This window comes from Mya arenaria, chromosome 16 (genome assembly GCF_026914265.1).
Source record: "Mya arenaria isolate MELC-2E11 chromosome 16, ASM2691426v1".
Classification (NCBI taxonomy): Eukaryota; Metazoa; Mollusca; class Bivalvia; order Myida; family Myidae; genus Mya; species Mya arenaria.
This window is the reverse complement of record NC_069137.1, coordinates 29,686,303-29,830,481: the sequence shown is the minus strand read 5'-3', so window position 1 is coordinate 29,830,481 and position 144,179 is coordinate 29,686,303. Positions and strand designations below refer to the sequence as shown.

The 144,179-nt window shown below is 34.6% G+C and overlaps 2 protein-coding genes and 1 long non-coding RNA gene across 5 annotated transcripts in view; 2 read left to right on the top strand and 1 right to left on the bottom strand.

Annotated features, from left to right (window-relative positions):
- Positions 1 to 36,625: 36,625 nt before the first annotated feature.
- Positions 36,626 to 91,366, bottom strand: LOC128221845 (uncharacterized). The gene is made up of 12 exons (XM_052930464.1): positions 91,240 to 91,366; positions 58,054 to 58,165; positions 57,556 to 57,647; positions 56,518 to 56,585; positions 51,389 to 51,577; positions 50,608 to 50,756; positions 49,368 to 49,438; positions 48,700 to 48,735; positions 45,559 to 45,646; positions 45,007 to 45,144; positions 44,141 to 44,270; positions 36,626 to 41,869 (listed from the first exon to the last, which is right to left on the bottom strand). The coding sequence occupies exons 2-12, from the start codon at positions 58,160 to 58,162 to the stop codon at positions 41,284 to 41,286; spliced, it is 1,656 nt and encodes a 551-aa protein (XP_052786424.1). The 5' UTR covers positions 58,163 to 58,165; positions 91,240 to 91,366; the 3' UTR covers positions 36,626 to 41,283.
- On the top strand, positions 61,063 to 71,760 carry LOC128221848 (uncharacterized). Its single transcript, XR_008259002.1, has 3 exons — positions 61,063 to 61,344; positions 69,951 to 70,057; positions 70,956 to 71,760. It is a non-coding gene; the product is annotated as an uncharacterized LOC128221848 (long non-coding RNA).
- A 46,356-nt stretch (positions 91,367 to 137,722) lies between the features above and the next one.
- LOC128221846 (uncharacterized) overlaps positions 137,723 to 144,179 on the top strand; it is a 6,584-nt gene continuing 127 nt past the window's right edge. Inside the window, exons 1-6 of one of the 3 annotated variants that reach the window (XR_008258998.1) lie at positions 137,723 to 137,988; positions 139,365 to 139,450; positions 139,791 to 139,859; positions 140,264 to 140,371; positions 140,605 to 140,723; positions 141,192 to 144,179. The exon at positions 141,192 to 144,179 is cut by the window's right edge and continues 126 nt beyond it. Coding sequence is in view for 1 of the 3 variants with exons in the window: in XM_052930466.1 (XP_052786426.1) it covers positions 140,290 to 140,371; positions 140,605 to 140,723; positions 141,192 to 141,815 (825 nt within the window). In the remaining 2 variants the exon portion in view is untranslated. The other 2 variants (XR_008258999.1, XM_052930466.1) reach the window with 2 other exon arrangements.

The window sequence follows — 144,179 nt, the reverse complement described above, 5'->3', positions numbered from 1 at the left end:
GAACAATTTTCTGTTTATACCACCTTTTTCTGTTAAAATACCCACATTACGGCAATATGCCGCGAGCATGTTTTCGGAAGTCGTACGCGGTAGCAGCAGGTGAGCGCATCGATGACGCGCACTAGCGCGTTGGCTACCGCTGCTATATCGCCGCAATTTTCCGCGATGTCGCAATCTCGCCGGCGATGGCAACGCGTTTTGTGCAAAAGAACGCGTGGTAGGTAGCTTACGTGTATTGGTTAACCAAATATGGACATTTCGAAGGAACGTTTTATTTATTTTCATTCAAATTCCGAGGATTTTTTTATAAAACTTTCAGATCCCCTTTACAACGTTCTACAAAGTACATAGCAAGAAAATGTCTTATTAAGATAGTACTCCGCTGCAGTTTTTAAATCGTTTGTTTCAAGATTAATTTTTACAAAACATGTTTTTGATATTTGTTCGATGTTAATGTCTTTATTTTAATCCAGTTATGTATTGCTATTTATGAATTCTTGATTTTCACATTTAATATCAAATAGCTCACTTTGAAAGACCATGTATCAAATTCTTCTCAATTGATAACCAGATAATTTAAAAAACTAAATTACAATCTTGACTTTTAATGATTATTAAGTCATATATAAAAAGTAATAGCCGTACACAAAAGACTAAACTTTAGAAAAAAGTATATATAAGCAGCAATTCCTACCTGTCTGTGTTCTTGATTACATGGACACCTACATAGCCTGTTGAATGTTGATTTCGATTTGTGCGTCCTGACTTGTCTGTGTCTGAACGTAATCTGATGTAATATGAAGTACCTTGTCAATTAGATAACCTTGGATTCCGTTAATAGATTGGACGATTGAAACCGGCAAGTTTTCACATGAAAACGAAGAAACGCTTTGTTGACATTTATTAATGGTTACAGGGTCAAAGGTAAATTCATTTTGAATATATAAAATCGCTGGAGTGACACGCGAATATTTCTCTCAATTCTCTGGGGATCTGTGCAAAATAATGCCAATGTTGCTATGATGTTTAAGATAAGGAAAGTATTAGCTTTTATAAATAGGGTTTCGATATTTTTTTTATCTTGATCATTTATCATCATTTTCGAGATTTTTACACGTGCGTTCAAACATACCAAAAGTTTTTTTAAGTGTGTGGTCACTTAAACGTGTCATGCATTTTGTTTTATGTATTGGATTTAGTTGAAATAACACACGAATGTTTTAATTACGTCAATATTTATTGGATACTAAATAGTATTCATGTGTAAGAGTATCATAATTTTTCATCTTTGAAGCGTTCAAATTGTAACGTTGTCTTAAGTAAGTGAAAATTCCTTAAAAATAAGTGAAGAGGTTTAGCAAAAATAGATTTTTACATAAAAATACATTAGTATTTATCTTATTTATTTAAATTTTCGCCTGTATAGACCTTTTCCAACTGTTGATAAAAAACACACACTGCATGTGTCCGTTGGCCATCTGTGACAACTATTGATAATCCATCACATAGCGTGGTGAAATAAGTTAGCATGTCTCATCAAAACTCGCTAATCTATGACCCTAAAACCAATTCGGTTCGTATCACGATATTTGTTCTTTTTGTACTCTATGTAGGTAATAGTATTGTGCAACATTATTTAAACTGACTGTCCATTATTTAAGCGTTGACTGTCCATTCTAAAATATTTGAAGTCCATTCTTAAAATAATGGAACATTAGTACAATAAAGTTATTTACACTGCCCTTTGGCATAGCTAGGGCCAAATTCAAAGTACTCCGACAAAGTCTTGTTTAAAATCTGTCAGATATGTGCAGCGTGGGGATGGTGCAGGAATGGTATACTCAGCCGACGTCTAAAAGTCGAGAATGACTAGAGTAAAATGGTATAACTTCAAGAGTACCGAGCACATTAAAGTGAATAAATAACGCAACAAATATTGAGTATTTGCATTTTTTAATTTCATAACATAACTTTAAAACAATCCAATGTAAATCCTACATTGAGCAAGTTCATCTTACAAGAATATACATATTTATATAATACATGTGTATGAAAATGAAACAGAATCTAGAGTGTTTGACGTTAACGACTGCACCACTGAACCTTGCCTATGTTAAATGAGTAAATGACTATATAATCATTGCGTCTTGATTGTGTACACAGGCTCTGTTTTAGCCTTTGATTTATTAATGTGTCCTTACACAGTAGATTGCTCTTGAATTATGAAAACACATTTTTATAAAAGCATTTTTGAGTCGAGAAAAAAACAACATGTTTGTCAACCCACAAGTGCAATTTAATTTTGCGTATCTTACCATGGTGGAAACATGAAATTGGGAGCATCATTCAGTTATCGAATGTAGATTGTGTTTAAACCCATTGGCATATTTATGAAACTTTAGAACGAACCTGAGTTCCTTCTTCGAGAAAAAGATCGGGATAATCACTAGCGGATCCAAGAGGGGGGATTAGGGACGCGCCCGGCGCTAGCCCCCCCCCCTAAAATAGTCCAAATAACTTTTTATTTCAATAAAGGAGAAATAAAGTAAAAACAGACCCAAACTGCACCATATCGGGCTAGAAATTTGAAAAGTTATTCCGAGGGCGAACCGACAACTCCACTTTCCGACACTTTAAACCAAAGTAATTTTGGTTCTTAGAGCGTGGCGCAAGTCAATAGGTTACTCCTGAAAGATACGCCCCACTCTAACGTTTTACACGCACCGAGTATTTTGTATGATTTTTTGGCTAGAAGATATGTCATACTATTACTCTACTGTGTATTATTGAATGATGTGAATCAGATAAATTTGCGAGTTTAACGGAATATAGTTCTAGGCTAAAGACCACTAAATATTTTTCCTACATGTTATAGTCAATTCACTAATTTTAATGCAAAATAACACTTATTTCTAGTGCTTAACGACCTCCAACACCATATACCGGAAAAAGGGTCCACTTGTGTACATAACAAGAACTAACGTTGGGAAAAATGTTTCGTTTTTCCTATGAAAAGAAAATGATTGAACTTAACCACTGTGTATTCGGTAAAATATCAATATCTGCTGTAAATGCGTTACAAATGTAAACGATAAAAAGTAAATCAAGTGGATCCAGCATGTTAAGCCTGTTTTTGAAACCACAAACCATTCAGTACAGTAATATCTGTATTTTTTTAAATTATCCTAATGAAATTTTATATTAGCTCAACAAAATGTAATGGCAGACAATTATCTTTCGATGCATTTTTGCATTATCTGATATTATGAATCAAAATAGAAGAGCTAATAGCATTAAACAATAATAAGTATCAAACCCACATAAATAAATGGGAGGTTCTCAATATTCTATACAACTAATAAACACACTTAGCCCAAACAACGCAAATCACATCATTTTTTCCCTCATATAAATAACGTCATATTTTGAACACAAAAAAGGGACATCACTTCGTGCATGTGGTCGTGAATGTGTGTGTGCGTGTGTACGTGTGTTCGTGCGTGTGTGCGTGCGTTCGTGTTTTTGTGTGTTCGTTTGTGCGTGCGTGTGCGTGCGTGTGCGTGTGTTCGTGTGTGCACGCGCGCGCGTGTGTGTGTGATGTGATTTTAGTTTCAGCAATCAACACAAGTCACTGCGTTCGAAGCAATATGTACAGCTTATTGTTTTACAAGCCCGAACGGCTATACCTCTATCTTCATCTCTGCAAACCCAGATAAATGCCGATGTTATATGAGCGTCTCAGATCCTCCACCCTTTGTGCCAGCCGCCTCCCATCAATGTCTGGGCCATGGACGGGATAATTAGCTACCTGCGCGATAGTCAAATTAAACGCAAAATCGAAGTACTCCCTGGAGTATGGGAGTATGCCTGGCTACGCGCCTGTTGCCCAATAACCTATATGGAGTACAAAAATAACGACGAATGACGTCACATAATTTTTTCAAGCTCGGATAAAATGTTAAGATGTTAAATAGAAGTACATGGGAAAATATTGTCATTTGTTATTTAAAATAACACATAATTATAGTAAAGCTGAATTGAAAATACATTAATATGTGATATTTTCACAGCTTCCCATTTAGGCCATATTTTATTTAATTTAAAAATATTAGCCTTTATAAATGTTTTTATTTAAATAAATAGCTTCGAAGGCTAAGAAAGCGCCAACAATTATCGCTAATACTTGTTTCATGTGTACACAAATAGTATGCTTTTTATGTTTTGATAATATTAAATTCAAATGAGTCAAACATAAATATGCATTCAATTTGATACCTTTGTTTTCTACATCTAGAAAGTGTAATTTTCAAACATATTTAACAACTATAATACAAAACAACAAACTTTAGAAAAAGAAAGAAAAAATGTGAAAGGTTGATATAAATTGAGCAGGGATCTCTTTCGTACTTATGCTTATTCTATTCGTTTCAGCTGCATTAATTGTGTTCAAACGGCATGAAATTCGTTTCACTGCGTTTTATAATTTTCACATTCTCCTTGAATGTCCGTGCAAATATCGGCGAAGTAATATCACAAGCTATAAGTATGACGTTTTATTAATTTATTGGATCATGATATGTGTTTCGTAAAAAAAAAATGTTTTCCTGTGGGCGAATATAATATATTATAGTAGAGGCTATTTTAAAAGCAATAAAAATAGTCCGGTTTCACTTGTGGTTTTAAGTTAAGATCAGTACCAGAGCAGTCAATAGCGAATGTTTGAATCTAAGGATGCGCACCATGCTGCAATGCTTATCGTAACCATCGTATAGTTGTCGTTATACTGGATACGGTGCTCGTTCATATTTGTGGGCCAATCTAAATCGAGGATTTACCCCATTGACTGCAGTTCCATATCATGCAGGGCAGAATTGACGGTGAATGCAAACATTTTTTGTAGGGAGTATTTAATCTTTCTACATGATTTGTTAAAGTCGTCTATTTTTCATAGATCGCTCTACCCTCTGTGCATGCGCGAAGTAAGTAAGATTGACAGTTTAGGGTGCCGTGTTCTGGAGGCAGCTGAAGTTAACATCATAAATCCGAATTTGAAAAAAAAAAAATGTTTAATTAGTTATCGATTGGTATTGACATTTATTCAGTGCACAATTAAAGTATTAATGTGACAATATTCATATACAAATCACATTTACGTTTCTATCTTTAAAATGCTCTTTACAATATACAACCAGTTAAACAAAATCAGTATCAAAATGTGCAATCTTTTATTGATTATTATGCATAAAAAACTTCACGATACAAACAAACCTAGGTAATTCTAATAATTATCTTAATATCAACAATTTGCTGATTTTTAAACGAACAGTATTTTAAACGCCATGATCAATCATTTTGTTTTTGCTTTTATAACGCGAAAAGTTACCTTTTACCGACACTTATTTAATGAAACTAACGCCTGGGCGGTTTACCTTTCGGGCCAAAATATCACGTAACTACACAAAGGGCGGAGCTAGTGAGTCAAATTAGCGAACACCAACTAAATTAGTGATTTTTTTAGCGATCATCTGCAGAAAATGGTGCGAGCTTTCTCGGCCTGCGGCCTCGCTGCCTCCCTCCATTTTTGTAGATCACCGAAATGAACTGTAACATATATAAACATGTTTTGCCGATGACATTAGTCTTTACGTTACGTTATATTTTTTATCTTAAAACATGCCGTTACACAGATAGTATTCTGTTTAAAGAGAAGTTCAATAAAAGTCAATATATGTTCTGGCATAATATGTGAGAAGAAGCAGCCCATGAGAATCCCATAGAAACAGACGCGATCTATGCTTTTTTGAATGGGGGACTAATGTATTAGAATTTAAAGTAGTATAACAGCAATATAACCACCTGCACACAAACATGTATGTTTTTAAAATATAATATTTAAACGCGTCGATATGAATTTTGAAACAATTGGTATTAGGTATTGTATTACGTCCGAATATAATGTTTAGTTTTTTCACGTCAGTAAATGCGAATTAATTGTGAAAATTGTATCTAAAATAACAAATGTAATCACTGCATTTAACAAAATGTCACTATGCTATCAAATAAAACTTTTTTTACCCGGAACTTTCATTTCCGATTTCTTTCAACATGTACAATGTGATGCATTTTGAATGCCAGTTTGTCCCATACTATTTTGGTATAATTTGAAATAGTTTGGTGTGTAGAGAAAGAAAATAGTACCGAAAGAATTCCTAAAATAAGCTGAACTTTGATGTTTTCAAACAATACAATTTTCTTGAAAAAAAAAGTTTTAATAAACATACAATTTGAAATAACTGTATCTATATATTTGTTTACATATAAGTAACCGGCACGCAACATTTTTATCACGTATGGGATCCCCAAGCATCAAGGCTAAGCATCATCGCATTTTTTTGCACGAACAATGAGTAGCTTTTTTGTGGATCGGATACCTTAAAATGAATCAAAAGTAAAACCATCATCTAAAATATAAAACATGGCTAAAGTTACCTTCCTCTAAAATATAAAACAAGGCTAACATTAACACCATCTAAAATATAGCGTTGGTAATGGTCTTTTATAAATGACCCTTTGCCACAGATAAGATTAGTTAAAACCTTTAAGGGACGTTTTACCTAAATGCCAAGTACCCTTATTATTCCGTAGTTCTCGCATATGTTTTTTTTAAATGATCATTCTGCGTTACCACGAGTACGCAAAATGTCCAAATTTGATTAAAATTTGACTTTAAGATATGTGTAAAGATAAAAAGAACTGCACCATCCGATACTTAACACGACGGTTGGGTACTGGTTCAGTTGAAAAACTTGAAAATATGGCATTTGTGACCGAAACGCCTTAAATTTTCAGACGGGCATGTGTTCTGTTGGCAGTCAGTGAATCTTATAATAGTATCATAATAAGCTGGTTTAAAATGCAGGGAGGGGTTTGAATATTGGTACGTTATAACTAAATGCCAAGTACCTGTTCGTGGTCGAGGATGCACGCTATATATTAAAGATTGAGAATGCAACTTAAGACTTAATGTATTGTTGTTATTATTTGAATTAAGTTCAATACCCGCGATCAGATAAAAAACACATGCATATCACTACTTTATGTATATTTTCTGCTGACCTAGAACTAAGCTTTCTTCCGACCTCAAGCAAAAACGAGTCCGTGAACAATCAACATATTGTATATCTGTGAGAGTGCAGTTTTAAATAAATCAATTAACAATACCAATATATGACTAAATGGTAATTTGGCGGTTATTATAGTAACTAAATGGAAAGTAAGCCGTTGTAATCTGTCAGATGCTCTTTGTTGTCAGAGATCATCTTAACTATTAAACGGCGATCGCATTAGCGGAGATATGAACCTGTACATTCAGTATAAATCAGGGTCAGATCCGGAATAATTTGGAGGCGGCACTACGAGAGCGCAATTTTGGACGTGCACCTCCTTCCTAAGAACAGAAATATTTACGGTATTAATATGGTTAGATGTTGTAGGGGTCTTATCCTTAATAAAAGTTGGCTTTTCTTAGTGTGAAAAGGTTTAATCTGGTATATTCTTTTCACACACTTCTCCAATATTGGTATTAAAGAAATCATTTGGACGATTGAAGGACTTGGTGTAAATATTTGTTTGTATTTAATATGAATATCAGCGTATGTTATGGAAATAAAGATGAGTTATGTTGAATTACTGAAAATATTAACATTCATACAATCACGATTTAGTCAGGTTTTCACAAATGTTTTAATTCCGAAAAAAAACAATAGAAATATAAAGAGATGATTAAAAGGTTTGATCGTATATTTTAACTATTCCAGCATACCTTAAAAGAAGGTAACAATACAAAATGTGTCCGACCATGCCTCTGTTTATTAAAGATTTGCATTGGATAGTTTTCCCTACGTCTTTAAAAAACACTCTGGTTGGATAAGACGTTGTTGTAATGGTAAATATAATAGTGACTAGGCATGCTGACAAGGTTCACTTAAGACATATTTTTCATATTAATGCCCCCTTCGAAGAAGAGGGGTATATTGTTTTGCACATGTCGGTCGGTCTGTCGGTCGGTAGATCGGTCGGTCGGTCTATCGGTAGACCAAAGCTTGTCCGAGTGATAACTCAACTATTCCTGAACGTATGGGCATCAAACTTGATATAAAGGTTGGACCTGGCCAGTAGATGACTCCTATTGAATTGGGGCTCATTGGGTCAAAGGTCAAGGTCTTAGTGACCTTTAATGGTAAAAAGGTTGTCAAAGCTTGTCCGATTTATAACTCAAGAATGCCTAGACGAATGATCACTAAACTTGACATGGAAGTTGGGCCTTACCAGTAAATGACGCCTATTGATTTTTATTGGTCATCAGACCAAAGGTCAAGGTCACAGTGACCTTGAATGCTAAAAGGTTTTCCGAGTGTTAAGTCGACAATGCCCGCACCCATAGCCCTCAACGTTGACTTGGAAGTTGTGTCTAAACAGTAGATGACCCCTACTGATTTTAGGGGTCATCAGGTGAAAGGTCAAGGTAACATTGACATTGAACGCAAAAAACTTGTCTGTTTGATAACTTGACAATTCCTGCACCCATGGCCAAACTTGATATTTAGGTTGAGGGTGACCGGTTGATAGGTCTTTCTAGGTGTTGAGGTTATAGAGTCAAAGGTCAAGGTCATAATTCATATTCATCATTAAAATTTCCGTCACATTTACTTATTCCCTGCTGCTGAGAGGATACATCTGAACATGATTAAAAAACTTTACCTACTTTCCTTACACTTTGAAGGTTCATAAACATAAAACTGCCTAAATGACATCCAATGTCAATGTCAAATCAACTGTCCTTTTGGTCCCTGCAAATTTCATTCAACTTTCAGTATTAGCCTGACAAGATTGCGTTTAGGGGGGGCATAATGTTTGACAAACATCTCTTGCTTCTCTTTAAGATGCACCCTTATAAGATTTTTCACAATTAAAACATTTTTTGATATACAAAGGAGGAATAAATGTTGAAAACAATGGTTTTATCATACAGTGTTTAATTTGAAAGAAACGTGCAGCAAACACGGTACTATCTTATGAGACAAAAGAAGATCGCATATTTTGGCTGTTTTCAGCTGTTAAATACACGGTTACTATCGAGATAACATTAGTTAAAATTGTCCATAAATGCATGATTTAGTTATTAGTTAAAGGTTTATCACTCAAAATTTATGTTTGCTATGCATTCGTATGCATTCATTTTGAATAAGAGTGTCACTTTAAACATTTTGTTTGAGGAAAATGACCTACTAAGAACCATTCATACCCTATACCTGCAACAAATACACCGCTTCATGTATTTGAAAACTGGATATAATAGCCAGGTAGATTTTATCAAACTGAAAATATTTTTGTTTTGTATGTTTTGTGGGGCGCGGGCTATTGACGATCAGCTAGATAAGCGGATTATCCTTAATATAAGACTCGCTCTCTCTCTCTCTCTCTCTCTCTCTCTCTCTCTCTCTCTCTCAGTATTCTGAAATATAATGGTTCTAAAGACGAGTTAAAACATGCACATATTCTTTATATAAATATAGTATCGATATCGAAGTGCATACATGATAGCGAATTGTGGTTTTGAAAAGCACAATACCAGTTTTAAACTTGTCGGCTATTTTGATTGGGTACTTAGGCCTAAAGAGATTTTTTCTCAATATATACCATTTACGTTTTTTTTTTGAATACGAGATGTTGGGATAAGTGTGAGGTTGTACACATAAAACTATATTTAAACCCCAGAAAAATTACAATTAACTGACAGTTCCAAGTTCGATACCTTACACCCTTGATAAACACCCCAAATTTTATATATTTTATCTGTAGTGCATTGTTTGTATTGTTGTTCCGTGTTTCTGATTTGTGAATGTTTTTTTTTCTGTTCTGTGTCACTGGCGTTGACGGGGCTCACGTTTAAACATTTGACTACTGGACCAGTTTGTGTAGTTTTTGTCATGTACACGGTACGGGTTACACAGAACCATAAGCTTATCTTTAGTTGGTACTCATACTTGAATTATATGGTTTCGGTTACTTTGGATTCTAATAGAAAATGATCTAGGATTTGGTTGTTTAAACCCACTTATATACCTTGTGCCTAGTAATTTATCGTTCGTTCGATCTTAAGGAACATAAAAGTCAACCTTTCATAGTTACAGACACGCAAAGTCCCATACACATACACATAAAACATGTTCACATCATAACTTTCCACGGATCATGTTATATTTCGTTGTAGACATTTCGAGCTGATGAACATTAGTACCAATCGTTTTAAAGTTCTTATGGTTTTGTCTATTATAGTGCCTTTGGAGGTACGGTAAACTGTTACTAATCCTTATCAGGTAGTAAAGGACATCAACAGATGAGTTTATCTCCTACAACGCACTTTCCTTGAACAAAATATGTTATGCATAACACTCACACAGAGGCAGCATAAAAAGATAAAGAATAAAATCGTACAAATTATTAGGATTTTTCATAAGAGGGGGCGCACTATGAGATCGCAACTTGGAATGTACGTACACTTTTCCCAAATAATGTGATCAATACACGGGTTTAATGCATTAATAGGGGTTGATGTATTTCTCAACGTATTATATAGTCATTTTAGTGCATAAGTTTCATATTGCCCCCCCCCCCCCCCCTGGGTTCGGTTGAAGTTTAAAACTCCATAAAAGTATGTTATTGGAGTTATTCACAGCAGTTAAATTGAGGTCGACACTATATTAGCTTAAACCGTTTCGAAACCTTACAAACAGACTCAAAGCTTTAACATAAATTAACTGTGATAAGACGATTGAAAAACTCGAAACGTTATCTAACAATCTTGAATCGTACAAAAATGCAGTTTGATCCCTATAAATTATGCTTTGCGACTGTGATAATATTAAGGCGCTACTGTCACCTTGTTCTAAAAATCGCGGTAAGTTTCATCGCGGCGATTCACCGCGTGCAAGTTTTCGGAAGTCATACGCGGAAGCAGAGATGAACGCGGTGATGAAAACCTTAATATTTGTTTTGCGAACTGTACACATGGTCCTACGATCATGACAGCAGCTTAAAAATAAGAAGGTTGGTCAAAAGGTCACAGCCAATGTCATCCAAGGACAACATTGATATCTGTTAACAAACTGCGAATATGGTCAAAATTTGCATTGCTGTAGTTTGAGAAATAAGAAAATAGGTCGATAGGTTACAGTCATGATCGTCTGAGGACTACATTAGTTTTTTTCAAACATTTGGCCAAATGGTCCAAATTTATTTGCTTTAGCTTCAAAAAAGGGTCAAAGTCAAAGCCATCCAAGGCTAACATTGATATATGTTGATATATGCTTACAAAACTGTAAACGTGTCAAAATTGCATTGCTATTGCTTCAAATATAAGAGAGTAGGTCGAAAGGTTACAGTCATGGTCATCTGAGGACTACATTGATATTTTTTTTGATCTATACATGGCTCATTTTCATTGATGTAGCATCAAAAATAAAAAAAATAGGTCCAACCGTCACAATCAAGGTCATCCAACCACAACATCTAACTTGTTTTCAAAACTGTTAACATGGTCCAAATTTATTTGCTGTAGCTTAAAAAGGTCAAAGTCAAAGTCATCCAAGGCTAACATTGATATTTGTTTTCAAAACTGTACACCTTGTCCAAAGTTCTTTCCTGCAGGTTAAAAAAACTAAGTAGGTCAAAGGGTCTCAGTCAATATCATCCAAGGAAAACTTTGATATATGTTTACATAACTGTGAACACGGTCAAAATTGCATTGCCGTAGCTTCAAAGATAAGAAAATATGTCAAAAGTTCACAGTCAAAAGGTTCACTTATGTGTAGTGACATCAAGAATCGACATGCCAGAGTAGGTGTAGGTTCACTTTGGTTTAATTACATCCAGAATCGTAATGAAGTAATAGGTGTAGGTAAAATTGACGTAGATACATCCTGACAGCAATGCCGCTGAAGGTGTAGATTCACTTGTTTAAGTTACATCGAGAATCGTATTGCCACAGTAGAAGCAGGTTAACTTGTTTTAGTTACATCCAATATTGCCCTGGCATAGTAGGCACAGGTTCACTTTTGTGTAGTAACATCCAGATTCGCCATTGCGCAGTAGTAGGTGTAGGTTTATTTGTTGTAGTTACAACCAGAATCGCCATACCGCAGTTGTTGTATGATAATTTTGGTGTAGGAACATCCAGATGTGTCAAGACACTGTAGGTGTAGGTTAACTTGTTATTGTTACACCCAGAATCGTTATGCTGCAATAGTTGTATGATAATTTTGGTGTAGTAACATTCATAATCACAGAAACACAGTTATTGTAGGTTAACTAGTCGTAGCTACATCCAGAATCTTTCTGCCGCAGTAATTGAAGAAACATTTTGATGTAGTTCTATCATGATACGCCGTGCCGCAGTAGGTGTAGTAATATCCAGAATCGCCATGTCGCAGAAGGTGAATGTTTATTTAATGTAGTTTCATCCATAATCAAAATGCCACTGTAGGTGTAGGTTCACTTAGTAAAGTTACATCCAGAATCGCCAAGTATAAGTAAGTGTAGGCTTTCCTTGGTGTGGTTACGTCCGGAATCGCTTTGCCGGAGTCGGTGTAAGATCATTTTGGTGTAGTAGCATCAAGAAGACCCATTCCGCATTTGGTTTAGATTCACTTTGGTGAAGAAACATCCAGAAACGCCAATTTAAACATATACCATCGTTCGACAGTTTCTTATGTCTTAAAAGTATTGATTAAAGGGAGATCAATTATTTACAAAAGTGTTACAGAGACTATAGAAGATAACATAAGTCGTCTTTCTTATGTCACAACTTTAAATACTTACAAATATGTTTTATCTCCGGAAACACTTGTGCCTGTTGACTCATATCCGTTGAACATGTATTCATGTATTCATTTAAATCATCCGTGTTGAATGTATTTAACACATTTGATGCATGCTCATAATCAGCCGAAGACAGTGTGCTTGGTGAGGTTGGGGTTAAACAATATATTGCCGGTATATGTGTTTGTTACCACACACTATATTTAGTCTATGTGATGTAAGTAAAACATTGACAACATAAGTTAAAAATGACCATGATGGGAAAGTCGTCATACACATTTTGAAACATTGATCACAGCTTATTACACATTTTAAACCAATTTGATTCATAAAATGCAAGCTGGTAGTTTATCGCAGTGAGCCTAGCAGAATATACTTCTCCATGTCGTTGGCGAGTAATTTTATATTTCTGTCTTTAAATGGTTTCATCGATTGCAGAAGTAAATCGTATCAACTCAAAATTATAAAACACGATAGGAATAACGTATGCTTGTTTACTGTTTAAATCGCATACATTGTATACAACAACACTTCATTGTCTTGTCAGATGACTATGATGATGTACAACTATATCATACTCTACAATACTGTTTGTCGTAGATGGTGGTTGCTTTATCGTGAATGCATCAATGTTTAGCAGCTTCAAAGGTATATATTACCATGGCCTTGAGTGTTTTCAAAAATGTTCTTCTCTGTTTTGGGTAGTGGTATATAGCTGCTGGTTTTCAGTGTTGTATATAAGAGTGTGCCTCTTTCAAGGTTTAACCGTTTTGAGAACTTATCCGGAACCATTTTACACGAACTCTTCTAAGCTTTTCATAACTTTCTGTAACGCTTCGTTTAAATCACGTTCATTGTATGTCTCTGGGTTAAACAGCGAATATAATTTGCTTTTAAAAAATGTGTTGACGCAGTATTATCTCAATCAGCGTTGAGGCGATCTATTTGTTTGCTCATTGACATGCCACTTAGTGGGTTATTCAGACACTTTTAATAAGCGATTATCTGAAACGGGTAGTAGCTACACATTTCATTAAGTCGATTTACTCCGATTCTTGATAGTTATATTTTCTGCTATTTGCTTGACATATCAAATCAGCCTCCTCCGCAGTTCTAAATTCGTTAGCGGCAAGTTACACACCAAAGTTATAATATCATGCTTCTCTGACACAGTTTTTTCCAGCACCTGACCTAATGACCTTGAAGGGATGGCCATGATTTCCTGTATAGCCATGACATATATTCGTAGCGTAAAATGACCTTGAGTTTCTCGCGCTAACCTAAGTTGTTAAGTACGTTGACTCTGTCTGATTCTGCGGCCAGTGTTTTTACTGAATGAATTTAAGGTTTATGTGAACATATTTGTTCAAATGTTTTTCGACGTGAAATCGATTGGTGTCATTGTTGTCACTGATGTATGATCATCTGAAATCTCTGCAGGTTTAGCTGTCGATATGCTTACTGATTTAAAACAACAATAATGATTGGGCAAGAAAGTATCGGTAGCTGCGGTTTGAATCTAGACCAATATTTTCAGCCATAATAATTCTTGGAGGACACGCAATTGCTATAATAAATGACAGTTTTATAACGTCGTAAAGTATGTTTTTATCTTTTTCATGAATTGATATATGACCTTAAATGACATTATGTCCTATCGATAAGTCCGCTTGCTGATGAACTGTGATTCAATTCACTAAATATGTGCATTATGTTCGAAAAAGTATAAAACATACAATGCATATTCACTACAAACAGCATTTGACAAAAACTGATACAAAATAAGTTTACATATTTCCATCAGTTTTAGTCCAAACAAACTGTTGTTTACTTGAAGTATTTATTTCACGATAGTTTTTGATCTCAAAAAATCCAAAATGCTAACCTAAACACAACACATTCTACAGTTTTAGTCAATGGCGTTTCAAACTGCACTTCTTACATGGCAGTGCATGTTTGAGGTAACGGTCGAGAGTCATAGAAACACTGGTTAAAGATAAATGAAAAGAGGGTGCATTTATCCACATGACAAAAAGTTCAAATGTTGTTTACTGACAAAAAATATACTTAATGATAAACATGAAATAAAGTTTAAATATTGTTAACTGACTTAAATTCTACTTAATTTTATAGCTGGTCCACATGACATTTAGCTATAAATAGTGTTAACTGACTTAAAATCTACTTAATTACATAGTTTATCCACGTGACAAGTAGTTATAGATGGTGTTAACTGACTTAGATTCTACTTATTATATAGTTTATCCACGTGACAATTAGTTATAGACGGTGTTAACTGACTTAGATTCCACTTAATTATATAGTTTATCCACGTGACAATTAGTAATAGATGGTGTTAACTGACTTAGATTCCTCTTAATTATATAGTTTACCCACGTGACAAGTAGTTATAGACGGTGTTAACTGACTTTAATTCTACTTAATTTTATAGTTTATCAACGTGACAATTAGTTATAGTTGGTGTTAACTAACTTAGATTCTACTTATAGTTTTTTCAACATGAAAATTAGCTATAAATGGAATTTACTGACTTAAATTGTTCTTGCGATTTTACATTGTTAACCAGTTTGATTCATAAAATGAGGCTGGTAGCTTTTCGCAGTGAGCCTAGCAGAATATAATTTGCGACGAATATGATATTTCTGTCTTTAAATAGTTTCATCGATTGCATAGTGTGAAGTGAATCGTATCAACTCAAAATTATTTAACACGATAGGAATAACGTATGTTTGTCTACTGATTTTAATCGCATACATTGTGTACAACAACACTTCATTGTCTTGTCAGATGACTATGATGATGTACAACTCTACCATACTCTACCATACTGTTTATCGTAAATGGAGGTTGCTTTATCCGGAACCATTTCGCATGAACTCTTCTAAGCTTTTCATAATTTTCTGTAACGCTGCATTTAAATCACTTTCATTGTATGTCTCTGGGTTAAACAGAGAATATGTTTTGCTTTTAATAAAATTGTGTTGACGCAGTATTATCTCAATCGGCGTTGGGGCGATTAATTTGTATGCTCACTGACATGCCACTTAGTGGGTTACTCATACACTTTTAATAAGCGTTTATCTGAAACAGGTAATCTGGTGGTAGCTACACATTTCATTAAGGCGATTTGCTCCGATTCTTGATGGTTATATTTTCTGCTATTTGCCTGACGTATCAAATCAGCCTCGTCCACAGTATTAAATTCGTTAGATGATGAACTGTCCTCGATGTTGATTGTTCCAAGACAGTACACATTGAACGTAACAAGTGAAACACCAAAGTTATTATATCATGCTTCTCAGACTCATTTTTCTCCATCGCTATCTAATGCCCTTGAAGGTTTGACCATCGTTTCCTATATAGCCATGACATATATTCGTAGCGTAAAATGCCCTTGAGTTTCTCGCGCTAACCTAAGTGGGTAATTACGTTGACTCCGATTCTGCTGCCAGTTTTTTAACTGATTGAATTAAAGGTTTTGGTAAACGTATTGGTTTTATTGTTTTTTCGATTGGTGTCATTGTTGTCACTGATGTATGATTATCTCAAAACACTGCAGGTTTACCTGTCGATATTTTTCTGAACTTGTTGGCAATATTTTCAGCCATATCAGCCATAATAATTTCTATATTCCCAGGTTAAAGAATCAATTGTAAATAATGTAAACGTGTTGCTGTTTTGTTTTCTTGGAGGACACGCAATTGCTATAATAAATGACAGTTTTATGGGGGGTTTTCTGAAGTGACCTTGAATGACATTATAACCTATCGGTAAGACCGCTTGCTGATGATCTGTGATTCTGTTCACTAAATGAATGCCAATTGCTATTTTCCAGTCGTGGTAAGTAAAAATTGAATATGTTTTTAATCACCGTACTAATTTTGTGGGAAAAGCACACCTACTGCTTGTTCGATAACATCTGACTTCGTAGTAAGTACTCTTGGTCACAGCATTGACTTATATACACGAGAATGGATGAATTTTGTTTTTGTATTGCTTTTCGTCAGATGTGAATAAGAAAACGGGTGTTGTTGAGAAGCGGCCGTCGCCAATATGTTTTAAATCGATTTAACAACTGCACCAGAGTATGAATTGTGTTCGATAAAGTTATTATAATAATTAAAATGATGGCAGTGTTTTGTAAGCAAGTCGTTTTTTCATCACTTTCTGCAACTCATTCGACAGTGAGATGTTTTCCATAAATTACCAATGATTTTAAATGTCCTTAGGTTGGTAATCCATTGCAAAACAAACATTTGGTTGATACTCCATTTAAGAACCCTATGTTCGAAATAATGAGTGTCACTCCTGCAAACAAATTATAGATAACTTGCACTCGCGGTTCTGAAAGCATCTCATTTCTGTGCTTTATCTTTTCTCATAATAAAGTTGACTTTCCTCATCCTGTGCTTCAAGACACACTCAATATTTCTGGCGAAACCAATTGAATGACCATCATGTTTTAAGAGTGATACCCTGGCATGAGTTGTTAAACACTTTTTAAATATAAAACGCCAGCATTGATTTGTTTAAAATTACACTGTAATTTATACAAGAAATTGTCAACATTCTATTTTACAAGACAAATTCTAATATTTATTTTTCAAACAATTCATTGTAAAGCATTATGTTCACAAAATTACAAAACATACGACACATATTCACATACATAACAGCATGCGACAAAAACTTGTACAAGAAAAACATCACACATTTGAATCATATTTAGTCCAAACGAACCGTTGTATACTTGAAATATGTAGATCACGATAATTTGTGATCTCAAATAATCCTCAAATAATGCTTACCAAAACACAACAGCTACAGTCATATGTGTTTCAAACTGCACTTCTTACATGGCAGTGCATGTTTGAAGTAACGGTAGAAAGTCATAAAAATACGGGATCAAGTAAAGGAAAAGAAGGTGCAACCCCCTACAAACTGTTGTTTATGTGATGATGTTGCTATCATTTTAATTCAACGTTTTTGATTTTTAAAATGGAAATGTAACGATCAATGTAAATGTATATGTACTATTCCATTATGTGTATATTCAGAATTGTTTAAAATTTATGGCTATTTAGTTTTTATGCATTTGTAACGCTTTTCAAAAATAAACGTTAGCAAATGAGCATTTTGACATAAACCAAATGTTAGATATATATGCATGTTGCTAATAAACATATTCATTCATAAAATAGTGATTTTATGGATCATAAAATAGTGATTTTATGGATTAAATTATCTAGGAAAAAATAACGGAATATCTTACACTAAAAGTTATCAATACTTTGACTTCAAGTGACATCCTGTTATAAAGAGACACAATGATACCTCTAAGGCCAAGCTAAAATTGAATACAAATAGGTGGCAAATACCGAGCTGAACTGTGTACGTAGGTCACTGAATTGGAAAATAAAAGACCACTACCGAGCTCAACTGTGCACTTAGGTCGGTGAATTAGAACATAAAGGACCGATCCCGATCTCAACTGTGTGCGTAGGTCACTGAATTAGATCATAAAGAACCAATATCGAGCTCAGCTGTGTCAGTAGGTCACTGAATTAGAAAATAAAAGACCAATATCGAGCTCAACTGTGTACGTATGTCACTGAATTAGAACATACAGAACCAATACCGAGCTCGACTGTGTACAAAGGTCACTGAATAAGAACATATAAGATCAATACCGAGCTGAACTATGTACGTGGTTCACTGAATTTTAACATAAAAGACCAATAACGAGCTGAACTATGTACTTAGGTCGGTGAACTAGAAACCGAATGACCAATACCAAGCTCAACTGTATACATAGGTCACTGAATTAGAACAAAGAGGACCAATACCAAGCTCGACTGTGTACGTAGGTCACTAAATTAGAACATAAAGGACCAATACCGAGCTTAACTGTGTACGAAGGTCACTGAATTAGAACACATAGGACCAATACCGAGCTCAACTGTGTACATAGATCACTGAATTAGAACATAGAGGACCAATACCAAGCTCAACTGTGTCCGTAGGTCACTAAATAAGACCACAGAGGACCAATACAAAGCTCAACTGTGTACGTAGATCATTGAATTAGAACATAGAGGACCAATACCAAGCTCAACTGTGTACGTAGGTCACTGAATTAAAACACATGGGACCAATACCAAGCTCAACTGTGTACTTAGGTCACTGAATAAGAACATATAGGATCAATACCGAGCTCAACTGTGTACGTAGGTCACTGAATTAGAACATACAGAACAAATACCGAGCTCGACTGTGTACAGGTCACTGAATTAGAATATATAGGATCTATACCGAGCTCGATTGTGTACGAAGGTCCCTGAATTAGAACATATAGGATCAATACCGAGCTTAACTGTGTACGTTGTTCACTGAATTAGAACATAAAATACCAAGAACGAGCTGAACTGTGTATTTAGGTCGGTGAATTAGAAACAGAAGGACCAATACCAAGCTCAACTGTGTACATATGTCACTGAATTTGAACAAAGAGGACCAATACCAAGCTTAACTGTGTACGTAGGTCACTAAATCAGAACATAGAAGACCAATACTAAGCTTAACTGTGTACGTAGGTCACTGAATTAGAACATAGAGGACCAATACCTAGCTCGACTGTGTACGTAGGTCACTAAATTAGAACATAAAGGACCAATACCGAGCTTAACTGTGTACGAAGGTCACTGAATTAGAACACATAGGACCAATACCGAGCTCAACTGTGTACATAGATCACTGAATTAGAACATAGAGGACCAATACCAAGCTCAACTGTGTCCGTAGGTCACTAAATAAGACCACAGAGGACCAATACAAAGCTCAACTGTGTACGTAGATCATTGAATTAGAACATAGAGGACCAATACCAAGCTCAACTGTGTACGTAGGTCACTGAATTAAAACACATGGGACCAATACCAAGCTCAACTGTGTACTTAGGTCACTGAATAAGAACATATAGGATCAATACCGAGCTCAACTGTGTACGTAGGTCACTGAATTAGAACATACAGAACAAATACCGAGCTCGACTGTGTACAGGTCACTGAATTAGAATATATAGGATCTATACCGAGCTCGATTGTGTACGAAGGTCCCTGAATTAGAACATATAGGATCAATACCGAGCTTAACTGTGTACGTTGTTCACTGAATTAGAACATAAAATACCAAGAACGAGCTGAACTGTGTATTTAGGTCGGTGAATTAGAAACAGAAGGACCAATACCAAGCTCAACTGTGTACATATGTCACTGAATTTGAACAAAGAGGACCAATACCAAGCTTAACTGTGTACGTAGGTCACTAAATCAGAACATAGAAGACCAATACTAAGCTTAACTGTGTACGTAGGTCACTGAATTAGAACATAGAGGACCAATACCTAGCTCAACTGTGTACGTAGTTCACTGAATAAGAACATATAGGACCAATACCAAGCTCAACTGTGTACAAAGGTCACTGAATTAGAACATAAAGGACCAATACCAAGCTCAACTGTGTACATAGGTCACTGAATAAGAACATATAGGACCAATACCAAGCTCAACTGTGTACAAAGGTCACTGAATTAGAACATAGAGGACCAATACCAAGCTCAACTGTGTACGTAGTTCACTGAATAAGAACATATAGGACCAATACCAAGCTCAACTGTGTACAAAGGTCACTGAATTAGAACATAGAGGACCAATACCAAGCTCAACTGTGTACGTAGGTCACTGAATTAGAACATAGAGGACCAATACCAAGCTCAACTGTGTACAAAGGTCACTGAATTAGAACATAGAGGACCAATACCAAGCTCAACTGTGTACAAAGGTCACTGAGTTAGAACATAGAGGACCAATACCAAGCTCAACTGTGTACAAAGGTCACTGAATTAGAACATAGAGGACCAATACCAAGCTCAACTGTGTACGTAGTTCACTGAATAAGAACATATAGGACCAATACCAAGCTCAACTGTGTACAAAGGTCACTGAATTAGAACATAAAGTACCAATACCATCCTCAACTGTGTACATAGGTCACTGAATTAGAACACATAGAGGACCAATACCAAGCAGCACTATGTACGTAGGTCACTGAATAAAAACAAAGAGGATCAATACCAAGCTTCACTGTGTACGTAGGTCACTGAATAAGAACTGAATTAGAACATATAGGACCACTACTGAGCTGAACTGAGTACATAGGTCACTGAGTAAAAACACATAGGACCAATACCGAGCTAAACTGCGTACAAAGGTCACTGAATTAAAACATAAAGGACAAATTCCGAGCCCAACTCTGTACGTAGGTCACTGAATTAACAAAATAAAGTAAGAATACGTAGGCCATTGTGGATGAACATAGCAGACAATAACCGAGCTCAGCTGAGTACTAAACTGAATTAGAACATTATGGACCATAACTGAGCTCAACGACTTCAAAGCTCACTGATTTAGAACGTTAATGCACATTACCAAATACATAGGTCAGTGTGAATGATCAAAACCGAGCTGAACTGTATACATAGGTTACTGAATCAGAAGAATTACCATAACTGATCTCAACTGGGGGCAGTTATTCTAGAACGGACATTACATTGACACACGCTCTAGTAATAATTATTGGTACATGTATGTAATCTTAAAAAAAATCGCACCATAGGGAAAGTTTATTTAGGGATGGATATAACATTGACGTACATTCTAGTCATAGTTAGGCCAGCATTTTTATATAAATAAGTTTACAAACCGCCGACTGTATTTCTCTAAAAGGTAAAACAAAATTAAGATGTCATCACCAAAATAATTTATGTGTTTTTTTCTACCGATTCTGATGAATTGTTTCGTTAAAAAAAAGCTTCCTGTAAAAAATCTATGACGGCCAAGTATTCCCCACGACTCAATTAACATTTGAAAAGCACCGGGCATCTGTGTCGATTTTAAATCATTAGAAAATGTTTCTTTCGATAAAAAAAACAATGCTTCTCATCCCCACAAAGTTTTATACTACCCAATTTCTTACGGTCATTGTTGTAAAGATGGCGCCTTGGAAGCGAAATTTAGAAGAGAAAATGTCATTGATTGTGTCAAGCCCTGGTTCTGTGAACTGACATCCGTTTACAGTACTACAATAGAATAACAGTTTCGAGTTAACTTGAAGTTACAGTTTTAGTTAGAGGTGAAAGAGACTTTATGAACAGTTGATAGTATTTCCAACATATATTATTCAATGGATTAAGCTAATGGAGAACTGTTTAAAGTGTTGTATTTCTAGACAAATTAATGACCTTTGTGGTTGCGAGACCCCCTATAATGATAAGGGAACGGAATGGAAACCACCGTGCGTATTGTAAGAGGCAACTAAATGGGTTGCATCGATTTGAATCGTTGAAACTCAAGATTCCAGTTGGAGAATTGATTTGATCCCACACATTTGAGTGTTTTGAGGTGTTGTACTGCGATACTGCGATGAGTCAAAACTTTTATTTGTTTAAAATATTGTCAGTTACTTCTACATTTAGAACATGGGTAAACCACATTGAATAGCCAAGCCTGGGTTGCCCAGGAATGGTTTTTAGGTAAGTCCCGCAATGTGACCGAAATATTGTTTGAAGCCTTCAAAGCAGCGTAAACAATTTTTCAAACAAACAAATTATTTACTCGCTATTTGTGTCTCAAGACACTTGTGATTAATGGGCTTTATATGTTGTTTTTTATCGACATGCCAATTTTAGAGATTTTACTTTTTTACTTTTTCATCATTCCCCCGACCCAAAATCTAAAAATGAAATCCCGTAAATCAATAAATTAAAATTGCTGGCCTTATTCTGTTATTAACATTGCAAAGACACACGCCATGGGGACATTTATGGAGCTGCAGTAAGTAGGGTTATTCCTCGATTGTCATTGGCCTACAAATATGTGCAAACACCAACCTGTTAAGAAATTAATGGGTTAACAGGGGCACCTCGGGCCCAGGATGTGAAACATTAGGGGGCATTGTTAAGGGGTGTTACCTTCTGACATGTGCCCTTCCCCCGAACCGAAATTTATTTGGTTGAAAGTGTTGGCAGGAGGGGGTGGAAGTTTAACAATTTCTAGTCTAAAATATTGATTTGTGACTGTATTTTATTACACTTCTTCTACTGTAATAAAATCAACGTAAACTTGGACGATTTTAGGGGAGCACGTGCCGGGGTTATTTTATCCCGCAGGAGGAAAAGCCGGTAACGAAACATTTACTGTACTTTGGTTTTACGTTACTTCCGGTGTCGAAGCTTACGTATTATTAATATAAACTGATATTTTGTGCTTAAAATGACTTATATCTTGAATTATTGAAACCCGGCCAATGTTCCCTCAGCTTGTTAAAGCTGGGTTAAAATAACATGGACTTGTGGAAAAAAGTGTTATTTATGCAACAACTCCGCTGCGAATCGAAATTCGCGGGTTAATATGACTAACTCCCAAATACATTCGCAAACAAAAAAAACACCGGAAACAATTTTAAATGAAGCCTTCTAACGAAGATACAGGCCAGTATTCGATTGCATCGTAATTAAAGGGTACTTGAGTTTGCAAACTCCGGGATTTGCAATCACAAATTGGCGGTCGTTAAATAAAATAAAAGGTCAACTTGTTACTTTTTTATCATCCACCTGTGTTTATTTTATCGTAGTATACTGTATCTAAGAATACCACGTACATTTTAGCATACGTAATTGCATATAGGCAATCATTAAGTTCTAGACTTAATCATTAAGGGGTTCACCTTTCGCGGATCTTTAGAGTCTGCCTGCTGCCACTCAACCGATACACACTCCCTACGTCAGATTTTACGCTGTCAATTATCAGCCAATGAGGTTGTATAATAAGTTAGTAAGATGACCTGAAATAATTTCTAAATGTATAAGAAGGGATCTTTCGCTAAGCTCACTCCGCCCATTCAAATTTATTTAGGATTTACTTCATGTCATCTAACTATTACATAAAAATGGAATATTTTTGGATATAAAACCTAAATAGATATATATACATCCGAATCTGATCCTACTAAAGCCTCAAGTTTACATTTCCATTCAGAATACTATTCAGACCGATAGGCTCCCCATAAGTACATGTATATAAGACAATACACACATCTAACAATTCATTAGTATGTATATTCAATATATTCAAGTCAGTATTAACCATTGTTAGCTCTTCAGTTTTTTTTCATGATAAATTTGTTAAGTTATTCTGGTAGTCTTGGTGTCTAAGAAACACATTAACTATAACCCCAAAACCAGTCAAGATATTCAAATGAAACTTGTTACACAAGTTGCCAGAGACACTTCTGAGGCACTTGTTTAGCAAGGCCAACAACTCTTGCTGGAATATGTGTAAAGTTATGCTGTTTTAAGACTGAACAACAGACACTCGAGGCGTTTTTCTTGTACCTTATTCCATTTGTCAATTTAACTCATTGTCATCATCATTTTTTTATTTGCATCAAATACCATTTATGTTAAATCATCATATCATATTATAAAACTTAAAACTAACATTCTGGCATGTTTAATTTTTTTATACAAACATTAATGTTTAGAATAATAAATGGTAATGTTTGTGTTTAGTTTTATGTTGCATTTGTTTATAGAATATGTGTAGAAGATTTTTTTTAATTCAGGAATAACTTTTTTACAGATACTCTCTCTTATCTGTTAGGTATCATTCCAGTTTTATGTATACTTTTTCAGGTTGAGTCTATCCACCGTACCGACACTGACGAGGATGGCCCGTGGTCACAAGGACTTATCTCTGCGGTTGGATGAAAGTAAAAGTACCGATATATAAAGTTGCATGTATTTAAAGCTTAAAACGTGTATTCGAGTTAGGATTTTCTCTAAGCAGTATGATAAGTAATCAACTTGCTTCTACCTGTATAATGGGTAAAATGTGGCTTTGTATTCAAATATGTATGGTAATGCTTTTCTGGGGTAAAGGGGGGAGGTGGGGGCAATTCGTCTTTCTACATATCTGAATTATTCAACTTTTAATGTAATAACAGGAACGTTTTTCATCTGCATCAGCAGTTTGCTTATCATGATTTCTAGAACCCTGTCATTTCAGCACTTATAATGTTTTGGATTTTTCTCACAACAGGCAAAGATGGTAGCAGCAGCCACGCACAGCATGTTTGAGGCAGCCAATAACATGGTCCAAAGTAACTGCAGTAAGGAGAAGTTGATCGCCTCCGCCAAGGAAGTGGCTGCTTCTACAGCAGCTCTACTGGTGGCCTGCAGGGTGAAAGCCGACCCCGGTTCAAAGGCCATGCAGAGACTTCAGGTCTGTAATGCACACAAGGCTGTACTCACTCAATAGTGTCCTGTCAAATGCCCTAAACTCGCTAAGATCCTTGATTAAAGAAAATCACACTTTCATTAATTTGGGGTAGTTAAAATCAATGATGCCATTGTTTAATAAAAGGACAGTAAGGGTTAATTGAATGTTTTGCTAGGTTTCAAAAATTAGAATCTTTTTCAAACATGACAAAAACAAACCCTCTAGCTTACTGCACTAGAAATGATAGTCGATCACTTGCAAATTCTCACCATTTTAATGACATCAGCGGTCCATGTTAAATTTTGGTGTGGTCCCGACCAGCTAAAAATATGATATGGATCGCTGACGTCATCAAAACAGATAAACGGTGATAAACCAACACTTTTACTTTATATTCACGAAGAATGAACTCATTTCTGGAAGGTTTTATATTACCCTTCATTTATATGTACAAAAGTAATCCAGTGCTAAAACAGTTATATGTTAATCGATTATCACTAGGCATTGATAAATTAGTAAGTCTGTCCAGGCCCCAATTTCTCGAAACTTCTAAAGCTTAACAGGCTTAAGTCGCTTATTTCAATAAGCCAAAATACATACTGAAAATGGATTTTGATAAATGAAAAATGGTTTATTCTGATAATCATACAGATTATTCCTACACAATTTCTAAAATATCTTTAAGAAGTTAATAAAACCCATTATACAGAACAACAGAAATAGTGAGATAAGCTTAATCCTGTTATAAGGGACATAAGAAGTTTCGAGAAATAGGGGCCTGGTGTTGAATGTCTTTTGAACTGTTTTTGTCATTTCTTCATAAGCTACTACTGGTAACTGAAGGGATTGTTATATGATTTGCATAACAAAATAGTGACCATTTCTTTGACAGATTGCGGGCAGTGCGGTAAAGAGGGCAACAGAAGCCTAGGTACAGTCAGCCCAGCAGGCAGAACAGTTCCAGGAGGAGGAGGAGGAGAGGGTCACCATTAACCAGAGGATGGTTGCTCCATTAGATGTCCATTTAATAAAAGTCTTTTAGTGACAATGCTCCGATAAATCATATATTTTTTTCATTATTTCATTTTGTTTGCAATTGAATGAACTTACATTTAAAAATAAACTATGCCATTTCTCACTACACTGTGTTGGTCTGCAGATGTTGTTTTTTCCTTTTTCATATGCAGGTGTTGCTATAACACTTTTTTGATATAAAGGTTGGCAGATGTAATTATTACACCATACATATCTACAGGTGTTACCAGTGCACTAAACTGGTATGCAGATGTTATCTTTCAACTTTCGGAATATGCGGGTGTTGTTAGTTCTCTATGCTGGTCTGCAGGTTTTGTCATTCACCTTTTGTCATCGGCAGCAGTGTCAGTGCACTATGCTTGTCTGCAGGTGTTTTCATTCACCTTTTGTCACCTGCAGGTGTTGTCAGTACACTATACTGGTCTGCAGGTGTTGTAATTCACCTTTTGTCATCTACAGGTGTTGTCAGTGCACTGTGCTGGTCTGCAGGTGTTGTCATTCACCTTTTGTCATCGGCAGGTGTTGTCAGTACACTATGCTTGTCTGCAGAAGTTGTCATTCACCTTTTGTCATGTGCTGATATTGCTATTACACGTTGTTGGTATACAGGTCTGCAGATTTTGTTTTTAAACCATGCAGGTCAGCAGATGTTGTCAGTGCACTTTGGTGGGCTGCAGGTTATGTCTTTCACTTATTGTCATCTGCAGGTGTTGTCAGTGCACTATGCTGGTCTGCAGGTGTTGTCCTTCACTATTTGTCATCTGCAGGTGTTGTCAGTGCACTTTACTAAGTCTTGCCTTAAGGTATTGTCAGTGCACAATACTGTTGTCTTTCTCCTGTTGTCATCTGCAGGTGTTTTCATTAAACCAGGAACCTGTAGGTCAGATGGTGTTGTTTATATTAAATATTTGCTTACAGGTGTTGGCTGCCAAGGAGGAGATCATTAGATAGGGGAAGGAGCTGGAAAAGGCAAGACAGCAGCTGGCTACTATCTACCAGCACCAAAACAGGTTCAAGGAAAAGACTCCAGAACATGATGATGATGATTCTTCTTTATTCTAGTTTTTCATTAAAACTTTATAACTTAGCGATATCCCATCAACTAAGATATAGTTGGACACTAAATCGTGCTGGAAATGCCTTCATTTGACTTATGTAATGGAGTATGATATAAGGGTGTCACCTGTTTGTAGTGTTTGCAGTACATTGATTTGTATTAATGTAATAGTGTATGTTTTTAAGTATCGTCTGTTTGAATTGCTGGAAACGCCTTAATTTCGGTTAAGTAATATCGTTTGATTCAAAGGTGTACGATAAAAAGATATCACCTGTTTTAAGTACTGGAAATACATAAGTTTGTGCCAATGTTATAGTGTATGAAGTAACGCCTGTTATACTGCTGGAATTGCCTTAACTTCAGTAAGTGAAATTTGTGTGATATAAAAGTGAATGATTTGAATTATCCAGTGATTAAAGCACTGGCAATACATTGTTTTTGTCAATGTACATGTTCTAGTGTATGATTTTAAGTATCACCTGTTATAGTGCTGGAATCGCCTTAACTTTAGTAAATAAACTTTGTATGATCTAAAAGTGAATGATTTCAATTATCACCTGTTTAAATCACTGGAAGTACATTGATTTGTGTCAATGTAGTAATAGTGTATGAATCACTTGTTGAAAATGATGCATACAAATGTATGCGATTGAATCTATTAGTGTATGAGTAAAAGTGCCACCTGTTTAAAGTGCTGGAAACGCATTAACTTCAGTTAATGAATTTTGTATGATTTAAAGACAAATGATTTAAAATACCACCTGTTAGAAGTGCTGGCATACCCTTGATTTGAATTTGGGTATGATCAAATGTATGGCCTATTATAATTTTTATATGCTTTCTGCAAAACTGTTAGATCATGTTATATTTTGAAAGGTCATGTGATATTGGCACAGAAACATTTGTAAAAATGAGTTATGTCAACATTTATTAAGACATATTTTTATTGTGGAGATACGTTTGTGTTTGTACGATGATATTAACACAAACGTCTGCACTGAAAATACATGCGCTGTAGTCCTCTTCCCGGATTCTGCTTATTACTGCGTTATTTCACCAGGAAAGTTCAGCTCCCGATTTAAACAGAGCGAATGCAACTTTCGGGTAACAGCAGACAATCTTTCAAAGCCTTTGTTCCAATTGATGGTATCTGTAAAATAGAGCTTTGCAAAGAGCGTAAGATGTTGATAAACATCTGACAGAATTTTGTTTTGACTTTACAATATCAATAGAATATAACTTATTATTAAAACTAGAATAATATTATACAAATATTTGAATTAATTATTTAAACTAGAACTATGTAGTACAAATATATCAATTAATTATTGAAACTAGAACTATATAAGACAAATATATGAATTAAGTATTGCAACTAGAAGAATTTAATGCAAATATTTGAATTAACTATTGAAACTAGAATAATGTAATGCAAATATTTGAATTTACCAATGAAACTAGAATAATGTAATGCATTGTGATGTACTTGTGAGTGCTTTTGGATTGTTTAATAAAATAAACATACAGCAATAAGTGTAAAATATATGTTGAAACAATATGTGGTTACCAGTAACTGAAATGGTTTGACAACTGTTGTTTAATAACAGTATAGTTAATAGATGTGTTGTTAAAAATCTGCTGTTCAAAATGCTGCTTATTCTAATTTATGCACAGACAGATGTGCCTTTAGTGATTATATGTTGGAAGGTTTTAGCTGACATTGTGGGTACTGTTTTCTTTGAATAATTGCTACTTCTTTAATTTTGTATACATATCAATTCTGTATATGTACATGCTATCACTATATTGTTATAGGTGTACATGTCTAGTGGTGAAAGGGAAGAAGCTCAATATTTTTCTCCTAGAACCTTTTCCCTTCTCCCCTCATCTGTGTATATCATATTTGCTATCTGCGATAATGTAATAAAATACACTGCAATGTACTAGGCACTTTGTGGTTTAATACTTTATATATTGTTGAGTTTTAGATAGGCTGTTTCTTCGAAACAATGCTGGCTTAAGCATTTTGACATGGTGCAACATTTGATGTTTCGTTTTTAGTCATTTACTCAAAAGAACCGTAACAATGATCAAGGATACATATGCATGTAAACTGTACGAGGTATTAGCCAATTATATGTTGGGTATTAAACAAACATTTTATATATAAATAAAGGCTCTTTAACAAAGAGACATGTTTATCAAGAGACAAGTCCGGTATTCATAAAACATTTTATATATAAATAGGGACTCTTAACAAAGAGACATGTTAATTAAGAGGCAAGTTCGGTATTCATAAAGCATTTTATATATGAATAAGGGCTCTTAGCAAAGAGACATGTTATCAAGAGTCCAGTCCGGTATTCATAAAACATTTTATATATGAATAAGGGCTCTTAAAAAAGAGACATGTTTATCAAGAGACAAGTCCGGTATTCATAAAACATTTTATATATAAAAAGGGACTCTTAACAAAGAGACATGTTTATCAAGAGACAAGTCCGGTATTCATAAAACATTTTATATATGAATAAGGGCTCTTAACAAAGAGACATGTTTATCAAGAGACAAGTCTGGCATTCATAAAACATTTTATATATAAATAAGGAGTCTTAACAAAGTGACATGTTTATCAAGAGACAAGTCTGGTATTCATAAAACATGTTATTTATGAATAAGGACTCTTAACAAAGAGACATGTTTATCAAGAGACAAGTCTGGTATTCATAAAACATGTTATATATGAATAAGGACTCTTAACAAAGAGACATGTTTATCAAGAGACAAGTCCGGTATTCATAAAACATTGTATATATAAATAAATATTATTAACAAAGAGACATGTTTATCAAGAGACAAGTCCGGTATTCATAAAACATGTTATATATAAATAAGGGCTCTTAACAAAGAGACATGTTTATCAATTGACAAGTCTGGTATTCATAAAACATATTACATATAAATAAGGGCTCTTAACAAACAGACATGTTTACCAAGAGACAAGTGCGGTATTCATAAATAATCTTAGGTCAATTTTTATCTTAATAATACCGGGGTAAGTCGATTTCCTCAGATTTTTGTAGTCACATTGAAAGAAATGTACCAGTGTCTTGAAAGATGAAAGTGTGGTTATTACATCAAATGTATACACGTTAAGTATTTTGGACAGTTTAAAGTTACTATATCATATGACAAGGGAGATTTTTAACTGAAGATAATACTTAGGTTAGGAAATGACTTTAGCTATTTTATGATAACAGGCCCAGTTATTTTCAGTTTTTGAAATATACTTTTTGCAAATGAACGTATATCTGTTCTCCTTATTAACAGAAGGAAAAGTTATTTATTCTTCAAGATTGCTTATGATACATGTATATATGCATGCAAACTATGCTTATCAATGACTTTCATTTTGTATAATTATATAGATAAAATATTTTATTAAGATACATTGTTGTTATTTCATCTACGACAACCCCAGAATAAATAGAAACTAGTGAGTGGGATTCAGATACCATTTCAATACCAATACTGTGTCGATGACAGATCTGCTTCATAAGCGCATATATATGGGATGGCAGTTATAACTCATAAGCACATATGTATTGTGGTTAACGTTACTGTGTGGATGGCAGGTTTACTTCATAAGAGCATATGTATGTGGTTAACGTTAGTGTGTCGACGACATGTCTACTCTATAAGCACATATGTATTGTGGTTTACGTTGTGTCGATGGTAGGTCTGCCTCATAAGCGCACATGTATTGTGGTTAGCGTTACTATGTCGATGGCAGGTCTACTTCATAAGCATATATGTATAGTGTTTAACGATACTGTGTCGATGACAGATCTACCTCATAAGCACATATGTATGGTGGTTAACGTAACTGTGTCGATGTCAGGTCTACCTCATAAGCGCATATGTATTGTGGTTAACGATACTGTGTCGATTGCAGGTCTACCTCATCAGCGCAAATGTATTGTGGTTAACGATACTGTGTCGATGGCAGGTCTACTTTATAAGCGCATATGAATTGTGGTTAACGAAACTGTGTCGATGACAGATCTACCTCATAAGCGCATATGTATTGTGGTTAACGTTACTGTGTCGATGAAAGATCTACTCAATAAGCACATATGTATGGTGGTTAACGTTACTGTGTCGATGACAGATCTGTTTCATCAGAAAATATGTATGGTGGTTAACGTTACTGTGTCGATGGCAGGTCAACTCCATAAGCACATACGTATGGTGGTAAACGTTACTGTGTCGATGACAGATCTACTTTATAAGCACCGATGTATGGTGGTTAACGTCACTGTGTCGATGACAGATATACTTCATAAGCACATATGTATGGTGATGTATGGTGGTTATCGTTACTGTGTCGATGACAGTTATACCTCATAAGCACATATGTATGGTGGTTAACGTTACTGTATCGATGGCAGGTCTACTTCATAAGCACATATGTATGGTGGTTAACGTTGCTGTGTCGATGGCAGGTTTACTTCAAAAGCGCATATGTATGGTGGTTAACGATACTGTGTCGATGACAGATTTACTTCATCAGCACATATGTATGGTGGTTAACGTAACTGTGTCGATGGCAGGTCTACTTCATCAGAACATATTGATGGTGGTTAACGATACATTGTCGATGGCAGGTCTACTTCATATGCACATATGTATGTTGGTTATCTTTACTGTGTCGATGACAATTCTACTCCATAAGCACATATGTATTGTGGTTAACGTTATTGTGTCGATGACAGATCTACTTCATAAGCGCCTATGTATTGTGGTTAACTTGATTAAAACGATGGCAGGTTTACTTCACAAGCGCATATGTATGGTGGTTAACGTTTATGTGTCGATGGCAGGCCTACTTCATAAGCGCAAATGGAATGGTCGTTAACGTTTCTTTGTCGATGGCAGGTCTACTTCATAACCACATATGTATGGTGGTTAACGTTACTGTGTCGATGGCAGGTCTACTTCATAAGTACATATGTATTGTGGTTATCGTTACTCTGTCGATGACAGATCTACTTGATAGGCAATTATGTATGGTGGTTAATGATACTGCGTCGATGACAGATCTACTCAATAAGCACAGATGTATGGTGGTTAACCTCACTGTGTTGAGGGCAGGTCTACTTCATAAGCACAGATGTTTGGTGGTTAACGTCACTGTGTCGATGACAGATCTACTCCATCAGCACAGATGTATGGTGGTTAACGTTACTGTTTCGATGGCAGATCTAACTCATAAGCACATATGTATGGTGGTGAACGTAACTGTGTCGATGACAGATCTACCTCATAAGCACATATGTATGGTGGTTAACGTTACTGTGTCGATGACAGATGTACTTCATAAGCACATATGTATTGTGGTTAACGATAATGTGTCGATGACAGATCTTCTTCATATGCACATTTGTATGGTGGTTAACGTTTATGTGTCGATGACAGTTCTACTGCATAAGCACATATGTTTGATGGTTAACGTTTCTGTGTCGATGACAGATCTACCTCATAAGCACATATGAATTGTGGTTAACGTTACTGTGTCGACGGCAGGTCTACTCCATAAGCACATATGTATGGTGGTTAACGTTACTTTGTCGATGGCAGATCCACCTCATAAGCATATATGTATGGTGGTTAACGTTACTGTGTCGATGACATATCTACTTCATAAGCACATATGTATTGTGGTTAACGTTACTGTGTCGATGACAGATCTACTCCATAAGCACATACGTATGGTGGATAACGTTACTGTGTCGATGACAGATCTGTTTCATAAGAAAATATGTATGGTGGTTAACGTTACTGTGTCGATGGCAGGTCAACTCCATAAGCATATACGTATGGTGGTAAACGTTACTGTGTCGATGACAAATCTACTTTATAAGCACCGATGTATGGTGGTTAATGACACTGTGTTGCTTGTTTTAATTTAGTGACGTATGTTTATTTTTGAGCTCGGGTTCGCTCCTCTTTGTTCTAACTCAGTGACCTATGTATATTGTTTAGCTCGATTTCGCTCCTCTTGGTTCTAATTCAGTGACCTATGTATATTGTTGAGCTCGGTTTCGCTCCTTTTTGTTCTAACTCAGTGACCTATGTATATTGTTGAGCTCGGGTTCGCTCATTTTTGTTCTAATTCAGTGACCTATGTATATTGTTGAGCTCGGGTTGGCTCCTTTTTGTTCTAACTCAGTGACCTTTGTTTATTGTTGAGCTCGGGTTCGCTCCTTTTTTGTTTTAATTCAGTGACCTATGTATATTGTTCAGCTCAGGTTTGCTCTTTTTTGTTCTAATTCAGTGACCTTAGTATATTGTTGAGCTCAAGTTCGCTCCTTTTTGTTCTAACTCAGTGACCTATGTATATTGTTGAGCTCGGGTTTGCTCCTTTTTGTTTTTATTCAGTGACCTATGTATATTGTTGAGCTCGGTTTCGCACCTTTTATATGAAATTCTATGTATGTTGTTGAGTTCGGGTTGGCTCTTTTTTGTTCTAATGCAGTGACCTATGTATATTGTATATTTCGGGTTCGCTCCTTTTTGTTCTAATTCAATGACCTATGTATATTGTTGAGCTCGGGTTCGAGCCATTTAGTTGTAATTCAGTAACATATGTGTATTGTTGAACTCGGGTTCGCTTCTTTTTGTTCTAATTTAGTGACCTATGTATATTGTTGAGCTCGGGTTGGCTCTTTTTCGTTCTAATTCAGTGACCTATGTATATTGTTCAGCTCGAGTTCGCTCCTTTTTATAATTCAGTGACCTATGTATATTGTTGAGCTCGGGTTGGCTCTTTTTTGTTCTAATTAAGTGACCTTTGTATATTGTTTTAGCTCAGGTTCGCTCCTTTTTGTTCTATTTCAGTGACCTTTGTATATTGATGAGCTCCGGTTGGCTCTTTTTTGTTCTAACTCAGTGACCTATGTATATTGTTGAGCTCGGGTTCGCTCCTCTTTGTTCTAACTCAGTGACCTATGTATATTGTTGAGCTCGGGTTCGCTCCTCTTTGTTCTAACTCAGTGACCTATGTATATTATTGAGCTCGGGTTCGCTCCTTTTTTTCTAATTCAGTGACCTATGTATATTGTTGAGATCAGGTTGGCTCTTTTTTGTTCTAATTCAGTGACCTTTGTATATTGTTTAGCTCGGGTTCGCTCCTATTTGTTCTAATTCAGTGACCTATGTATATTGTTGTGCTCCGGTTGGCTCTTTTTTGTTCTAATTCAGTGACCTATGTATATTGTTGAGCTCGGGCTAGCTCCTCTTTGTTCTTACTCAGTGACCTATGTATAATTTTGAGCTTGGGATCGCTCCTCTTTGCTCTAACTCAGTGACCTATGTATATTGTTGAGCTCGGGTTAGCTCCTCTTTGTTCTTACTCAGTGACCTATGCATATGGTTGAGCTCGGGCTCGTTCCTCTTTGTTCTAACTCAGTGACCTATATATATTGTTGAGCTCGGGTTAGCTCCTCTTTGTTCTTACTCAGTGACCTATGTATATGGTTGAGCTCGGGTTCGCTCCTCTTTGTTCTTACTAAATGACCTATGTATATTGTAGTGCTCGGGTTCGCTCCTCTTTGTTCTTACTAAATGACCTATGTATATTGTTGTGCTCGGGTTCGCTCCTCTTTTTTCTTACTAAATGACCTATGTATATTGTTGTGCTCGGGTTCGCTCCTCTTTGCTCTAACTCAGTGACCTATGTATATTGTTGAGCTCGGGTTAGCTCCTTTTTGTTCTTACTCAGTGACCTATGTATATGGTTGAGCTCGGGCTCGTTCCTCTTTGTTCTAACTCAGTGACCTATATATATTGTTGAGCTCGGGTTAGTTCCTCTTTGTTCTAACTCAGTGACCTATGTATATGGTTGAGCTCGGGCTCGTTCCTCTTTGTTCTAACTCAGTGACCTATGTATATTGTTGAGCTCCGGTTAGCTCCTCTTTGTTCTAACTCAGTGACCTATGTATATTGTTGAGCTCGGGTTCGCTCCTCTTTGTTCTAACTCAGTGACCTATATATATTGTTGAGCTCGGGTTCGCTCCTCTTTGTTCTTACTCAGTGACCTATGTATATTGTTGAGCTTGTGTTCGCTCCTCTTTGCTCTAACTCAGTGACCTATATATATATTTGAGCTCGGGTTAGCTCCTCTTTGTTCTTACTCAGTAACCTATGTATATTGTTGTGCTCGGGTTCGCTCCTCTTTGTTCTTACTAAATGACCTATATATATTGTTGTGCTCGGGTACGCTCCTCTTTGTTCTTACTTAGAGACCTGTGTATATTGTTGAGATCGGGCTCGTTCCTCTTTGCTCTAGCCCAGTGACCTATGTGTATTGTTGAGCTTGGGTTCGCTCCTCTTTGTTCTTACTAAATGACCTATGTATATATTTTTGTGCTCGGGTTCGCTCCTCTTTGTTCTTACTAAATGACCTATGTATATTGTTGTACTCGGGTTCGCTCCTCTTTGTTCTTACTAAATGACCTATGTATATTGTTGTGCTCGGGTTCGCTCCTCTTTGCTCTAACTCAGTGACCTATGTATATTGTTGAGCTCGGGTTCGCTCCTCTTTGTTCTAACTCAGTGACCTATGTATATTGTTGAGCTCGGGTTCGCTCCTCTTTGTTCTAACTCAGTGACCTATATATATTGTTGAGCTCGGGTTCGCTCCTCATTGTTCTAACTCAGTGACCTATGTATATGGTTTAGCTCGGGTTCGCTCCTCATTGTTCTAACTCAGTGACCTATGTATATTGTTGAGCTCGGGTTCGCTCCTCATTGTTCTAACTCAGTGACCTATGTATATGGTTTAGCTCGGGTTCGCTCCTCTTTGTTCTAACTCAGTGACCTATGTATATTGTTGAGCTCGGGTTCGCTCCTCTTTGTTCTAACTCAGTGACCTATGTATATTGTTGAGCTCGGTTTATATCCTCTATGTTCAAATTAAATAAACTACGTACTCCTTGCAGCTCGGTAAATCGAAACAATAAAAACACGATTCTATGAGTGCGAATATTTATTAGCAATAATTACAAGCAAAATGGATGACAATGCATGACATACATTATGTTTAATTGTTCAATAATTTTGTTAACATACACTATTAAAAGCGTTACGACAGCATGACAACTATATAACTTCCTTTGAATAATTCTGAACAAATTTTAATATAAATAATGGAACCAAAAACATACAAATTTGATAGATTACATATCAATTTTAACATTGCACATCACAAAAACATACACATTTGATATTGTTCCATTCCATTTTACATGACATATCAATAAAACATACACATTTGATATATTACCAAAAAGATTCCATTTTACACTACATATCACAAAAACATACACATTTGATATATTACCATTCCATTTTAGATTGCATGTCGAAAAAAACACTAACATTTGTTATAACTGTGTTCCTTTTAGATTTTTTTAAGAGATACACTCGAAATAAATATTTTAGCATTTAAATTAATAGTACATCGAACTATTCAATTCATATTTGCAATATTTCCCAAGAGCCAATCTATTCCAACACCATTAATAACTTGTTATGTCATGTTATGTCATGTGGTTTGACTTTATAATTAAATATAATTCAATTCAATAAAAACCATTTCTAATTTGGTTTCATGTGGACCAAAAAAATAATAAAAAAAATAATTTAAGCCATGAACCACCATTAAATTTATAAAGTTTTTGCGTTCAGTCAAGTATGTTCCATTCAAAGTTACAATATTTTGATTAGTCAAACACATGAGTTAAACGCATTAACTAAATTTGTACATTTCGAGTGAAAAAAAAAAACACTCACTTAAGATTAACGTAGAAAATAACGCCATATATATACAAAAAACATAATTCGTTATAAAACACAAGTTTTATGGAGTTAAACTAGCAAAGTGTTGTACTTTATGAATTATAACTTACATGCCCACAATTTGTTTAAGCAAAAATATGTCATGGGGTACACTACACAATTTCACGGAATCAAACTAACATAGTCGGGTATTAAGGATTTTGAAAAACAACCCACTTTTCGTTTATACAAAGATGCACAATCATCATTAGGTATAATACACAACTTTAATGAAGTGATACTAACATTATTTTAAATTTCATACGTACTCATTACAGAAGATACATATAGTTAAACAAACATAGTTGTGTAATTAGGATGATAAATTACATGCTCAGTCTCTGTTTAAGGGAAATACGGCATGTGGTATAATATACAACTTCATGGAGTTAAAGTAATATAATTGTGTTAAAAGGATTACAAAGTACATGCCCACTCTTTGTTTATATAAAGATACACAATGAGGTATAATGCACAACTTTTATGAAGTGATACTAACATGATTTCATATTTCATACGTACTAATTACAGAAGATACATACTGTGGTAACATACTCACTTTCCATGAAGTAAAGCCTTAATAACTGTACGTTTAGGAATATAAATCGCATACCCACTATTTGCTTAGAATACCCCCCATATCATTTAGTAAACTAAAAGAAAATCATGAATTGAAACAAACACTATTTTTTGTTAAAGATTATATAATTCATGCTAAAAATAAGTATTCATTTTGTTGAATAAAACATACCTTTCATGAACTGGTCCTGATATAATGGTGTTTTAAGAATAATAGTTAACATGCGCACTCTTTTTTAAACAAAGATACATCATGTGGTAAAATATACAAGTTTCACGATGAAAAACTCGCTTAATAATACGTCAACAATTATAGATTACATGCCCACTCTTTGTTTATACAAAGATACATCATGTGGTAAAATACAAAAGTTTCATGAAGTGAAACTCCTCACTTAATAAGTATACGTTAGTAATTATATTTTACATGCCCACTCTTTGTTTATACAAAGATACATCATGTGGTAAAATATACAAATTTCATTAAGTTAAACTCACTTAATTATATGTTAAAAAATATAGATTACATGCCCACTCTTTGTTTATACAAATATACATTATGTGGTGAAATAAACAAGTCTCATTTAGACAAACTAACATAATGTTGTGCTTAAGATTATAAATTACATGCCTATTCTCTGTTTATACAAAAATTCATCATGTGGTATAATACACAAATTTCATTCAGTTAAAAAGTGTACTAGTAACGTTAGTACTAAATATTACATGTTCATTCTTTCATTATACAAAGATGCATCATGTTGTTTAACACACAAAATTCATGACGTGAAAATAGCACACGTGTAATGTTTAGTGTTCCCTTTGACATGTCCATTCGTTCATTATACAATGATGCATCATATAGTAAAATATACAAGTTTCAAATTACATTATTGACTTTTCGCGCTTCCACCAAATATTTACAAGAAGGTTCAAATAGTATATTGCATTACAACAAACACAACAACCAATATAACACTTTCTGAAAATGAACAATCTATAAAGAGTTATTACATTATAGCGATTTCACTTAAGATATTTTTTTTATTTTTTTAGAAAATAAGTCCCATATGCTAATAGGATGTTTCATACAAAGAGCTAGATCAATATTTCTTTGTTAACATTGATATTATTTGGTAGATGTGTTTGTATTTGAATAGTATACATATATATGCCATTTATAATTGTTTGTAGGAATTAACACCTGGGCAATAAAAACAGAAACTAGAAAAGAAAAATACTGAATAAAACATTAATATGAACATAATGATATATAATGCATTTTAGAAAACATTCATTCATCTTAAACTACTCGGCACATTTTAAGAACTCAACCACAAAATAATAGTAAAGGGAATGAAAGCCGAACTGACGTAAGCGACCTTAAATAAAGGAGCAGATCGACCCCTTTATCCATGGATTTACTCTACTCTACAAACTATTAGATGGACTGATTTTAAGGGTTCTAAAACGAAGGAACAGATATACCCTTTTTGCATTTATCCCTCGATTTAATCTACTTCACAAACCCTTACATATACTGAGGTAAATGACCTAAAATAAAGCAGCAGATATACCTTTTTATCCCTTATTCCTCAATTTACTAAAATCTACGAAATATTACTGTATTATAATATGTGACCTTAAAAATAGCAACAGGTAAACCCTTTTCGCCTTTATCACTCGATTTTTCCTATTCTACAAACTATTTCTTGCAATTTCAAAAAATCAAAACAAAATGACAACAAAGTTTTAAATTGAAATAAAATATGTTATATATATTTCATGGCATTCTAAAAAACACAAACTTAAATCTAAGTCTATGCACAGCAGCATAAAAGATAATGCTTCCATAACTGTATAACGACTGTTTGTAAACATTTCTATATTAACAGTCATTGAATAAATGATGACGAACATATTTTGGCTACTAAAAGTAATACTATTGAGTCATATAATACTAATTTATTTTATAACATACAATTACAATACATGCAGAAAATCATTTTATAAACAATACATTTTAAACACGTTTAATTTAAATAAAATTGAATAAAGTACTCATCACATCATACTTTTAACATTATGTTACAAAGTATATTTTTGTTCAACTATACTTAACATTCATGTAGCAAAGGAGAAGCCGGAATGGGATCAGGCAAAAAAGACAAAAAAAAATGTCACAAACCTCATGTATTCTATTTTAAGAACAATAAACACACAAAGACATACACGTATCCACACACACGCACGCACGCACGCACGCACGCACGCACGCATGCACGCACACACACACACACACACATTTGTTTTAAGGTCTGGGATGAGGTTTACGCGGTATCATGGAGTAATTGTTTGCTACCTTTTAGTTTGCGCAGTTACTCGTACATCAGTTTCACTGACTTCTCATAATACCTTTATATAATTTAATGTCTAGTCATTATAGTGAAAGTCTTCTTTTTAAAATAATTGTTGTCCTCATGTACAGAAAATCGTTCATCAAGCATCATATTGCCAATAACCATCTTCAATGTATTTCCCTTATTGGTGTACCAATATCTAAACGATCCCCTCACCGTACACTTTATTCGGCGGGGCAAGCTGTAGAGGTGATCTATCTGCTTCTTAAACTAGGACAGGGAAATGTCGGTCTCATTCAGTATTAAATTTTCTATAGATGTTTGATACAGTTCAATATATGACCACAGGTCATAAGTTTCTCTTATCTCGAATGTTGTCAATGGCTGGTAGTAGATAGCGTTTTGTATTTCGCCGTTTTCTAAAATCAGCGATTGAGTTTGTCAAATGGTCTTATCACTATGTTCTCTAGTTTCCCTACCTTCAGCGATTGAGTTTGTCAAATGGTCTTATCACAATGGTCTCTAGTTTCCCTACCTTCAGCGATTGAGTTTGTCAAATGGTCTTATCACTATGTTCTCTATTTTCCCTACCTTCACCGATTGAGTTTGTCAAATGGTCTAGAATAGAATAACCGTGGTAAGGAATTACTAGACAATGTTACACGCCAAATACCTAGGTTCTTGGCATTACGGTTTTTGTATTTTTTAAGTTTATCCTGTTGGTTGCCATGGCAAACAGAGTTATGTATAGACTTCATTTCCTTTAACAAATATTGAAAAGGTGCCACCCATGGAACATCCTTTTGAATTTTCATCAACATTTTAAGAGCGGTTTAGGAGGACAAGTTGTTAAGGGCGACACACGATCCATGACGGAGACCGGATGCCGGACATAGACCGATCACAAAAGCTCACCTGAGGCACGTCATGCTTAGTGAGGCTAAAAGGATGGGTTGCAAGTCTCGGTTTGTAATGTTGCGATATGATACATAGCAGAGAAATATGTTTAATGAGACACAGCAGGTTCGTGTACTCTGTGAATTTCAAACGTACGTTGTGTTCTACTATACCTTAATGTATTATGTAATTATATATATCAGTCTATGTACTTGGTCATTTACTTTCCTATGAGGCTGCTTTCAGAGATTTTCTTTTCCAAGGCATCCAGCCATCCAGACCCAACCGGTCTAAACGCTAGGATATGGTCAATTTCCTGTCCAGTGTCCGTTTGGTTGGAAGGTTTTGTATGGAAGAATCGCTTTATGTGTCGTGACAAATAGACTTGTAAGTTAGAATTTACGAGAATAGATGTATTCTTGCAACACGTACACTCCCAGGGCTTTGTCACTGCTTGAACAATTTCATTTATGTACTGACTTCCTTCTGTATCAAACAAAGCATGCTCGCTGCTTTTAACGGCATTAAGCTGCAGAACTATCTTACCGCTCAAATTCAGTCTTTCTGGAAAACAGCAGTCCAGAAATAAAACTATTTTGTTAACATTAACCAAATTTTTCAATCTACGTACTAATTTCTCATCATTTTCTTTTCCAGAGTCTAAATTGAATCGCGCATCAAAATGGTGTCCTGAATAAACTAATACGAGGGTGGATATACCTTGAGTATCGATATCGCGGAACGCGTTATCAAGTTGCTCTGTGTAATTTGTTGTAGACTTCTTCACTGTGATGACCTTTTCCTTTCTAAAATAAAATTAAGTTATAACGTGAAACAATAATATGTATAAACGTAGGAACGTATTTTAAATAAAATGTATTACAAAAGAGCAAGCGTGATCTTCCAAACGACGAACTGATTAACATGCCTTTTATAATTATGTCGTTCGCTAAACGTCTTTTCGTATTAATAAAACAAGAAACGCCGCAATGCGAAGAAACCAGGTTTTTAATGATTGACAGATGAACTTCAGCCTGTGTCTGTTTTTCTATTTTTAATAATAGTGACCTTGACCCTAGGGACCCCAAATGCAATCCATCGAAAGGTATCCATAAACTCTTCATGTAGACCAAGTTTAGTTAAGATATGTCAACCCTAACTAAAGTTATTTAGTTTCAACCGTTTTTCTATTTTTAGTAACAGTGACCTTGACCTTGAATCTAGGGACCCAAACGCTATCCCATTAAAGGTATCCATAAACTCTTCCTTTATACCTGGTTTGGTCAAGATATGTAGACCCTGTCTAAAATTATTTAGTTTCAACTGTTTTTCTATTTTAGTAACAGTCACCTTGACCTTGAACCTAGGGACACCAAACGCGATCCTATAAAAGATCTCCATAAACTCTTCCTATAGACCAAGTTAAGTCAAGATATGTCATCCCTAACTAAGGTTATTTAGTTTCAACCGTTTTTCTATTTTTAGTAACAGTTACCTTGGCCTTAACCCTAGGGCCCCCAAGCACAATCCCATGAAATGTATCTATAAACTCTTCCTATTGACCAAGTTTAGTCAAGATATGTCAACCCTAACTAAAGTTATTTAGTTTCAACTGTTTTTCTATTTTAAGTAACAGTGACCTTGACCTTGACCCTAGGGACCCCAAACGCAATCCCATGAAAGGTCTTCATAAACTCTTCCTATTGAACAAGTTTAGTCAAGATATGTCATACCTAACTTAAGTAATTCAGTTTCAACTGTTTTTCTATTTTTAATAACAGTGACCTTGACCTGGAACCTAGGGACCTCAACTCAATCCCATGAAAGGTGATCATAAACTCTTCCTATAGACCAAGTTTATTCAAGATATGTCATCCCTAACTAAAGTTATTCAGTTTCAACCGTTTTACTATTTTTAGTAACAGTGACCTTGACCTTGACCCTAGGGACCCCAAACGCAATCCCATGAAAGGTACCCATAAACTCTTTCTATAGACCAAGTTTGGTCAAGATATGTCAACCCTTACTAAAGTTATTCAGTTTCATATGTGAGTTTGACGTCGCCCGCCAGGCCGCCCGCCCGGCCGCCGCCGCCCGAACATCGACGTTCTTCATTCTAATAACCAGGTTTCAGTATGTGAAAACCTGGTTAAAAAAATAAAAAAGTATGTATTACTGTATCCAGGCAATGTGACGATCACCTGTGAGTTGAATGAAAGAGCAGAAAAGGGTGGCTTTTTTGCATTGAGCTTAACATAATTTGACATGGTATCTCCAAAATAGTTCGCAGTGTAAAAATTTGAAAAATCATTGCCTGTGGAACTATGTAAATTGGTTGTTTGGAGCCTTATTCCGTCTTGACCCCAGGGTCATGTATTACTACTGAATTTTGTGAGAGAACGCATTTGTCAACCCTATGTTTTCCTTTGATTAAATTTTGTGTCTTGGATTGTTCTACAGCAGCCAGTTAGTTGTTTTTCAATTGGGACTTTTTTAAAGTTAAAAGCCAGGTTAGTGTCTATCAAAAGCAAATTCAAAAGTCAAATTAAAAAAACAAAACAAAAACGCTGCAATGCGACGAATTCAAGTTTTCAATGATAAACAAAAGAACTTCAGCCTTCGTTGTGAGAATCAGTTTTAACTGGTTTGTTTCTATGTAAAGTAATAGTGACCTCGACCCTGACCTATTTGTGGCCCTGAATGCATTCCCATGGAAGTTCCCCATGGAACGTGCCACGTTTAGTCACAATTTGTCAACCATAACTTAAGTACCAAACAGTTGTCTTTTCTAAGTAACAGTGACCATGACACTAGAGACCCCAAACAATATCCCATGAAAGGTTTAAAATAACAATTTCTATGTACCAAATTTGGTCGAAATATGTCCATCCTAACTAAAGTTATTCAGTTCTTACTGCTTTTCTATTTTTGGTAACCCTGACTCTAGGGGCCCTAAACACAATTCCATGAAAATATCGATAAACTTGCCCTCAACCTTTAACCGGACACTGACACAGACGCAGGGGCGAGTAGTTTAGCCTCATTATTTTTCGAATAGTCGAGCTTAAAATAAATACCTTATACCCATCACCGTCACGTCTGTTATGACATTTTTTTCCATTTTAGCTATATCGTTTTCAAATTGTTTCGTTGCATAGGGGTTTTCTTCATCTGTTCCAGCAATAAGCAAAGCACCCCATCCATCACCTAAAACACCCATGAACAAATGCTTACGACCAATTTCTTCAGTGCAGCTATTATTTAAGATGTATTTCCTGGCTGATTGATACAACGAGTATTACATTCAACCCTGAAATTTATTACACCACACAGATCTCTACAATGCAAATGTCATATACACCTTTAGGCTTCTTGAGAGACTATTTGTGCTGATTGGGATTTCAAAAAATAGTTCTGCCTTTGTTCAGTTACAAATACATAGTAACACTATCCATAGTTCGTTAAAACCAAACGTACGAGTATCTTTACAGAGTGAGACATCAAGGCTTTATAAGAACATCCTTTGCATCCATGTCTAGACGTTTCACCACACGTTACAGTCAAATAGAGTGCATCTGAAATCTTTACAGCCTATCAACGTTTTTTTTGTTTGGTTTCAGTTGTGTTACATATCGAAATTATTATGCCAATTATAGCTTATTTTATGGTGACATGTCACTATTTCAGATCATGTCCACACCACGCGTAAAATCCTACACTTGTAATAATTAAAATGATTGCCAGTGCTAATTGAAATCATTCCTTCATTTGCTTTACCTATATAAGTTATGATTATTTATTTTATGATAAACAAGAGCCTTGGTGAAAAACTTAACCGGACCTTAATAAGCTTGGACTTCTGCGACACTAGATTTAATTATATACAGATAAGAGATATCTAGTTAAACAATGTACATGTTTATTCTCTCTGATTATGGCTTACCGACTGGGGACTGTATTTTTGCTTGATCACAGCTATGGCACTTGACAGGATTGTATTGCCAGTTCCTCATACAGCCAACGCACATTTGTATTTTGGTCTTACAGGATAAACTATGATGAAGCTCATTACAAAACGGCTCTAAAATCACAAGTTTATAAAATAAGGTTGAAATATACGTATTCAAGCACTCCGGTTGAGGTAATAATACCGCTAACATGTGTTATTTGGCAAAATTAAACGATATCCTATATATTTAAGTCGGTTTCTAGTTATTTTAACACAAAGGGTTAAAAGCGACATTCATGCAATGCGATTATCATGTTTTTTTTTATGAAGTACTGGCAAGTTGTTCACAGTATACAGGTGATATGGCATTATTAGATAGGCTATAATCTTATCATTACTGAACGTGATTTGTTACGCAAGATTGGTGTCAAACATAACGGTCGATGTCTTCATTTTGATGCTTTAGTTCTACTTTGAAAATCCATTTCCATTTGACAGTTATTAATCACCATCAGTTTAAAAAATAAATTAATAAATAAACCATACCGGGTTCATTAACGCAGCAAATCTCACACTTCTTTTTAGCGTCCTGGGATCGCGTCCACCTATCGATGTTATTTCTTCCGACAAGACCCTGGAAATTAAGGATGGTACAATTTCTAATGTAAACATGATAATTTTATCAACTTAACAAAAATGGGAAACTCATATAAAGATTGCATCATTCAATCGTAAATATGAAACATGCACAACTTGTATTTTATTATATGATCTATAAATATACATTCTCTCATTGGTACAGACATCGAATATGACAGAATGTTTATCACGTTAACTGGTTTCGTATTCATAATCTTGATCTATACAGAATGCCATACCAGTTGCGACTCTACCGGGCACGGGCCCGATGTGCCCCCGATGTGGGCCAGCAAATTATGTTTTTGGGGGCACATCTTTATTGATTTAACTGTACAAATAAGTTGTTTCGTCACAATTTAAATTTTATTTAAGCATTTGAGCAAATTAACAACCTGATTATCGAGTATAATATAGTATGCGTAACGAAAAAGTCCGGAACTCTCGATAAAAAAAATCAGCGCCGCATTTTACACAGGCAGCTGATAAAAACTAGACAAATAATAGCTGCAGTTATACGCGTAAGTTTACTGTTTTCAGATTATATCATATACCAGAAATATAAGTTGTTTTAAACTGTTAACATGTGCACATTATATGTTCGTCATTGCTTTTAAAAATGTCATTGTGTGCCAACAAGATATGTGTGTGCATGACATGCATTTAACAAAAGTTTAAATTCAAAGCGTTGCCGCTTTGAAACTTTCCATTTCGGCCTTTATTATCGTCTAGTTTTCTGAATTATGCTAGAGCCTTTGTAAATTAATGCATAGTAATTTATTTCAAACCCTTTATGGACTTTGTTGTCAAGTTGTTTTTACTTCAATTAACTTAAATAACAATGACATCAGAGGTACCTACAGTATCGTTGAGTGCAATCAATATACTGTTGGTTTATATAGCATTTATTCTACTACATATATGTGTGTCTCAGGTGGACGAGTGGTTAACGACATAACCTGTTCATTCGTCGACCCTGGTTCGATTCCCCAACTGGCTATATATCTTTGTTGTTTTTTGAAAGGTTTATCTTAGATCACTGATTTAGAAAGTCCTGGATCTGCCCTTGAAATGAGTGTGTCTCAGGTGGACGATTAGTTAACGACTTAGTCTGTTAATCCGTCGACCCTGGTTCAAATCCTCAAAACGGCTAGATATCTTTGTTGTTTTATTGAAAGGTTTATCTCAGTAAATGATATCTTTTTAATTCAATTTATCTGCCAAACATTGACAGTGAAGACAAATGTTAATTCAATTTCATTATGTTATTAAAATAATGCATTCAAAAAAAAGTTTGATATGTTTATAATTAGTTGTGCCCCCCCCCCATTTAAAAAGTCCTGGATCCGCGGCTGCATTCTATTAATAATTCAGTGTTTTCCGTTTTTTAATGTTTCTTTGCGAATTTAAATGAGAATTAAATCTAAATTGACATTTTCGGAATATTAAAATCACTTCAGACAACAAGGTGAATAATTTTATAAAAAACGACCTAGCCTTAGGTTCACAACACTTTCAGGAATAGGGCTGTAACGATTCATCGGTGCATTTAGCTAAAGAACATTAAAGTTATGGAAGCCAGAACTGAGAACTACGGTGCATTGTGAAATCGCGATTCGTTACCTCGACTTAAGATTTGTATGCTTAAAACACTTCCCAAATATCTTTGCACGATCCGGTCAATTTGTTAACTTTCATTTTTAACTTTCAAACAGCGAAAGCCACTTCGGCCGCATTTTCGCATACAACTAGCTCGCAGATTCCAGTTATTTTTAATATCTTTTGTAAATCAAATTTAAAAAAAGAAAAATCAAATTGCAAATTTAAAAAAAAAATTATTTTCATTTTTGTTTGAAAAATAAACACGGTGTGATAAGTAAGATAACTAGTTATAACGTATTTTGCAAGCTCTGCCTGCTGCTTGCGAAAATGCGGTTGAAGCAGCTTTCGAAAGGAAATACTACCGGTAGTAAAGAGAACCCCTACAGTATAGAAATGCGTTTACAATATAAGTCCAAAGCTTGGGAGAACTTTGGTTTTGCACTGTCAGATAATAAACTAATTATTTGTAAATTGTGTCTGGCCGAATTAAACTACAAACATACCCAAGCATATTCGCCGCCACCATCAAATAGATCAAACAGTGACCGAGGGTGTGGCCATGTACGTGCGATAAAACACATTTTTTTTTTCATTTCAAGAATACCAGATCAATGAGATCATACCTCTGTGTGTTACTTGTGTTTTATCATAACAAACATTTTGTACTTTGATACCAAAGAAAAACCTCACTGCAAATGGTAAACAAAAGACAAATAAAATAATACTCTTTAATAACCAGAATAGGCTCAACAATTAACATTTAACGAATAGGCAAATCTAAATGGATTTTTTAAAATAAAAATATGATCAACAATTAATCAATAATGAAAATGGCAAACATCAACAAATAATATTCATTTAATAATATAGCCAACAATTTACAAATTTATAAAAACATTAAAAATATAGTTTTGGTAAGGATATGCTCAACAATTTACAAAATAGGCAAACATAAAATTCAGGAATTGGTTAAAATAACCGTGATGCAGTTTACACTAGGAACACAACCGAGAACGACTGAAAGTGCAAGGACGATCAATGCGTGTCTTGATGAAAAGAGATTAAGTATTGTTGTGATAACATGCACAACGTGATCCCGGGATAGTTGCAACGTGATAGTTGCGCTGCAAGGCCACTGAATGGCAGGAAGCGACTGGAACTCAACATGCGATTAACTAATTCAAAAGAGGGTCATTCCGTGTTCATAAAAGGGAAATACAATTGATCTCACGGTGGCATTTTCACACCTATGTTTGCAGTGATAAATACACTGTGTTTTCACTGATACAAATTCATATGTCACCGAAAAGCATGAAGGAAGTGCTTTTATATTGGTATTCATTGACCAACCATTATTATATGAATTATTTTATATATAAAAATGACTGCATCAAGTTTAAGTTGGATACAGGAACCGGTTAATCTGATATTAAATGAATATTATCATACCTCCAGTTTGTCTGAGATCTTTTTCAGTGTCACATCCTGGAAATTAATCACAGAACATACATTGTCTTATTGTAGACGATTGTTCTTATAATTATATATTTCAACTGTTATCCCTTTAATTGGATAACATTTAACACTTGACGTTGAGTTTGCAGTGTAATATAATCATAACTTGTTTATATTGCACTTTAATTTTGACGTCATTTTGTTCTAGGTTCATAACTGTCTTCCGAAAAATCTAAAATAGCTTGGTTTTTTGTCAGGTGATATGAATAATCATAAAAGAGTTTCCACACTATTTTATGAATTCGTCACGGAGAAATTTTAAAATCGTAGTAGCTCCCTTAATAACTTCTCCTCGAAAGTTACATTTTATAAATGTTCGTTCTTATTGGCAACTCATGTCAGTTCCTGTGTGTGTGTATATATATATATATATATATATATATATATATATATATATATATATATATATATATATATATATATATATATATACATATATACAAGTATACTAAACATTACCTATGTTATATACTGTTTCTCATGATCATCTAAATATACATGACATGGTTTTCAATAACATTGACATTGCAATATTAACCTCTTTGATTAATACTATTTCATATGTTATTCATATAGTATACCTTACGTCTTATCATACATACCTTGTCTGAGGCATACTTTAATAGTTTTTCAGCTTCTCGCCCAGGAGTGCCTTTCAAGACCGCGAATAGCACTGTAAAATATGTTACTGACACTCTTTATATTCTAGAAATTCGTACAACTTAACATATCACTCGAAAAAAATAGCAGATATGTTGAAGACATTCCTATAAAATACAGATTTTCCCCTGACCGCTGGAAGAAATATTTCTCCTTATAACAGGATGAAGCTTAACTCACTTTTTTGTTGTTCTATAATATACGTTATATTTACTTCTTTAAGAGTTTTTACAATATATATATATAAAAAAAATCTGTATGCTATTTAGCAGGAACCAATTTTCATTCATCAAAATCCATTATTGGTATGTATTTTGGCTAATTGAAATAAGCGACTTAAACCTGTGAAGCTAAAGAAGTTTCGAGAAATTGGGGCCTTATCTTGCGCACGGGCAAAGATAAAACAAGTACCCGTCCTTCCTTTCTATTGCCATCACACAATTACCTCCCTTGTTGAAGAACATCGTCTTAAGCATCACGGAAACATCGTCTTGTGTCAATGTTTAGAACTCTTATTCATTATCTCTTGCTTCAAATGGCACCATAAAAATGTTTTCACGGTCCATTCAAGAAATAATGTTGCATTATTCTCAGAATTATTCTCAGAACGATTTGACTATTTACATCATTTGAATCCTTTAGCGCATATCCATGACAACCACGAATTAACCAGATCTATACGCATTTTTTCACTACGCACGAAAGAGTTCCAGCGAAAAAGAAATACAATTTTACTTTATTTTGTTCAACTGAGTTGTGAGGAAAAGCATTTACGATAGGCGCTCGTGAAAGATAAGTTCCTCCCAACCTCGTTTCCGCAAAACACCCTACGCTTGGTATGTTACACTCGCGGCCAGGGTTATTTTGCGGACGAGACACAGGAATATTAGTATTAATAGTAGCAGAAACAGCAGTTGTTATACTACTAGCAATAGTCAGTAAATAGTGTTATTTAAGCTGTAGACATAAATATACTGTACATAATACATTTCCATAGTAACAGTGGTAGGAACTTAAGTATCAGTAGCAATCGTTGCAGTGTTATGAGTTGAAACTGTCATTGTTATTCATGTAGATGTTTTAGTGTTGAGAATGTTTAGATAAGTATTAAAGAATATAAAAATTATGTCTGTTTTCAAAAATAGACTAGAATTATCTGATTCTATTGTAAAATACGCATACCCTTTATGAAATCTTGTTCATCTTTAGATTTCTCATGTGTAAACTTCTTATCTCCTTCGAAAGAACTGGGTGTGAAGAATAACAATCGGGCATTCTTTTGTTCATCTAAAAGAATCCTTTTCAAGCTGATGTCACCATGGGTTACATTTCTAAAATATTTTTATAATTATTTACAAAATTGTTTCAGAAGCATTTATTTGGTTTTGTATGGCCTGAAATACACCAGCAAGTATTACCTGTGAAATAAGTCGTGTCCTATTGACCATGTTTACTTTCTCCTAAATACATTCTCGGGTATAGATGCTTTGGAAACACAAACTCTATCCAAAGTTTGAAAAGAACGGTTTCGGTTTTGAGTTTTTCAAGAGACATACCCAATGATCCAGAAGGATCACAACATAAATAAGCACACTGTGGATGGAGTTGGGCAAATCGGATTTCAAATAAAATGTTCCTTTGAGTGAAAAACAAAATAAAACGACACAAATAAATCAAAACATTATATTACATGTTAAGTGCAAACAGATATCATATGACGATACGACGCTTTTCTTTATCATTTCGATTTGTAATTGCATAGCCATTAGATGGTTTATTCACCAAACTAGAGGTGATAATGTCTCCTATTGGGATATTCCTTTATCATATGCATCCTTTGGTTTATTCCTTGTTATGGATATGCATATAATAAAATGTAAAATCTATATTTACAATAAGGTAAGCTTATTTCCTTATAGAACACTTGCGATAATAATCGTTTAACAAACATTGTATGACTGACCTGTCACAGTCTGGTTGCTCGTGAAGATATTGAATGGCGCAGCATATTTGGTAAAGTATTCTTAACTTTTCATTTAGATCTAACGTCTGTGGTTTTGCAGTCTGTTTGTCCTGTATTTTGTCCGTTTCTTTCTGTATTGCTTTCTCCAAGCTGCCTCCTCGGAAATATGGTGAGACGAACCTGACGGTTCTTGTATAATAATCAAAAGACGAGTGAGTTATCAATTTTTAAAGAAAGGATAATATTTGCTGGCCAAACATCATTCATGATACGAGTGAGTTATCAATTTCTAACAAAGGTAATATTTGATGGCCAACAGATCATTCATGATACGAGTAAGTAATCAATTTCTGACGAACGGATAATATTTAATTGCCAACAGATCATTCATGATACGAGTGCGGAATCATTTGCTGACAAAATGATGATAGAAACACGTCAATATATAATTCATGTTACGAATGAGGAATCAATTGCCGACAAAACAATGATATTTACTGGTCAATACTGGTGGAATCAGTCGCTCGCAAAATAATAATAGTAAATGGCTAAAAGATTATTTATGATTCGAGTGACGAATTAATTGCCTTTAAAATGATGATTTTTACTCGTCAACAGATTATTTATGGTACGGGCAAGTAATCAGTTGCTGACAAAATGATAAAAGACACTGGTACGAGCAAGGATTAATTTGACAAAATGATGAAAGCTAGGAATCAATTGCTGACCAAAATGATGATAGTTTTTGGTCAACAAATCATTCATGATACGAGCAAGGATTCAATTGCTGACAAAATGGTGAAAGTAACTGGTCAACAGATCATTCATTATACCAGCGAGAAATCAATTGCTGACAAAATGATGATAGAAACTGGTCAACAGATCATTAATGACACGAGCGAGGAATCAAATGCTGACAAAATGATGAAAGTAACAAGTTAGCAGATAATTCATGATATGCGTGAGGAATCAATTGCTGACAAAATGATGAGAGTAATTGGTCAACAGAGCATTCATGATACGAGCAAGGATTCAATTACTGACATAATAATGACAGTAACTGGTCAACAAATCATTCATAATACGAGCGAGGAATCAATTGCTGACAAAATGATGATAGTTACTGGTCAACAGATCATTAATGATACGAGCGAGGGTTTTATTGGTGACAACATGGTAAAAGTAACTGGTCAACAGATTATTCATGGTACGAGTGAGAAATCAGTTGCTGACAAAATGATGATAGATTCTGGTCAACAGATTATCCAAGATACGTGCGAGGAATTAATTGCTGACAAAATAATGATAATAACTGGTCAACAGATCATTCGTGATACGAGCAAAGAATAAATTGCTGTCAAAATGATGAAAGTTACTAGTCAACAGATCATTCATGAAACGAGCGAGGATTTTATTGCTGACAACATGGTATAAGTAACTATTCAACAGATCATTCGTGAAACGAGCGAGAAATCAATTGCTGACAAAATGATGATAGTTACTGGTCATTAGATTATTCATGATACGAGCAGCGAGGAATAAAATGCTGACAAAATGATGATAGTAACTCGTCAGAAGATCATTCATGATAAGCGTAATAAGTCAATTGCTGACAAAATAATGATGATACCTGGTCAACAGATCATTCATGATAAAGCGAGAACTCAATTGCTGTCAAAATTGTGACAGTTACTGGTCAACTGATAATTCATAATACGAGCGAGGAATCAATTGCCTTTAAAATGATGAGAGTAACTAGTCAACAGAATATTAATGATACGAGCAAGAAATCAATTGCTAACAAGAGAATGATAGTTACTGGATAACATATTATTCATGATACGAGCATGGAACCAATTGCTGTCAAAATGACGATAGTTACTAGTCAACAGATCATTCATGATTAGAGCGAAGAATCAATTGCTGACAAAATGATGATAGTTACTGATCAACAAATCATTCATGATACTAACAAGGATTCAATTGGTGAAAGTAACTGGTCGGTAGAACATTCATGATATGCGTGAGGAATCAATTGCTGACAAAATGATGGGAGTAACTGGTCAATAGATCACTCATGATACGATTGACAAAACGATTGCCTTTCAAATGATGATAGTTACTGGTCAAAAAATCATTCTTGTTACGAGCGAGCATTCAATTGCCTTTAAAATGTTGATAGTAACTGATCAACAGATCATTCATGATTGGAGCGAGGAATCAATTGCTGTCAAAATAATGATAGTTACTGGTCAACATATCATTTATGATACGAGCGAGGAATCAATTGCTGACAAAATGATAATAGTAAATGGCCTACAGATTACTTATGATACAAACGACGAATCAATTGCCTCTCAAATGATGATATTTACTCGTCAACTGATTTTTATGATACGGGCAAGGAATAAATTGCTTACAAAACGATAATAGTAACTGGTCAATAAATCGTTCATGATACGAGCAAGGATTCAATTGCTGACAAAATGATGATAGATACTGATCAACAAATCATTCATGACACGAGCAAGGCATCAATTGCTGACAAAATGATGACAGTAACTGGTCAACAAATCATTCATTCTACAATCGAAGAATCAATTGCTGACAAAATGATGATAGTTACTGGTCAGCAGATTATTCATTATACGAGCGAGTACTCCATTGCTGACCAAATGATTATAGTTTCTGATCAACAGATCATTCATAATACCAGCGAGAAATCAATTGCTGACAAAATGATGATAATTACTGGTCAACATTTCATTAATGATACGAGCGAGGAACCAATTGCCTTTAAAACCATGATAGTAACTGGTCAACAAATCATTCATGATAAGAGCAAGGAATCAATTGCTGACAAAATGATGATAGGTAGTGGTCAACAGATCATTCATGATACGATTGACAAATCAAGTTCTGACAAAATGGTGATAATAACTGATTAACAAATCATTCATGGTACGAGTAAGGAATCAATTGCTGACAAAATGATGATAGTAACTGGTCAACAGATTATTCATGATACGATTGAGAAATCAATTGCTGACAAAATGATGATAGTTACTGGTCAACATTTCATTCATGATACGAGTAAGGAATCAATTGCTGACAAAATAATGAAGGTAATAGCCAACAAACATGATATGAGCAAGGAATCAATTGCATTTAAAATGATAATAGTAACTGGTTAACAGATCATACATGATACGAGCAAGGAATCAATTGCCTTTAAAATGATGAAAATTCCTGTTTAACAATTCATTCATGATACGAGATAGGAATCAATTGCTGACAAAAAGATGACAGTTACTGGTCAACAGATTATCATTGATACGAGTGGGGAATCAGATTCTGATAAAATGATGAGAGTTAATGTCCAACAAACATGATACGAGCAAGGATTTAATTGCTGACAAAATGATTGTAGTAACTGGCCAACAAATAATTTATGATACGAGCGAGGAATCAATTGCTGACAAAATGATGATAGTAACTTGTCCACAAATTATTCATGATCCGAGTGAGGAATCAATTGCTGATCAAATAATATTAATAACTGGCCAACAGATTAATCATGAAACGAGTGAGAAATCAATTGCTGTTAAAATGATGCTTGTTATTGGTCAACAGATTATTTATGATACGAGTGAGTAATCAATTGCTGACAAAATGATGATAGTAAATGGCCAACAGGTTATTCATGATACGAGTGAGGAATCAATTGCTGACAAAATGATGATAGTAAATGGCCAACAGGTTATTCATGATACGAGTGAGTAATCGATTGCCGACAAAATGATGATAGTAACTGGTCAACGGATTATTCATGATCCGAGTGAGGAATCAATTGCAGATAAAATGATGATAGTTATTGGTCAACAGATTATTTATGATACGAGTGAGAAATCAATTGCTGTTAAAATGATGCTTGTTATTGGTCAACATATTATTTATGATACGAGTGAGTAATCAATTGCTGACAAAATGATGATAGTAAATGGCCAAAAGGTTATTCGTGATACGAGTGAGGAATCTATTGCCGACAAAATGATGATATTAACTGGTCAACGGATTATTCATGATCCAAGTGAGGAATTAATTGCAGATAAAATGATGATAGTTACTGGCCAACAGATTATTCATGATACTAGTGAGGAATCAATTGCTGACAAAATGATGATAGTAACTGGTCAACATACATGATACGAGCAAGGATTCAATTGTGTTTAAAATGATGCTAGTTACTGGTCAACAGATCATACATGATACGAGCAAGTAATCAATTGCTGACAAAATGATGAAAGTGGCTGGTAAACAACTCATTCATGATACGAGTGAGGAATCAATTGATGACAAAATGATTATAGTTACTGGTCAATAAAACATTCATGATAAGAGTGAAGAATCAATTGCTGACAAAATGATGAAAGTGTCTGGTCAACAAATCATTCATAAACGAATGAGGAATCAATTGATGACAAAATGATTATAGTTACTGGTCAACAGAACATTCATGGTAAGAGTGAGGAATCAATTGCTGACAAAATGATGATAGTAAATGGCAAACAAACATGATACGAGTGATAAATCTTTATCGCTAAACGCAAAATCTTCGGTTTTGTTCGGATCGCGAATTTTTGCTTATTAATTAAAATTGAAAAATGTTTATCTTGTTATTGTTTAATTTGTGTCAGAAGGCTATGGAAATACTTTAATTAGTATGTTTAAAAGGTGGATTTATGATGAGTTTAATGTATTGTTTTATTAGCTTTTCAATTTAATGTTAAAAAGGGATTTAATTTATCAACTATGAATTTTTCACATTTCCACAGCCTTTTATGACGTTCAATGATGAACAACTGTTTCCGGTTACATTCGGGTCGTTCTGTGAGCGTAATTTTTGTAATTAAATGACATTAAGATTATTTAACAAATATTCTGGAAAGAAATAATGAATTGTTGATGTAAAACATTCATTTAATGACAGACGGAACAGGCGACTTGTTTAATGTATAGGAACGTAAACCATAATTTTGAAACATATAAATATATATATATATATATATAGATAGTTCCGATGACATAACAATTAATCAACAATACAACAAATTATAAATTGCTCTTACTGTTCATTTCTGTGGTAGGCCACTTGGGGAACTATTGCGTAATGTAGAAATCGCTCCTCTAGCTGTACCTGAAATGCATACATAAACTTAGTTAATACAACAGAACACATTCTTTTAATTCCAAAAAACAACAACTGACTTTCGAAAATTTAAGACATTTTACGTAAGCGTTTTTTTAATTACTTCACAAATGATTCGCCACCACAAGACATCAAACATGTTTGTTTTCAAATGAGGCGTAAAGTGTTTAGCAAACGACCAATGAGATCTGTTGTATTTATAATTAAGATAAAATGTTCCTAAATGTATTTTATGTTGACAGAAAGTGTCGAAAAGTTGCTTAAATGTTATTAAAATAGGTCAATAAAACTGAGAATAGCAAATTATGTAGTAGGTGTGTCACAATAGTACATTGCGGTATGCAGCGAAATTAGTTCGTACCACGGTAGGAAATCAACGTACCGGTATTTGGAAGTTTGTTTTTCATTTTTAGTCGTAAACATAAATAATTTCATCAGTACATGAAAACGCTTACAATGTGGTGTAACTACGATTTTAGCGACAAGAAATCGAATTAAAACAACATGGCTGAGAAAAACGATATATTCGAAAAGGAGTAGATTAATAAATTTAAACCCTAAACAGTTGGAATAAAAAAGCTTAAAGTGAAAGATGGAAACACTCACTGAACTTAATTATTACTTGTTAACAAAACACTGACATCATTGACACCATTGTGAGGTGTGTAAAATTCGAAGTACAGTCGTACAAAAAAATGGTTGTAAAAATAACGTAAGCATTTTAGTCATTACTATTTTTATGTTTCAGTGTTTGAATGTTAACTTTCTGTTTTTATAGTCATGTTTCTAGTTAAAACATGAAACGTAATTAATATAGGTTTTGTTTTAGCAGGTTGCATTTGAATTCTAGTCCTCACATCGTGGTTATACCGCGGTGCGTATTGCGGTACGTTACTGTAAATAGTTATATACCATGGTACGCTCTCGGCGTAACTACCTTTATATTACATAAACATACCTTTATTTTTTCAGCTGTGGTATCATCCGTCCATGGTTTTTCAGGTTTGTGAATAACAAGAAAAGTGTCGTAGAAGGGGACACTACCTTGTGCTTTATAACAGAAAAAATACGAACTTTTAAACTTTTTCTGTCAATTTTTTTTTAAAACTTGTCAATAATATGTACATGAATTTCTAGTTAAAAGAACGTGAAGTCATGCATGCTTAACAGTTTTACTCACTGGTTGTAAACCTTGTATGCGAAGACTGTTCATTGTTTGTAACATTATTGTAACGTTGCGTACGTCCCTTAACCAGTTTTGTATTTGCGAAAAATGTTAAAAAAAATAATGTAAATGTTGCCGAAATCCATGATTGACAGTATGAGTATAAATCAACAATTTTCTTCTTTACGGTTTGTATGTGAACACATGAACAATTTTTCATTGGTTCCCCGAAAATAAATACAGACACAGTTCAAACGCTTACACGTACAATTGTATTGTTGGTCTACTTACAAACAAGAGTTGTTCCGTTTTCTTTGATAGGCAGACAGGCAGACTCCAGCAATTTAAACACCCGCTCGTTGAGCTCCGCTGCTTTCCCGTTAAATGCAGCAAAGCTCATTGCCTGAAAACAGAAATTCATTGACAAGACAAATTAGTTCATGGAAATTCTTTATACTCATACTATGGACCCCTGTAAATGTCTTAGTATCGAACTATTACATTGCTTTGAATAATGAAGATGACCAAATAGTACCGTAAGTCTTATGTTGTATATAAAAATATACATGGATTCTTAACTTATATATGACTAAATTATCATTATATATTAAATGGAATATTACATTAAAACCTATGATAAAAAAATACATAATTGAAATAATCAGACACTATTATATACCATTTTACATACAATTGGAACCTGATTGTTGCGGTCAAATCCCTTGAATATAATTTCTTAATGGTACTATGTTGCCCATCCATTAATTCATAGTGTATTGAAACACAATAAGTCTGTTGTATTGAGAGTCACATAACGATATAGAATTAATATCAAACTGCGTACAAGTTAGTATTCATGCATGATTTTTTTTCTATTCCATGTTTTGTCTTCTTACAGCATAGCAGTCCAGCAATATAATGGCAGCATAAAGATCCCTAATGTATTTTTTTTTAAAAGTAAATGAATGAAACATATATTTATTTATTTATATTAATTAAATGTAATTTTTGTTTTATAAAATAATAAACGGTGTCTCTTGAACAGGCAATTCCAAAAAAAAATGCGTTAAAATATTATTTTCAAATCTGGTTTTGCATTTGTTTTAAATACTATCTTTCTTTTGTTAAGAATGTTTCAAGAATATGTTATAAAGTGAATGATTCCATATAAGAAAGTGCCAAATTCAATTACAACAGCATCCGGTATAAGTTTGCAAATCCGGTTTACTTGAAAACTTAGTTTTTTTATTATCTGAGATATCAACTTCAAAAGCAACACATAGAAAGTTTGCCCATTAAATAAGAAATATTTTAAGTAAAATTAAAAAAAAAGTTTTAAGAAATATGAAAATTTTAATTCCAAAATTGATTTCTCCAGTTGGCCACCAATTGGATTTTAGGTCCCCCGCGGGGTTTTGGCAAACTCCAATTGGAGAATTTTCCATATGAGCCGAAACGGGGGAAAAAATCAGCAATTTGAAAAAAATCAAATATTACAATTTGGAACAGAAAATTACATTTCTATGTATGTCTGTAGTACCAGATTCATAAACATAATTAAAATCTAATAAATAATCAAAAATTATGATTTTGTAAAAACGGCTCTCCAATTGGGGAAAATTCCAATTGGAGAATTCCACAGTCAATTTCTATAGATAAAAGCCACCAATTGGAGTTCACAGAAGTTGGTGATCACAGAAGTTGGAGGAATCACCAGTTGGAGACTTTCACCGTATAACATCTGCTGGGGAGAAATAAAGTTGTGATATATACATGTCATGATATTATTGCTCATTAATTTAATATTGTAGATTATTCAAGAAAATAACATTGCAAGATGTTACCTGATTTCGAGTATTACATCGGTGTTTTCACTTGTGACGTTGTGTGCAATCTAAAACAGTGATCTTAAATACAACTGCGTCAGATTTGCGAATTATTTATCCTTTTCTGAAGCCTTCTGGTCCTAGATGCTCGAAAATATTAAATACTTTTAAAAAGAATAACTTACTAATTTTCATTTCCTGGTGGGCTCAATTTGTGTCTTTCAGTTAATCGAATAGGTTAGAGAACACCATATTATATTGTCAGTAGGTACATTAAACTATGTATATGTTGACTTAGTGACAAACTTAATTTGATCACTCCAATTTAAAGAAAAAAACCTTTCGATGTGTATCTTTTATCCTATGCAAAAGTGGCTTCTTTTTATTATTTCGTTTCCATCACTCACGGTATGTTCTTTTTCTTGTCATATGAAATGGGTACATATATGTATGATAGCACTATCACGAACCTATTACCAGTATAGGTTAAACAATTATTTATAAGTCAGTGATATTATTTATAAATGTTCTATAACATTGTGTATTGACTTAATACTTCGTAAAAAAATAAGCCCAACAATCATTCTTTGTTTCAGAATTCAACCATTTCAAATGATTCTTTGAAAAGGAGCCATTATCTCGGTTCACTTATTGTCAGGGTTTAGGAGCTGTATCTAAAAGCAGTGACGAAATTCGTTTACACTCTTAAATTGTGCTCAGTTACATTGAACACCTGCCATAACTGAATGATAGCTTTACATTGATAAATAAGAAGTAAATATATCCAAATACGATTGCAAGGGGTATTTTTTTTTGCAAAAGTGTATAGCCCTTCACGCAATTCATGATAGTTTAAAAACTCATGTCTTGAATGACATTATCTTTGATCAAGTATACGTTCTAAGCATTAGGAATGATATTGTTCATATTGTTTCATCCTGGTACCTGTTTGCATGTTTTTGTTCGTTTATCAAATATACGCATGTACTTTGCTTATCAATATCATGTCCACGTGTTTGTGAATGGAGGATAAAGATACTGTAATAATGTTTCAAAGATGAATATCGTTAAACACGTTGATTAAATATTAACATATTTTTAAATCACATGTATGAGAGTTAGGAGAAGATTTTGTGATGGATTTTATATTTGCTATTGTACAATAGGGGAGGTTACTGCGTAGGAGACGAACATTTTCTTAAACCGGTTTAGCTTCAAATCAAGTAGGACCTACTCCGGTGACCTCAGACGAACATTCGTGTAAAAAATGGATTGAAATGGACAATCATACAATTTTGGGCTATGGACTTATTGAAGACAACTGTATGGTAAGTCTAAATGCCGTTTGTTTTCATGATGGTTTAAATGATAAGAATTGTTTGTTATTTTTGATCACGCACAGGTATGCCCCCCCCCCCCCCCACATAGTGACATTACTCCGCAAAGCTTTGTCTGCTTTTTCCCCGCAAAATTTCCTCGGGAATGGGCGTAACCTAGGTTCCCTTTGGTGCGAGGACATTTTACCATCAGTTCATTCCTGCAGGGAAGGAATTTAAGCGGGGGTTAGTCCACCTAAATGGCCTTCAGTCTTTTGAAGATTTTTAGACTATGGCAGACTCGAGACAGGGATACATAATGTAGTTAGTGTCGGTTAGAACCAGCCGCCCACCCGGGTAGCCCAGTTGGTTAGAGCGCCATGCTAGTGTTCCGGCGGTCGTGGGTTCGAGCCCCACACCGGGCGCACTTTTCCTCCCAGGTTAACTTTAATAACAAATGTCAAAATAATAAAAAAGTATCCCTGCATACATGCCATATCCCCCGGAGGGGGAAAAAATCCCCCGGAATTTCGGTCCATCCCCCGGTCTCCCGGCGGGAGATGCAAATCCCCCGGAATTTCCAAAAAAAAAAAAATGATTTTTTTTTTAAACCTCCGCTTACGAGCGGGTTGTCACTGGTTTTATTACCCGATATTTGATCCGCGTGTTTACGGTAAGGAATTTGATGCGCTGTATTTTACATCTGGATTATCGATTGATCGTGTGTATACAGCCTTGCACAAACTGCCAATCAGTAGGGTACATGTTTTGATTGTTACACAGTGTGCCATAATAGCGCCTTTGATCTCTGCGTCATACGATCGAAAGGTCGCAATAAATTTGTATAGGTGTCACTAATTGTTTGTTTGTTTTTAACCCTGTAAGGGTGTTGACATTAAATTACAAATGAAGATGTTAACACGCAACTATTGGACAAATATCCGACGTGTGAAAATGTTACGGTATACTGTATTGTTTCTGATAATGATGGATTATTCTAAATTCATATCAGTACAGTCACCATCAAACTGAAACGCTGAGCGTTGTTTCAGCATATTGAGAACAATTCAGAGAGACTCAAGGTCAAGATTGACTTCAGAAACAATTCACAATCTGCCGAGTGTAAAGTTTAATGAACATAACATTTGCAGCTCATTTGTTCTTTCCAAGGACATGCTATTTAAATCAACCAATTCATGCATATTAATTGTGCATGTGTTTGCTATCCTGATTGTCATGTGGACCTAGTGCTGTGAAGTGCCTAAAAATTCATTTTTTTAGTAGTGCTTACTTAGTTCTGTGAAGTGCATAGAAATTCATTTTTTTAGTAGTGCTTTTTGTAAAAATTTACTTTGTTTTTATTATTTAACATTTTATATCAATACATTGAAGTGTTATATGCATAATATATTATGAATTGATGTTAGTTCAGTTGTCATTGCAATATTGAATGAATATTTTTATATAATTATGAATACAAAAAATTGATATTTCGTGAACTTATACTTTCGATATAAAATCCCCCGGAATACTTTCCAAATCCCCCTAAATTTTAAGCCTTTTGACCAAATCTCATGGAATGGTCTCCAAAAAATATGGCATGTATGTCCCTGATTGCTAATTATTGTAGCTTTATAAAGCCGGGGTTGGCTGAACCGAAAATCCCACTATTCCCCGGACCTGGGGAGTTCATGGTTACAATTGACTGCAATCATCTTCTTCCCTAGTGAAAACTTGTCCATTTTTCACCATATTTTATGTTTTCCAAATTTGATAAGTGGAGATTTCATAACATTAATGAATAAAAAATCTTGAAAAGACTTACTATAAAATAACAAAATAATATATGCATAAAAATCTTTAAAACATGTAGTATATAGAATATTTTAGCACAAGCCCACAATCATGCACTGGTGAAAATTATGTCATCGGGGCTTGTTCTAATTCTGAATTTAATATAGCAGGGCTTGAAAAAAAAAATATGCCAAGCAATAGAGTAATAATTCAGGCTTGTTCATCCCGATCTCCAATTGCGATGATATATTTTGCCATTAAAATCTAAATTAGATATTTAAGCCTGATTTTGTATTTTTCCCAATGTCAACTTTTTTTCCCAAATTGTATTGTACAGGTGGTAAAAATAATTCCATAAAATACACTAACTAGATATTTTCAATCCTTTACCTAACATAAGTAGAGTAAAGGATGATGAGTTTTTGTACAAGAATAAAATTACAAGTACGGTACCAGGTATTGTCAAAAAATATTTCTTCTATTAATAAACAGCAACGTGAGTGGAACTGATTACCAATAGTCAAACCAGTGTGTGTATACCACGTGATAAATTACGTCATATATGCTACGTCGGAAGGCAACATTTTGCTTAAAATGAACACTTAAATTAAAGATACCTTTTCTTTTACACCACCATTATAAATGAAACAAAGGGCAGTCTATGCCGCTTAAAGAGCCCCGCATTTGTTTTATTACCGACATTTGATAAAGTCATTAGTTTCATCAAACGCTTCGCCCGTTTTCAAAATCATGTTTTGACAGTGCTCCGTCCGACGGCCGTATTGTGAAAAGGTTTGTCGAAGTGTTTAAAGCAATTAAACTCGCAATCAAACTCTGGTAAATGGCCGAAAGCAAGGCTCCGTAGGTGGCGTAGACTGCGCTTTGTTTCATTTAAAATGGTGAAGAAATAGTAAAGTTATCTTTGTTTAAAGTCTTTTTAGCTCACCTGTCACTTTGTGACAAGGTGAGCTTTAGTGATCGCCTTTTGTCCGGCATGCATCGTGCGTCGTCCGTCAACAATTTACTTAAAAGACATCTCCTCCTTAACCGCTTGGCCAATATTAATAAAACTTCATAGGGATGTCCCTTGGGTGGTCTTCTATGAAAGTTGTTCAAAGAATTCAATTCCATGCAGAACTCTGGTTGCCATGGTAACCAAAAGGAAAAACTTTAAAAATCTTCTTCTCCCAAACCACAAAGCTTAGGCCGTTGATATTTGGTAGTTAGGATCACCAAATAGGTTTATAGTGAAAACTTAAGAAATCTTCTCCTCTGAACTTACTTGGTCTAGAGATTAGATATTTGGCATGATTCATCGTCTAGTGGACCTTTACAAAAATTGTTCAAATTATGGCCTTGGGGTCAAAATTGGCCACGCCCCGGGGGGTCATGGGTTTTCTCTATATGTTTATTGTGAAAACTTCAAAATCTTCTCTTTTGAACTTACTTGGACTAGAGCTTAGATATTTGGCATGATTCATCGTCTAGTGGACCTCTACAATGACTGTTCAAATTATGGCCTTGGGGTCAAAATTGGCCCCGCCCCCGGGGGGTCATGGGTTTTCTCTATATGTTTATAGTAAAAAAAATCAAAAATCTCCTCTGAACTTACGTTGCTTAGAGCTTAGATATTTGGCATGATTCATCGTCTAGTTGACCTCTACAAAGTTTGTTCAAATTATGGCCCTGGGGTCAAAATTGGCCCCACCCCGGGGGGTCATGGGTATTTGCTATATGTTTATAGTGAAAACTTCAAAAATCTTCTCCTCTGAACTTACTTGGACTAGACCTTAGATATTTGGCATGATTCATCGTCTAGTGGACCTTTACAAAAATTGTTCAAATTATGGCCTTGGGGTCAAAATTGGCCACGCCCCGGGGGGTCATGGGTTTTCTCTATATGTTTTTAGTGAAAACTTCAAAAATCTTCTCCTTTGAACTTACTTGGACTAGAGCTTAGATATTTGGCATGATTCATCGTCTAGTGGACCTATACAAAGACTGTTCAAATAATGGCCTTGGGGTCAAAATTGGCCCCACCCCGGGGGGTCATGGGTATACTCGATATGTTTATAGTTAAAACTTCAAAAATCTTCTCCTCTTAACTTACTTGGACTAGAGCTTAGATATTTGGCATGATTCATCGTCTAGTGGACCTCTACAAAGATTGTTCAAATTATGGCCCTGAGATCAAAATTGGCTCCGCCCCCTGGGGGGTCATGGGTTTTCTCTATATGGTTATAGTAAAAAAAATAAAAAATCTCCTCTGAACTTACGTTGCTTAGAGCTTAGATATTTGGCATGATTCATCGTCTAGTGGACCTCTACAAAGATTGTTCAAATTATGGCCTTGGGGTCAAAATTGGCCCCGCCCCGGGGGGTTAGGGTATTCTCTATATGTTTATAGTTAAAACTTCAAAAATCTTTTCCTCTGAACTTACTTGGACTAGAGCTTAGATATTTGGAATGATTCATCGTCTAGTGGACCTCTACAAAGATTGTTCAAATTATGGCCCTGAGATCAAAATTGGCCCCGCCCCCTGGGGGGTCATGGGTTTTCTCTATATGTTTATAGTGAAAACTTCAAAAATCATCTTCTCTGAACTTACGTGGCTTAGAGCTTAGATATTTGGCATGATTCATCGTCTAGTGGACCTCTACAAAGTTTGTTCAAATTATGGCCCTGGGGTCAAAATTGGCCACACCCTGGGGCTGATGGGTTTTCTCTATATGTGTTATAGTGAAAACTTAAAAAATCTGTGCAATATATGACAGGTGAGCAATTCAGGGCCATTTGGCCCTCTTGTTTTAAATCAAAATATTGCCTTCTGACGTAGCATTTATGACGCAATTTATCACGTGGTTTACACACACTGCAAACAGGAACTGATTTCCAACACTTTAGTTCTTTAAGCATTCTGTGCAACTCTCCAAACCTGCCCCAGGGTCTGAAGTAAAAAAAAAAATGACCTAATAAATATTCTGCTTTGTGGCATGTTATTAAATGCTTGATCAACACATATCCACTGAATATTATATATATCTTAAAATGTCTGACCTCATCAAATGCAAAAGAATCAGTTACTACAATTCAAAAAAAGATTTTGGTATTAATTTTCTGTCACATAGCTTAGACTTTAAAATTCTAATTAGCTCTTAAAACATGATTTAACATAAGTCATATATGCACTTGCCACTTGACCATTACAAGTTAAAAGGCCATAAATCACTGTGTAAATCACTGATGGTGCAATCAATTGGAAACAAATGGAAATATTACTAGATTTTGATTGGATGCCTCCATTCAGAGTTTATTATATATCAGGATTTTGATCCAATCACATTGTGTGTTATACCTAATCTGATGACAAAACAATTTTTAGGCGGAGCTAAATTAGTCCCACCCAATCAAGAAAGGAACATTACTTTGAATTTGTGTCATTAAGAAACAAAACTCTTCCATATTTCTGTATATTTTCTAAGCATTCTCGTTCATTTAGAATGTCAAGTGTCATCTTTGATCCCATTTCTAAATGTAAATAAAATCCCGTATTGCTGTTAGCATTTCTTATTACATCATCATATCATTTTATGTTTAAATAATTGCTTTGCTTATTTATTAGACTAGTTAATAGTGAAACAGACAGTGTTTCTGTAATGAATATGGAATTCTTTATAATTGGAGATTTTGGAAATGGAAATTTAAGGGGTTTGCTAAATAAGAATGAAGGCAATGAAAAATAATACATTTTACATAAAAAAAGTTGTTAAAATTCAAATCTAAATCATACTCTTTACCTGAAAAAGATTTTATTTTTTTATTCTTGAAGTAGAGATATATATATGTCATATTTTCCATTTTAGAATTTTTAAAGAAAGTTGAAGAACTTGAGAAAAAGAAATTTTAGAAAGAAAATTTTCAGTCATATGATTAAATGAATGTATCAGTTTAATAGTCAGAGACCTAATGTTCTACTTTGCTTTGCAAATGCTTTGTCTTTTTAATTGTAGTGCAGTGAAAGTTGTGTTTCTTTTATGAATATATATGGTACTCTTTATAATAGGAGATTTTACTTAATCATACCCTCATTGAACAATTTCTTATAATATATTAAGGGAGTGGTTTCTGGAGGAAAAATAATTAAAGTAATAGATTTTATAGTATCAAAAAGGCTATTGATTGAAAGTATTAAATTAAATCTTTATCAAACTCTTCACTTTGATAATAATTTAAAAATTGAATGATTCTAAAAATATTGAGCTATATGTAATAATTTAAGCAAATTTGAAGAGCTTGAGAACCAGAAATTTACAGCTTTTAATATTTAGTGTAGCATCTTTTCTGTACTAGATAGTGTCAAGGTTTTTTCTGCAGTCCTACTGTGGGGACATTTAAAAGTGTCTGACAAGTTTATGATATACACAGAATGGTGTCACTGTTTCCCACAAGGATCATAAAAACAATGAAAAGGCCTTTTTTTCAAAGAACAAAGTCATTCAATACATAGGAAAAGCAATAAATAAGACCATTTCATAGTAACTTAAATTTAGACTTAGAAAAAGAAAACTTACAAGTATGGTGGTGCCTAGAATTATGCTATTTAAATGACTTATCAGTATGTGGAAAATGCAGCTATTATAATTTCAACAACTTTAAGGTTTAAATGACAGTATATTAATTATAAATTATTATTCACAAGTAGTTTTAAGGTCAATATGTTTTAAATTTTATTGGGACTTTCCTTAGTGGCGGTGGGGGACAATATTGTGCGAGTGTTCTTCAGGCTTGGAGCTGTGGAGGATGGTATATTAACGTTGACACACTTTAATAATTGTTGACACTCAAATAGGATTATCAAATATATATTTTGATATTTAAAATATCCAATCAAGTTCCATGAACGTGAATTAATCGCCAAATTATAATAAATTAAAGCTGCACTCTCACAGATTTACCAATATTACAACTGTTTTTTTATTTTTGTCTTGGAAAAAGCAAATTTTTGGTAAATATCTGCAAATCAATGATTGAAGATTGCTGACAAAAGCTTACATCAAAGATTGGCATATTTCGGTCAGAAATTAATAATTAATGGCTTAAGCCTTACTAACAATTTAAGAAAACTGCATAAAACATTAATATATATGTGTGGCATGTTAGTATTAAAAGTTTAGCAACTAAAAAAGAACACAAGTCATGCATTCAGTGACATATAAAACAATAAAATTGTATTGTTCAGAATTTAAGATATATAAGAAGAATATAGTAAAATTAATGTACATTTTTATTTATTTTTAATTCAATATACATAAATCACGGACCTATAAACCATAGTTTATAGGTCCATGACAATATATCATTGAAGGCTACTGACCCTGATCAAATTTTGATAAGAAATTTTTCAGTAGCAACTCTCTGTTATCTTTGCCTTCATCTAAAAGCACCAAGTATTGTCATGGTAACTGTCTTTACTGTGTATAATTAAGATCTTAGTTGGTCATTTTCCTACTGATATTTATTAAATATAGTCAATTTGCCTGCTAATAGTTTAAATGATCTTATTGACAAAATAAATTGGAATGGTTGAAAAAAGCATATCATTAAAATTTGCTGTTGGAATCTATTCTGTGGAATAAATAATAGAATTATATAGAGATATATATAGTTACTTTAAATAAGTTTTGTTTTTAACTAAATTACATAAAAAAATGAATTGAACTGTTGTTTTTTCACACAAAAAATATTTGATCATTCCTGGATCTTTTGATGAAAAAAATATGTTTTAGATCACCTGCATCATTGTCATAAAAAAACATTAGCCTATTCAGATCACTAAAACTCAAAACATGTTCAAGAAGTGAAAGCCCAAAATTGGCAAATACTGAGACAAATGAACTTGGTTTTGTTATATATCAGTGTGTGTATATCACATGATATGTGCAGTCACAAATGCTGCAACAGTAGGCAATATTCCTTTGAATGACTTAAAAGTTAAAACACAAGACAACTTTTATTTTTCTTCACCATTTTGAATTAACTAAAGGACAGACTTTACAGCTGCAAAGAGCCCTGTATTTGTTTTCTTACCGGTGTTGATAAGATTATTACTTTTCTCAAACACTTAAAAGCTGCACTCTCACGGATTTACCATTTTGACAAATCTTTTATTTTTTGTCTTTGAATGAGCCAATTTTTGCCAAAATATCTGCTATAAGTGATATAAGACTGCTGACATAAGATCTGACTAAACTAATTTTAATGGCATAAAGCATTACTAGCAGTTTAAGAAAAATGCACAAGTATCCATTTTTTAAATTAAAATCGGTGATCTGATTTTTTGTCAGCACTCTTATATCACTGGTTTCCATTCATTTTCGCATAAAGTGGCTCATTCCAAGATAAAAAAAAACTTTTTCAAAACGATCAATCTGTGAGAGTGCAGCTTTAATATACCTGTAAAGACTTGTCATAGTGTGCCAAGAAACTAAACTCTCAATCAAACTTTGGTAAAAGATCAAATGCGGGGCTCTGTGTGTGCGGCATAGACTGTGCTAATTTTTATTTAATATGATGAAGAGCTAGTTAAGTTATCTTCATATGAAGCAAAAAAAATGTTTCAATACCCTGTATGAATTTTCTTCACCGGATATTGATTCATAAAAAAACTTGCTGTAGGGTGTGGAGCTACTTTTCGCTATATGTCTAAATGGAAAAATCTTCTCCTCAGATCCTGCTGGCTGTTTTCAAAATAATGTCACAGAAATGTTCCTAAGGTTACCATCTGTCAAATTCCTTTACCATATGTTGATCCATAAAAAATATGGTTTCAGAAGGGGGGATTAGTGGGTGTGGTAGTGGATCTTCACCAAAAGTGTTCAAATGTCCCTAAAGTGAAATATAGCCCTGAGTTATTTACACCCCATAAAGTAGTAGTCTTACACATTTATTTGTTCATGTTCTGTCAACAACTATGCCGTGTTATTTCAATTTTTATATAAATTATATTGTATTATGAAATATCATTGATAATATAATTATGTAGGATTTGAAAAAACAACAACTGCATACTGTTATAAATAAAATATGTATATTTTACCAATATATTATCGATGTTGGCCTGTCCAATTTGTATTTTTCCGAGAGTCAATTTTGTTCCCCAATGTGCAAGGCACAAGCAGGAAAAAATAATTCCAATAAAAGTCACTAATTATTATTATTGTTATTATTATTAATAAACTATTACTGTTTCAGGAGATAAACAGAAACACAGAGGTGCTATACTTTCTGATGGAAAAGACAACAAAAGCATCTCCCATCATTTTGGCGTGGCTCAGATCAAGAGGAGAAATTTAAAAAAGGTAATAACTGAGCAACTAAGAACATGCAAGTTGCACTGGTTAGAGTGTAAGACCCATCTCGCTTCATGAGAATTGATAATCATCAATGTATTAAATCAAGAAATTGAATGTAAGTGTCTTGTCTTTTGCAGTGTTTTTGAAATAGAATTTATTAAAAAAAAAACTAAATTATTTTTTAATATGATTGTGAATGTGTGATGTTTTCTTCTGATCATTCTCTCTCAAAACCAGATATAGCAAACATATTTCAAGTTGTAGATTTTTTTGTTTTACGTGTAAATATAGTTCTGAGGTTGTATTTTAGGCAAAGCCTTTTTATTCTGCTCAATACAAACTTATTTTGTAAGAATTATGGCCCTTTGTAATTTTTAAACAAATACATTTTTTTTTATGTTTTTGTAAGCCCATTATAAAGGGACATTTAATATTTTCACCAGCTGCATTATAAAGTCAGACCGAAAGTGTCCAGTAAGTGTTCAAACAATAACTAATTTAGAATCCTTTCTCAAATCTGGTGAGCAATATATATAGGGCCATCTCTGTGTTTGTCTGACAAAAAAACAATAATCAATATTTGAGTTAAATTGACAAATATTGTTGTAAAATGTTTAGTGAAGACATACAATTGGATTACTTTTGGGTTAATAGGATTATGGTTTCTGCACATAAAAATATTTAGAATAATATTTGGGTCAGTCTGTTCATGTTCAATATTACTGATAGTATAAGTGGAAGCAGTGACTTAAAATAAATTACCAAACAGTTTATGCTCAATTGCTTTGAGTTAACATACAAGATATGACACTTGGAATACTAGATCTTGGTGGCATAAATAAAAGACCTTGTTTTGTCACATTAACTTGTAATCAAGCACTAACTTCCTCTAAATTCTCTTCAGGTGATGATTGGGCACAAACAAGAAGACATAGATCACAGGCGTATAGCATATGAGTAGACAGGAGTTTCACACTCTGCCAGACTTACTTCCTCAGACAAGCAGATTTAGGCTTCTCAAGATCACGCACTGCACACTAAGACATAGTCTTTGACTACAACAAGGCCTTAGGGGATGAAAGTACAGAGAGGTCCAATTGAAATCAATTCTGTGCTGCGTCATTTCTTTATTCTAGAGGTTGATGGACATGATTTATGGCATCAAGTGTGCAGTTTGTCAACTAACTATCAACACAGCAGCCTTGTTCACCAGCTGCTCAACTTGAGCTTTTAGCTTTATTGCTTGAAGCCACTGTATAAGAGGAGGGAAGGTGCAGACTCATCAAAAAGTCTCAAGGTTGAAACTAGGAAGAGAAGTTTGTCAAGAGTGTGAATATTTGCTTTGAAAACAATTGTTACAATGATTTGGTTTCCTTTGAAACTTGATACATACTATGTGTATGTTGAATGAATTGAGATGCTTAAATAAAGAACCACTATTCAAATATCAGGAAACTGCATTTTTCATACTAAATTGGTAAATGATGTCACCATTTCCTGTATGTATTTAGATAAGATATGTTTCCACAATTAATATTTTTAGGGACTATTTCTCAACGTAATGAAATAGATTAAATTTGTACAGCGTTATATGAGCTTAATATGTGTTTTCTGTTTCCTTAAAATTGATGAAAAATTGTCAGAAGGTAATGAGACCAGTATCCATTACTGCAATCATACAATAAAAAATACAGGGACAAGCCCACTGCTCATATAATATGATAGAACCTTGTTTAGGGGCATGAGGCAAACAGAGTTACTTTCAAATGTTAAAGATGCACTCTCACACTTTGGATGTTTTGACAACTGTTTTCATTTTTAGCTCTACTGGCCAAAGGCCAGAAGAGCTTATGCGATGGTAATGTGTACGTAGTATGTGCGTCTGTAAACAATCCTCGTTTACATGATACAGCCTACAGTTCCTTTCGAAAACCAGCCAGATCCGCCCATGTATGCCTAGTTTATGGGCCTTGATAGTCTACAAAAATCAGTGTGTCAGTAGGCAATTGCTCGTTAACATGATACAGCCTTTTTGATTGTATCTCAATGAAACTTGTACAGTATCTACATATCCATATGAGCTCGGTTCCTTTCGAAAACCAGCCAGATCCGCCCATGCATGCCAAGATTATGGGCCTTGATAATAAAAAAAAATAGTGTGTCAGTAAACAATTGCTCGGTAACACGATACAGTCTTCAGTTTTGATTGTATCTTGATGAAACTTGTCCAGTATATCCATTAGAGCTCAGTTCCTTTCAAAAACCTGATCTGCCCATGTTTCCTGGATTATTGGCCTTGAAATTATTAGATGATGGGCCTTGATAGTATAAAAAATGCTATTTTGTAATAAATGCTTGCGAATATGCAAGTCTTCAGTTTTGAGTATTCAGATACCCATAAGGGGTTGGTTCTTTTCGAAAACAGTGATGTTGACCACACAAACCCAGCCAGTAGAGCATAGGCCCTTTTGGGCCTCTTGTTTATTTTGGATTGGTACCATCCAGTCTTTGCAAAAAATGCATGGAAACCAGTAATATAAGACTACTGACAAAAAATTCAATTGCAGACTTTTTTATTTAAGTTCAAACATTGATGTTTTATGCACTTTTCTTAAACCGTTAGTAACATTAATCTTCGAAGGAAATATGAAATCTGGGATTTGATGTTTTGTCAGCAATCTTTTACCATTGGTTTGCTGATATTTACGCAAAAATTTGCTCATTCCAAGACAAAACAAAAGTTGTTAAAACGGTATATCTGTGAGAATGCAGCTCTAAATGTTTTGGCCAACATGTTTTTGATTTGGCAGCACAATCAATCTTGAACATTGCTTGATTTTACTGCTGTATTAGAAATTACAGGGGTAATGGGGGATTTTTTTTAGTGTTTTTATTGCTTATTGTGAATCATACAGTCATACTTCATTCCCCAGGGCACAACTTACAAATAGACAGAACAGGAAAATGGTCATTTTAAAAGGTCAAGGACAATGCAAGTTGAACAATCATATTGTTCATGGCTTGTATTTTTGGTATATTTTGTTGCATATATATATATATATATGCTATAAAAAAGTTGAAAGTTAAAAATAACTTCATAGTTGAAATGATGGCTTTGAATGGTTTTGTCAGTTGAGAAACAGCACTATTAAGAAATATGTTAATGGTACTTTATTATTTTAATCAATTTTAGATATTTGTATGAAAATTATTATCTTATTTTGTACATGAGACCTTTTAAACAGTTATTTATAATTTAACAATGTGTAAATGATCAAAACTTAAAGCTGCACTTTCACAGATTGTCATTTTAGACACTTTAAAAATTTTGTCTCAAAAGCTGATTTGGTTATCATTCCTTATATTCAGTCATATTAGATAATTCACAATAGAACCAATCAAAAATGTTTGGTAAGACTGCCGAAAAGTTCATTTACATTAAATTGTTCGTAATGCTACTATACCCATAAAACATCATTTTAGCCATAAATATGACAAAATGCAATCTGATCTTATTTCAGAAGTCTTATATCACTTAAAATTGGGTCTATGCAAAAAATGGTCTATTTATAGACCAACAATAAAAGAGTGCCGGTAGTCAAAACGATCAATTAGTGAGATTGCAGCTTTAAATACACCTTTTTAAGTCCGCTGTAAAATTCCAATGGTTTGCCTCAATCTTTAAAGCTAGCATACTGTTTAATTGACAGCCATACTTTTTGTTTAAAAGTGTCATGATATGTTTGTACAATGTGTTTATATAATTCATTAAAGAAGTCAAAACAAATTTGTTTATCTTGTAATTTGTTTTCTATTATTTAAATGACCCAGACGAAAATTGGGAACGTCAGTGCTAGTTCTTTTACTGCTAATATTCAATGAAGTTTCTATTGGTGTAGCAGCAAGGAGGTGTTACATTAAGGATGCATCATATAAACCAAATTATACATTCATATGCACAACATACAGGCGTGTAGCCACCTATACGTGAATACGCGGCTGAAAAAAACATGGTTCTGAAAAAAAACCCACTGAAGTAGCAGTATGCGAACTTGACTACATGATCCAAAAACTGGTTATTTTCCCGAATGCACTAGATTGCACCATGGTTTTCAAAATTTTCTGAGGGGGGCATGCCCCCGAACCCCCCAGCACATTTATGAATCCACATGAATAGAGGGGTAGCTACGCCCCTGACATTATTGAAACCACAGTGTGGCTAAACAACACTTGTATGATTATCCTACGCAGTGATCTCCCATGGAAAATGCAATCGTCAAAGAATCTAAAGGGGATGTTTATATGGACTAGATTTGAAATACACCAAGTGTTTAAAAATGTTGATTTCAGTCACGAAGAGAATCAACCATACTCCTCACTTGTTGGAGTAAGATGAAAAGTCCACTTACCGCGGGAAAGAAAGTACATTGAAAATATTCATTTGATTCAATTGACTTTATCTTTTTATAAATATGTTGCAATACATAAAATACGTTATTTTTTTATAATTGTTCACCAATGTTGAATTTTATTTGGCAAATTTATTAGAGATTTATATATTAAGAAACTCAGTTTTTTAGTATGTGAATGGTTTGGACCGGCTTCCTCAGCCGCTAAAGGGATATGGTTATGACATACTTTTTTAAATCTTTCTCACTTGAGTATTTGAGTGAATTTAAGTGAAGCGTACAGGGTTTTGAAAATGCATCTTTTACTTGGATTTTATAGCTTTTTATTACGAAATAAAGTATTGTGAATCAAACTAAGTGTTAAAGCTAAGCTATTGATGGCTGGAACCCTAAATGTTGATATGTGCTAAAATATATAGTCTTTGAAGTCCAAAATTTTGAAATGCGTTACAAACACGATTCAACAAAAGGCTGTTGCACAATCAATTGATTGACATAATCTTCGAGTATGTGTTATCTGCACCGGCATGGGCTTGCTCCCATCTTTTTTTTAAAAATGCAATTGAAGTATAAAAGAAAATCAACCTGGTTACTATTATTTCTGCAAATTCAGTACCAAGGAGTAAAATAAATATAAGTGTTCAGATGCATTACGAGAAAAAAAATATGTCTGGTGTTAAAACATGAGATAGTCTCTTTAAACAGAAAAGTTTTGGCAGATAGTCAGTCAGATGATCATAATTGTATAAATAATAGCTTTTAAACGTCGTCATTCCTGTTCATCAGAGGTCGGATGATAAATATAATGCATAGCATCATCGCACTGGAGTACGAGAACGTTGTATACAGAGTATGTTTAAACTGAACATGCGTCTGTTTATTTCGATGTCCTAAAACGTTTAAACTGTTTAAAGGAACTATAGCATTATGAAACAACAATTCTGATTACAGAAACTCATTGGCTCAACCTTTCCACATCCGCCCCTCCTTCAGAACAGAAATTGAATGGCTTAAAATGTTGGGCCGGGGTAGGTGTACTCCTCTAATTTATAGTCCGAAATAGGGCATTTTTATCTTAATATTGTATTTTCCCCGATATTGACTAAGAATGTATAAACGGACGACTGACCCCCCCCCCCCCCCCCACTGAATCTGCAATTGAGTACATGCATTAATACCGTCTCCGTAGCCTATTGGTTAAGGCGTAGCCTATTGAAGTCGTAGTCGTGGGTTCATTCCATGGTCCATTTAGCTCGATCCCTTTGCCGCGTGATGCCTGCCTCTCGGTACTTTAAGGATGAAAGTGGTTTAGTGGTGTAGGTTTCTGCTTCTTACCCATGACTATGTGGGTTCGATCCCTACCAGGGCTACTATCTCATGGATGGCCTCTCAAAAATGACACAGTAACAGTTTCTAGCCAGGAAACGGACTAGAGAGTGATTTTATCAGCTAATCACCTTTAGCAAAATCGAGCTTGTTTATTTTAGTTAGATTTAACCAATGAAAGTTGTACCCCTTCATCGGTGCTTTGAAAAATAATTAAAGGACCCTGTTTGAAGCAAGTGCTTGCGCTTTCACGGGTAATCCTTGACCGAGTGGTCTTAAGGAATACATTCAGTGTTCTCTAACCTTAAAGTCGATTAAAATTCCAATATTATAACCAAGTACCACCAGGAAGTATCTTTGGAAAATGCAAAATTAAGCAAACAGTTTGATTTTTTAGATTTATTAGTGAAATATGCATTTTGATAAAACAGTTTTCTGAAAAGGAATAATAAAACTACACATCTGACGCAGTTGTATATAATAAAACTGCTTTAGATTACACACAAGTTGAAAATGCCGATGGTATACGCGAAATCAGGTAACAACTAACATCTTGCATTTGTTATTTTCTTGAATATTCTATCAATATTAAATTAATTAGCAATTATATGATGACATGTATATATCCCAACTTTTTTTAACCCAGCAGCTGTAATACTGTGGAAATCTCCAACTGGTGATTTCTCCAACTTCTGTGTTCTCCAACTTCTGTATTCTCCAATTGGTGAATTTTATCAATAGAAATTGACTGTGGAATTCTCCAATTGGAAATTTCTCCAATTGGAGAACCGTTTTTACAAAATCATAATTTTTGATTTTTTTTTAGATTTTAATAAAGTTAATAACTCTAGTACTCAAAACATAAATAGAAATGTAATTTTCTGTTCCAAATTGTAATATTTGATTTTTTTCAAATTGCTGATTTTTTCCCCCGTTTCGGCTCATGGAAAATTCTCCAATTGGAGTTTGCCAAAACCCCGCGGGGGACCTAAAATCCAATTGGTGGCCAACGGGAGAAATCAATTTTGGAATTAAAATTTTCATATTTCTTAAAACTTTTTTTTTAATTTTACTTAAAATATTTCTAATTTAATGGACAAACTTTCTATGTGTCGCTTTTGAAGTTGATATCTCAGATAATAAAAAAACTAAGTTTGCAAGTAAACCGGATTTGCAAACTTATACCGGATGCTGTTTTACTATATTTTATTTGTTTTGTGCAATTTATTGTCGTAGCGTATATTCTGCCTGATACAAATCAGTTAATGTCGAATAATGCAGGCTTATATTACCACGTTCAACACAGTATTATATTCATTGAGATGCTAAAAATTAAAACAAGTCAAAACATGAACGGATATATTGTTCAACTAATTATATATAAAATGTGTTAAACCTTTGATACAAGCAATTTCTTTTCTTTATGTTGATGTCATTTTGGGTGGAGCACCTTGCCCAATCCCATATCGTTGTCATACTAATAACTTTAGTATAGGTTCAATTTCGCAAACTCCATATGTATGAGGTATTTTAACTTCTTAAATTTCAATTGTATGAAGTTATACTCGGTCGTGATATACTACCAATTTACATAATTGGAAGCCAGATGAATACTTTTGCTGCATTTTATTGATATTCTACACCGGTGCATTTACAATAATATCTCATAGTCAAAACAAAGTAATGTTATATGTATATAATAATAAACAATGGGTTAAATCGCTTGTTTGGATCATGAAATACGATACAAAGGTTTGTCTGCCGTATCAAACATTAAACATTTCAGCATTTCAGCTGTGGCCTGTGGTTTCTAGTCAGGGTATGCTGTCAGCTAAGACCTCTGTGTTTAAGTCAGGGCTGAAGGGCATACTTAGTATAAAGTTTCTTAAGGAAAATATGTTGCAGTCCATAAAATAAATAAATGGTTTGTGGCAAACAATTCAAAAAACTATGTTTGGACGAAAAGCTAGAAACTGTTGTTTGGCGTTTGTTTATAAAGGCGGATAAAATACATTTCAAAATAATTCAAGAATGTTTTTGTCATCAGCAGTCTAGGAACGTGTGAAATTAGCATGACTAAATTATCAGAAGACTTTCATCAATTGGTAAACTAACAAGACCCTTCAAATATTCACAGCTGTTGCTTGTGTTGATGAATTGAAAACAATTATCTTTGCAAGGAAGGGAAATTTCATGTGAACTGTATATGACCTCTATGGTCCATGCCACTTGACCTCTCGTAACCTTGTTGTTCTGAGAAGATCATGAAGGAATCAGTCTGGTATTAAACGTCTTAAAGAATGCATCGCCTCCCTGTGTTTCCGAGTAATAATTAAATACTAGTATATGACAGAATATATCTACAAATGAAGGTCAGATTGAAAGATTGCCAGGATTTGTGTAGATTGATTTAAACCTCTGACATACATGTATATAAATTTCATAATATTAACTTGTTAATACTGTATATACACGTTGACATAACATATTAAAAATTGTGAGTATTATAGATGATGTACGTTGTACAAGTCCTAATAAAATAAATTGTATGTTTTGTGCTGTTATCTTATGTGCACAAGTCCTCAATGTAAGTTATACATAACACAGATATTGTCGAAATATTTTCCCTCAATGTGAAAAATATCATTTATGTGCGATGTAGCTATTTTTGAAACGGCCATTACATATACTTATTTTTTGAAAGCATATTTTGACACCTGATAGCAATGTGTATATTGCAAAAATTACATCAACAGTACCGTTAATTATAATTTTAATCATGTTTGCATAGCGCGTTAAAATAATGTCGTTACTCATGTTTTTAATTTTATTTGGATATGTGGTTTGGTGATTAAATTCAAGTAGGTATTACCTATGATAGCGTCAAATGTTAAACCTGAACGACTATGTAAGTGGTATTACTGCACCTGTATACAATTATACAGCTCTTCTGAACAGAATATTTCACAAAAAACAAACACACTAGATTTAATAGGAAAATTGCATTAATGCAGTGAATCATGTGTTTTTGTGAATGGAAAGTCTGAAATTTAATTATTCATTAAGTATTGCATTACATGAAACTTAATAGTAGAAGAATAAAATCATAAAAACAATACAAACAATTAATCTGTCCGTATGCACTATTCCATATATCGTTTCAAGAATAGCTTTACTGACTCTAAGTCATATGCAACATTACATAGAGCGTAACTATGCACACTTCACTTACTGACTCTCAGACTAATGCCGTATACAATATGACCTTATCGGATGACAATTCAACTATTGACCCATAAGTAAAGGTTATTTGTAATACACATGGAGTTGTTGCAGAATTCCAATTCTGACTCTATGACCAGAGTCGTATAATTTATTCCACAGATCGATTGAAGAATTCAACAGCTGTCTTTCAAACCAACAAAATATACTTAGAGCTCTTATTTTTATGCAAAGGTCGTATGAAATATTCCATAGATCATATCCAAAAATCCATCGCTGACTCTAGGTCCAATGCTATATATAAAGTAATTGATCGATTGCAGAATTCAATGTCTGACTCTCAGACATAGGTAGAATGGAATTTCTATACATGCGCAATTAAACTACTCATTATGATGTCAAGGCCGTATGCAATATTGTAAATGTCGTATGCTGAATTGAACAACTGCCTACCCAGGCAAGGTCGTATGCAATATTTCCTTAATTAAATGCATTATCCAACTGCCTTCTCGTGGACCAAGGTCACTTTCGCTATTCAATTACTTAGCATCAGACAAATCTCTTAGCGAAATGTTATAAATTGTTAGCAAATTCTGGCTATCAAGTTATTACGTTTGCGATTTTCTGTTTTATGTATGTTTAGTTCAACTACTGGCTCTAAAACCAAGGTCTAATGCAATGTTTCATTGATCGTATTAAGGATGTTTCTACTGACTCTTACGGAAAGTCGTATGCATTTGTTTTATTATTTCGGATCAGAAATCAATACTTTTAGATAAATGGCGTATGTAATATTACACAGATCGCATACAAAATTCATCAACTGACCCTTTCAGCATGATCACATGCTATGTTACATATATCGGATGTATGATGCAACTGACTTTCATAATAATGTCATTTGAAATACTCCATATATTGAATGATAACTTCTATTACTGACTATAAGATCAAGGTCGTATGCAATATTCCATTGATCTGACTCCCATACCAACCATAGATTGAAACATGCATAATACAACCTCTGACCTTCCGTTCAAGGTCGAATTCCACATACTGCATGCATAGTAAACGTCTGATTCTTAAACTAAAACGTCAAATGCAATATTCCATTCCTCGTATACAGAATTCAATTGCTGACTCTTAGACTTATGTCGTTCTGAATATTTTTTAGATTGTATGCAGAACTCAACAAGTGCTAACATTAAAGCTGTTTCCAGGAGTCCGTAGATTTGATGTAGATTTCAACTACTGACTCTAACACAAAGGTCGTATACAATATTCCATAAAACGTGAGTTCCAAGAGTTAAATTACTAATTTAAAGATCAATGTCGTTAGTAGTAATACAGAGCTAGTAGGGATAATTTAATTACTGACTCTCAGACAAAAGGTGTATGCAAAAATACTTTAGTTGATAGACAATATGCATAATTGAAAGACAGTCTCAAAACCCTTGTTGCGAGCAATATTTCGTCGATTGTATGCACAATGATATGGAAATAATCTAGGACGAAGGTCGTAGGTTATATTTCGTAGATGGTATGTAGAACTAAAACAAATGACTCTCGGTACAAGATCATAGGCAACATTACATCGATCGTACCTATAATTTATCTAGTGACACTCAAGTAAAATTACAGCGTTTGCAATATTCCTTTGATCGTATTGAGAAATTAACAGTAGACTTTCAGATCAGTGTCGTATGCAATATTACACATAATAAAAGCTGATCACATCTATCGACCAAGGTTTTAGGATTAATTCAACTACGACACAGGTCGTATGCAATAATCGACTGAGTGCAAAATTCAATCACCGACTATAAAACTCATTGCCCATAGATCAGAATTTAGTTAATGACTCTATGACCAATGTCGTGTGCAAACGTGTATTGATCGTTTGATTGAACTACGTGCTCTCATATAAATGTCGTATGCAATAATCCGTAGATTGTATGTATAATTCAACAACTTTTACTGTTAAACCAATGTCGTATAGAATAGTTCATAGTTTGTATTGACAATTTAATTACGTATCTCCGGCCAAGGTTGTATGCAAAATACCATATATAGTTTTCAGAATTCCATGACTGACCCTAAGATAAAGGACGTATTCAATATTACACAGAACGCATGCGCAATTTAATTACTAACTCTCAGAGCATGGTCGTATTTAAATTTTCCATATATCGAATGCTTAATTGAACTACTGACTAATTTTGCAATGTCATTTGCACTTTTCCACAGATGGAGACGTCTTATGCAGTATTCAACAACTGATTCTCAGATTAAGTTTGCATGCAATATTCTGATCAAATGTTAAAATTAACCTCTAAAGGTCGTAGTCATTATTTCATACACAATATGAAATTCGAATACTTACTTTTAAAGCAAGGTCATATTAAATATTCAAGTCATCGTTGGAATATTTTTTTCAACTAGCCTTTGCCTTTGTAGTATTACCTAAACCTAATGCAGAATTTTGTCATTTTTACTAAAATTCTAGATATTGTAAGCAGAATTCAACTTCTGAACCTAAAACGAAGGTCGCTTGGAACCCTGCATAATTCAATTGATGACTCTCAGATTGGGATGCAAACGAATATTCGATTGCACATTTGATATTCGAATGTCAAAATCGGTATTAGTTTGTTGAATAAATTAAAAAATAAACCTTTTGCCTGCAAATGTTGTTGTATAATAAGTTCGTTTGTCTTGTTTTTACAACAATAAGCCGCTAATGCCAGAGGTGTAAACTTGATGGCAATACACTATAAACGCGCCATATGTCATTTTTGGAAATATCGTACAGTCCCCGTAATTTTACAGTAACAGGAAATTAGACAAGTGACATTTAACAATTTTTTATTAGTTTCGGTAAATTTAAATGACCATGCCAATTTTGGATTTGAGTATTCGGCCTTCACAGCAATAAATTGTCTTGGCTGGAAATTCAGCTGTGCAATATTGCACAAAACGCTGTGATGATATGAATGACATGTACTTGTTATGTGCTATAAACTATTTTCCATGTTTCGTGCTTTTACATGCAACTGTATAGTATAGCATTTAGGATACATTTCCTGTATTGTTGTACAATAGATGAGTCAAAATCCATGTTGTTTTCGTTTTATTTTTCTACAAGTTCCCGAGTTAGTTTGTTTTTTCCATAGTTATTAGTGAAGATTAATCCCAAAACGACGCTGCCCGTCTGACGGAACGACCCTGCGTTTGAACATTACGTCATTTAACCAGGAATCGATTTATTTTTGCATTATTTACAAACACTACTGCAGTATTATTGAATTTGTATTATCCAAAGTGTATTGCTTTTTTTCTTTCTGAAAATGGGGTATTTCACAGGCTAATTTGGGGAAATCAAGGTTCGTCGTATGTATCGGCTACGACAAAGACGGATTAAAATGACCCGTCTATTACTTTAGCGAATAATAATAGTTTACTACAACTTTTGAAAGATGTATATTGGTAATCGAATATTCAAATATTCGATCGAAAGAATTACCGAATATTCGAACATCAATTTTGCCATTTGTTTGCATACCTACTCTCAGAACAACGAAGTATGCAATATTCCTTACTTGTATAGACAATTAAACTGCTGCGACTTATGTCATGGTCATTTGTTATTCACTATAGATTCCTTGCAAAATTCCAATATTGACTCATTAACAAGATTCGTATGACACAGATCAAGGGCAAAGTTGAACTCCTGACGATCATACCAATAATTATATTCAATAATTCATTGATTATATGCAAAATTCAACTACTGACTCTCTAACCAATGTCGTTTGCAATAGATCGTATTCAGAATTCAATTACTGACACTAGTAACAAGGTCATATGCAGAGTTCAATTTAGAATTTACTTTTTAAATTGTAATACAATTTTAGCATTTTTTGTGTTTAATGTCTAAATATGAAGAAATAAATTGTTAAACTACAAACTCTCAAATCTAGGTCGTGAGGTACAGTCGGTTGATTGTATTCATAAATGATCTTACTAATAAGTATTCATAAAATATCTTACTAATGAGAATTCATAAATGATCTTACCAATGATTATTCATAAATGATCTTACTAATGAGTATTCATAAATGATTTTACTAATGAGTATTCATAAATGATCTTATTAATGAGTATTCATAAATGAACTTACTAATGAGTATTCATAAATGATCTTACTAATGAGTATTCCTTAATGATCTTACTAATGAGTATTCATAAATGATCTTACTAATGATTTTAAATTCAAGTCATATGCAAATATATCACAAATTTTAACTAATGAGTCTCAGGCCAAAGTCGTATGCAATATTCCATAGATCGTATCCAGAATTTAATTACTGACTCTCTGACCAATGTCTATTTAATATTCAAAAGGTCGTATGCAGCTTTAGTATAAATATATTCACATTATAAGCAATATACTAATATACTAAATAAAGTTTTGATAACAAAGTGTCGAATTGCTGTGGCATTGCTTTAATGCTGCAGTAAAGAATCATCGTCGTCTCTCGTTTTAAAGTATGCATATATTAATGCTTAAGTTAATGTCCAAAAGTTTGAAATAAACATAAAACACAATCAAAATGATGTTTTCATAAATGTTTAAAAATTGATAGTGATGATGATGATGATGATGATGATGATGATGATTTATTTAGTCTTGATGTCTGATGTATGTTTTTAAGTTTTACAGAACCTGTAAAGGAAATGAACATAATTTGCATGACTTTGAAAGTAATCTCAAAGTACTCGCGTTTCATTTTTTACAAATAATTTTATCAAGTATACCTTTATATCAGATCATGTGACGTTTATGGTAAATCATACAATGTAAGTGGAGAATGCAGCATGTTAAACATGTTTCACGTGTTTATATTTGTGTGACAGTGTACGTCTAGGGTACAATAGTAAATGTTTATCAGCGGCGGGTCCAGCATTAGAGTAAGAGGTGTCACTCTTTTTAAGATGCCCCGTCACGCGACACCTCAAATGGCCAAGATATTTTATGCCAATATTAAATCACACCAAAATGAACCATTTCAGCCTCAAGATAGCTACTGATGGACGTCTAATAACTCTCTGATTAATTAACCGATTTGAAGGACAAATACCCCTATATTGTTTTAAGATGATGGTTATTACAACCAAATGATTGTTCAAGACTTCCACCGTAAATATCAAATCGAGTAAATATCTCAAAATAAAGCCCACGTATTAACAGATATGGAAACATATATTTCAATGTATATTGGTCAAGTTCTCTATGCACATTAAATTAACATGCTGCGCTGACTACCTCAAGCTCAAGGTCACGGCCATTTCCAGCCAAAAATGCCACAACATTTGAGATTTCCTTTCTTCTTCTTTGCCGTTATTTGATGATAAAGCAAATATGTGCGAATCGAATTTGGGATAACATAAATGTTATTTGATAAGCCCTTTAGTACACTACTACTGTAATGGTTAGGGTAGGGTTCCTCTCAGGATTTATTAAATATGTCCACCAAATCCAACATGGTCAGCACGTTAAATGCATTGAAAAGGCAATATATGAGAAGCACATTGTTGTTTTGCTCTGAATGGTCACCACCATGTGGTATTTTAGGCATAGAAAATGCTTAATGACTGCTGTACTTGAGCTTATTCGGCTTTTAATGGGCTTTAAGTTTGTAAAACTAAAATGTTTTTTCAGTTGCCAATATATGGTCTATTTGTCAATAATAAGACTTAAGTATAGCTGCGTATTGGTTTTATGGGCTCTAAAAGGCTTTATGTCTATCAAGATATGGCTGTTTGGAATTGATTTGGCTTCATTAGAGCTGCACATGCGTGAGTTTGGCTCTAAATGAGAGCTTTTTTATTGACTCCATTAAGTTAATAGGGAACTGAACTGGCTTTATAATAGACCTTTGTATTTTTTTTTAAATATGATGCTATCTAGCACTGCACTGATTAGGCATAAGCTGCGCATATGACAAAATGTATTTTTTGGCACTGAGTGACTTAATTAGAAATGCACAATTTTTTTTTTTTGGTGATGAACGGGTTTGTGGTAACCAAACTGTATGTTTCACAAATAAGGCTTAGTTAGGTCTATACTTGAACTCGTTTTGATCCAAATGGGTTTCATGTTTGCCTAAATATGGTCTGGTTGGCATTGAATAGGCTGAATTTGAGTATGGTTTTAGTCTCTAAGTTTTATTTGGAAATTACTATGCTAACGTATAGAAGAAAATAAATTTGTTTGCTTCGAATGGGGCCTATGTGTGCACAATGCAGTCGTTTTTACACTGAAAAGACTCACTATAAAAGACACAGTTTGCTTCAATGATTGCCAAAATTTGGTCGAGGGGGCACTGAGGACAACAACAAATGCGTTTGTTTGGCCTTAAATGCGCTAAAAGTTACACACTTATTCAAAATAAATACATACATATGTATGAAAAACATAAATTTTGAGTGATAAACCTTTAACTCCTTACTAAATAATGCATTTATGGAAAATATCAAATACTGATAAAACGATTGTAACCGTGTATTTAATAGCTGAAAACGCAAAAAATGAATGAGTGGTGAATGATAAAATGTTTATTTATAGTCTCATACGGCCGATATACCATGTTTTCTGCACCTTTCGTTCAAATTAAACTCGGTATCCTTCATAAGAACCATTGTTTTCGACATTCATTCATCTTTCTTTGGTATAGCAAAACATTTGTATTCATTGTAGAAGAGATGATATGTCTAGCCGAGAACTCCATTTGCTGATATAATTGTCTCTGAGTATACTGTTTAGTACGAGAACAAACCCTTCGATTTTTACAGACCCAGGATATTGCCATACTTGATGATTTGAGAATCTCCTTAACTTTTAATACCCAGTTTGTAGAAGAAAAAATCTCAATACTATAAATTTGGTCCAATAAGAAAGCAAATGAAATTCAAGTATCTTGGGGAATGCTTGACTAAATGAAGTTTTAGGAAATACGTAAACATTCAAACAAACTTATTGTGGACTCTTTCTGTCACGCCCGAGTTGTTTTATAAAACATATAACCCGAGACTTCAGAACCATAATTAAAAAGTGATAATACGAATAAATAAAAATTATTAACCATTATATATTGGAACTTTGATAAAACAAACTAGCGCCATCAAAACGAGGATGTATCTCAAACCCTTTCCAGCTATATTTTGGTAGCTTGCATAAATGTATCACCACTGGTAAATACAACATCTTAATAATTGAAAGAGCTTACTATTTCCACTTTCCGATAATCATAAAACCATTTATCATTAATCCAAAGTCTTCCACCCTTCCATAATCTTAGTTTAATTTATGTTAACCGTGATAGTCCATTTGTGACAGTAGGAATGTAAACTATTTCGAGAATTCTGCTATCCTGCCTTAGTCTCTCATAAAAATACAGCAGTCGGCAAAAGCAGCAAATAAATTGATGTTCATACCGGCGTTCAGGTCTTGTGAATGCATTTCAATATCATAAAGGAAAAAAACATATATCGGCGAAGTTATCTCCCCTTGAAACAGGTCAATGTCACTTTTAAAAAATCTGTTCAAAAGTGTTTTACACAAACTCTCACCTGATTTAACATTAGTGTTTCAAGGGAAAAACTTAATTTCCAACTTCATAAATTTATATCAGAGCCTGTTTGTATCAATACAATTGTAAGTTGTTTTTATAATCAATAAAACAACTGTATTTCCTTTTCCTTTTTAAACCGCTTTTGAATCACTGCGTGCAAAAAACAGGATCAATAATACTGTTCTTATTTGTAAACCCAAATTCAGCATCAGTTAATATACTGACATATATAATAATATAAATATAATATATATAAATTGTATAATTATTTGAATCTGCTTAATTGCCCTTTGTTGTGAATTTGGATTAAACACCAGATGCTCAAGAACTTGCCATTGCCACTAAACCGGGTTTATGTTTAAACTGCTACTGAGCATGTTTCTGTAGCTTTTTGCATATATATTGGAAATGACTTAATGTCCAGTATATGATTAAAAGAGGATTTGGAAGGCCATATGATTTACACGTTAAAATACTCGTATAACATATTGTTACATTGCTTGTTTAATTTCAACATTATAAATAGGTGCATCTAATGTTCAAACGTTCCATTTTGCTCAAACTCTGCAGCAAACTGACCAACAAAATTATCATAGTCAGCATTATAAGGCCTAAACAAAAAACATTTGGTTCGGGTTTCCCGACCCTACCTACGGAATAGGCGCCGACCCTACCGTTTTTATGGTCAGTTTGAAAAATAAATGAAAAACTAAAAAAAATAATCTTTTCTTTAAATTGCTTTTCAATATGTAGTTTAAAACCTTAAATGCTTATACAGAATATTACTTTAACACCATTTTACAATGATGAAAATAACATTCGTATTTAAAGCCTAATAAATAAATAAATAAAAAAATAAAAATCCTACCTACCCTACCTATTCTTTATAAGGATGTGACCCTAACCAAACAATTATTTTTTTAGGCCTTACGAAATCAACACCTGAAATGTAAACAAGTACGAAATTCCTCGTATATGATATTATCGGCATAATTCGACGGTTTAAATATTATCCAAAATTCTCTATGGGACTTTCGTCTGAGCTCATACATTTTACGACAACGTTTATAGTTAACCTTTTTAGACCTTCGACGCTGATACTTGTAGTCTTTCTTTACGTTTTACAAATATGCTTTTTCGATATCCGAATATGTGAGTATAAAACAGATTTGGATGGAAAAACAATGAATGAACTTACAAATAGATACTTTCGGATCAAGGCGCTTACATGAAACTGACTAAAATAGTGTTATATGTAGCTTGTTAAGCACTTAATGAGCTAAAGAAAGGATATTGGAAAAGGAGATGTATAGTAATATATTTTAAAATGCTTAGTAATTTTATCAATGTTAGGAAAATTTCGAATTAAATTAAGGTATACGTAATTATTCTGTCGTTATCTGCATGAGTATCGCTAAAATAGGAGAGCGGTAGCCTTTATCATTAAATGCATTTGCAAGTTAATCTTTCCACTTTGATAGCATATGAGTCTAAAAGAAAAACCAACTTTTTAAACTTGAAAACAAATTATTGAAATCACACATACACTTTGTATATCAAAGTGTTCAGTCCTTTGTAGAAAGAGTCTTTCAAGAAATTTCAAAAACGTTTGACATAAAAACAAAAGTTTTTATATAAACAATTTCCTGTGTTTGTTTATTATTATTCGTCAAGTATGTACTTTTAACCCTGTCAAATTCAAAATACCCGCGAGGAAAAATTAAGTGTTGTGTTTATATGACATGAATTACCAAAAAGTGGGAAATAACCCTATTTCCAGACCAGGGGCAAGTCTGCCCTTAAAGATCAATACATCCCTGTGAATTATGGCACTCATGACCACAAATATGAACCTTTGGGTAATATATATTTCAGAGTGACAACACTTTAGCATTTAATCCTCACAGCACTAGTTGTTTTCAGTAAATATTAAAAACATAACAAGAAAAGTACCTAAATATAGAGAAATATAGAGAAATTCATTAACTTCGTCAAACACTTGTGAAAAAATACTATCAAGAACACTCCGTTGTTTAACGACATGTGTATTTGACCTAACATGATCTTGATATTCCCCGTTAAATGGTCAATTATGTATATGGACATAATCAACAGTATGCTATAGATACCGTTCAATTAGGTTGACTTTTGATTAACACCAGCACATTTTACCAAAGCATTCTTACATCCATAACAATTTTATGACCAAATTTGGCATGCTGAAGTTCTATGAAACGTTGGATTTTTCAAAAAAGATCTGAACACATATTGCGTTATCTTTACATATTTGATTAAATGTAGTACACCACAGTATTTGTCGACCTTTTACTTTCATAAACTTTAAATAGAGAAGAAATGGACAAGGTATCTCAATTATTAAGAAAAACCTTTTATTAAGTTTTGAGTGTCACAACTACACTATTAACCATATGATTAAGACTATATAAGCAAAAGCAACCATCTAACCTCCTTTGATCAACTTTAACACCCTCTAACGTTATGAAATTTACAAATCTTTACGCAACAAAATATGTTTCAATTGAAAGAAAATATTTTTTACGATTTAGCCAGTACTTTATGGCACAAACTCCACTTAATATCACATTTTAAGCGGCTCTACATCACGAACCCAACAGTGATTCCATACCGCTGTTATGGGGATGTTATGATGGGATGTATTCTGGTGACCTGTACCACATCTTGTTCGTAGTCGCTGTAGGATTCTTGATAGGACAGCCGTCTCAACTGTTACATTAACTGCTTATGTACATGAACGACGGTTAAATCACAAAATTTAATTGTTCACAAAGTTAAATGAACAATAGTTAAATTGTGCGTAAAAATACGCATATGCTTTTGAAATATGTTCCCCTCTTCATTTTTAAAATCTCTTATTGTCGTTATGTTCATTCTTAGTTGATTGTTTCTTTATTAAAATATATCAAATGTATTATATTTCGAAAAAGAGTATCTCAAAATATGTAAAGGTTAAGTTGTATAGCAATGTTTCAATAGTTCTTATTTCTGATATCGCGAGTGCAATTTGGCGCTTAAAAAATACATTTGGTTCGGGTAACCCGATCCTACATAAGGAATAGCGGCTAACCATTCCGCTATGATGAAAATGACATTATTTCATAAACTTAATAAAAAAGCCTACCTACCCTTCCTATTTTTGAAAAGGTTGTTACCCTAACCAAACCTTTTCTTAGGCCTAAGAAACGAAAAACTTGATAATGTAACAAATGATTCATGTAATACTATGATGTTTTGACATCATCTTGATATACCAGATACTCAACGATTAAAAGACTAATAGTCTCAATTTTTCCCTTTAATTAAAAATGCATGTATAATAGGGATGCAAATGAATGGCAAAATTGATATTCGAATATTCGGTATTTCTTTCGATCGAATATTTGAATACAAAGATGAACCTTTTAGAATTGTAATTAAACTGTTATTCACTGTAGTCACAGTCGGGGCCCGGTTACTCTTCTTTGTCGTATCCGGTCCACGCGACGGACACTTATTGTTCCACGATTTAGCCGCTGAATTCCTCCATTTTCAGAATATATCCAAAGAAAAAGCGATACATTTTAAACAAAAAATCTAATTATTTCAATTCTTGTGCGTGAATATTTGTAAACAATGCAAAATAAGACCGGAGATTTTCGTATTTTCCCAGTTAAATGACGATATGCGCCAACATGTGAATTGCAGCCTCGTTCTGGGATTGTATTGTACAACAATACAGGACATATATCCTTAAACGCTAAACCATACATTTACGTTTCAAGGCAAGAGCGTTAAATCGAAACACGGAAAACAGTTTAAAGCACATAACAAGCACATGTTCTTCGTATCTTCAAGGCGATTTGAGCAAAATCGCGAAACTTGATTAGCAGTGAAGACAAACATTGGTATAAAGGCCGATCTCTTAAACCCTTAATTGGCTTGGTCATTTAAATGTACCCAAAACAATTAGAATGTGTTTAATGTCACTTGTCTAACAGCCAGTAAATGCAAAATTACGGGGCCTGATAAAAGTTACTTTTTTGTTGTAGATGGGAATCTTACCTTATCAGAACAGTAAAAAATATTACATTATCTCATTTACTTTAGGAACTATGCTCTATTGATTAGGTCCGTTTGGAATTGATGATTTTCTGCACATGTTCACCTTATATTTATTTATATATTATACTATATTTTCTTTCATGAACAATTGTGGAATATTTTTTAAATGACATATATTCACTATTTTGTCCAAAATATATAATAATTAAAAAAAAAATAATATTAAAAAAAAATGTCATACTGTATCAAGGCAATGTGACGAGCACCTTGGTGCTGACTAATATTTGATATGGTGTCTTTATGTTTATAATATACATTAGATTGTACCCAATCAATACGGTTCAATAACGTTTCAGAAGCATTTTGTGCTCTGTGATTTTTAATCAGATAAAAAAGACAATATTAGATATTCGTACGCAACACTGTATCTTTTTCATATGTTCATTTGGAAACAACCAATACAAATACAGTAGATTTGTTAACAGTTTTATAAAATAACATATATTAATCTACTCACTGTTTGAATCAGTCACACAAATTATGATAAACTTTTTGAGAGTCTTTGTGGTAATCCGTCATTTTCTTTTTAATTTAAACGCACTTTTTTAAAATGAACGCAAATGTTGTCTCTCAATGATCGCCGGTTTAAATGCGCAGTTTTTGGTATGGGTTGCGTGCGTCGAATGAAGTCACGTGTTTAGTGTTACCTTCCAATTACTCAAATGGTATCATGTTAACATTGTTAAGGTAATATAAAACCGAACCATGTCTATACTACACTAATTTAATTTTAAGGATTGACCCTCAAATGTTCATGTGCAAGAAAAGTACTCGTAATATTTTCTTGATAAATATTTCGCTATAAAACACGAATATATTAAAGCAACTTACTTAACACACTTAGTATTTATATAATCCCTATAATCCTATTTTAATATTCAAAACAAGAAACAGAGATTCATAAAGCATTTTAATTTAACGCTTAATTTATGATGTACCTTTTCAAAAAGTAAATAAATGTATTTTACGGCTTTTCGGTATTTTGAAACAGAAACACTATCAAAAAAGGGAGTTCTTGAGTCCTTACGAAACATGACATACATTTAGGGACACTTTGTCTGTAGTCGCCGACACACGCTTATTCGTATCAAGATCGTTCGAACAATTCTAAACATGTTACGCATTGGGGCAATGGAGAGTAAATTATCCCTATTGTTTTTTTGTCAGTAGGCAGCAGTCCTAGGTCATGGATACATTCACTAGACAAAATGAGGGCGAAACGCGTCATATCTGGCTTATACAATTAAACAATATACATCCAGTGAAAAAAAAAGTTTATTGAAAGTTAACCATGTGTTAATGTTTTTGCTTTTTTTTGCTTACAGATAGATAGAGAAAGGGAATATTTTAGATATTTTTTATACGTAAAAAGGAAAGACGGCCATTGTTCGTTACTGCTGCAGGACAATTGGGACGCCTTGTTCTTTTGTAGATTGTCACCTCAGGAAGATTCCTCACGAGGTTAAATAAATTGGACTCAGTAGTTTCAGAGGAAATGTTTTTGCAGGGAAACAGAACACAGCCATGTTGATGTTGTTGGTGTTGGCATATTGTAACGTCTTTTGTATTTATAAGAAACTAAAACTATAATGCTTCTTTTGATATTGTATTCACTTTGGCCTTATTGTTTTAGAGAAGATGTATTTCAAGCCATTGTTGACTGACAAACAGACAGACACCGGACAAAGATCGATCGCTATAATTCAGGAAAGCTAATAATCTGTGGCATATGTGGCCATTTTTGTTTCACATACCAAATAAGAAGAATAGCTGTTTGCATGGTTCGTTACATCATCTTAAGAAACCAGATAGTTTCCCTTGACTGATTAAATAAATTATTTTTTCTTCCTAAGATCGACAAGAGTGAAAATAAACAATGTTTGCCATTGAAACAGATAACAATCACGCTTCATTTAAATAAAAAAACGGTTCCAAAATCAAAATTTAAATTTAACAATCCACAGCAATATATAACTTTAACGTTGAGGGAAAAAAATATTTCTTCATTCTCTAAAATCTCAAACAAAAGAACATGTTGTTGGTACTTCCTCATCAACAACTACTGAAACAAGTACTTTTCAAAAGATCTATATTGCAGTGCTTAACTTTTGCAACGGCGGATATTGTTTTGTATCTCTTATTTTCGCATTTTAAAGTACGTTTCATGTTGAATATAAATGAAGTATCTCGGTCTGTAAGACGATCCACAGGATGTTTACATCGTCCTGAGAAACAAGATAGTTGTCCTTGTTTTATTTTAGAACACCAAACGTCCTTGACACAGATGTGAATCACGTTTTGTTAAGATGAAGATAACGTCCCAGACTGATAAATCTTACGTTTCACTTTAAAACTGCAATAAAACAAAAACGTTGGGGTATACGATATTTCTTTGTCCGCTAACATCACAATAAAAAGGAAAGATTGCTGGTTTGAATATCGTATTACATTCTTTAAATTCTCACTTCGATGATACTTTACTTAATATATTCGTTTTTAGGAAGTCTAAAACATGTTTATGTTTAATTATTCAATTTTATTCTAGACGTTCTTTCGACATAGTTATTTTAATGTATTTTCGGGATATCGGGTACAATGAATTTTCCAGTTTTATCCAATGAAATAACACATGTGATAATTATTTATTGAAAACACCAGGACCCACAAATTACAAACACATCACTCAAAAAAACTAATGGATTTCGCTAGCAAGTTCATTTGTATTAACCCCTTCCAATTCATCAGTGTGACGTTAATGTCGCATGCATTTAATATTTAACATTAATAGAAAACTAGTAAGCTAAGACTTTTAAATCAGATCTAAATAGAATAAGTTGCAACTATATTTTTAAAATGAATTTATTTAAAATAAAGTACATCCCAGACCTAGAAGTTGAGGGCAATAATCAAAAGAAAGGCTTGGTTACTTGTTTAAACCTTAAATATTAAGGTACATAGGGAAAATATTTAACTGCAGACCGAGTTGTATTTAATTATGTAATTCAAACCTGTTTGGCTGAGCAAGGGACTATTTCATTTAACGTGCTTTTAAGAATAAAGAAAAGCTTATTTTTGCATACCGGACGTGTGTTTCTGGTCATGTGACCAGTGCTAGAAAACCCCATCTAAAACACCCCATGTAAGATGAGTCACGCGCAACAAAGCGCCACTCCTGATTTCTTTTATTGTATGGTTTATGAAAAGTATATTATGCCATTTTCATAAAGCGCAATTAAATGAATAAGTAGGTATGAAAGTATGTTTTTTAGAGGAATTATTTGACGTCAATAGTGATTTAAAATTACTGCGCTTTATGACGTCAGTAAACAACGTCGCATGCGCTTTGTGGTAAAAAATACAAAAGAGCGTTTTCTACGTCAATTTTCCAAAAAAATATTTAGATATGCAAAAAAAAATATCAATTATGTTTTTCCGGCCCGGATCGAAAAATCTGAACCTCGGGCACGCTGCGTGGCCGTTAACTCGGCAAGCTCGTTACCGGCTTACGAGCGGCCCTCGGGTCGGGTTTTCAATCCGTACCGGAAACACATGATAGATACTTACAATATGGACCTGCTAGTAAACGAAAGTTTATATGGACTGAGGCATTAGCCCAGTTCCATTTACCTTCGGGGGCTGACTGGCCGGTCCTTATAATGTCATTTGGCTTGAAGTGGTGTGTTATTATTTCATATATTATACCGAACATTTTATATAACCAATCAATTCTCTAAAAACTTTAAAAATGTGTTATTGAAGAAAGTTAATAATGTACGCCGTTGTGAAAATAGCAAGCTGCACGACACAGTTTTATGACGTCAGTGGTCCATTTTACATTTTTGGCGAGGCCCGGACCTGCCAAAATATGAAATGGACCGCAATCGTCATAAACCTGGAATTTTGTCAAAATATCTATTTATTTATACGGACCGATTGACTTTGATATACAAAGAAGGGACACATTAATGTAAGGTATAGTATTATCAGATATTTCCGGTTTACTTATTAGCTTTTGGAGGTTGTAAAATTGAATTTATATCTCACAACATGCAGGCTATTGTTAAGACCAAAGAGGGACAATCCATTTGGATTATTGAAATAAGAAACGGCTATTTACTATCGTTTGAGCCGCATAGTGCTTTCAAGCCAGCCTTTTCCACAGAACCTGGTAAAAAGGACTAATCAAATTGTTAATTAATTAAAACGAAACATGATTATATGAATGTCAAGAACAATATCAATCCAAGTTCATTCTTAAAAGATAACACGAGTAAACAGGGGCGTATCCATTATTGCACGTAAGAGTGGGCGCGACTAAGGGGTGTAATACTTCGACCTGTGCCCCTCCCTCAAACCCGCAATTTATTTGGTTTAAAATTTTGGCCAGGGGTGTTGGGGTTCTCGACCAAGACAGTTATAACAATTTATTGTCTAAAATGGCCCATTTTGGACGAATTGTATTACTGTTTTTTCGCCTATATTGAAATTAAAAGTAAACTTGGACGGTTTAAGCGTGCGCCGCCCAAGTCTTCACCCCTGCATCCGCTAGTGGTTAACATTTATATCGCCATCTACAACCATGACATATAAATATTGTATATATCAATAATAGTGATGATGATGATGATGATGATGATGATGATGATGATGATGATGATGATGATGACAGAGATAATATTAATATAAACTGATAAGAATAAAATGCATTTTAATGTGTTCACTTATGCAATGTGTTCTGTAGCCTTGATATATGTTCTGAATTTAAAGAATTTAGAGAGTGCCCATTTTTGACGTGCAACACTCACTCATGAACCGAAATAAATAGGATCCAAACAAGTTCTGTGGTTTGGGGTCAAAACATAATGTCAGTATTTTAGTAAGGTCTAAACGAAGAAACATAGCAGGCATGGGTTTATTTAATTTCTCCATTCATTGTTTAAGACGTCAATGTTAAAAAAAAGAAATATGCCTCAGACATGTTGTCTTGTTTAAATAAAACAAAAACGCCAACCATGAAATGCTTAGTCATCAGTGAAAAACAAATCTGACTCTTGAATCAAGGTCGTTTCCATTATTCAAAATGCGTATCAAGAATTCAACTACTGACTTTCAGATCAATGTCGTATGCAACAATCCATATGGCGTATTCAGAATTCATTTTTTGACTCCAACGCCAAGGTCGTATACAATATTTTATAGATTGCATTGCAGAATTCTGACTCTTGAACCACGGTCGTATCGAGAATTTCATATATCATGTTCAAATTGCAATTTCTTAATCTTACACCTTAAGGTAATATGCAAAAGTCCATGGGCTCCAAGAACAAAGTCGTTTGCGATATACCAGAGACTGTATGCAGAATTTAATTATTTACTCTCAGACTCCAAATCCGTGTGCAACATTCCATAGATCATAACCTGTATCTCAAAATAAGCTCGATGCAACAAATTATGGAATGTATGCATAATTCAACTATTTACTCTCAGCCGAAGTTAAATTGCAATTTTTCCTAAATGGAATGCAGGTTTAAACTTATGATACTTGAACCAAGGTCGTTTCCGCTTTACCTTAAATCGTATGCAACTTGTAAATCTAACCCAGGGTTGAATGCAATAGTTCATATCTCGTATACTGATTTCAACTACTGACCCTCAGAACAAGGTCGTATACAATTGCCGATAGATTATACGCAGATATGCCGGCTGAAATATAACATAGATTCAATGCAGAACTCAACTACTGACCCTCAGACCAAGGTCGTAGGCAGCATTCCGTAGATCGTATGCAGAATTTCACTCCTGACTCTTAGACAAAGTTCGTATGGAATAGTCCATAGATAGTACACAGATTTCAACTTATGACTTTTAGACCAAAGTCCAACGGAAAATTGAATATATCGTATGCACAATTCGACTACTGACTCTCAGACGAAGGTCGTTCCATAGTCGATATATAGTATGCATAATTTAACTACTGACTCTAAAACCAAGGTCGTACGAACTATTTTGCAGATCGTAATCAGAATGAAACTTAGGACTCTGAGGCAATTTTTCCATAAATCATATTCATAATTCAATTTCGTTTCTTAGACTAAGGGCGCATGCAATTTTTTATACATCGTATGCAATATTGATATTACTGGTTGTTCAAGGTAGTATTATGAAACATATTTTAGTTCATGTTTGCACTGGACTATAGCAACGTAGGCATACACTCCCCTCTATCAAAAGGTTCAGTGTCTTAAATATTCCAAAAATCGATCTCGATGCATCTTTAAATATATATTAACATAGAACCATAACAGGCCTTCATATTTCTGTGCGTGTTGCGGATTTCAGAGGTGGGGGAGTGGGGCTGTTATGTGACACTACTGTGACTGGTCAACTTTAATTATGGCATTCTGAGTTAAAATATAGGGAAATTCTAAGTATTTTGAACATTAAAGATCGCAGATATTCTTGTTTTTACTTATCATTAGCTAGCACGCGTCAGAACTATATTTTTATGAAGTTTGATATATTGTCACTGTATCTCTTTCAAATATTTGGTAAGTAGAAAACAGTCAAGACAATATGCAGTAGTTTTGTTTCCTGTTTTATAAAATAATAAAATAGAAATACTCACAGTTGTTGTCAATCACACAAATGTGATAAATGTTCTCAGAGTTTTTTGTCCAAAATACATCATTTTAGTTTTATTTTAAATGCACTGTATCAAACTGGATAGAAAACGTTGTCACTCCATGACCGCCTATCGTCGGTTTAAATGCGCAGTTATTTGAATGGTTATTTGAATGGTCTGCGCGCTTCGTTTGTAACCACGTGATTTTATTGTTATAGTAAACTTTCAAATACTCAAATGGTATTCTGTAACAATGTCCATGCTATACTAACTGACTTTAAAGTGTTACACTAATATGTTTTAGTATCGGAAGAGTGTATTCAAATACTCGTAATTTTATAAAGTTTAATATTTGGCTATAAACGCGAAGAGCTAATTTATATGTAATATATTTTATACTCTTATCATTTACATTGTATTTTTAATCATATAATAAAATTAAAAAAAATCAAAGGAATTTCTGGAAGTTGTTATAGTTAAGCGTTTAATATATGACGTACCTTTATATTAATAATGTATTTTGGACTTTTCGGTATTTGAAATAGAAACGGCTTGAAACAAAAACGCTACGTAGAAAGAGAGTACAAAGCCTAGGCACATGGCCTTGACTCTGTTGGCGATCACGTTATGTTAGGATGCTTTATATACACGCTCAACGCTCAGGTTTTATTTTGGTAGTGTGGGACTCATATAACCAATCTTAGCTAAACATTCTCCTTTATGTTCCACACATTAGACTAGCCTATGAGTTTTGGTAATTTAATCTTTGTATTTTGTGGAAAAGGAACATTCTAACCCACAAAATCTTATTCTCATTTCAGCATCTATTTCAGACTTTAAATTTTGTTGAAAGATATAACAGCCTTGCTATTCACTTTACACTTGCTACAACGTTAAATTCTGAATCCCAAACAAATTGAGACAACAATGTTTTTACTACCAAATTTTCGAAATACGCAGAAAATAAGGGTTTTCATCAATCTGGCTAAAATGCCAGATCATACATATGGCAATCTATATTGATAATGATAGATGAGTTTCGACTGTAGTATGAATAGCAGAGTCGATAACAGATGTCAGTTACTCGTTATGTATAACTAATAGTCTGTGTTAATATACTATCGGCACCAAATCTACACTTTTTGCAAAAAAATACAAGAATGCAAAAAAAAAAATAATAATAACACAAATGTCGATTTATTTAGTTATTTGAAGAAATGTATTATTTAAATTAAAGCGCGAAAGTGTCATTCGAACCTAAGACATCCGTTCTAAATACTGAACTGTTTTGGCTGAAGAACTAACTGGAAGATATGAATTTAAATCGCCAAAACAGTTCTTTTATTTTAAGAGATATATCGGTTATATCATTTCATTGATTTTTATAAATTAACTTAAGTAGGTCTGATAACTTCCTCCGCTTACCCATTTTCGAACTGCAGATAAGGGTCTGTATACAATAAATATATATAGGGGATATTATGATAGGTTGAATGGCTTTGCAAAATGCATTTGTTGAATACATCGAAAGTTTAGTTTCTATTGTGATGTTGGATGATTATCTCTCTTTGACTCATTAAGTCCTTGCGTAATATTGTAGACATTTAGGGATTACTCTGACCGGCGTTACCGTCACACTTTCGTTTCCAATCGATATCTAAACATGGTATGCATAGTGGCCATGCTCTGTCTTTGACCCCTATTGATTTATGTGTCAGTAGGTAGTTCCAGGTCATGGCGACCTTTACTAGACAAATGGTGGTGCTATGCAACACATCTGGTTCGGACAATTCTAGTTTATTTGGATGATTTTTTGTTATAGGATTCAATACTTTTTAGGGTGCTCATTTTCATAAACTACTAAAGCTAAACGTACTATATACGAGTCAGTAACTATTACGAATCCATAAAAAATAAGCTTTATCAAAGAGACTGCAAACTGAAAAGATAATAGCTATGACCAAAAATAAATTGCATACGTTTAATGGTAGATTGATCCTAGTACTAAACAAGCTTATTTCTTGAATACCGCAAGTATACACCAATGCAAGAATGTAAATTTTATCCACATTGCTTTCTTGCCTTCTTCTATCTAACATTTCTTTCTTTCTTAACTAACACCCAAAACACATAAAAACCCAAATATTTTCTTCATGATTATATTTGGTATAGACTTTTGTATACATTATGAATATATGTATGATGTACATGTATATTTGAGAAAATGAAATTGAAAAAAACACACACAAAAATAAGCTTACCAGACTTTTAAACATAATAATTTTATCAAACAATTTGACTTCTTTCTCTTTACACGCTGAAGTTCGATACATGTTATACTATCAACTTAGAACAACCTTGAATATTGTTCCATATGTGAAATGCATCATATGTGACTCTGCACCATTTGTCATAAAAACTGCACCATATGTGAACAAACTACGACATATGTAAACTTTTATATGCCATGTACAATATGTGAAACAAAGCTGCATCAAATGTTCAAATGTCAGGTTCAACGAATAAAACGTTCGGAAGTGTTGATTTGTGATATTTTCACCATTTGTGTGTGGAGGGGGGGGGGGGGGTGAGTACTGATCCATAGAGATTACTGTATGCCCTTCATCTCCAAAATTCGTAGTTGAAAATTTCTTGTCCTGTGTCATAGCCAAGTGTGTGGGGTTTGCATCACTTGTAATGATATTTCAAGTGACTTTGCATCAGAAGAGGAGTAGTGCAGCCGTCAAACAGCACACGTCCGTTACGAATGGCGATTACGAAGTAAATCTAGGAAATTTATAAAATTGATCGATGTATACACTTTTTTTGCAACAGCAGGTTGATAACATTTTCCTTATGATCAATCTTTTAAAAAAGCAATAATCTTTCAAATATAGTTACATAAGGTTGAAGTTATAAAAAAACAGTATTTGTACGCGCTGAATTTTGCTGATAATTATATATCGGTAATAGGGAAATAATGGACCAAGATTTGACCATATCGGGTAACATACAACTAAATGCGGTACTCATCGACTGGCGTGTGTGTATTCTCTGAACAGCTGGTGAAGCTAGCTAATGGTTCCATAGCATTAGTTATTGGGTTATCTTAGTATGCTTGTCCGTATTATATGAAAATACTTAAAACTATGTGTAATAAATATCATACAACTATGACGATTTTTGTGTGATGTAAAGGCCTCACAATTGACTCCCTTGCGATGAAAACGGGCAGAGAAAGACCGTCATTTGTTGACATATACTATTGACAAATGCCTACCTGAGTATTCAACATGGAAGATTAAGACCACCTCATATGATTCACAGTAGTGTTTCACTTTGTGTGATTTTGCAAAAATTAGGTTGCGAATTTGGTTAATTTAACCTAACCCACGAATTAATAGTTATTATACGAGCTATGCTAGAGCCACATTTTCGCATTTTCCATACCATAATTCAATTACCCAATGAAAAAAATAAAAATACTGTTGACTAAATGCATAAATGAACTGAAAAAATAAACAAATGGTATATTTTATTTTTACAGTTCAAATTGCAAATTTGTGTCCGTGCGTGATGATATGATGATGATGAATGATGATATTATAATATAGTAATGATATATGATGATGATGATGATGATGATGATGATGATGATGATGCTATTATGAAATTGTAATGATTAATGACGATGATGATGATGATGATGATGATGATGATGATGATTAATGATGATATTATGATATTGTTATGATATATGATGCTGCTGCTGCTGCTGCTGCTGATGATGATGATGCTGCTGCTGCTGCTGATGCTGATGATTAATGATGATATTATGATATTGTTATGATATATGATGATGATGCTGCTGCTGCTGATGATGATGTTGATGATGATGCTGCTGCTGCTGCTGCTGATGCTGATGATGAAGAAGATGATGATGATGATGTTGAATGATGAATTTATGATGTTGTAATGATATATGATGATGATGATGCTGCTGCTACTGCTGCTGCTGCTGATGATGATTATGATAATGTTGCTGCTGCTGATGATGATGATTATACGACGAAGATTGTGATGACGATGTTGATGATGATGATGATGATGATGATGATGATGATGATGATGATGATGATGATGATGATGATGATTATGATGTTGATGATGTTGATGATGATGATGATGATGATGATGATGATGATGAATGATGATGATGATTGTGAATTTTTATCTGGTAACCTATCCAATGCTTTCTGTAGCCTTGATATATGATTTATGTACTGTATTTAAGATTACTTCAGTACCTGTAAAGGATATAGCGTATTAAACATGAACATACTTTGCAAGAGTTTGAAAACAATATCATATCAATTGCGTATTCATTTTATCCAAACTATTCTATTAAGTGGTTACCTTATGTTTATATGTCATTTAAGTTGATTTATATCGCTGTAATTTTATGCAATATCATTGGAGAATGCAGCACATTCCACATAAGCAACTTGCAGTTATTTGCTTGACTTAAAATAGGAAAACATGGGTATCAAGGGTACAATTGCAAATGATAATCAGCGGCGGCTCCAGGATTTGAAGTTATAGGGGGCGCATTTTGGACGTGCACCCCTCCCCCAGGAACCGAAGTAAATAGGTTCCAAATAATTTTTTGCGACCTCCTTCGAGAACATTTTATCTAATTTAAGACTAAACTCGTGCATTCTGGTGTAATTGTTACCATAATGACATGAAATCACTTTCACTTTGGTCACGCGTCTGACGCACCACCTTGAACCGCCAGTTAGTATATCTTTATAAATCCGTTGAAATTATTGCATCAATGTTTATCTTTTTGTACGGTGTAATGCACGTCAAAAACATAAATTTAGTATTTTATCAAGGCGCAAATTCAGTATTTTACCAAGGCCTACTACAACAAAAAATAGAAGGCATGTGTATTTTGAATGTTTTCGCTCTTTTACGAAGTCATTGTTTTAAAAAAGAAATATGCATAAACTGAGTTCTAAGAATTGTCGCCAAGTGTATATCTTACAACCCTATAATAAAAATATTCAATTGCCAACAAGAGTTACGCCAAAAAGCGGGTTCCAATTGGTTTTTAAGACAACTATGGCGCAGTGCTAAACGTGAAATTTGCAACTGCGGATATGTTTTTAAGCTCTTTTTTTCGCATTTTAAGCTACGTTCCATGTTGAATATAAACGCAGTTTATATGGCTCGTTGACCCAACAATCTCGTTTCGTAAGACGATTCACAGGATGTTTACATCATCTTAAGAAACTAGATAGTTTTCCTTGTCTAATTTTAGAAAACCAAAAAGTTTTGTTCTCCTTTCTAGGAACGACAAGAGTGCAAACAGGCAACGTTTGCCCTTGACAGATAAAAATCACGCCTCGTTATAATGGAATATAAGTATCAATCATGTGTTTCCGGTAGGGATAGAAAAATCCGACCCGAGGGCACGTGCGTAGGCCGGTAACTCGGCTTGATTTTCAAGTCCTAATCATGAACTGTGAAATTATAAGTGATTTATAGCGGAAAGCTTTGCTCGTTATTTTAGAGTTTTAATTACCTTCATATAACATAGACAGTTTTGCTATTTGTTCTAAAAAATATTTTGTAAAACACATTCTTTTAAGGTTTCTTCAAACGATATTTAAAAGGCATGCGCAAACTTATTAACTTCAGTAATGTATTGAACTTGCACACGAGTGTTGTTAATACTCTTGAGGAAACCAAAGTACCTAGATAAAACCCTCTTGTACCGACTGGTGTCTTTGATGTTTAAGTCATGGGGCTCCAACTGAGCTCATGGAAATAAAACTAAAATTATTTCGCATAATCATGTCAGTAAACAACGCCGGTTACTCGTCATGCTCCGTTATTGTCAGAATGTAGTTCAATTCAGACCGGCAACAAAATTAATGAAAGTTATTAATGTTTTGAGATTTCATAAAGACTATTACCTTTAATAATCAAGATGTACTTTTTCCATTTTGTAAAATCAAGTTTAAGTAAGTAAGTTTTTTGGCTGATTGAGAAATTAAAACAATAACATGTAATTAACAAATATAAGTATGTCATGATAATTGTAAGGTCGCATTAGAGCTTAAAAGGTATACAAAAGTATGAAATAAACAAATGAGGGCATTCATTGTATCTTCAAAATAGGCTTTGTAAATATCTGTAATTTGACAGCAGTAAAACACATATGATATTTAATGACATGCAGTTTTTGAATATTGTATTACACTTAAACATTCCATTATGTCATGCAATCACATGATGACTTAGCACAGTAACCTAATAATCTAAAAATAGCATTCCATGAAAGCCGTGATAAAGCAGTATAGTCTTGTTGTTTTTCGTGCATATTTTTCTTTCCGTGAAGTCTCATATGAACTTTTAAAACATCTAAGTATAGGAAACAGCTATGCATATTTAATTTAAATCTTTCAGTTAAGTATTTAAACAGTCTAACTGTTTAGATTATTCGTACATCCATTTATTAGACATATTACAATTAGATATATCATTACTTAAGTGGCAACGGAACCATTGATCTTTCTAAAAAACAGTTTAACTAACTGTTAAAAATACAATTTTATTTTATAAAATTGAAATAATACATTTTATATCTTTGTCATTTTAACACAACGTTAGCATGTTAGTGATTATGATTATTACGTTTCATTGGGTATATAACATGGCTCTCGTAAAATTGTGATAAATAAAATCGTCATTTAAATTATTATTATAATACATACGCTTGGTCAATTTATAAACGTAAATCTAGACAATTTGAAAAACCGTTATTAAACGAGATGAGAAAGAGTGTAAGTATATCTTCATTATATTGTAAAATGCAATATCTTTCATTAGAATTAAAAAAAGAAACGAATTTTAGATTGAGAGGGTGTCTTAAATCATGATTCTGCAGAAATTGAAACCAGCAAAAACCTAACGGAGCTGAAGACCATCACAAATGAGTATTGATAGCTATACCTAAAAACACGCTCATTATTTTTCTATATAACCGTAATAAGTTTCATCACTCTGGCTGAATTATTTCCTGGGTTTGATCATTTGGTTCCTACGAGTAAATTCAGCTTTACGGCTCAATGTTATTTTCCAACTGCATATATCATGCGCCAAGTCGTTTCATACAACACAAACCTTGTTTAAATTGCATGTCTTTCTAAAAGTATACTTCGAGTAAATGGCCCAATCCAACCATGGGAATGCTTAAATAAACATTTGTAGACGATATTATAGTGATACAGTGTATGTGTGCCTCCTTGTTATAGCCGGATGAGCCTTGTCAGGTGGCAGGTGTCGACTATCGTACCGCATACGTTTAATTTCATCAACACTCTATGAAGCTTAACCAAACGACTGGCCTCTAACGAAACCACTGTAATTGATTTCAATGAAATATTCCTCCATGAAAACTATTTTAAAGCCAAGTATAATACGAAAACAATGCATTCATGTATTTATAAGAAATACTAAGGGCTTATTTGGTAATCAAAAACAATCTTTTCGGCAGGCCGGGCGCACCCCATTCTGTTAAATAGATTAATATTACCAACGACTAAAGGAAAATTTGTCGGATATCTTTTGTTACTAAATGCGAAGGCGGTTGTTATCTTGGTTTAAGGGGTGGCGCCACTACGACAGCGCAACTTTTGACGTGCACCAATTTTCCCTCACAAGAAAAGAAATATTTACGTTCTAAATATAGTAAGGGGTTGTGGGGCTCCACTCAAACTTTGGTCTGCTTTTTTAGTGTTAAAAGGTTTTGGTGTATTCTATTCATATACTTATCTGGTACTGGTATTTAAAATTTCGATCGAAGGGCTTGGTGTTAATGATTGTTTGAATCAAAATTTAATATGAATATCATAGTATGTTGTGGAAGAAAGATGAGCCAAGTTGACTTGAGGGCTAGACATTATTGAACATAGAGACATTTATGCCATCATGATTTACAGTCAGGCTTTCATACAGGATACAATTCCGGAATAAACAGAAATAGTAAGAGATGATTGTCGGTTTGATCGTATGATTTAACTATTCCAGCATACCTAAATAATCATTAACTTCTCTTCTCTATATTTAACCAAAACAGGTTCCGTAATTAAATTAATTAATTTGTTTTTGGTTTCACCACTACGCTTTTCACGTTTTTGTTTGTCGCGGGTGCCTGTGGGCATGTTGTAAGAAATATGATTAACCCTCCTCTCCACGCGGTACAGCTCGTTTCTCATGGTGTCGATAGCCATATGGACGTTTATTAGAACATCGGTGTTTTCTTTGAAAGCTGCCACAATTTGTGCCGTGCAGTCCTTAAATGTACTTTCGAGCCCCTCCGATGGCTCATCTGTCCTTCGCCTTTTGTTCGGCTCGCCACCTTCAGCATAGGATAACTGATTCGACATCTGTGTTGACAGCCTTATGAACCGGTTCATCATGGAACGGCGTGCTTGGTGATGCCTCAGGGTTTTTCATCCTGATAAGGGATAGCGTGCTAGTCACTAAAGGTCTCTTGCCAGTGGCACTGACTAGTGGAGCCGATACACTCGATGTCGTTTGGGGTTGTTTCATCAGGAGCTGCTTTCGTGTTTGCAAACGACGGTACAAAAGGTGGATCTGATGTGTTTGCTGACATTGGTTCTGCTAGACATGGAACGGGCGTCATCAAACGTTGGTTTTGTGGGCTGGCAACTGTCGCAAGAAAGGGGCTAATGTCTTGAAAGAGAGGAAGCCTTGAAGAAACTGGGGCGGTCGCTTGGATCGTCTGGGCTGGTTCGGATGTGGAGCCAAAGTCCAAATCTTGCAACGTTATTTGTGGACTCTCGTCTCCAAATATCTATGACTGGAATCGGATATTTGGCTCCGCACCCAGTGGATTTTCCTGACCTAAACACTCGGTCAATAATTCCTGGCCCATAGGCTTGACCCATTCTTCCCCAACGAATATAGGGTTTAACCACTTTAAGAGCACCCTTTGCATATCACACGGACAATTCCTTTCAACTATCTCTGTGTGACGGAACCCTTTCAACCGGAACGTGAGCCTTCAAAGCATGATCAAGTATCTGCCACTTACGACCAATCTTCTCGCATTGCCGGCACCTGTACACATAACTTCCATGGCGATGCGGTTCATGATATGCTGAACGATTAAACGCGCAAATAACCGTTTTATTGTAAGCGCCGCATTAATATACACGCTGATACGAATTCAGGTACGGGCGTTCCGGTGACACACATAGTTTCAGAGAATAAAAATTTGTTCCTAATATATTTATTGTTATATTTGTATATAGATATACACAAGTAAATTTTTACACACACTTCTGCAGGCTCAGACAACAAAAACAAACACAGTTGACCAGTGCTACTATGTAACACTTTACAAAAATGCTTTCAATTATTTTGTAACACTCTTTTCATAGAAACATTTTCAACACAATCGTCATCCTGAATATATATTCTTTAATGGTTGACGCCACTTGATCCTTCTGTGAATTGCTCTTTACCCTCTCTCGTTTGCTGTTCTGGACGATTCTGACCGCGATATGGTTTTAATTTGTTGTGGTGCACTAGCTTCACGTGACCTTGCCCACTGGTTTGGATGATGAAGTTCACCTCACTGATCTTTTTCTTAATCATGAACGGGCCGTCATAGAGTCTTTGGATCTTATGATTGATCCCCACCTTTTAAGTTTCATGCAAACACCAAACCAAATCACCCCGTTCGTAGCTATGCTGCATGACATTAAGATCATATGTGTCTTTGCTGCGCCGTAGGTTTTCCTTCAATTGTTTGCGTGCCAATCGATGAGCCTTGTGCATTCGGTTATTTAGACCATCTTCATGTTCGCATACTGGAGCATCGGGTTGGCTTCCGGAAAATTGTGTTGGGAACAGAACGTCTGTAGGAAGCCGTATATCTCTACCTATCGCCAACGCATTCGGTGTAAATGACGTTGACCGCTGTGGCGTTGACCTATAAGATCCGGCCAGGCAACCCAAGTATAGATCCCAATCATGTTGTTCCCCTGTAAGGTAGACTCGAACCATGCGTAATAAAGTGCAGTTGAATCTCCCGACTGGTCCGTTGCCCTGCGGGTTTTGAGCATATGTTCTTGTCTTGCGCACGCCGCCTAGCAACTTGTATAACTCCTTTAACAATTAACTCTCAAATGCCGACCCTTGGTCACTATGAGTTGTGCCTGGTCTTCCCCACGTAGCGACAACATCGTTCAAAATTTTGTTTGCACAATCCTCAACTGTCTGGTTTGGTACTGCCCACACATCCACGTATTTTGAAAAGATGTCGTTGGCAAGTAATATATACCTATTTATCTACAGAAAGTAACATCCAGAATCTCCATACCGCAGTACTTGTAGGTTCACTTGGTGTAGTTACATCAGGAATCTCCATGCCGCAGTACTTGTAGGTTCACTTGGTGTAGTTACATCAAGAATCTCCATGCCGCAGTACTTGTAGGTTCACTTGGTGTAGTTACATCAAGAATCTCCATGCCGCAGTACTTGTAGGTTCACTTGGTGTAGTTACATCAAGAATCTCCATGCCACAGTACTTGTAGGTTCACTTGGTGTAGTTACATCAAGAATCTCCATGCCGCAGTACTTGTAGGTTCACTTGGTGTAGTTACATCAAGAATCTCCATGCCACAGTACTTGTAGGTTCACTTGGTGTAGTTACATCCAAAATCTCCATACCGAAATACTTGTAGGTTCACTTGGTCCAGTTATATCCAGATACGCAATGACGCGGAAGGTATAGGTTTACTCGGTGTAGTTACTTCCAGAATCTCCATACCGTAGTACATTAGGTTTACTGGGTGTAGTTACATCCAGAATCTCCATTCCGCAGTACTTGTAGGTTCACTTGGTGTAGTTACATCCAGAATCTCCATACTGCAGTACTTGTAGGTTCACTTGATGTAGTTACATCCAGACTCTCCATACCGCAGTACTTGTAGGTCCACTTGGTGTAGTGACATCCAAAATCTTAATACCGCAGTACTTGTAGGTTCTCTTTGTGTAGTGACATACAGAATCGCCATTCCGCAGTAGGTGTAGGTTTACTATGGTGTAGTAACATCCAGAATAGCCATGTCATTGTAGGTGAAGGTTCACTTAATGTAGTCAGATCCAGTATTTACTTGCTGCTGTATGTGCAGGCTTACGTCTGTGTGGTAACATGCAGTATAGCCATGTCATTGTAGGTGAAGGTTCACTAAATGTAGTCAGATCCAGTATTTACTTGCTGCTGTATGTGCAGGCCTCTGTCGGTGCGGTAGTTGTTGTAGTTACATCGCCATGCCGCAGTAGGCGAAGGATTACTTGATGTAGTTACATTTAAAATCGCCATGTCGCACTAGGCGAAAGTTCATCTTGGTAAAATAGCATGCGGATTCGCCATACCGCAGTTTTAGGTTCACTTTGGTGTGGTTATATTCTATTCCCATTAGTTCGTCGATGCGATGAAATTTTGGTGTTGCAGCCAGCATAGTACGAAGCTCTTTAATTATGTGCGCAAGTTTCACATGAGCCGTCGTTGACAGTTTTCTAAGGTCTAAAAATTATTGATTAAGGGGAGAAAAATATTTACAATAGGTTTACAGCGACTCTTTAAATATAACATAAGTCGTCTTTCTTATGTAGCAAATTGAAATACTGTCATACTTGATGTATGGTTATTTAACACGCTGTTAAGAAACACAAGGTATAATTTAATAAGATACCATTATGTAATAGCATAAGATATTATTATTATAAAACTCTCTATACATATCACAGATAAACAGGTTATGAAGTTTATTTCGAATTATGTCATTGCGTGTATTATTCTGTATTCTGTATTAAAGTTATTGTACGGCTTCAAGTTGGGTTGCTACATAAAACTGTATCCTCCACTTTTTGTCTGATGTAAGGATGCGAATTGACGAAGAGTTTTTGAGTGATACTTCTAAAAGATAGCCGAGTGTAAACTAGCTAAAGATTTTCTGGTATGGAATCTAACTGCTGGCTTTCAGTGGTATACATAGGGCAGTGTCTAATTCAAGGTTTAGCTTTTTTGAAAATTTTTCGAAACCATTTCGCATGAACTCTTCTAAGCTTTGCATAGGTTTCTGTAACGCTTCATTGAAATCATATTCATTGTAGGTCTCTAGGTTCAACAGTGAATATATCTTGCTTCTAAATTAATATGTTGACGCAGTATAATATCAATCGGCGTTGGGGTGATCTGATTTGTTTGCTCCCTGACATGCCACTAAGTGGGTTAATGAGATACTCTTGATTATCTTAAACAGGTAAATGAATGGTAGCTACACATCTCATGAAGTCGATCTGCTTCGATTTGTGAAGGTTTTATTTTCTGCTATTTGCCTGACGTATCAATTCAGCCTTATCCGCAATTCTAAATTCGTTAGAGGCTGAAGAGTTATCGATGTTGTTTGTTGACAAGACAGTACACACTGAAAGTACCCAGTTGAATACCAAGTTAAAACCCAAACTAAATCATTCGAAATATCATGTTTCTATGACACATTTTTCCCCATAGTCTGACCTTATGACCTTAAAGGGTTGACCATCATTGCCTACTTAGCCATTATATATATATATATTCGTAGCGTAAAGCGTAGCGTAAAATGACCTTTAGTATTTTCTCGCGCTAACCTAAGTGGTTAAATACTTTGACTCTGATTCTGCTGTCAGTATTTTATTGAATGAATTGAAGGTTTTGCGTGAACATATGTCATGTATTTGGAGTTGTTGTCATTTCACCATGATGTTCTGCATGTGTTCGCCATGTTCATTAATTTAATGTATTTGGATGACGATTTGATGCATGCTCTTGTAGATGCGAATTGTAGGCTTCAGTCTCATGGTCATTTCAATAGAGAAGCTTTGTTCATCATTAACTTTATTCCTGAGAAATAGTTTGATATGCAAGTGTTGTCGTTCCTATGTTGATCTGCATGAGATGTCATTGAACAGTTTATCTGATAATGTTTTCACATATTATTCAATTTCGACACAGACAAAATAATGCATATGATTTGAAGCATTGAATCAGGACAGCACCTGCAGTGGATTAATGATTACACCATCAGGTTTTGGTGACAATGCTCTGATAAATCGTCAGTCTTGTCATTATTTAATTTTGCAGCAGAATGATCTTATTTTAAGATAAACTATGTTTTGGTGTATAAAGTCATGTTCATTGAGTCGTTTGTCATTACAATGTGTTGGTCTGCAGGTGTTGGCCTTTCACCATACTGGTCTGCAGGTGTTGGTCATTCACCGTGCTGGTCTGCAGGTGTTGTCTTTCGACTTTTTCATATGCAGCCGTCGCTATTACACTGTGATAGTATATATGTCTGCAGATGTCGTTATTACACCATGCAGATATGCAGGTGTTGTCAGATTTTGTCTTTCACCTTTTGTCATATGCAGGTGGTTTCAGTGCACTATTCTGATCTGCAGGTGTTGTCTTTCACTCGTGTCATCTGATGGTGTTTTCATGTAGGTCTGATGGTGTTGTTATTATTAGATATTTGCTTGCAGGTGCTGGCCGCCAAGGAGGAGATCATCAGGAAAGAAAAGGAGCTGGAAAAAACAAGACAGCAGTTGGCACTATATACCAGCGCCAGAACAGGTTCAAGAAAAAATCTCAAGAACATGATGATTCTTCCTCTTCATTCTAATATTTCATTTCATTTCATGCTGAAAATGTCTTCATTTGACTCCTGTTTAAAGCACTGGAAATACATTGATTTGTGTCGATGTAAAAGTGTATGATTGAAAGTATCACCTGTTAAGGAGTGCTGCATACAACTTTAGTTTCAGTTAATGTAATATTGCCGACAGTGTAAGATAGGTTTATCCCAACCCTCGCGCGCCTGTTCTGAGGAAACTCGGTAAACCTCGTTTCTGCAAAACACCCTACACGCGGGTTAGGATTAACCTATCTTACACTATCGGCCATAGAAGATAGTTATAATTTTATTCATTTAAACTAAAGCAAATTTCTAAGAGGCTTGAGATTTGTTTTCAAAAGCATATTATATTTATCTCTACAGATATATAAAAAAGTTCTTAAAATAACATGTTTAAAGATATACACCCTATAGAAATATAACAATTGCTGGTTTATTATGTACACACAAAAGGTTTAAATAGCGAAGATGCCATTATCGGGAAATGAACGCAAATGGGCTGGTCAAAGTGTGTTGTATACTCCACGCGTACTTTGACCAGTCCAATTGCATTCATATCCCCGATAATGGCATCAGCCCTGCAAATCAATACTTATATTTACACCAATAGTTCATTATTTCATTGAATAATTGTTCAAAAACTAGTTCTTTTCATTAAAGAAAACCTTTCGGTAACTCTTTCTTACCCCTTCTGTAAAAAGAACGACTCTACTGTAACCGGAAACATTTTTTTCAAATGACGTCACAATAACGCGGGAAAGATTCACAACTTGCAATCACTTATAAACGTAAAATTTAAACACCTATGAAAACAAAACAATAACAATATAATAAATTTAAAATTTCTTAAATGTTGATTTATATTTTACGGGACCTGCTGACACAATACAAACAAAAATAAGATCAATAGTTTTCATGTATATTGTTATGCAATGATTTGCGATCCAAATATATCCAAAGATGTTGCATTCATCGATTGATAAACCTCATTGCCGAATCGCATGTTAATTGTTAATATACACGTCTTAATTAAAATAATGAAAAAGATAAAATACTCATCATAAAATACATCGAATTTTATGTTTCTGTTTAAATTTGCGTAAACAAACACGTAGCAAATGAGAAGCCGGAATGGGATCAAGCATGAAGATTTTTTTCACATACCTCATACAGGTATTCACCTTTAAGAACATAACACACACAAAGACACACACTTAACTTTACACACACGCACGCACACACGGACGCAGGCATGCACGCACGCACATACGCATGCACGCACGAACGCATTTGAATAAACTTATTTGTTTATTGGTGGGGATGAAGTACGCGGTATAATAGAGAAAGTATCTTTTAACCTGCGTAGTTCATAGTACATCAGTCTCATTGCCTTTCCATAATACATCTTTATAATTTAGTGTCTAGTCATTATAATGACACTCCGATCTATATTCCTGTTTTCCATATCTACATAAAATCGTTCATCAGTCTTCATGTTTTCAATAGCCTTCCTCAATTTTTTTCCCTCATCAGTCACCTCCCAATAGTTATACAATCCTTTCACCGTACAATGTACTGGACAATGCATGTGGCTGGGCAGGCTGTAGAGGTGTCCCATCTGCTCCTCAAACACGGACGGTGATAGTTTGGGCTCATGCAGTATTAAATGATGCATAGATGTTTTTGACAATTCAATCGATGACTTAATATCGGATGTTTCTTCTATCTCTAATATTTCCAATGTCTGATAATGGATAGCATTTTGTACTTCGCAGTGTTTGAAAATCACGTGCACAAGGTTTGAGGCACTAGAAGGCAGTGCTGAAAGGAATCGACAGTCGGATATATACAGTCTTGTCAGTGTCTCTAGTGATCCTAAGTTGAACAGCCTTATATTAATTTTAACAAGTTCAAGAGACTTTAATGGACATTTAAAGAGATTCACTGGTTGAGTCAAGACACAGTCAGTGAAATAGAGATAGGTAAGATTTTCGGCATTTATAAACTGGAAAGAACAGGACACATTTTTAAAGATACATTGCTTAACATAACCAATAATAACCATCTCTGTCTTCACGTCATTTAAACGCAGCTCATCTATTTTACACTGAGAAAGGTCCAGGTGGCCAGTCAAGACACAGTCAGTGAAAGAGAGATCGGTAAGATTGTCTGCACCTTTAAACTGGAAAGAACAGGACATGTTTTTAAAGATACATTTCTTAACATAACCAATAATAACCATCTCTGTCTTCACGTCATTGAAACGCAGCTCATCTATTTTACACTGAGAAAGGTCCAGTGGGCCAGTCAAGACACAGTCAGTGAAAGAGACATCGGTAAGATTGTCTGCACCTATAAACTGGGAAGAACAGGACATGTTTTTAAAGATACATTTCTTAACATAACCAATAATAACCATCTCTGTCTTCACGTCATTGAAACGCAGCTCTTTTATTTTACACTGAGAAAGGTCCAGTGGGCTAGTCAAGACACAGTCAGTGAAAGAGAGATCAATAAGATTGTCGAAAAACTCGAAAAAACAGGACAGGTTTGTAATGTCATTTAAACGCAGCTCATCTTTTTCACACTGAGAAAGGACCAGTGGGCCTGAACCGGAACAATTTTTAAGCGTCAGCTGATCCAGAGAACCCTGCGAAATGTATAGAGGACTTGTCACAGAACAGTTTTCTAAATTAATCCAGATATTTGACCGTCCTCGTAACCCAGGCAGGGAACAATCTTTCATGTGTATGCTCCCATACCCACATAGTTCCAGTGGTTCCGGTAGAGAACATAAAGTTAAAGTACATTCATAATGCTCAGATATTTGTGAGAAGTCGAAAACACACTTCATGCGACTTATACAGCATTCTTCAAAAAGGCCAAATATTACCCTCTGTGTCTTCACTAAAAATAACTTCAGTTCGGAAACTTTACACTTAGATAGGTCAATTGTGCCTGGAAAGGAACAATTGCTCAAATCGAGTTTCACTAGTCCATTATAAAGTGATATATCGACACTTGTTGTGAATGGCAAATTTAATTCTTTATGCTGAATATCCTCCGACAAGTCCACGTTATCCAGAGTCATATATTCTAGTGGACATTTTGACAAGTTCAGTGGAATTTGCAGGATACACAAGCTCATTTGGAGTTTGCAAAGTTTGTATGCTTGATCATATGATATAAATACAGGAGTTTTGGATTTCAAATTTATATCTACCGAAATGATATTTTTCACACAACCAACAGTCACCTTCTCAGTCTCAACATCATGAAGAAATAACATCCGAAGATTACACTGAGATAGGTCCAGAGGGCCTTTCAGGGAACATTCAACCATATCCAATGTCATCTCTTTAGTTGAATTTATGAATTTCATTAAACAATTCATGTCGTTTAACCAACATTCTTCCACACAGCCAACAATAATACTCTCTGTTTCTACATTAATTAGGTCTAGACGCTTCAGTGGACACTGCGATAGGTCCATTAATTGTTTCATGTAAAGGTTTGACAACGTAAGATATGTTAGTTTGTTTAAATGTGTGAAGTCTAATGGAAAATACATTTCATTTTCTTCATTTTCAATAGCCCTTTCGTCAATTTTCACACTGATTGTTTCCAGCGCATTTAAGTAACATCGAGACAGTTTCAGTGGGCCAGACCATAAAGTTTCTTCCAGATTTAACACCTTTAGTGGACACTGAGACAGGTCCAGTTGGCTTGACAGAGAACAGTTTGTTAGTTCGAGATATGTTAGGTTTTTTGCATAATGAAATGATATAGATAACATATTTGGTACTTCAAAGCAAATATGAAGTCGTTTAAGTCGTTGAATGTTTCTTAAATCCATGGGCTCTGTCGTAACATTGCGCATTTCAAGCTGTTCAATATCGAATTGAGAAACGTCCATGTTACTTGTTAGGGTTACCTTATCTAAAACGAGAACACATAACTTTTTGTTCAATGTGATTTCAAAATGATTCGTTTCAAGTTTGTTTTTATTGGCTCTTAGGAGACTCGAGAGTTTTCCTCCTTTTGGTATTTTTTTTGAATCATCGACAATAAGGTTCGAAAGATTGATTGACACCTTACCTTCGATGACGTTCTTAGAACAGCTGTCAAAAATCATATCCTGGATTGTCCTCGTGAGTGTGATTCTCATGTTATCATCAGTTACCATTGCATGCTTTGTTGTTAGATCATCTATCAATGAGACCATTGCTTCTATGCAGGTTGAGTCAGAACCACAGACGAAGTCGAAGACGTTCGCCAATTCAACCACATTTTGTAGCGTTTTAGTATGCGCCTCTATTCCTTGACATATGTTTGCATCACATCTTTCTTCAACGATATATAAGGCTGCAAAAAACTCCTGATACGTTTTGTGGATGAAACTATATATCTTATCATGACTTGAACTGGATTTCCTGGCAGTTCCTTGAATAATTCCAGAGTTTAAACAAAACTGCTTTATTTCTGAAAACATTTCTTTAATATCTATATTCTTTGTTTTAGACAATTTTAAGCTACTAAGGTCCTTTTTTGAGAATTGGAGAGAGTGTTCTGTAGGTCCAGTGAACAGCAAATAGAACGCTAATGTTGATAGCTTTGCGATGTTTTGGCTATGTTTGATACAGAATTCTGCTTCCATATTTTTAAAGACCTGTAATTCAGATTTGTCAGCTGTGTTAGCGTACAGTTTACCGTATTTCTTCTTCATACGACGTAACAATATCTCAGACATGTTTATATAAACCTGTGTACGAGTACTACCAAAATCCTTCCCATCATGCCAAAGACACAAGAGCTGAAGAATAACAACAGGTATCATAAGCAGGTCAATAGATTCTTTAAGAGTAATTATTGTTTTCAGCTCTTTACTTTGAAGTGTTTTAATGAAATCTCCAGTATTATCACGTACATCAATGCCTTCTTTCCTTAAACATTCTGTAACATTGCGGACAAGACGTTCTACAAAGTCAAACCCAATTCCAGTGATGGTTATTTTGTTGTAATCCTGCATTCGTGCGGTAACGCAGGAATCTATCTTCCAGGGTCTAGATGTGCAAATAATCCTTGCTTCGGATACTGAAGTATACTTTGGCATTTTGTTTGCCGTGCATTTCCATTCATCAAGTCCGTCCATTAGTATAACGGTTTTTGGACTGTTAATATAGTACAACAGATCATCGATGTCTCCATCTGAGTACCCTAGGTCAGATTTCAAGCTCTTTTTCAACATTTCCTTGCAATCAGATTCGTTCTCAAACTCACGCAAATGAATAAGAAATAGCAACTGTGTTTCTTTTAGGTACTCAATGTCGTTGAAAAGCTTGAACTGTTTCATTTTCTCTCTCATTCTCACACATTCCACACTCTCACCATGCACAGCGCACCAAGCTAACGCCAAATACTGACTAAAAGAGGTCTTACCCATTCCGGCTTCACCTGATATGTATATTCTATTTGTGTAGGATTGATTTTTGTTGTCGTTACATTGATTTGAAATGAACAATTCTTCAATTTTGGAGAGAGACGTTTGAACCTTTGTGTGTTTAATATCAGACTTGCGACCCTGTTTGTGTCCATTCTCTGCAATACGGGCCTCACTTTCTTTGTTTTCATTCTCCAGGACGGTTTTTGACATGTGTGGAGGTTCGTAGAAGTCAACCAATTTTGAATCCTGCTGCTGCACGATTGGGTTGAGCTGAAGCTCAGAGTATTCTTCCAGTATGATTCCGATAAGTTTTGTCTTCAAAACTGCAATTAATATTTAAATAAACACAATGCAACATATCAAAAACAAATATGTGCGAGCATGTTGTTCTCAAATTTCTTGCTAGACCAACGACAATAATTCATCTCATAGGGATGGACATTTCATCCAACAACTGTTTCCATTTTCTGAAATGTTCCTTCTATCGCGGATAGAGAAATATTATAAAACGCTTTAAATTAACAAACACTACAAAGATAATGCTTCTAAGAAGAGCGTCATGTTTAATCTGAACTATAGTGCGATGAGCCCAAGGTCGTGGATAATTTTGATTTTACTCCAGTTATCCACACAATTTGAAAACGAGGCTAGACTAACGTAATACATATCGTCGATGGACTTTGTGCCCTAGCTTTTGAAAACATGTGACCTAGTTTCAAATTTATCCAACAGTTTATCGACTCTAATATTTTGATTAAGTGTCCTGAAGATTGCAGCGGATGTAGGAACCAATTTTAACAATTTTTTAAGGATGCGAATATTAATTAAGGGGCGATTTTGGCCACATATTGAATAATGTATGATCAAACAACACCAATTTTAGGTTCCGGAAAAGATTTGACCTAATTTTTGACCTTATATGACCCTTTTTATATAGTCAAAAAATACATCAAGGATAACATTTTGATTAAGTTTCATAAGTATTGGAAAAAATATGTTGCCACTAGAATGGTCCCTAGCTTTGTACTAGCATTTAACCTAGTAAGCTAGAGTTTTACTCCATATAAGACCTAGTGTCAAAAATGCGGATATAGTTTATTTAGAGTAACGTTTTGTCCAAATTTGAATATAATCATAGCAATCATTTCTATGATATGGTTCAAAACAAAAATCTAATAAATGACCATGTTCCTTCATTTTCGATCACATCTAACCAAGAGTTCTTCAGGGGAATTATTCTGATTACGTCTGTGGACCTAATAAATACTACTTGTGTGTTCCAATATTTTTCTAAGAGTTCTTGTGTGCCATAATTATTTACCTTAAGCGACATTAGAGTACAAGCGATTGAGCATTCTGAATAAGTTTCAACTTTATCTACCTAATCCCTACCAAATTATGGTTCCGAATATATGGTACCATAATTGTTTTGATCTAGTGTCCTTATTTTGTATCACATATACCCGTCGAGGTTTTACCAAGTGAATTTTCTGACAAAATTAGAACTGTATCAGACAATTACTATCAAGATATTAAGATATTGTTCCTGGCAAAAAATATGTGACGAGCTTGCGGACGAGCGGACCGACTCACGGTCGGACGGACGGCCAGATGGACGGACTGACAGACGGACAGGTAAACAGAATGACGGACGGACGGAGAACGCCACAACAATAACCGAGGATGTTGGTAGATGGATACAATTCAATTGTATGTAAACATGGCACAATTTTACTTTTTCGGCAAATTGACAGTTTTATAACTTAAAATGTAAGGTGAATTACTGTGCTCATATTTAAATTACGTCACAGATTCAAACATATGGTACAACTTCCTTAATGGGGGATATATTTACACTGGCATTGTTACTGCTCTGAAATCGATATATTATTGTTGGTTTTGCAAATTTATTCTATAATTTTATTTGTCTTTATAAAGTTTAGTAAGCTAGTTTTTACTTTTCGTTGACTGTTTAACAGTGATACCGTATGTTCGACTATTTCATTAACAGAAAGTGATAATATTTGAACTTCGAACGTTATAAGGATAATATATATTGATTGATGCGTTCATGACGCTTTGTAGAAATTCGTATTTGATGTTTCTTATCTCGCCATATTATAATTGTACACAGAAGAAATCGGTCCAATTATTTATCTTCAAATATTGGGACGCTGTATCGACATTAGTTATGCTAGTATTGATGTGAGTTGAACTATTTCAGACCTAAATCTAATTGTTCTTTTATGATAATGTTGTGATATATATTTTGTTTGAGAAAAGTTGTTTCTGTTGTCTCTTGATTAGAAGAGTTCAGAAAAAATATTTCTATTGGGAACGAATACGTGTAGGCTTCGTTTTGTTCACTGCATTTTCCGGGTATGCGTACATTTGGCAAATTACATGAACGATACTGCAAGGGGAGTGATACATATGGGTATTGACGAGTCTAAATGTGGGTCTACACCTATCAATACCAATATTAGGTTCCGTAAATGATATTTTAAAGATTTGATCTATTTTCAGACCTTATATGACCCTTAAATATACCTAATACTGGCAATGATTATTTCAAGGATAACATCCTGATAAAGTGTCATAGTATTGAATAAGTAAATAATCTTCGGAAGTGCCAACATGAATTAATTAATATCATAATGGTCGAGTTCGTCCGCTAATGCTTAACCTGTTTGGTGATTTTGTCCAGTGTTGTTTCCGTCTCAAAGTGGTTTGTTATCAATATGCATCCACAATATCAATAAAACAATCTTTTTTGTTTCAAAACGTTACCTTTCAACTTGGCTTGCTTATCCTCGAATCGTCGTCTCTTTGTTACATCCTCGACTTTAGAGGCCGCTAATTTGCGTTTCGGTCCCATTTCTGCAAAAGGTAATTATTAAACGTAATATTCTAATCATGTTCCTAATATGCTATGCTTGTATGAGCTTTAACATGTCCTGTTTAGGAACAATGTAATAGGTTTTATTCAATGGAATATTTATCAATTTAATCAATCAATCAAAAAAGCAATTTGATAAAATGAACAAAGGTCTATCTAGGCGTTATGTCGATCAAACTATTCAAAGCAATGTACGGCACCTACTCACGGATTATGCTTTCCTTAAATAATAGGCAATGGCTATCAAAATGTGTCGACACATTAAATCCGAGAAACGTTTCCGGGAATATGAGGTTCCGAATGTCAAAACGATACCACATTTTTTTCATCAGACCATGTAATGAAATATTTTTAACATCTTCGTTCTGTTTTTGCTAAACAAAAAAATGTACAATAACTAAACAATTATAGGCCTCTTCTAAATATTGTTAAAATAGTCGTGGACATTACACTTGCTATTATTGTATGTCATTAATGTTTATACGTTTTGTATATATTGGCATATATTAATATTTTATATTTTGTGCTTATTATAAGGTTTCAGACTGATGTACATCTGGCCCCAATTTCTCGAAACTTCTTAAATCTCTTATAACAGGATTAAGCTTAAACCACTATTTTTTGTCTTTCAATATTTTGCGTTTTATATACTCAATTAAATATTTTAATATTTAAGAAAGGAATTATCGTTACGATTATCACAATAAACTATTTCTCATTTTTAAAAAATCAATTAAAGTATGTATTTTTGCTAATTGAAATAAGAAGCTTAAGCCGGTTAGGCTTAAGAAGTTTCGAGAAATTGGGGCCTGATGATCATTGGAGTCAAAGCTGCACGTTTTACAACTTTTTTTTATTTTTTGTCTTGAAACGAGCCAATTTTTGGGAAAATCCATGGAAACCCGTTATATAAGACTGCTGACAAAAAATAAGATCGCAGAGTTTTATATTCAAGTAAGAAAATTGATATTTTATGAATTTTTCTTAAACAGTTAGTAACGGTTTAAGCCATAAAACATTAATTTTACAACGGAAATATAAACATTTGCGATCTGATCTTTTATCAGCAGTCTTATATCATTGGTTTGCAGATATTTACGACAAAAATTGCTCTTTCCAAGACAAAAAATAAAAAAAAGTTGTAAAAATGGTAAATATGTGAGATGGCAGCTTTAAAGATTTATACCATATATTATGCCTAGTCATTTCATGTGCAGGTATTTGTCACCACAGATATTTGTTTTACATGATTAAAAAGGTAGAAATTAAGCCACAGTGATTATGCTTAATATTTTGTATATTTCAGCAAAAAATTGTATTGTGAGCTGATTAATTGTTTTGTTTATCGAAATTGAAGGTCTTGGTTGTTTTAGCATTTGGGTCAGGTTTGCATGGATATGTCAGAGACATAATATGCTTGTAAAAAGATTTTTGCAGTTTTGTACATTAGTGTATCTTACTGGTATTTGAAATCTCAAATGTCAGGACGTCATTTTATGGCAGGGGGAGTATGTGAACCTCTCGTTAGTGATACATTTTATCATCAACAAATCAGTAGTATGTAACCCTAATAATGTGCTGTTAAGTCTTTATTGTTTGCTTAGTCACATTGTTCTTGGAGAAGGTCGACGAAAAAGTTGGCTGGGGGGAAGTGAAAACTTTAGTTTTAACTACTAAAGTAGTTTGGAGGAGATATTCATGATACTAGAGTAGCACTTTTATTGTAGTCCAGCACTGGATACTTGTGTGCGAGAGGAGCGAGCACGGAGGATTTAATCAAGTACCATAGATAACAACCTTTTATAATATGTATATATACAGATTGACATTGTGGTATACTGTGTATGTAAAACCTTAATAAACAAAACAGTACTTGGACGGAGTTTGATTTGTGCATCCGGGTTCGGTTACATATTATTAAGTGTTTTATTTTTTGTATATTATAAATATTAAAATACTGTCACGCATCACTTTCTCGATATATTAAAAAGTATTTTTTTCCATCCTTTTTAAAGTCGAGTGGCTTTCGGTCGACTGCAGAAAGTGATAATTCTAAATGAACACGCGAGTGTAAGAAGGCGTGACGTCATTTTTACCTTTTAATTTACTACACTAGTTGACGTATAAGAAGTTATTTAAATCGATTCGTGAGCATTGTATATGAATTATTTTGCCAAAAATAAATGAATTATATTAAAAACGCAGCAGTTTTAATACATATTACTGTAAAAGTATGAATTATAAGAAAACACTTGTATAGTGCAAAATCCTCCAATCAAAATAATTTCAATTTACTTTACCTTCACCAGTGGAGTGTTATCGAAGAAAGTCTCGATCCATTACACTCTTTATTCACAATAGTTCATGTATTGCGTCAAAGATTCCATTCACAATATTCTCTATACATTCTACTTTTTCAAATGAAGACTTTCAAAGTGTCATGTCACATAATTTTCTTAAAATTATATAACCATCTATGCAGTGCCTCAAAGCATCATAATATAATATTGTCTATAAACCATTCCATAATATATCATAATTGTTGTGTGTCAAAGCATCATATCACAATGATGTCTATAAATCCTACAACCATTAATGTTGTGTGTCAAAGCATCATATCACAATGATGTCTATTGATCCTATTATCATTAATGTTGTGTGTCAAAGAATCCTTTACAATATTCTCTATATGCTTTACCGTAACCAATGCATAGTGTTCTGTCATTATATTCTCGATAACTGTGTTAAATGCAGAGGTAGAAGCCGCCAGAATAGTATCTCAATATCCATATTATAATATAATCACTTCTTGTTATCGGCAGTTTCAGATAAAATGACAGTGTCATCAGCATACAATTTTAAAAATAATTTCAGACAAGCGACCAAATTAAAATCTAACGGATTACTATTAAAATTTACGCCACGCAAAATATTTTGGAAATATTGATGCAAATCATTTCAATAGTAAGAAAACAATAATGGCGATAAATTTTGCCTTTGCAAATGGGTTCATTTAAGATTACAGCTAAACTGCAATCCCTATAAAGTAAGTACACCATTATTAATCTTAAACTTTTTCTACAATAATAACATGATTTGATAAAAGAAATCAAAATTTAAACCTCATAATGATATAGTCAAACATTTGTTATAGAGATTGAGTATACTGTAATGTTACAGCTTCAATATTGATTGACACTATTCATTGAATGCCATGTCTAACCTTCCTCTTTAAGCCTCCACCCCTTCCTAAAAACATAAATAAAACGTGTAGCGTACACACTTCTGTATATTGATCTTTATTGTCATCTGCTGTCAAATTTCATGACCGTCTTTTTACATATACTATACTATCAGCAATGTTATATGCCAAAACGTACTATCACAATATTCACCAATGTAGTTTGTCAGGTCGTTATATCACAACATGCTCCGTTTACCAATGCAGTGTGTCAGGGCGTTCTATCACAATATTCAACATTTACCCTACGTTCATCAGAATTGAGCCCTATTGAAATAACTTAAAATGTACACTACCTTCAAAAAATATTGTGTAAACCAGCCTTTTAACAATATCCTCTCTACACTCTACATTTATCAATGTGATAGGTCAAAATGCAATATCAAAATAGGAGCAGGACTTTGAAACCACAATACTTTTCAACCTCTTTTCACGACGAAGAATTTTCATCCCTTTGATTTTTCGACCACTATCAAAATACTTTTCAACCATTTTCGTGAAATGCTAACAGTAGCCGTGGCTATATGCGCATGCGCAGTTATAGCACTTTACTTAATCGTCGCCTTAAGCAATAATTAACGATTCTTCACAAAAAAGAAACGAATCATTTTTAAAAAAACAACTCGCGCCCCTGACTGGCTGACAATGTAGAGCAAACACTTAAATTGCATAGATCAATAACTTTTTGTAGGATTTGTTTACATATAAACCACGTTATAATAGAATGTCCTGAGTCTTTAAATCAGAGATTGGTTTAAATAAAACCTTCCGTAATGTTTACCAGTTTATGAACACATATTCAAAGCATCTAGCATATAGTGTTAACAACTGTATTCTCTTCCAGAGATGATTTAAAACTGAAATAATACAGTTTAGTAACAGTTTGAAAATGTTTCCTCTTGGCTCTCCATAATAATTATTGTATTTGTAATTGAACAGCATTTGTGTATGTATTTCGTTCAACTTAAAACTAGATGTATACGTACAGTTTCGTATTGATTTCGTGCCTGCATAAGGACTCGTTATAATTTACTTACGTTATTTGAAATGGCAAAGGGGTTGAAAGTTTTGGTTTTCACAAATGACAAAGGGCCCTAGACTAATTGGGATTAAAAAGACCGACAGCCAAAATATTTTTCAAATATTTTACCTTAATGAATGTAGTATGTCAAGAGCCCTATCGCAATATCCTCCATACACCGTACCGTACCATCAATGTAGTATGTCAAGAGCTGTATAATTGTATTTTTCATATACCCTACCTCTAACAAATTGGTGTGTCAATAGGCCTATCACAATATCCTCCATATAGCCGACCTTCATCAAAGCAATGTGTCAACAGCCCTACCACAATATCCTCCGTATACTCTACCTTCATCAAAGTAGTGTGTCAAGAGCCATGCCACAATATCCTCCATATACTCTACCTTATCAAAGAAATGTGTCAAGAGCCATGTCACAATATCCTTCATAAACTCTACCTTCTTAAGTAGTGTGTCAAGAGCCATGTCACAATTTCCTCTATAAACTCTACCCTCTTTAAGTAGTGTGTCAAGAGCCATGTCACAATTTGTTCCATATACTCTACCTTCATTAAATAGTGTGTCAAGAGCCATGTCACAATATCCTTCATATACCTTACCTTTATCAAAGTAGTGTGTCAAGAGCCATGTCACAATATCCTCCATATACTCTACCTTTATCAAAGTTGTGTGTCAAGAGCCATGTCACAATATCCTCATTTAACTCTACCTTCATCAAAGTAATGTGTCAAGAGCCATGTCACAATATCCTCAATATACTCTACCTTCATCAAAGTAGTGTTAAGAGCCATGTCACAATATCCTCCATATACCTTACCTTTATCAAAGTAGTGTGTCAAGAGCCATGTCACAATATCCTCAATATACTTTACCTTCATCAAAGTAATGTGTCAAGAGCCATGCCACAATGTCCTCCGTATACTCTACCTTCATCAAAGTAGTGTGAAGAGTCATGTCACAATATTCTCCATATACTCTACTTTCATCAAGGTAGTGTCAAGAGCCATGTCACAATATCCTCCATATACTCTACCTTCATCAAAGTAGTATGTCAAGAGCCATGTCACAATATCCTCCATATACCTTACCTTTATCAAAGTAGTGTGTCAAGAGCCATGTCACAATATCCTCCATATACCTTACCTTTATCAAAGTAGTATGTCAAGAGCCATGTCACAATATCCTCCATATACTCTACCTTCATCCAAGTAGTGTGTCAAGAGCCATGTCACAATATCCTCCATAAACTCTACATTCATTGAGTAGTGTGTCAAGAGCCATGTCACAATTTCCTCTATAAACTCTACCTTCATTAAGTAGTGTGTCAAGAGCCGTGTAACAATATCCTCCATAAACTCAATCTTCATCAAAGAAGTGTGTAAAGAGCCATGTCACAATTTTCTGCGTATACCTTACCTTCATCAAATTAGTGTGTAAAGAGCCATGTCACAATATTCTCCATAAACTCTACCTTCAGTAAGTAGTGTGTGAAAAGCCATGTCACAATATCCTCCATATATTCTACCTTCATCAAAATAGTGTGTCAATAGCCATGTCACAATATCCTCCATATACTCTACCGTCATCAAACTAGTGTGTCAAGAGCCATGCCACAATATCCTCCATAAACTCTTCCTTCATCAAAGAAGTGTGTTAAGAGCCATTACACAATTTCCTGCATTATCTCTACTTTTATCATAGAAGTGTCGATAGCCATGCCACAATTTCCTCCAAGAGCCCTATCATAGTATCCTCAATATATCTTACCTTCATGAGAGTGGTGTCAAAGAGCCCTATCATAGTATCCTCTACATATCGTACCTTCATGAATGCGGTGTGTCAAAAAGCCCTATCATAGTATCCTCTACATATCGTACCTTCATGAATGTGGTGTGTCAAAGAGCCCTATCATAGTATCCTCTACATATCGTACCTTCATGAATGTGGTGTGTCAAAGAGCCTGATCATAGTATGCTCTATATATCGTACCTTCATGAATGTGGTGTGTCAAAGAGCCTTATCATAGTATCCTCTATATATCGTACCTTCAGGAATGTGGTGTGCCAAAGAGCCCTATCATAGTATCCTCAATATATCGTACCTTCATGAGAGTGGTGTCAAAGAGCCCTATCATAGTATCCTCTATTTATCGTGCCTTCATGAATGCGGTGAGTCAAAGAGCCCTACCATATAACCCTCTATATATCGTGCCTTTATGTATGTGGTGAGTCAAAGAGCCCTATCATAGTATCCTCTATATATCGTACCTTCATGAATGTGGTGAGTCAAAGAGCCTGATCATAGTATCCTCTATATATCTTACCTTCATGAATGTGGTGTGTTAAAGAGCCTTATCATAGTATCCTCTATATATCGTACCTTCAGGAATGTGGTGTGCCAAAGAGCCCTATCATAGTATCCTCAATATATCTTACCTTCATGAGAGTGGTGTCAAAGAGCCCTATCATAGTATCCTCTATTTATCGTGCCTTCATGTATGTGGTGTGTCAAAGAGCCCTATCATAATATCCTCTATATATCGTACCTTCATAAATGTGGTGAGTCTAAGAGCCCTATCATAGTATCCTCTATATACCGTGCCTTCATCAATTTGGTGAGTTAAAGATTCCTATCGAAATATAATATAAAAAGTCTAACTTTACCAATGTAGTGTATAAACAAAAGTTGTCATAATGTCCTCTATATAACGTACCTTCATGAATGTAATGTGTCAATATCTTTAGTTCCTTTCGTAACCTCTCCTCTATTTCTCTGAGGGCGCTCTCGATATCTTTCCATTTGATATGGCTGTGTACGATATGCATTTGAGATACAAATTAATTAAGTTTGATTCAGAACATGCATTGCCAGGAAAACGCATAAACGCGGGAAAGTCTACCGACAATATACATATATTGTTGTGTAAAAATGTTCCAGACAAACCCATTAACAATGCCTCGCGGGTTCTTGATGATCAAGTAAGATAGATTATGCAAACAAGTGGATTAATTTTCCAGGATATAAATTGCAATTTATCTTTCTTAATATATCTGCGATAATCACAAATACATTTATAATCGGGTAGACTTTACTATTTTGACCAAAAAACATATTAATTTTCCGTAAAACTGTAAGTACTTTTTGATTGAAAATCTAATGAAATATCATTTCTGATATATTGCTCGACACCTTATTACACTACACATGTTGCAAAGGATTTGTGTATAATGCTTGCTAAATATTGAAAATAACAACTAAATAAGAAAAAAAATGATTTTTTAACCGTTTATGTTTTTGGCCCTTTAAAGTTTATTTTGGAATTTGAAAGACCATTTAATGGATCGTATGCATAATTCACCAACCAATTCTCAGGATTAGGTCGTATGCAATATTCCATAGATCGACTACCGACACTCAGGTCAACGTTCCATAAATCGTATGGATAATTCAACAACCGAATATATACATATATATATACAGTAGATCGTTGTTTTCACTATTAGAAACAAAAACAACTACTGACTCTAAAACCAAGGTCTTTTGCATTATTCCTGAAATTGTCTGCAGCATTTAACTACAGAATTAAACCAAGGTCGTAAGCATAATTCAACTACTAACTGAATAATCAATGTCGTGTTCAATTGTCAATAGTTCGTATTCAGAATTTAATTCTGACTCCAGGGTCGTATACAATAATGCCTAAATCTTATGCAGAATCAACTACTTAGTTCCAAACCAAGTTCGTATGTATAATTCTAAAGACATGAAAAAATTGTAAGTGAATAAGATTGCAAGTGTATGACATAAAAAGATGGTGAGTGTATGACGGAATGTGATTGTGAGTAAATGATTTAATAAGATGTCGAATGAATGACAGATATAGCTGCTGAGTGAATTACATAATGAGATGGAGAGTGAAAGACATGATGTAGTTAATGAAATATTGAGATGGCAAGTGAATGATTTAACGATGTGGTGAATGAATTACATAATGAAGATGGTGAGTAAATGACATAATGAGGTGGTGAGTGAATGACGTACTGTGGTGATAAGTGAATGACGTAATAAGGTTGTGAGTGAATGACACAATGTGGTGGTGAGTGAATGACGTAATGAGGTGGTTAGTGAATGATGTAATGAAGTGGTTAGTGAATGACGAGATGAGGTTGATAGTGAATGATGTTTTGAGGTGGTGCGTGAATGACGTAATATGGTGGTAAGTGAATGACGTAATGAGGTGGTGAGTGAATGACACAATGAGGTGGTGAGTGAATGACGTAATGAGGTGGTTAGTGAATGACATAACGAGGTGTTAAGTGAATGACGAAATGAGGTGGTGAGTGAATGACGTAATGTGGTTGTGAGTAAATGTCGTAATGAGGTGTTGAGTGAATGATGTTATGTGTTGGTGAGTGAATGACTTAATGAGGTGGCTAGTGAATGACGTCATGAGGTGGTTAGTGAAAGACGTAATGAGGTGGTGAGTGAAAGAAGTAGTAAGGTGGTGAGTGAAAGACACAATGTGGTGGCTTGTGAATGAACATATTGAAATGGTGAGTAAATGTCGTATTGAGGTAGTGAGTGAATGACGTAACGCGGTGGTGAGTGAATGACGTAATGAGGTGGTGAATGAATGACGTAATGAGTTGCTGAGTGAATAACGTAACGAGGTGGTGAGTAAATAACGTAATAATGTTGAGAGTGAATGACGTAATGAGGTGGCGAATGAATGACGTAATGAGTCGGTGAGTAAATTATATAATGAGGTGGTGAGTTAATGACGTAATGAGGTGAGGAGTGAATGACGTAATAAGGTGGTGAGTAAAAAAACATAATGTGGTGGTTAGTGAATGTCATAAAAGGATGGTGAGTGAATGACATAAAATGATTGACAATGAATGACATATTGAGATGGTGAGTGAATGACATATTGAGATGGTTAGTAAATGACATAATGAGATGGTGAGTAAATGACCTTATTAGGTGGTGAGTGAGTCATATAATGAGGTGGTGATAAAATAACCTAGTGAGGTGGTTGGTGAATACCATAATGAGGTGCTGAATGAATAACCTAGTACGTTGGTGGGTGAATGACAGAATCAGGCGGTTTGTGAATGATATAATGAGGTGCTGGGTGAATGGCACAATGAGTTGGTGGGTGAATGACACAATGAGGTGCTGGGTGAATGACATAATGAGGTGGTGGGTGAATGATATAATGAGGTGGTGGCTGAAGAAACAATGAGGTGGTGGGCGAATGGCAAAATGAGGTGGTGGGTGAATGACATAATAAGGTGGTGGGTGAATGATATAATGAGGTGGTGGTAAGCACACATTGAGGTGGTGGATGAATGGCACAATGAGGTGGTAGGTGAATGACACAATGATGTGGTGGGTGAATGATATAGTGAAATGATGGGTGAATGATATAATGAGGTGGTGGCTAAAGACACAATGAGGTGGTGGATGAATGACATAATGATGTCTTGGATGAATGATATAATGATATGGTTTGTGAAAAACCTAGTTAGGTGGTGAGTGAATGATACAAATATGTGGTGAGGGAATAACCTAGTGAGTTGGTGAGTGAATGAAACAATGAGGTGGTTGGTGAATGATACAATGAGGTCGTGGGTGAATGACATATGAGGTGTTGGGTGAATGAAACAATGAGGTAGTGGGTGAATGACATAATGAGGTGGTCGGTGAATGATATAATGAAGTGGTGGGTGAATACACAATGAGGTGGTGGGTGAATGACATAATGAGGTGGTGGGTGAATGATATAATGAGATGGTGAGTGAATAATTTGGTGAGGTGGTGGGTATATGACACAATAAGGTGGTGGGTTATTAACCTAGTGAGGTAGTGGGTAAATAACCTGTTGAGGTAGTGAGTGAATAACCTAGTGAGGTGGTGAGTGTATAACATAATGAGGTGGTGAGTAAATTATTTAATGAGTTGTTGAGTTAGTAATCTAGTGAGGTGGTGAATGAATGACACAATGAGGTGGTTTTGAAAAAAAACCTACTGATGTGGTGGGTGTATAACCTAGTGAGGTGGTGGGTGAATAACCTAGTGAGGTTGTGAGTGAAAAACCTTTTTAGGTGGTGAGTGAAGGACACAATAATGTAGTGAGTGAATAACCTAGTGAGGTGAAGTGAATGACACAAAGATGTGGTGAGGGAATAACCTAGTGTGTTGGTGGATGAATAACCTTGTGAGGTGGTGGTTGAATAACCTAGTCAGGTAGTGAGTAAATAACCTAGTTAGGTCGTGAGTAAATGACACAATGATGTTGTGGTGAATAACTTAGTTAGGTTGTCAGTGAATGACATAATGAGTTGGTGTTGAATGACATAAAAAGATAGTGAGTGAACGACCTTCTTGGGCGTTGGATGAATGATATAATGAGATGGTGAGTGAATAACCTAGTGAGGTGTTGAGTGAATGACATAATGATATGGTGAGTGAATAACCTAGTCAGGTGGTGAGTAAATGGCACAATGATGTGGTTGGTGAATAACTTAGTAAGGTGGTCAGTGAATGACATAATGAGTTGGTGGTGAATGACATAAAAGATGGTGAGTGAACGTCATTGTTGTGAGTTAGCTGAATGACATAATGAGATGGTGAATGAATAACATAGTGTGGTGGTGAGTGAATAACCCAATGAGGTGGTAAGTGAATGATATAATGAGTTGGTGGTGAATGATATAAAACGATGGTGAGTAAACGTCCTTGTTGATATTTGGATGAATGACATAATAAGATCGTGAGTGAATAACCAATAGAGGTTGTGAGTGAATGATCTTTTGAGGTGGTGGTTGAATGCAACAGGGAGGTGGTGGGTGAATAACCAAGAGAGTTAGTGAGTGAATGGTCTTGTCAGGTGGTGGGTGAATAACCTAGTGAGATGGTGGTTGAATGACACAGAGAGGTTGTGAGTGAATAACCTATTGAGGTGGTGAGGGAATGATCTTGTGAGGTGATGGTTGAATGATATAATGAGGTGGTGGGTGAATAACCTAGTGAGTTAGTGGTAGAATAATCTAGTGAGGTGCTGGGCGAATAATCTAGAGAGGTGGTGGGTGAATAACCTAACGGTGTGGTGGGTGAATAACCTAGTGAGGTGGTGAGTGAATAACCAAAAGAGGTTGTAAGTAAATAATCTAGTGAGGTGGTGAGTAAATGACAGAATGCGGTGGTGGGTGAATGACCTAGTGTAGTTTTGGGTGGATGGCATAAAGAGGTGGTGGGTGAATGACATAGTGAGTTTGTGGATGAATGACATAATGGGGTGGTAAGTGAATAACCTAGTGACGTGGAATGTCAATAACCTATTGAAATGATGGGTGAATAACCTAGTAAGGTAGAGAGTGAATGACATAATGAGGTTGTTAGTGAATGACGTAATGAGGTTGTTAGTGAATGACGTAATGAGGTGGTGAGTGAATGACGTAATATGGTAGTGAGTGAATGACGTAATATGGTGGTGAGTTAATGACGTAATGAGGTGGTGAGTGAATAACGTCATGAAGCGGTGGGTGAACGACGTAACGAGGTGGTTAGTGATTGACGTAATGAGTTGGTGATTGACAGACATAATGACATTGTAGGTTTGGCATAATGAAGTTGTGGGTAAATGACATATTGAGATGGTGGGTTAATAACATAAATGATGTGGTTAATGAATAGCATAAAAGGATGGAGAATGAATGACATAATGAGGTGGTGAGTGAATGACATAAAATAATAGTGAGTGAATGCCATAACATGATGAATATTGGATGACATAATAAGGTGGTGAGTGAATGATATAATGAGGTATGAGTGAATGGCATAAAATGATGGAGAGTTAATGACTGAATGGGATGGAGAGTGAATGACATAATGAGGTGGTGAGTGAATGACTTAATGAGGTGGTGAAATAATGACGTAATGAGGTGGTGAGTGAACGACGTAATGAGGTTGTGAGTGAATGGCATAATTAGAAAGTGAGTGAGTAAAATTATGAGGTGGTAAGTGGGTCACACAAAGTGAGTGTATGACATATTGAAACGGTGAAAAAATGACATAATGTGATGATGAGCTAAAGACATAATTTGAATGACATTATATAAATATCAGATCAAATGGAAGATGATAGCATAAAATTTAAACGCGAGAATGTAAATGTCAACCGAGCCTTTTGCCGATCTTATATTTAAAATATTATACCAAATAACAACAATTGTCTGCAATTATATATCGGTGCAACAAGATCATGATTATCAACTTTAAACTTTAAATGTTAAAGTGATAAAATCTTTTCGGCGTTATTATTACGTCATGTAATAAACTGTTTCCGGCTAAATGAAGTTTCTATTTTTAGTTTTTTGCGTCTTCTAATACGGATGACCAAGTAAGGTTGTGGGTGATGGACATTATGAGTGAATGGCATAATGAGGTTGTGAGTGAATGGCATACTGAGATGGTAAGTGAATGACGTAACGAGGTGGTACGTGAATGACGTATTGAGATGGTGGGTGAATGACGTAATGAAGTTTTGAGTGAATGACATAATGAGGTAGTGAGTGAATGGCATACTGAGGTTGTGAATAAATGACATAATGAGACGGTGTGTAAAAGGCATAATGTGGTTGTGAGATAATAATACAATGAGGTAGTTATTGGATGACATAATGATGTGGTGAGTAGATGACACAGTGAAGCGGTGTGTGAGTGACCTGAAGGTGATGAGCGTAATGCATATTAAGGTAATTAGTAAATGACAAAATGAGGTGGTAAATAAACGACCTAGTGAGGTGGTGAGTGAATGATATAATAAGGTGGTGAATAATAACCTAGTGAGGTGGTGAGTGAATAACATAATGAGGTGGTGAGTGAATGACATGATTAAGTGGTGGGCGAATAACCTAGTGAGGTGGTGGGTGATTGACTCAATGAGTTGGTGAGTGAATAACCAAGTGAGGTGGTGGATAAATGACACAATGAGATGGTGGGCGAATAACCTAGTGAGGTGATTGGTGAATAACATAATGAGGTGGTGAGTGAATAACGTAATGAAGTTTTGAGTGAATGACATAATGAGGTAGTGAGTGAATGGCATACTGAGGTTGTGAATAAATGACATGATGAGACGGTGTGTAAAAGGCATAATGTGGTTGTGAGATAATAATACAATGAGGTAGTTATTGGATGACATAATGATGTGGTGAGTAGATGACACAGTGAAGCGGTGTGTGAGTGACCTGAAGGTGATGAGCGTAATGCATATTAAGGTAATTAGTAAATGACAAAATGAGGTGGTAAATAAACGACCTAGTGAGGTGGTGAGTGAATGATATAATAAGGTGGTGAATAATAACCTAGTGAGGTGGTGAGTGAATAACATAATGAGGTGGTGAGTGAATGACATGATTAAGTGGTGGGCGAATAACCTAGTGAGGTGGTGGGTGATTGACTCAATGAGTTGGTGAGTGAATAACCAAGTGAGGTGGTGGATAAATGACACAATGAGATGGTGGGCGAATAACCTAGTGAGGTGATTGGTGAATAACATAATGAGGTGGTGAGTGAATGACATAAATAAGTGGTGGGCGAATAACCTTTTGAGGTGGTGGGTGAATGACACAATGAGGCGGTGGGCGAATAACCTTGTTAGGTAGTGGGTGAATGACACAATTAATGAGGTGTCGGGCGAATAACCTAGTGAGGTGGTGGGTGAATGGCACAATAAGGTGGTGGGAGAATAACCTAGTGTGGTGGTGGGTGAATGACAAAATGAGGTGGGTGATTGACCTAGTGAGGTGGTGGATTTATGACACAAGTAGGTGGTGGTGAGGTGGTGGGCGAATAACATAGTAAGGTTGTGGGTGAATGACCTAGTGAGGTGGTGGGTACATGACACAATGAGGTGGTGAGCGAATGACCTAGTAACGTGATGAGTATATGACACAATGAGGTGGTGGGCGAATAACCTAGTGAGGTGATGGGAATTGTTACAATGAGGTGGTGGGTGAATGACTTAGTGAGGTAATAGGAAATGACACAATTAGGTGATGGGCGAATAACCTAGTGAGGTGGTGGGTGAATGACACAATGATGTGGTGGGTGAATAACCTAGTGAGGTGGTGAGTGAACGACACAATGAGGTGGTGTGTAAATAACTTAATGAGGTGGTGGGCGATAAACCAAGTGAGGTGGTGGGTAAATGATACAATGAGGTTGTGGGCGAATAACCTAGTGAGGTGGTGAATAACATAAAGAGGTGTTGAGTGAATAGCCTAGTGAGGTGGTTGGGGAATGACATAATGAGGTGGTGAGCGAATAACCTAGTAGGGTGATGGATCAATGAAACAATGAGGTGGTAGGCGGATAACCTAGTGAGATGATGAGTGAATGACATAATGAGGTGTTGAGTGAAGAGCCTAGTGTGGATGAGGGGGAATGACATAATGAGGTGATGAGCGAATAACCTAGTAAGGTGATGGATCATTGAAACAATGAGATGGAAGCCGGACTACCTAGTGAGATGGTGAGTTAATAACATAATGTGTTGGTGAGTGAATAACCTAGTGAAGTGGTGAGTGGATGACACAATATGGTGGTGGGTGAATAACCTAGTGAGGTGTTGAGTGAATGACAAAATTAAGTGGTGGGCAAATACCCTAGTGAGTTGGTGTGTGAATGACATAATGAGGTGGTGAGTGAATGACCTAGTAAGGTGGTGAGTGAATGACCTAGTAAAGTTGTGGGTAAATGACCTAGTGAGGTTGTGGGTGAATAACCTAGTGAGGTGGTGAGTGAATAACCAATTGAGGTGGTTGTCGAATGACACACTAAGGTTGTGAGTGCTTACATAATGAGTTTGTGGATGAATGACATAATATGGTGGCGAGTGATTGAGATAATGATCTGGTGAGTGAATGGAATAATAAGGTGGTGAATGATTGGCATATTGAGGTGGTTAGTAAATTATATAATGTGATGATGAGTGAATGACATAATGAGATGGTGAGTAAATGGAATAATGTGGTACTGAGTGAATGACAAAATGAGATGGTGAGTGAATGACAAATTGAGGTGGGAGTGAATGACAAAATGAGGTTGAGAGTGAATGGCATAATGAGGTTGTGAGTAAATGACATAATGAGGTTGTGAGTGAATGACAAAATGAGGTATGAGTGAATGACAAAATGAGATGGTGAGTGAATGATAAAATGAGGTTGTAAGTGAATACAAAATGAGGTGGGAGTGAATGGTAAAATGAGGTTGTGAGTGAATGGCATAATGAGGTTGTGAGTGAATGGCATAATGAGGTTGTGAGTGAATGGCAAAATGAGGTGGGAGTAAATGACAAAATGAGGTTGTGAGTGAATGGCAGAATGAGGTTGTGAGTGAATGGCAAAATAAGGTAGGCGTGAATGACAAAATGATGTGGGAGTGAATGACAAAATGAGGCTGTGTGTGAATGGCATAATGAGGCTGTGAGTGAATGGCAAAGTAAGGTGGGAGAAAATGACAAAATGAGATGGGAGTGAACGACAAAATGAAGTGGGGAGTGAATGGTAAAATGAGGTGGGGAGTGAATGGCAAAATAAGGTGGGAGTGAAAGACAAAATGAGGTGAGAGTGAATGGCATAATGAGGTTGTGAGTGAATGGTAAAATAAGGTGGGAGTGAATGACAAAATGAGGTGGGAGTGAATGGCATAATGAGGTTGTGAGTGAATGGCAAAATAAGGTGGGAGTGAATGACAAAATGAGGTGGGAGTGAACGACAAAATAAGGCGGGGAGTGAATGACACAGTGTGTTGGTGAGTGAATGGCACAGTGTGTTGGTGAGTGAATGGCACAGTGTGTTGCTGAGTGAATGGCACTGTGTGTTGGTTAGTGAATGGCACAGTGTGTTTATGTGTGAATGGCACAGTGTGTTGGTGAGTGAATGTCACAGTGTGTTGGTGAGTGAATGGCACAGTGTGTTGGTGAGTGAATGACACAGTGTGTTGGTGAGTGAATGTCACAGTGTGTTGGTGAGTGAATGGCACAATGTGTTGGTTAGTGAATGGCCTAATGAGATTGTGAGTGTATTGCATAATTAGGTGTTGCGTGAATGGCATTATGAGGTGATGAATAAATGACATAATTCTGATGGTGAATGAATGACATAATAAGGTTGTAAGTGGATGGCATAATGAAATGGTCCGTTAATGGCATATAGAGATTTTGAATAAATGAAATAATGAGGTGGAGAGTAAACGGCATAATAAAATTACAAGTAAATGATATAATTAAATGGCGAGTGAATGACATAATAAACATATCGCATTGAACCATAAAAACAAATAAGTGATTGAAAGAAATAATGATATATAAAGTAAATGAAATAATAAGGTGGTGAATTACATAATGAGTGGTTGTATAGAAGACAGAATAAGATGTTGAGTTAATGAAAAACATTTGGCTGAGTGAATGTTATAATGAACATCGGGGTAACTGAAACAAATTAGCTGTGGATAAAAAAACAAAGGGCTTTGTCAACTCTCGAATGAAAAATATTTAAATGAGCTTACGAGCTAGTGTAGAAATTTTCCTGTGCTTAATGAACGAGCGTGAAAAATTCAGTCACAAAAATCGCTATGCAATACGCAAAATAATTATGGCAGATGTTCTCGTACTTCAGTCTTTGGCCATTGACAAAATAAATATGGCAAAAAGATAAATCAAGTATAGAGAATAACGGAATAATAAACATATCGTATCGAACCATAAAAACAAATTAGTGATTGAAAGAAATAATGATATATAAAGTAAATGAAATAAAGAGATGGTGAGTGAATTACATAATGAGTGGTTGTATAAAAGACAGAATGAGATGTTGAGTTAATGAAAAACATTTGGCTCAGTGAATGTTATAATGATCATCGGGGTAACTGAAACAAATTAGTTGTGGATAAAAAACAAGGGTTTTGTCAACTCTCGAATGAAAAAAATATTTCAATGAGCTTACGAGCTAGTGTAAAAATTTGCATGTGTTTAATGGACGAGCGTGAAAAATTAAGTCACAAAAATCGCTATGCAATACGCAAAATAAGAAGTATGGCAGATGTTCTCGTACTTCAAGACCAACAGTAAAACTTACAATAGTTAGTAATAACTTAATCCCTTTACAGGCAAGAAACAAATTGATTTTCTATATACCTTTTATTCTATATTATTAATGTTTTTATTGGAGAACATACTTCTATCAAAGTTTCAAGATTATTGGCAGATCGGCAATAAATTGTCTTTGGCCTTTGACAAAATAAATATGGCAAAAAGATAAATCAACTATAGACAATAACGGAATAATAATAAATATTCATTATGATATTATATATCACTATATGAATTGTTCAACATTTAGAAGGAACATACATAGATAAACAAAGCTAAACATAATTAGCATTGCTACTGTACAAGGAAAGTGTTATTGCAGATTGCTATCTTAGTTGTTCTTTTGCTTGACATTAGTCGTTTAAACATATCTAAATCTGGCCATGATGTTTTACCTACGTATTTTAAGCGTTAGTGTCTTAATTTACTACAGCATACTACAAAATGGTATTCATTTTCTATAACATAAGCGTTACAGCATCTCCATAAAATGTTTTCTCTCGTAATACAGGTATATCTTCCTACTTCGATTTCTAACTTGTGAGCAGACAATATCATGGAAGAAAAATAATTGCGTAAATAAGCATTTTCAATTTTATCAATATATTCTTCGTAACCAATGAACAATAATATTGTGACGTCGTCAGCGAAAATGAGTCCTGTTGAGGTAATCACGTTACCGAGATAAAGCGAGATTAAAAAACACAACACGTTTTCTGAGCAATTATCGTTTTGTCAATTAACTAATTTGGCATTATTTTGCAAAGTATTTACATAATCGAAGTGTATAAACAATATAAAGGCACATCACTCTGTTATCAGTTGATTATTGTCGATAATATTCATGCTGCCTGACCTTAAATCATGATTAATCGCCCTTGATCTGAAGGTGTCGCTCTCCGCCATTTTGATGGAAACATGTCGAAACCCGTACTGAAGATATGACGGTTTTGCCGGTTTATCCACACGGCATTAGAATGCTTTTCGGATTAATTACACGGAAACAATTATTTGGAAGGTAATGTATGCAGTTATCTATGTTGTCATCCTTTATTTAAATTGTCATTTGATGTTTATTTTAAATAACCTTTTGACAGTTTGACCCGGAAGTATTTTTCCGTAACAAAATACGGTTTACTAATAGCAACAGATATTATGGCGGAAAATTTGAAAAACACTTGAACATTTTATGAAAATGTCCCAGTTGAGTGAAGCAAGCACCACCCCTTACGAATTAAGCCAAGACCATTTATTTCGCGAAGAGTTATTAGAAGTTGATAGACTTTATTTTCATGTTTTGTGTCCAGAGAGTTCTGGTGCAAGTGATTTAGTCAGTCTGATTCAGAAAATGATTCTAGCCATGAAAGTAATGCTGTCAATGATGAATCAGATGATGATATATGTAATGCAGAGACTGTTCAGTGTGAAAGTTTTGACCATGATTTAGAACCTTCTGCAGAGTATTTAAGACAGAGAAAGAAAACTGATGATTTCTTTGCTCAGACCTGCAAGTGTGAAAAACTTTAGGCAAACCATGCAGTCAAGTTGTCGATGGTAATGATATAACTGACTTACGTATGTATTCAGCCGGTATGCAGACAGATGAACTTGATCTTGTTATTAAATCAGCCATGTTGTGCCACAGAAAAAATGGCCAACAAACTGACAGTTGTAAACATAAACGGCAGGAGAGGGTTAGGCCCAGTCAGTAGTTTTATATTAAGGGAGTTGAAGTTTGCCGTGAGGTATTCTGTTTCGCATACAACATCGGAAAGGAGAAACTAAAAAGAATTGGTCGCTCTCTTGACAATGATGGATTGATTGCTAGGACTCATGGTAATACCAAAAGACTACCTCATAATGCAATCACATTTGAGGAGAGAACACATAAGAAAATTCCTCATCTGCTATGCATCTGACAATGCAATGCCCGTTCCCGGAAGACTTCCAAACCACCGCAATAGTAAAGTGTTGTTGTTGCCATCTGATAAATCACAAGCAGACATTCATGTTGAATATGAAAAAAATAGAGGGTGCTAGAAGCTATGGCATGAGTTGTGCCCACATATAGTCTTAGCTAAACCAAAAACAGACTTGTGTTTTAGATGCCAAACCTTTTCTTTTAATATGTCACAAAGTGGTGCCCTTTCTGAAGATGATAAAATGACACTTTTTGATGAATATGAAAGTCATGTTGAAAGTGCTAGACATCAGAGGGAGCAATATAGAATGCAGTGTGATTACTCTAAAGTTACATGTAGTGAAAACATGAAGTTGAAGGTGTGCTTTGGTTAATAAATTTCTATGCGCTATAGTTTTAGCTGTCTTATGTCATGCTTCAATATTTTCTAGTCTAAAAATTAAAATATATGTTAAATTCTATTTATATTTTAGGTTCAGAGTCATGTTCCTTAGATGCAACCGTCCACTACAGCTGGGACTTTGCACAGCAGGTTCATATTCCACACCATAGCCAACAGGTTAGTTGATTTTTTTCTATCAAGTACAAGCAAATAATCAAATGTTGTTTTTTTTTACTGAATTTATCAACTTATTGCAAGAGATTATTTTTTTAAAGGATTTATTGTGCAGTAATTTGCATGTGTATCATACTTGTGAGTGCCTAAGGTTTACTGCAGTAAATGTATGCTTCTACTTAAATGGTTACATACCTGGTAGTGTATTCATTGAATGTAAAGTGTTTATGTTAGAATTCTTTTTACATGATTTAGAAATTGAATCTTTCAATATTTAGAATAAAATGCTGGTTCTAATTACCAGATACTGTTGTCAAATTTAATGCAAACTTTTATCTACTAGGTTGGACCCCTGTATTTCAAAACTGCCGGAGGAGATGTGAGGTATTTGGAGTTTGCTGTGAAGGATCTGGTAAGCTTATTCATTTTGACTGAGACTCACTACTCATATATAAATCTGAATTCACTTTTTTACAGTTTTAAATTGCAATCTGTTCTGTGTCATTATAAGATGTCCTGATGTCAAATGTTAATAATTGAGAATTGAAGGGGCACTTCTTAGCAATAAATGTTTTACTTTATTAAAACAAACTGATTAAGAATGTAACATTTCCATTGGTCAATAGCCATCATGCACATCTCACAATCTGGAATTGGATGTGTATCTGAACATTTATTTGGTATATGTTAGTTATGAGAAATGTTTTAAATGTTTTGTTGTATTAATGTTAAATACTGGTGCTGTTAAATTTTTGCTTCTGTTGCTGATGATGGTGATGACTAAGAATAGTGATAAGAAGGATAAATATTTTTCAGAGAAACACCTTGCCTGGGTGAGGCACATGCTCAGTTCCACTTTGACAATTGCCAAGGACAACAAAAATAATGCCGTTCTTGGTTATGCTGTGTGGAGAACATTGACAGGTGAGAGTTGTTGTGTCTTAGTGGAAAAAAAATATGTTTCATGATGTAAACTAAATTATGTTATTGCTTTTTAAATATCTCACAAGGTTTTCAGTAACTCTTTAGATGAGTGAAACAGATGTGTAGCTTTAAAAGATTTTGATTTGTTGTACTTATAAAATAAACAACATATATATTTCAGAGTTTAATTTGAAATAAAGAGATCTTATTAACAATTAACTATTCTATTCCAGGAGGGCATAAGACAATCCAATACTCACTGATGCTAGCCGGCCACACCAAATTTTCATGCGACTGGCATTTTGGAGTTTGGAAAAACAGAATGAGATACATGGATGCAGAGACAGTTGAGGTATTCAGGGAGTTAGATTTTTACCACACAAATAGTTTAAAACAATTATAGACATAAATTACTTACACATGTTTCAAGATTGATTAATTTCCTTCTTTTTAATACAGTTATAAACTAATAAGAAGTGGCATGAAGAAAATGGGATTTTTTATAGTTAAGATTGAAAATAATCATATATGACTAATGTTATATTAAATTGATTATTATATAAAATAAGTTCATTTATTATCATGTATATTTAGATATAATAGGTAATTAATAAATTCACTGATGTTATATACTTCATGTAGGCATTACATAGTGCAAGGGTACTGCTCAGTATAATCACAATAGTGAAATAAGACGATAACTGCATATAGAAATTGAAGCAGATATTGAGTTCTTGCACTAAGGTGACAATATAATATGTCATATTGGATCGTTTCTGTCTGAAATTCATTCATCATGTAATGCTTTTCTTCAATACAGGAGGTGGCTTCCACAGAAGCCATGTCATCCCGTAATGGCCACAACATTCCACATATTGTTGATGGCAACAGCAAACAAGTGTCGTTCTATGACTGGAGCACCTTCTTCAAAGGCATTTTCAAACCATTGAAGAACATTTCGAAATACCATTCATTTGAGGTGTCTTCTAACGAGCCTGGGGTTTTAAGAGTAAGGAAGTTTGTTGATGCCCCTGGGGAGAAAATTAACATACTGAAAAACTGCCAAGTGGATATTGGTGTTCTGCCAGAGCAGATCTTTGGTGAGGGAATAAGTGCAGGAAGGCAATGGTACTTGCATGATGTAAAAAGAGACTTTTGCGGATCAGATAATGCAAAAAAACACAACATACCCATTGCCATTAGTTGCAAAAGAAGGCTATTCAAAGGCCAAAAAACAAAAGTTGAAATAGGCAACTTTATTGAGAACACTTTCTGTGTGTGTTTCAGCAAAAGTTATAGTTTGTTTCTTGCTATAAATATATTGGCATGTGTAAGTGGAAGTTTTATGTTTTCATTTACATTCAAAGAATATATTTCTTTGTGTTACATTGATAAAATATTCATGATCTTAGGAATGTATGGTTTCCTTGGCAACCAAAAGTAACACACTTGATTGATCATTAAATACTTATGTATAAACATGTATTTCAATTATGGGAATATCATTGAACAGTCGGCCATCTATAAGTAAAGTATGATGGCATTCATATTTTCCATACACGACTCCAGTATAATGTGAAAGTGTACATTTATAAGTCTATATGTTAATAGTTATACATTAATATAGTTTCAATAATCCTTGCATGCATATGTTTGTTGTCAATTTTGTCAAATAAGGCATGTGTCAATGCTTTCCTTGTAAATACATTTCATTCTGTGTCATCTTACAACTCCAAAAGAATGAAATGAGCAAAAAAAAAGAATTATTCTAGGTATAAGTCAGTTGCTATGGCAACCAAGTATAACATTCTTATTGATTTTAAAAATAATTGATTTCACCAGACAAGTTACATCTTTAAAATAATTGCTTGTTTTAAAATAATATGTTTTTTGTTTTGATTAATACAAGGATAAGCTGCACTACTTTTGAACAATTAACCTTGTTTTAGAAAAGTTGCAGATTTTCTTTACAGGGTCTATTATGTATCTAATTTAGTCATGCTCATGTGTACGTGATAACTCTCTTTGTACAGACTGGTTTAATGTTTCTAGTGGCCTAAGGCAAGGTTGCATCTTGTCGCCATTAGTGTTTAATCTATTTTAGATGACCTAGTTAAGTACTTAAAAATTTTAGATGTTGGGATCTTTATTGAAGATGAGAAAATGTGTGTTTTATTATATGTAGATGACATTGTTCTACTAGCGTCAAGCGAAGCTGCTAAACAAGTGCTTTTAAATGCTTTAGCTGACTGGTGTAATATTAATGACATGACTATTAATACAACAAAGAGTAATATAGTTCACTTTCGTCCTCAATCTGTACAACTCAGAAATTTCAACTTTATATGTGCCAATGACAGTTTATATGCAGTTGATAAGTATACTTACCTTGGCATTGTTATCAATGAATTTCTTGATTATAATGTGACTGCTAAAGCCGTTGCTCAGAGTGCTAGCCGTGCGCTCGGGCTTCATATTGCTAAATATAAAATCGTTGGTGGTATGCCGTATGCCGCATACACTAAATTATATGATTCTATTGTTTGGCCGATTATAAGTTACGGTGCATCTATCTGGGGTATAAAATCGTTTTCATGCATCAACGCCGTGCATAATAAAGCCATGCGTTTCTTTATCGGCGTTGGGAAATATACACCTAATGATGCTGTTTCAGGCGAAATGGCCTGGGTACCACCGATTATCCGTCAGTGAAAGTCTATAGTCGGACATTGGTCTAGGTTGTGTAATACACCTGTGTCTCGTATCAATAAACAAATAGCTCTTTGGGCAAATTGCAAGGCATGTAATACATACAAATCTTGGTTTTATTATGTAAATGAAAAATGATAAGCCTTGACTTGGATATATATATACTTATATGAATGACCATGTACCAAAATCCATCGTTGTTAGCCAAATATATGATAAAATGATGTCAGCGTATGTCAATGAGTGGCACGATTCTATTAATAGACCAAAAGGTATACGTGGAAGGGGTGGAAATAAGTTAAGACACTATTGCAAGTATAAAATTAAATATTGTGTTGAAAATTCTTGTAAATTGATTATGCCGCCAAAAAAATAGGGCAGCGTTAAGTAAATTTAGATGCGGGGTAGCCCCTATTCGAGTGGAAACAGGCCGATTTGAAAATCTTGCCCTATATGATCTTTGCCCTTTTTGCAATTCTGTTGAATCAGAAATTCATGTGTTATTCTATTGTAAGTTGTATAAAGATATACGAATGCCATTGTTAGAAAAGGCAAACACATTTAATCCGTTATTTCAAAGTATGTCCGATATAGATAAGTTGTCTTTTATTTTAGCAAATAACATGTTGTCAAGACTTAGTGCCAAAACCTGCAACGATATTCTTAATTTTAGGATGTTTTATTTGTGTAAGTAATGTTGTTGTTGTTGTTTTTTAAACTTAAATTATTGTGATATTTTACGTTTAGCTAGAAATGAGTGGTAATCAGTTAATCTACGATCTGACCGGGGTGATATTCGATTTTTACACCCATTTGGTAAGTATGCACGCTTGTGCGCGTTCATGTTTTCAGTATTTTATTTTGTTTGATTTAACTAAGTTTTAAAACAAGATTAGCATTTGTTTCTATTTTCTTACTTTTGTATATATCGATTTTAGATGTTAAATAAGTAAAGTATAGCTTTATGTTTTTGTGTGCTATAGTCTCTTATAACTCATATATAATCATGTGGCAATCCATATTTTAATATATATTTAATAGGTGATGTATATATGTTGTATTGATGAGACTTACATAAACTATCATATATGCTATTTAT

Bases quoted from the DNA above. Each gene is read 5' to 3' on its own strand.
- LOC128221845 (XM_052930464.1), bottom strand. From the start codon at position 58,162: ATGAGCTTTGCTGCATTTAACGGGAAAGCAGCGGAGCTCAACGAGCGG. The intron at 48,736-49,367 runs GTATGTATGATA...ATTAATTTCCAG, and splicing joins TAAAGTATGCCTCAGACAAG to GATGTGACACTGAAAAAGAT. The intron at 45,145-45,558 runs GTATGGTTTATT...TTGTGATTTTAG, and splicing joins TTGCTGCGTTAATGAACCCG to AGCCGTTTTGTAATGAGCTT.